At 41.0% G+C, this 144,179-nt stretch overlaps 1 protein-coding gene across 1 annotated transcript; it reads right to left on the bottom strand.

The window, feature by feature from the left end:
• Window positions 1-26,810: 26,810 nt before the first annotated feature.
• Window positions 26,811-140,498, bottom strand: ZCCHC24 (zinc finger CCHC-type containing 24; the record flags this gene model as incomplete). Its single annotated transcript, XM_080620913.1, has 4 exons — window positions 26,811-26,924; window positions 37,409-37,573; window positions 122,860-123,060; window positions 140,259-140,498. 4 exons carry the CDS (start codon window positions 140,496-140,498, stop codon window positions 26,811-26,813), a joined length of 720 nt encoding a protein of 239 aa, XP_080477039.1.
• Between the last annotated feature and the right edge of the window lie 3,681 nt (window positions 140,499-144,179).

Below are 144,179 nucleotides of genomic sequence, written 5' to 3'. Positions count from 1 at the left end.
AACTGCGATGAGAGCACTGATCTGTTAGCTGTGAAAATCAGCTGCATACCTGAGCCCGCAGCTGGGGAGGGGAAACAAACAGAGCACACAGCTACCTGCAGCGGCTGCAGGGCTGCAGTTCCTGTCCCCATTTCTCCTGCCAGTGCTGGCTCAGGGGTTTCTTCACACCGCCTGAGCCCGAGCTGCCCCGCTTGCCTGCAGTGGCCACTCCGGACCTGGCGGATGGTGGCCTTTCCGTCTCTCCAGTGCGGCGGGAGCTGGGACAAAGCCACGGGCACAAGGAGTTCTCAGCAGGGCTGGGGTCACCCTGGGAGCTGGGCTGGTGGCTCCCATCTAGCTGATGGGCTTCTGTAGAACTAGTTAGTGTGTGGCAGCCTTCTGAGCCTTTAAAATGTAACTTAAACTTACAGCCTAAGGGCTCTGTGGGACTTTGCAGCTGCAATCGTTATTATCCCACCTAAAAGAACTCAGTTCCTCCCTTTCCCACCCCCTCCCTTTTTGGGGCATTTGGAGCATGACCTGTGCCAGCTTCATCTGCCCAGAAGATGCCTCAGTTCCTTAGGAGTAGAAGCTGACAGTTTTTCAATAGCTGCTGACAGTCTGCAGATAACATAGCTTTGTTCCCTCTTGTTCTTCGAGAGCAGGGCCCCTCAAAGAGCAGACTGAACTCTGTATCAAGGAGTCAAAGGGTTAAAATAATATTGCCCCAGTGTGTCATTGCTGACTAAGGTCCTGGGCTTAACAAGACCCCAAATTGTTCCTGTTCCACTGATGTAATTTCTTATCCTGCTTTTCCCCCTATTTTATTATTTCAGTGTTCTGCAGTCATAGCTTCACCATGTATTCTTTAGTCATTCTCTCAAAACCTGGCAGAAATATGAGTCTGGATGACAAACTAGGTCTGATCTTGTCTGTATTTGACATCATTCACCTGAAGAGTTTGTTCCCTGCTGATCCAGGCACTGAGGCTGATTCTGTTCCCACCCCACGTGTCTCTGGCTCATTCCCTGTTGTTTAGTCACATAAGTGGGATGTGCTACGAAATGGTAGTGGTCCCAAAGGGGAAAAACACCAGGAAAAATGACTTGTGCCCATGTGGTATGATCCTCAAGCTGAATTAGATCTTCAGTAATCAGTGAAATTTTTACCCTATTCCAATCCAGTGTAGTTTATTGAGACAAGACTCCTTCCTCTGTGGAAACAATTCATAGCCAGTTATTTCTTAGCTGTTTTCTATTGTCTTATAGCTGGGGCATCTCAGTGTTAAGAGTCCTAGTGTTGAGGTGGCTTCAGTGTTACCAGCAGCCCACCAGCATGAATGAGGACAGACAGTATTTTACACGTATTTTGTAGCTGGCACAAAGCAATGGAAAGCTGGAAAAAACAAACCCACAGACTATAGAGCAGAATGAATAAACCCCCAAAAGAACCTAGATACTTTATTTTTGGAAACTCTCCAACAACCTCTAATATGCATTAGTGAGATATCAACTTTCTGCTTTGCAGGGTGAACTATAAAATATCTTAGCCCTGCACTTTTTCAAGTTCCTTGTCCTTTATTGCAGCCACTGGTTTATTAAAACTGGAAGTGGATTTAGACCAAACCTCTGCCTATGTCTGAATGGCTGTATCCAGACTCTGCAGCTTTGGAAAACTGGTCTCTAATGTTTAAAATGAAACCAAGCCCAATACAACAGCAAACAACTTATCATTTCTTCTCCTTTAGTTCCCTCCCTGAACAAAACCCCTCACACTTGGACATACAAACCCATTAGGTTCATGGGGTAACAACAAGGCAAAATGCCCAGTGTGGTTAGCAGTGTCTGAAAATTAAAACTCAACCCTGCTTGAAACTCTTCCCAAGCACATATATGATCAATGATGAGTTTGAAAGTATATTATTTTTACTTTTTTTAAGTCCATTGATATGATTGTTCCTGTTTGTAAGACTAACTGGCAGTAAAAGGTATTAATTTCCTATCACTTAGTTCCAAATTGTCCTTCCCTTGTCCTTGTATTTTATGGTCTCCATTAAGGAATGTTGTCCTCTGGATAGTTTTTATTGGCTTTGATTTTTTTTATAATCAGCATTCGTGCTTAATACAGCAATTTTTTAGTAAGAAAATTCATAGCTTAAGAAACCCAAAGCAGCCCCTTTTGGACAGATTTGAAATGCGATGACTTTTATAAGTTATAAATAAAGGCCTGGTAGTTGATGTTTACTGGGAAAATCTCCCAGTGTATTTCAAAGCCCTGTTTTCCAGTCTCCTCCGATAAGAAAACTGCTGACATGGCATTTTGGGGAGCTGTTTCTTTGTGCTTTGTGTTGCTGCTGTAGCTGGCAGGGGTTAGCAAACCTCCAGGCTACAGCGTGGCCGAACTATCATTGGCCTGTGTCGCTGCGCTTCCTGTTAACCACAATGCCACACTGGTGGTTGTTGGGTTTTGCCCACAAGCTGATGGATCAGAACAAGCTTTGGACCATCAGGTTGCAGTCTCTAGGATCTTGCTGTTGGTGGCACCTCCACCAAGATCTGAGAGACGGGTCTGGCTGGGAGCCCTTACCCTTACCTGAGCACCACTCATACCAGCCCGCTGCAGTTTACCTTCACCATTAGATTAGAGATGGTCATCTGGGAGAACACGTAATGAAATGGCTGCTTTTTCTGTTTACAAGTCCCACAGGGAGAGTTCATAGGATCATAGAATGCCAGGTTGTAAGGGAACTTGAGGATCATCTGGTCTAACCTTGCCTGATAAAAAACCAGTCTAGACAAGATGGCCCAGCACCCTGTCCAGGTGAATCTTTAAAGTATCCAGTGTTTGGGAATCTAACACTTCCCTGGGGAGATTATTCCTGTGGCTGTTCTCATTGTGAAATTTTTTTCTCTTGTTTCCAGTTGGAACCTCCCTAGGATTAACTTGTGCCCATTAGCCTTTCCTCACATGGCAGGCTTCCTGGTCCTTTGATCATCTTTGTGGTCCTTCTCTGGATCCTCTCCAGCCTGTCCATTCCTTTTTGGTAGAGCTGGGACCAAGCCTGAACACAGTATTCCAGGTGTGGCCTGACAAGCGCTGACTGAGACAATGACTTCTTTATCTATCTCTGCTGGTGATGCCCTTGTTGATGTAACCTAGCATCCTGTTGGCTTTCTCTGCTGCAGCTGCACACTGTTCACTTACACTGAGCTTATTTTCCACCAGGACCCTCAGGTCCCTTTCCACAGAGCTGCTCCACAGCTGGGTAGATCCCAGCCTGTGCTGCATTCTTGGTTTGTGTTTTCCCAGGTGCAAGACCTTGCACTTGTCTTTGTTGAACTTCATAAGGTTCTTGTTACCTCTCTCTTCCCACTTATCTGGGTCATCCTGCCTGGTGGCTCTCCCTTCTAAAATGTCCCCTTCCTCACTCAATTCTGTGTCATCAGCAAACTTGGTCAGGGTACACTTGATCCCATCTTCCAGATCACTTACGAAGATGTTAAATGGGGTTGGCCCAATATAGTGGCCCTGGGGGACCCCACTAGTGTCAGGTCACCAGCTTGAAAAGGAGCTATTTACCAGCACCCCATGGGTGCAGCCTGTCAGCCAGTTCCCTACCCACCACACAAACCTCTTATCTGGACTGTAACACATGAGCTTCTCAAGGAGGTGGCTGTGGTAAACTGTATCAAGAGCCCTGAAAAAATCTAGGTAGACAGTGTCCGCTGCTTGCCCCACATCAATCAAGCAGGTTACCCTGTTGTAGAAGATGTCAGGTTTATCAAGCATGATTTTTCCCTGGTGAATATGTGCTGGCTTTTCCCAGTCATGTGCTTCATTTGACTTGTGATAGCGCTCAGGAGGATTGGCTCCATAACCTTCCTGGGACTGAAGTAGGACTGATGGGCCTATAATTTCCTGGATCCTCCTTTGAGCCCTTCTTGTAGATGGGGGTGACATTTGCCTTTCTCCAGTCTTGTGGGATTTTGCTGAAAAAGAGGTAACATGTTTCCCCAATGTTCATATGTTGTCAATTCTTCCCTGTGGTGAGACAGCGGGCTAAGTCTCAGGCTTGGTGAATGCAGCCCCAGGGTGAGCAGGGGCTGGAGCCGTTCCTGGAGATAAGCTCCCTGCTGGCTTTATCGCTAGGCAGACTACTGATATAGCGGTAGTTTGGGGAGAGATAGGAATCTTGAGTGATAAATGAGGATCTAGAGATAAATGAGGATTCAACTAAAAGTAGCTACTGACAGGCTGAATTACTGCATGGGTTTTGTAAAGGGAAGGGTTTTCAGTGATTAAAATGACGCCTATAAGCCTTGATTTGCAGTAACAATATTTTCTTTTGACCTCATTTAGTGAGATCCTTTAGTACCAAAGATGGACCGAAGAGCATTCACGAACTGAGAGGTGTCCTGAAGTGTTTGTAATTTGGCAAAGGTGTCTCTGAATGCCTGGCAGAAGTGCTTGAAATGTGCTGGCCCATTACTGGGGTTCCCTGCCAGCTTGTGCTAGAGATTTTTTTTTTTACCACCAGCCCCCCGCCCCTTCCACAATCTGCTCCAGCAGTTCAGCATAGGAATGCTCAAGGGGGAAGTAGCTCTTGTCAGAGAAAATCAAAAGCTATAAAAGCAACTGTTCTGAAGCCAGTGGGTGAGGGCCCAGTAAAAGAGATGATTATCCAGCTTAGAGCCTGCTTTGGTAACAACAACAACGACGAAATCTAGTATTTAAAATTGAATTAATTTTTTTCTGGATTGTGGTCAGGTTGGAACCAAGTTTAATTCCTTCAAGCTATGCTTTTCCTCAAATACCATTAGATTTTAGAAGCTTTTCTGGGAGATGCCAGTTCATTTGCCTTACAGCACATCATGCTGCTCGACTCCGGCTTGGTGGAGTAGGGAGGCTGGGCTGTAACTGCAGTTTCTCTTAATGAACTCATACTTGTTACATATCCAGGACTAGATGGGCTTGTCTGCCCCTCACATCCACCCAAAATATATCTGTGTCCCAGGGAGATGACCTCCACCCTGGGCCCCACAAGGACTAGGCGATGCTGAGGTACACACAGGCTGATGCATCCCTGCTCAGGGACTGCTGGGACATGCGGCTCTGGTACCACTGCCAGAAGGAGATACAGGACAGCAGAAACAGCTCAGCTTTACTATCCTACAATCCTAAAAGAGCGCAGAGTCTGCAGTTGCACCAGGAACTATATAGGGAGTGTGCTACTGCAGGTGGCTGCCTGTCCCTTCCCAAATGGAACAGGCAGCAGAAGGGGCAGGAGCTTGTGACAGTGTCCCAAAACCAGGATTTTTGTTTTTTCTCAGTGAATGATATACCCATGCAAATAACAACTGAGATGAATTAGAAATGCTCGTTAATGGCAGAAGTATCATACAATTGGCTAAACTCAATCTTAGAGCATGAATTGCTTTCCTGAAATGTCAGTGTCTCTGGCAATAGCCTGCTTGGACTGGCTGAGCAGCGTCAGCAAAGTGAATGACAGTGCTTTGTGAGAGGGACCTTTGATGTACCTGTGGGATATGAAACCTCTGCATCGGAGCTGTCACATCTAGGTAGTCCTGGTATGCACAGAAGACGGCGAATGAGGTTTTCACGTCAGAAGTAGCAGATGTGACAGCTCAGGCTGTGCAGCCCAGCTTGACTCCTGAACTCTTCCCTGGTCTCCCGTGCCTATACTTACAGCACCTAAAACCTGGGGATTCCAGGCTTTGGTCTTGGAAGAGCTTATATACGTGTCTGATAAAACCTAGGGTGTGACGTAATGTGCTTCACCTTCTGTTCCACATGTGACTTAGGGCATGATGGCTTTTACTTAAGAAAAAAATAATTGTGACATCAACAAAGCACCTGAGAGGTGAATTGGAATTTGGTACCTTATAGCTCTCCTGAAGGAGGCACCAAATGTGGGTGTGTGTGTAGTCAGTGGCATTTTACAAACACTGGAACTTCTAAACAGATACCCAATCAATCCTTTTTATCAATATCAACATAAAATCACTGCTGGTAAAACTTATGGAGAGAATGATGATAAACAGGTAATAATGATACCAGGGAAATGTTAGGCACAGTAATGAGAGTGACTTGATTGGTTCATATCTACAAAAGTGTTTTTTATATAGCAAACTACAAAGCTGTACTTCTGAGAACATGGAGGCAGCATGTGTAGATAGAGAGTATTGCACCCTAAAACCTTCATTTTGCAGGAATTAAGGGCTGCACTAGGTACAAAACCTAGTCAAGACCTTCCATTATGGTGTTGTGGCAGAAAGAGGAGGAAGTGCCATCTTTAAAAAGGAGAGACAAACAAAGACATGCTCTGTGTGGTTCAGGGACCCTTTTCAAAAGACATTGAAAACCTAAGCAAGTTGCAGAAAGAGCCACAGAAGTTACTTGTACTAGAAGAAAATCTCTTCAAAAAAGAGACCTTTTAACTTAAAGGAAATGGGGGGGAGGGGTGGGCTGGGTGGGAAGGGAGGGAGAGAGGAGGGGGGAAAGTACTTAGGAGTAACTTACTTACACTGTGTAAGTGGGAAAAAATGCCAGGTACTTAATGTACCATCTGAAAGCACAAAGGGACACAACACCTGGAATCTGAGGTGTACAAATTAATATAGAAAGTGAGGACCAGTGTCTGACCAGGGAGGATTTATTAGCTTTGGACCAAGCCACCAACTGATGCCGGTCTTCCTGTTAAGAGAAAATGCTTCTTTTCAAAGATGTACCAGAAGAATTATTAGGCTAAACAGAAGAGTAGCTGGCTGAGATTTAATGACTTGTAGCATATGGGTTGTCAGAATAGACGCTTTAATGCTCCCTTTTGGCCTTCGACTGCATTCAAACCCCTCTTCCCTGATGTGAAACTTGGCTTCCCAGCACTTCTTATCATTTCTTTCTACTCTTGTTCTCAGTCTGTTCTTGGAGGAGTTTGTCTCTCTCTCTCTCTGCTTTTAGTGTGTCACTGCAGACAAAAAGTGGAGGTTTTGAAGGTCTTGCAGGGAGTCAGACTCCCAGATTCATCTGAATTCAAAAGGAACTGGGTGCCAAACACAGCTCTTATGAAAGCCTCAATCCAGAGCCCTGAAATTTGGTGTAGCTTTTAAAAACCTCATAAAAAGCAAGCTTGCTGATAGTGGGCTGTCTTGAGTTTTATCCCTACATCTTAAGCATTTTTCTGATGGGGGTTCTATAAATATACTCAATAATGACTAGAAATAAGAGAGTATATGTCTGACTGTCACATATGAATTTTCTGCAAGGAAAATCACCACAGTTATTTCACTGGCTGGTTATCTCAAAGCAGCAAGTATCCAGACGGTTGTCTCCAACTGTTGTTATTAAATTCAGCAGGAAATCCATCCTGTCCAAAAGAATTATTAGTTTCCATTGCTCCTGGAAATGTCCAGTGATGTTAATTTGTGCATGTTTGTGTTGCACAAGTAGCTGGCCAGTGAGTAGGGCTGCAGTTTGGTCTTGTCCTTGAGCTCTGGGAGCTGGGTGGCAGCTGTGAAACCAATGTCAGTGTCTAGGCCAGGGGGTTATTTATGAAGGCAAGTCTTGCCAAAACTCCCTGATTGCTCCAACTATAAATGTTTCACATCACAGGGCAGCATTTGAAATTAGTAGTTGAACATCTCGAAGTGGGGCCCAGATGCCATTAGGTGCAGTCTTCGCCATGAAGAAGTTGGTATTTGTCAGCTATTTTTGCCCAGAGGTGTGTCACATACCACAGTTTCCCCTTTTACTCACAAGAGGAAATAACTGTGGTGGCAATCTGGTCTTTGTCAGTGCTCAACCACAAAGCAGTGGTACCTTATTTATACCATAAGGTCCATCAGGGGTGGGAATCGTCTACCAAAGGGGGTGAGAGGCAGAAGCAGGATGGGGGGATATTTTTCCTTGTCCAAATGCCTAGAGCAGAGTCTCCCTTTCCAGCCTTACCTCAGTGTCAGTGAAGAAGGACCACCTTGGGGACCTGACACCTTTCTGTGTGGGGACCTGGGCTGCAGGGACCCTGGCAGCCCCCAGGGATGCTCTGGGAGTCCTTGCCCGCTGCCAGGGATGCTGTGCTTCCAGCCATCCTAGTTGCTGCCTTGACCACCAGGAAGGTGATTGGATGGCAAGGCAGCCATCAAAGTAATTCCGTGTGTCCTGCCAGTATCCAGCACACAGGTTTCCCTCTCCTCCTTTCTACGGTGCAGGAGAGCTTGAACACATCCTCTGCGTTCCCCACTGGACCTCTTTCTTTGGCCAACAGACCACTGGTGGAATAGAAGAACTGGCATGCTCAGCCTTGGCCTGACCTTGTGCTGCAGCGTTACTTCTCAGATGTTGGATGCACCAAAATGATAGATGTTATCCTGGCATAAGCCTGTCAGCCTCTCAGTGTAATTGCATTACTCATCCGCCAGCCCTTATTTGTTTTTCAGAAAAAGAAGAGCTCTAACGTGTTTAGAAAAGTTCAGAATTTTCTTTAAAACTCTGGTTCAGCTTGAAAATCACTGTATTTCTGGCAAACTAAGAACACAAATATTTTTAAAGGGATGTCTCCATCAGGTCTCCGTTTAGCTGTCTCAGTAACACCACAGCCATGCATAGGTGTCTGGCAAAAGTCTTCTGGAGAAACATGACAGCACAGAAACACACTGCTGCAGCCTTGAGAAAATAACCACAGAGCACTGACATTGTTCAGATGTTTGACTTTGTAAAAGATCCTTCTGGACATAAATAAAACAGGCCCCTGTGAGCCATACACATGTAACAGGGCTCACTGTTGGTGCTGCATTGTAATTCACACTGCAGTGAATAAAGGCTACGGTCGGTGGTGTGGGGTGTCCCGTGGCACCCATGGGGCAATGGAAAGGCTGGAAATGCAGTTGGTGGAGGACTGCCTCAGAACCCCCCCTGCAGCAGGACAAGCTGCTGGCACAGCCCTACTGTCCATGGGGATTTGGACAAGTGGGAATCACTCTAAGTGCATGCCAGCGGGTTGTGCCTCGGATGGAAGGTGACTCCCTGGGCTGGTCTCCAAGGCAGCAGCAGAGTTTCTTGAAAGCCATCAGCGTTTCAGTGTGTCCTTTCCATCTCATCATGGGTGCGTGATGGTGTTCACAAGGAGCAGTCAGCCTGGCTGGGCTCACCAGTGAAACCTGCACAACCTCCTTTCCAGTGTAAGACTGGTTTGCAGGGCTCATAAATAGAGGCTGTACCTGCCCTTCGTCCACAGTTGGTGGCCAACTAGGCTTGATGTGTGGAGGCTTTAGCTGCACCGAAGCTGACCATCTCATTTATTTTTAAGGAACCATTTTGTATATGCGTGTAACTTCTGAATGGCACTGGGTTGTTATGCTGCAGTCAGCCCTACACTTGCTTTATACATCATTAATAGATGTATGACAAACTCTGCAGGGGTTCAAGTTCTGTCTGTTGCGTTTTATCATCACCACTTGCAGTTACGACTGGGATGCCTGCGTCAGCCAAAGAGCACTCCTCCAAAGGCTAGCAAAACCCCTCCTCTGTTCTTCTGCAGATGGTCAGGGCATGTTCCCAAGCGCTGCCTAAATACCCCTGTGGTCACCAAACTGCCTGCAGATCTTGCTTTCCTCTATACTATGCTGCCAGGTAAATGGGGCTGCATACAGAGCTGCATACAGAGCATACAATGCTGCATACAGAGCAAATGGTTATCAGTATGCCTTCAGGTCAAGATTTTATAGAAAACAGATGCATAAAGAGATATAGAAAATAAAGCACAGAACCCCAAATTTTGAATATCAACAGTAAATTTCTTTTTCCCTCTTACCTGAGTAGTTTCTCCAGCTTGGAGCCTCAGGGATCTGCAGTCAAAGGCTCACATCCTCTCTTCCCTTTTTCCAGAGGGTATTTCTGAACTCCAGCAACAGTGACACTAATTTGGGGTTCAGAACTTCTCCATCTTTTGACCTTCCCTTTTCCCTCACCTGTGCCTCTGAGCTGGTAGCTTGGGTACCCAGGAGGTTTGCACACAACCAGCTGGTCAGTGTGGAGATTGCAAATGCCTCCTTTAGCTCACATGTGGTTAATTGGGAGTCACAAAATTTCTAGTCAGCTTTTTTACCTTCTCTGAGTTCTTTGATAGTTTATTCTTCCTTCACAAAACTTTCCACAGATTTATATGCTTCATACATAACATTAACTGCAAACTTATGAACTTTGGTACACATGCAAATTCCATGGAGAAGTTTAAACAGAGGAGGAGCATGCTGTCCAGCTGTCTCTGGGGCCTCATGCCCTTACTGCCTTCTCTCGCTCTGGGAACTTCATGCCACATGCACTCTTCATCGAAGCCCCTGCAAATGAGACAGGGCTTTGGCAGTTGCGGTACTGAAATACAGCCATTCAAAAGAACAGCACTAAAACCACACATAAAAGCTAAAAATGCTTTTCCAATGATGAGTTCAAGATGGATAAACTTTCACATGTTGCAGGGCTCCATACAAGGAAGAATTTGATGTGTCGATCCTTAACATTTCCTGTCTTTCAAGTGCTGTGTCTTACTATCTATTGGTTTACTGCTGACAACTCTTGATTACCTAGTGTAGCGAAGGATTGGAATGACCAAGACAAAGTAAAACCAAAGATAATACAAAGCATATGACAGTTAAATGGTAAGAAAATAAAATAAAAGCACTGTGGAAGACCAAGCAGCACTGACCTGGGTAGGGGTGGCCACAGAGGACTCTGCGATGGGAAAGGGCTGCAGTTCATACAAGCCCTTTTGCAACTCACTTTGGACTGCCTGTGCTCCCACTATGATTAATGCCCAGCCTAGGTAATCTGTCGGTGGGTGGCTGAGGGCTGTTTTCTTTTCCTGCATGGCTGTATCACACCAATAAAGCATTTCACACTCTGCGTGTACTGGTGATGGCCCAAAGTGAGGTCAGCACAGAGGAACGGTGAGTGTTCCACACCATTAGCCACCCCTGCAGATCCCACAAACCACTCTGTGATGGGAATTTGCCATCCTGGTCAGTGGTGATGCTCTCCCAGTCCCAGCCCTGGATGGGCGGCACACACTGTTTTTCACAGCAAACTGGCTGCAAATGGAGTTCAATACAGGTGTATGCAGGAAGTGATTTGGGAATTGTTCCCAGATGTTGTAAAATGTCTCCAGCTCCTAGCCAAGCTGCTGGAGGCTTTCATAACAGCTTACCACTAGCTGGAAAATGTTTATAGAGGGAAGCAAAAGCCCAGAACATTCATTCACGTTTGACTGCTCAGTGTGAGCCTGGATCCCTTCCTAGCACTTGGGTATTTGGGCAGGTTGGCTGCAGGGAAGACACACAAAGCCTTATCAGGCAGCACATTCAGGAGTGCTTGTGACTTTCTCAGAACTACTTTCCAACCATCCTCACTCTCTACCTCTGGCACTGCGACCCTGGAACAAGTGTGTCACAATTTTGGCGTGTTTGAGATATGCTACCAAAGTACAGCAGTATTATGTGGCAAGCACAATATATGTTTTGGAGGGGAGTTCGGTTTATTTTAGCTGCTCCAAATTTACTTGACCTATTTAATCCAGCTTTCACACTACATCATCTCAATCACTGGGACTGCTTTTAGGTCATGCCCCACAAAAAATGTGCAGCCAGTTGGCCTTTCATCTGTATGCTTAATTGTCCAATATGATTTCCATGTGATTAATGCAAAACCTCAACATCGGTGATAGGCCAGGCCGCTCCATCATCCACGTTATGTTTGGCAGGTGCAGGGTCTGGCCCACGGGGAAAGGAATAGTGTGAACACGGCATGTTGGGGAGCCCAGACCACTTCCTAGCTGGGTGCTATCTGACTGTTTCTTATCTAAGTTGGGTGTAAGTTAAGGCACCTACAGGAAATCAGTGGGGGACAAAGCTCGTGGTGTGGGCAGCCCTGTTCTGCTCTGGATGCTGAGCTGTGCCTTTGTGTGACTCTTTGCTGCTCTGCATACAGAAACAGCAGCTCAGGCTAGTTCAGGTGTGGGAGCCAGTGCCATGCACAGCGGTAGGTAGGCATGCCTTTTCTTGTTGGACCTGCCTCTCTGAACTCGAAGCATAGCACTGCGGCCACAGCTGTGGGAGCAGTGGTGGCCACAGTGGTGGCTGCTGCTATGGTCCACAGGCTGAGGTGCTGCAGGTAGAAGTGTGAGTGCCAGGTAAGTCCCATGGCTGCTGCAGGTGGTCTCCAGCACGTGGGGGACAGGGCAGCTGTCGGAGGCCTGGTCACAGGTCTCACTGGAAGTGCCACATGTGCCATCATAGGATGAGCAGCCGCAGTGGCTACACCCTCATCCTCATGCTGCTGCCTCAGGCTGCCACTTGTGCCATGGCTGTACGTGAGTTTTCTGTCTTGCAGGGACTGTAGTGTAATACTCTGAGAGGGTTTCATCCCCCATACAAAATGAGATGATTGCTGTCAGCATCATTTCTTTAGAAGGGAGTCACTCTGTCCCCACTCCTACCCTCTGGTTTCTCCTGCCAACAGCAACAACCATCACCCCTGCCTGTCAGTCGCTCCCTTGCCAACCAACTGAATCATACTGGAGATGGGAGGCTTTTTTGGGTGCTAAAACTTTACAAGGCGAAGACTTACAGAATACGCCCATATGCCCTGCCTGGAAACTGGCTCCCACCTCTGTGGAAAAAGCCAGCAGTCTCAATTAGGCATTCATGGAAAGTGGGGACAAGCTGGGGCCAGAGCCAGAGGCTGCAAAAGTTTCCACATTTGCCAGCACTGATCTTTGCAGACCCGTCTGCTAATTCCCTCTTGGGCTCAATCTCACTGGGCAACCAAATGTGCTAAAAGGAGAAATCAGGATCATTTTCACACCTGGCTTACTGTGTCTGGGACGTTTTCTTGCTGCACCACAAAACCATTGCTCCATGTCATGTGTCTCCCCTAATGTTCAGGGGAGAAAAGTGCTCCCCTAAGAAAGGTGCTTTCTGCCCTGAAGAGCTATTCCATGGCTCCACCAGGCCATGCAAATGAAGAGGGCTTCGAACAGGCTGTTCGTTGAGTAGAATTAGATTCATCCCTGATGGGAAGGCCTCCTAGAGCTATTGAGCTATCTGAGGAGTGACAGAAAGAGCTCTGGAAAGAAGAAAAGGACAGGATTATTTGGTTGTAACCCAGTTGCAGGTGGCCACAAGGGCAACCAAGAATTCAGCTCCTGCCCCTTGCAAAGCAGTGCTGTGTGCCTCATACATGGCATTTTTGGTTCTCTGCTGAGTCTGGGACTGTGTGAGAAAGAGCAGAAACCACAATCACAACTCGATTACAGAGGCCTTTTTTTGCTTCCCACACAGGCAATGAAATAGCTGTGGTCACGCACCTGCTTCCTTCTGATCGAGTGGTGGCCAGGGTTCAATGCTGGTTGAAGCCTGAGTTGCCCTAACTATTTCTCCATTTCCTTCTAACAAACTTAAGGCCCTTTCAGTACTTCCTAAATAAATGCTTCTCATTTGAAAAATAAAATTAAAATAAATTACTGAACACTGTACAACAGATAGTTTTCTTAAAAGTGCCATTGGCAATGGAGAGCATCAGGGCATTTGCCTATGCCACAGGCACCATGAGTACTGGGGCTGGCTGGGATGTGTGAGAATGCTATTAGGGACTTGGGGAGGGGACAGAATGTTATTGTAATACAAAATATTGCTTTTGTAAAAACAGGAGTGGTGCTAACTATGTAATATAACTTCAGGCTTGAAATAAAGAGGCCACAAAAGACCAACAACTGTGAAATACAGGCAACAGGGGGGAGTTGAGAGAGGCAAGAGAAACCAAGGAGGCAGAAGGCATCTAGGGACTTGAAGGTTACAGTTCTAGTTATTTAATGCACAATCCCTTACAAACTAAATCTGTAGGTGAAGGAGCCTTTGCTGAGGTTGATCAACTTTATAGTCTAAACACACATGTCTCGTTCCAGTCACTGGGAAGATTTTCACCAGCTGGGTTTTTTAGAAGGTTGTTTATTGGGGTTTTATTTTGTTTGTTTGTTTGACCCCAGGAGCAGGGCGCAGATTTGGGGGGAATTAACAGCAGATTTCTTTATCTCTCTCTCTTTTATTTTGTTTCCTTTAGGTATCCCTGAAAGAGACTGGTGATGTGCCAGAGCTCAGGCAGTACCTGGGTTAAAAGAAAAGCAGTTTTTAACTCTTAAGAAAACAAGAATACCTGCCAGTAAAGAAAATGAAGTTTATATGCCCATTACTTTTAAAGTTAAATGCTACCAGCTGTATTGTCTACCTTTACAAAAAGAACTCAGGTGACAAATTTCTCCTAGTTTTCATATTTAGCAAGCTGTTTGAAATCTGTCAGATTTGCTGGTAAAGTGTTGAAGAGAAGATGAGGTTTATGAAGTGCATTAAATTCTCATTTAAAAAACAAATAAAAAAAAAAATCTAAGCTCTATTTCACACGTACAGTCCTTGAGGGAGCAAATCATACATACCTTGGACTGAACTTCACCTTCCTGGGCCTGTGAAGCCTTATTTGAGCCTCTATTTCTCCTCCCATTGTGCTAAATTCTTTCAAGTAGATGCAGAGGGCTCAATGTCGGAAGGAAATCGGGGGAGAAAAAGTTCACTTTTTTCTCTTGGCTACACTAATTTCATGAAAGCCTCCAGATGTAAATCCTTTGGTCTGAATATTTCTGTCTGCCTTGAACTGTCATTTCCTCCCTTTGTAGAGAGATGGGCAGAGATACTTACGGCAGAAAAGATCAATTGTAATGTGTTTCTCAATCCAGCTCTGAAGGTCTTGTACTTTCCTCAAGGTTCCTGCATGTTTTTACATGAGCATACAAGAGCACCTCAGGACTCTAAACAGTATCAGTGGCTGTCTGGTGTGAAGCTGTTCCCCTGCATTTTAAGACATCACTGAAGATGGAGAAACATGGGTGCAGGCTAACTAACCTCTGTGTTAATTCAGAATGTCCTTTGTTGTGGTTCGGTGCTGGGCAGAAGGCCAAAGCATGGCTGAAACCCACCATGGAAGCCCAACACAGCTTGGCCACCTACTATGGCATGCATGGTACATGGCTTAGCCAGAGCCTACAACCTCATCCTTATGAGCTCCATTTACTGGACCTTTAGGATGCTAGGAGGTGCTTAAACACCTCTTAGAAATTTTACTTCACTCAGTAAATTCCTTTGTGACCCCACAAAACCATGTGGTGAGGCAAAGGGAGGGCTAAACCCTGTCCTGTCTCTTGGAGAGCAAGAGTGGGTGGTGTGGCCCAGTGGGCAGGAATGCAGTGCGTAGATGCATTTAAAATAACTTTAAACAGAGCTAATTGGGACCAGCTTTTCAAAGTAAAGTATCTGCAATGAATTAAAAAAATTAATAAAATACCAAACTAGCTACAGTAGTGCAATATTCAGTTGTAGACTGCAAATTATGGTGGTGTTTCAGTTAGTTTCTTGCCAGTTAGCTCAGCTGAGCATGAACATAGGTGAGTTGCAAGGTTTTCTTCAAAAGCATGAATGCTGAGCAACTAATGGGTGTTTCCATAGGCATGGCTGTCCAAGCCTGCCCCAACAGCCATCAGGTTCCTGATGGGTGCTATGCAAGTGTTTCCTTACATACAGGACTAAACCTATGTTTACATTCATATATTGCAACTCCTACTGTCACACAAAAGACAGTCCTCTCAGACCAGCCCAACATTCATTACCTACTCTGATATCTGCTTTCCTACAACAGCTTACTGAGGGAAAACATATTAAACATAGGCAGTCAGCCTTCTGCTGGCGTCATCTCTTGCTGCTGGCTGCTTCTGTGCTTTGGGACTTCCTGAGCCAGGATTGCAGCTTCGTGGTTAATAACCCTTACAGCATTTCTTTTTTTATGTGGTTCTGTAATTGGTTTTGATCCCATTTATTCTTTTGACAGCTAGAATATCCCATGACTATGAATTTCAGTCTGCTGTGTGAAATTTTTGTTTTTATTATGTTGCCTCAGATAGTTTAATCTAAAATTCCCTGCTCCTAGAAGGAAAGCACTGTGGAAGCAGTGAATATTTCCTCCCTTATTCCTGTAATTTGTTATGTTATAGGCCACTATCATATCCACCCTCAGTGATCTCTTTTCCAGCAGGCAGAGGCCCCTGCACAAAGTCTCTTTTCACAGGGAAATGATTTCTTCCCTTTCATCATTCCTGATATTTTTTACTTCGGTTTTATCCTTTTAGAGTGATAAGGATCATATAATAACGTTTTCTCTCTGGTTTACTGTCCCTACTTCCAAATCCTCTGTTTGTCTCTCTTTAAAAAAAGCAAAACACCACATTGAGCTAAATTGTCCAAAACAACACCATGCACTCATTCCTGACTGTTACTAGCTAATTTAAAATCTATTATCGAATATGGACTATATGGGGTGTTTTTCACTGAGTGTCAGGGACTCTGTCAGCCACTGCTTATGTTTGGATTTGCTTCTGCTGCTCTGAATCAGTGAATTGCTGTTCACCTCCCTACAGAAGACTAGCTTTATAAGGTTGGTTCAGTTTCCTCAAATCCTGAAAGATGTTGGTGCGAGTGGGTGCTGGTTGTCTTTATTTAACTGCATCACTTTTACATCAGTTTAATTAAAGCAATGCAAAAAAGTGGGTAAATGGCCAAAGAAGTAACCACACCTTATAGCAAGTAGCTGGGCAAGGTGTTACTTGATATGTGCAACCACTGTGTATTCAAACATGACATTCAGAAACTTTAGCGGGGTATGCTGGAAAGCAGTTTGAACTGGTTCATTACAACGTGCCTTATTCATGTTTCTGTCCAGTGAAGCTTACTTCTGTGTATTTCATTGATGAAATTGCTAAGCCTAAGACTTAACTGTGTTGAGTTTTCAATTACTGTAAATATTAGAGTTCTTAGTCTCTCCTAGACATGAACTGAACTATGCTTTGCCTCCTGGCTGCCGGTGAGGTTTCCTCTTGTGATACTGATGTCTTTGCTCTTTTTCCCTATGGAGAGGGCTGTTTGGTTGGCACTGCAGCAGGCACAGCCAGGCAGGAAGCGCCTGCACCTGGGGAAGAGCTGGTGCTCCCCCCTCCCCCCCCAATCTGGCCAACACAGCTGCAGCCCCCAGCAATCAGGGCTGGAAGCCAATGTAAGAGAAGTGGAGGGAAAGGAGCCCCTTTCCAGGGGCTGTGGGTGCCAGCTCTCTGAATTTTCCTATGAAGATACTTGACAAAGGTATTTTTTTCCTCCTATACTTGTGGTATTTGTCTGTTTATCACTTTTTCGTTTGCAAACAGTGAGGTTTGAGATCTTACTACCTATTACTCCTGCAGTGGTTTTCTGCATTATTACTTATCTAAGTTCTGCTGGCTGAAAACAAATGGAGCATAAGTGTGTCTGACTCCTTGGAAGTCCATTGAGTTGTACCTTCTTGTTAAGTTGCAAAACCATATGGAAACCTTCTGAAAAGCTGGCTGGGGTTAGGTTTCTCATACCTGCTGCTTAGATGTGTTCAGTAATTGTGTAAGAGAAAGCTTTCTTATGGTGTTCTGGCATTCTAGTTCCTGTTCTCAGCTGGTGAAAAGGAGGCAAAAGTACAAAACAAACAAAATTTTTGGCTTGCAGCCTGCTCTACTTAAAGCATCCATAAAGCTTTTGGCTATGGTTTGCTTTCCCCTTAGGCATGGGTTTTGGTTGAGTTAGCTGGGCATGTGAGCTCCATTTTTACCTTTTATTACAAAAAAAAGTCAATGATTACTACATTTTTATTTAGCTAAGTTCATGGTATATGAACAAAACCCCTAAAGAATGCCCTGGGTTGCTGCTGCCCCTGTGGTTTCATGCGCCACAGAGCCATATGCCTGGGCAGTGCTTTTAGGCAAGGATGGCTGATGGTGTTCTGCTCTCTTGCAGAGCAGTGTTGGCCATCTCTGTTCACCTGGGTGCAAATCAGGGATGCTCTAGCGCGTTATGGATGCGATTGCCTCAACTTCAGTTTTGGCCCTTTGGAAAAAGGCCCAATGAATGCTGTTTGAGGTAAGTGCTTCTCAGCGTGCTTGGTTGCTAAAAATGTCTCCTGAAGTTTGTAAAAGGATTGTGAGAGGTATCTATTAATGTTGTTTGAATGAGGTTTTGCAGCTTTGGTAAGTTGTATCATGGCCAGATTTCTGGATTTTTTTTGTTGCCTGAACTGTTCTTGAGATACAGATGGTGAGGAAGAAAATTGCATTACTTTCAGTAAAATCAAAGTGCTTGGTGAGTAGGTGTGGGCCCAATAGCTGGTGTTAGTGAGAAAGGAGTTTGCAAATGACCTGTTTCTCTAAGTTCAGGAGGTGAATACTAGAGAAAAGTAAAGCTGAATGCTGCATTCTTTCAGGATCACAAGCTATGCACTATGTGCTTCTCAGAAGTAAGGATTTGATATGTTCTTCCGGTTAGGGGGTTTCTTTAGTTCTTGATTTCTTAGTGGAAAGATATGACCGAGCCCTTGGTGTTTCAGCTTCCTCTCCTGCTAATGCCTCTTGTGTACATGCTTCTTCAGAGGGATATGGAGAAAAAAGGACCCTTTTTAACTTATTTGATTTGTGTTACATGACAGTGAATAATCCGTACATGGGGGCTCAGAGCAACACCACACAAGTATAACATGCGGACTGTTTGACCTTCCTAGTTGGGATTTAAAGACTGGTCTGTATGCCTGCTAATATCCTGGGAGGATCTTAGATGGGGCTTTTTTGTGTGATGTGACTAACAAAAATAGTAACCTCAGTGTACTGTTTGAATTGCTTTTCCATGAAGAATAATGAAACAGCTTTTTATTTCAAAATATCAATGCTATGTTAAATCCCAATTATTTTTTTTAAAGTGACCATTATTTGGCTGTTCTGTTACAAGCAGGGTGTTGCATTGTCTGTTGACCTCATTTACATAGCTCAGGAAGGTGAAGCATTTGGCAATGAAAAGTAAGGAGAAATTAGTTTGATATTTTTTGTTGATGCCATACTGTTTGTGATAATTTACTTCTGTTTTAAACATCAAAAAGTTCTTTGAGGAATCACAGAAATATGGTAATAGGGAGCTAGGACTTTGCAGTTGGTCTACTCAGTGTTTTTTCTGGTCTTGGTGGAGTGCTGTATCTGAGGTGCTGGTGTTTGGGAACCCCCCACTTGTTCTGGTGGAAAGATGCATTTCAGTTCTGAGCTTGGCTTTGTGGCTTCTGTTTGCTATAGGAACACTGCTGTATTGAAAAGCAGTGATCTACCTCAAACAGTTATCTATCAGCTAGCTCTGAATATGTGCTTTTCCTTCCCATGGAAGCATGTCTTTTATCATTTGATGAAATAGTTACTTTTTTCAAGGCTTCAGATTCCCTGGTCACACACACCCCTCCACTCCCCCACATCCTGCGTGCCCATCCACACATGTGCACACACATGTTCTTGGTTTCTCTCATGCAGCCTGAATGAGAAGAGCACTCTAATCTCCCAGAAATCAGGCTCACTATGTGATATAACCTGTGTCACTATGGTAAAGTACTCCAAGTGTCAAATATGCACCATGCTTGTAGGGGTGATCAGGCAAAGGACAACTGTGTGCTGGTATGTCAATTATATTTTTTTGCTTGTTTTAAATGAAGGAGGTATGTCAGAGGTAGGATACCTAAAGTCCAAAGTTTCATGACATCCTTAATTGTCAATGACAACAGTATTGGCAGTCTCAGTAGAAAACTTGCTTGCTATTGATCTTTGCTTGGGATGTGAGGACAGCATTGCTAATAATCATTTAGTAGATTTAGTTCTTACCAACTTCTACAGTTTGCAAAGAATGAATTAGATCGAATTCCCTAAACTTTAAGTGATAAAGCTTAATGACTTAAAACTGGTGTTATTTTTCATTCTATCAGTGTTCTGGCATCTAAGCCTTCCCATCCCACTATAAGGATAGAAGTGTACTTTGTCTGATTATAGGAGGTTTTTCCTTCAGAAGAATGTACAGTACCAGGCTGATAAAAAACTAAGAGCTGGCACCATTAACCCAAGTTGTTCCAGCAGCAAAGGAGATATTGGGTGAAGCTTTCTCACCTAGGATGCAATCAGGCTCACTGCAGCTTAGGAGCCTGCCTGCAGTGGAGGAACTTCTTCACCTGATCTGGACCATGGTTATGCTGGGCCAGGTTTGCAGTGCGAACACCAGGCTGCAGCTGGCCAGTCCATAACCAGGAACCCAACACAGCTGGTAGTAAAACTTCAAAGGAAGGAACATTCAAGAAAACCATCACTCTCTTGCTGGGTTTTTTTTGTTTTTTCAGTACTTTAATACAGCATTAAAATGCTAGAATACTAGAGGAAAGCTGTATACTATCCAGCAAATAAGGCACATGTCGGAATGCCATTTTATGGACAATCCACAACAGAGGTTTTACAGTCTCTTTAGCAACACAGTCAATAGATGAGCAAGCTGTCATCTTGATTACTGAAGCAGAACTGGTACCTCTGAGGCCTTTGTCCATAGGTTTTTTTGTTTGTTTTAGCTGTACAAGTTTAATAACAATTACAGAAAAAGAAATTCTACAAATTGCCAACTGAATCTGACAAGGACAGTGGGTACAGCTAAACAAATGTGATAATCATTAGGTTAATTTTTTTAAAGCTGAAGAAATTCATAAGATACAGTGTTAGTCTTAGCACTAGTACACAACACAGTGAGTGCTGTACTAAATAACCTTTTAAAGGAAACAAGAATCCAGAACAGGGTTGGGCAGACACCCCATTTTAGCATGGTAAAACATCAAACTAAAAACCCAATCCTTCATAATATAATCAAACTACATGAAACGTAAAGTGTAAAAATGCTTCAAATACGTGCACATGCATATTCTATATTGCTATGAGTTCTAATTAAAATAAACATAAATCCCTACAATCATCTACTTCAATCGTTTTCTTATATCCTTTGATTGATATTATTGCTGTAGCCGATACTGCATAGCTGAGCTCACAGTCTGAAAAGAGTTGTGAAAGTCAAGTTGTCAAACAGTGTCCTAACCAACTCTCTTCCCCTCTGGTTATGGGAAAGAACCACCATTTGAAACCCAACACTTCTGCTTCGGAGTTTCTGAGAGCCGAGTCTCTACAGTGCTTTCAGCATCTTCTGTGTCTCTCACAAAGCCATAAAGTGACAGTATACTGTTATTTGCTCCTCACTTGCTCTATGTCTAGTGATAGCTTTTTCTAGCAATCCTTTCCCAAATACACATAAATAAACCATATAAGCATTTTCATATAAGTTTAAGCACTTGAATAATACATTGGTTACTTAATACTGATATTTTCATCCAAGGATAACAAAAACAATATGGCTTAAAGAATTGCAAGGTTTTTGTCAGAATTATGTACCAACTTTCATATAATATTTTATGTAGACAATATTTCCTTCTTAATGTAGTTCTGTTGCATACTTTATACAGACAAAAGCATTGTAAAAAAAAAAAAAAAAGGTAAATTACTTCCATAAATATTTTCTTGAGGATACATCCTTAGTTCTGCAAAATACTTAAGAAAACTCTTACCTCTGTTAGTATCCTAGCTGAGAGGAAGGCCCTTCTGAAAGCTTCCAAATTGTAAAAACTTCCCCCCAAAAAACAAGCAATATTTTTTAAAAAGGCCCTCAAATATATACAAAAAAGTTACTGCAAAGAGTTTCCAGATAACAACTCAGTATTACAAGAAATATTTGTAGCCATTCAAAAATTTTAACATCTAAAAAGGTTTCCAAAATACACACATAGTATTAAAAAAAAAAAATTGAAAGAAACTCTATGTCAAGTATAACTCAAGATAAATACACATCTGCAAGTAAAACTGTAAAATACTTCATACAGGGGTAAACATTTATATCAATCATCTATAGCTAGTAACTGCACACGATTGTCCCTTTGAAATTCATCCTAGAAACACAAACCATCATCCCTATATCTAAGATCTCAAACAGCCCTCTGAGCACTTCAGCAATGTAGCAAACTGAACAGACAGCAGTGGTTTTGCAGATAGGAAAGAGATTTGGGTTGAAGCCCAACTGGGAGTGGAGTGATATCTTAAAGAACGATTTTTGTATGGGGATAGTTCCATCACATTTTAACATATGTTGGCAAAGGCAAGTGGAAAATGTATGTCAGTTCACTTAACTTGAAATGCACATGTTGGTGATTTATTGCATACTGGTCAGTGGACAACTCTTTGGGTCCATACTAGGAAAAAAATATTCTACGTGACTGCAGGACAAAGACAGCTAACATGAAATTTGACATCTCCGAAAGCTCTTAACTTTAAATATTTTAAGTAGTTTTATTTTTGGAATAACTGCTAGAGCATCACAGGTGTGCAACCCATGTATAATCTAAATTTCATGTTACACAGAAAGGTATAATGTAGAGAATACTTCTTGGCGTAAGGCTTCTCAGACATACTTAACTTCACATTTTTAGTTTACAAACTAATTCCCATATGATGGGGAACTTCAAAATACATCTGTTTCCAGAAGTAATATATACTCTTGTGTATTTGTCTGAAATTAAAAAGCAACAGTGAGACAAAAAGGCCTCAACTTTTGCTTCTGTGGCATCATTTTATGTCTGCGGTAGCAGCAGTAGAAACTGGCTAAAATGGGGTCACCCTTTAAAAACTACAGGGATTTTTCTTCATCACGATTAAATGAAGTATTTGTAACAACTTTGTTGGAGTTTAACCTCAAGTTAAAGCAGCTAAAAACCTACACCACACCTTTCAAATCTCTGATACTTTTCTCCAGAGCAGTGCCAATGCCAAACACAAATTCCTTGTGAAATGTTCTGACCAGCTGAGGAAACAAATTATGTTTAGCACTTGTTTTCTATAAAGAAATGAATGCTTCAAAATCTCCACAGAAAGGGGAAAGGGGTTAAAAAAAAAAAAAAAAGCAATATTGTGTGTTGGATGGATTGGTAGGCAACATCCGAGCTTAAAAATCTAGTTTGACATATTTCTCTCTGGTACACCCCTAAGTGATACTCAATTTAAGAAGGCCTATATTAAAAATGAAAACACTTTTTACTGAAAACACTTCTGTTAAGACTGTCTAAAAATGCTTTCAAGGATTACTAGCTGACATGTGCAGAACTGGTTAAACAGAACATCAGAAAGCATTCAGAAAAATCTCAGGGGTAAAAACTCCTCTTTCCAGTAAAAAAAAAAAACAAACAAAGTGAATTTTTAAGGTTTTTCTAATTTGGAAAGAGTTAGTTAAATCCAGGAATTACCTTTGAAGAGGGTGGGGTGCACAGAAAATAAAATAAATCATCTACTTTTTTAATCAGTCTTTTTTTTTTTCTTTTTTGAAAGAAAATTGAATTGAAAAAATTAGAAACTTCCCTTTTGTGCCATTAACAAAACACCAATGGTCATAAGCTACTGTATGTTATACATGCGGACGTGTTTTTTTTCCAGCAACCCACAAACTATATACAGACGAGCATAGAGTAAATGCCCAGAGCTGAATGCTACAATTCTACAAGCAAAGCTCATGCAGGGAGGGACAGAAGAATGCTCCCCTCTCATGAGCTTGGCACTGCTGCTGGCCCTTAGGGAGATGAGGCTTCAGCCCTGTGCAGCCAGGACTGAAAACAAGGGGATGCCCCCACACAGCTGCGGGGAAGCTGGAGCTGAGCCCCATGGTTGCATGGGAAGGAGGGTTGTTGCTGCTCCCCAGGGATCTCCAGCCACTCTCCCTCCACATCCCACTTTTGGCAGGGATGACAAGGCAAGCAGGCAGCTTCCAGCCCTGGGGTGCCCAGGGTATCACATCCGCATCCCACACTGGGATGGATTTGCAGTTTCTGAATTAGTCAGAACCAACTACAGCAGTGTTGCTTCTTGCTTTTCAACATATTTTGTTCTTTACCTGCTTTTCCCCAGCATAAGGGCAGGGGAAAATCTAGTCTTCTCTTTATTTCAAATGTGCTAAATACTACTTAAAGACTTTTACATCTGCTGCCTAGGAAAATACCAGTGATATAAATATTGAACTCTTACAAGTATGCTCTTAAGAATTATTATTATTCTACACCTATAGATATTAATTGTGTTAAAGTAGTTCACATGTATTTTTAGTACAACCTAAAAATCCATAAGGTAAAGGCATTGCCATATAGCGTTGAACCTGGATAAATAATTTTTAACTGGGCACTGTCATGAATATAGCATGTAATGGTATCCTTTAGTTGGCCTTTGTTCAGAACCTGGTTGTGTGCTGTATGCTGATGTAGCTACATCAAGGGATGTGTTATTTTACTGGTCTAGTGGTTATCGCAAGATGGGAATTATTTCAACACAGAAAAAAAGGATGAAAGCAACATCTTAGTTTCAGGGAGAAAATAAAATAACATTTTCCTTATCTTCATTTAAGGGGATTTCTCTACATGTCCTTTAGCTGGATGTGAAGCATCAAGGTGTTTTGTTATGTACTATTAAGTACTGAAGAGTAAAAAAATAAATCTGGTTTAGTATGTAGCTCTTAGAAAATTACTTGTGCTTGAAACAAAATATTGACGTTAATACTAGAGGTCAAGCTTTGAAAATCTACCCCTTGATTTGCCCGTGTATTTTCTTATATGTATAGGCAGATCAGTATTTTTGTATAGAGGGTTTGTCTCTAAGGTAATTTCCGAGTCTGTGCAAAAGAATGTGTTTCCATGCAATAATGCTAAAATTGCATATATTCACTGAGGCACCTGTACTGTTATTAGTGTTAACTTTCAATAATAATATTTTCAGCTATTTTAGTTGATGGAATTGCTGGCTGGACAAAACTAGTTTTGAAGTAATTAATTTAGTAAATACTGGTTTAGCATTACATAGCATTTTTCATCCAGTGATGTCAAACACAGATACTAAGTGAACCTCACAACTCTCCTGTGAGGTAGGTATACTGAAGTATTATTATCCCCATTTTGCAGCTGGGGAAACTGAGGTCCAGAAGGATCTTGTGACTTGCCCAAAATCAGGGAGGTTATGGAAGAGCTGTGGTCAGAAGCTGGGAGTCCCAATGTTTACCCGTTGCTTCCGCCAGTACGCTGGGTCATTTGGGCTACTCATAAATAATGACATTTGCAAGATATGTACATGACCACCTGAACAAGCAGGAACAAATTTGCCCTGCTTATAGCAAAGCAAGGAAATGGCAGAAGTTGCACCCTAGAGCAAATTTGTGAAGAGCTTCACATTTCCTATACAAATGCTCACTAAGTTTTCAATTAGCTTTACAAAAGAGCTTGACTGTACATACTGTTATCAATTGGCATAAACCCTCCTCTGTCTTAATGTTATGGAATTAATCCTCAAAATCTATTTATTTCCTATCAAGTTATTTAGAAGATTTAAAGTATTTCCACTAAGTATCATTCAGATAAATTGATCTCTCTAAAGGAAAGTTCATAAAAATATAAATTGTTGATTTAAAAAAACCCAACGAACCAAACAAGCATCATCCCTGTAAGTTTTTTAGTGAATGCTGCAAGTGAATTGCTTGTTGTGTCCTTTTGCCAATGTACTCTTACGTAGATGTACAAACAGGATACAGTCTCGAGGTACTTTCAGTTAATGATATTTCCAATCCCTGATGAGATACTTCTTTGCAGCAGGATGCCCCTGCACAAAGTTCTCCCTGAAATGGGACAATGAAATATAACTCCTATATCTCTCCTCAGGTATGTAGGTGCTTCAGGAAGACAAAGAGGGAAAGTTAAGGAGTGTTCTCCATGCCTCAAAACACCCCTATGGCTAACAAGTTTTATAACAAATCTGTACAGTATAAAACAGGACATAAAAGTATTCCCAGAAAGTGGCTTTAAAACTATTATAAGTTTGGCTAATCTTTCAATTAAGGGTTTTGGGGACAGCTTGAAATATTCTTATCTCCCCTTATTCACAGTAAATTTAGTGTCCTTGTGGCCTAATGAGCAACCCATACACATACAGAGACCATTTCAGTGGGATTATATGACAAGAGAAGGATCTGTTAGTTGCACAAGCAAGCCAATTTTGTTTCCTCCAAAAACCTCTTGGAATCCTTTCTGATTCTCTGGGTCCCATTATGGCATTCCCTTTCTACCCAACCCACACCCTCAAACAATTGTTCACTTTTTTTTGCCACATTCTGCAAAAATGATTTTGACTAAGCCCTGCCCAAGTGATGGTGACAAATAGAAAAGGTCCAAGAAATCAGCAGCACATAACTCTCAGGCTTTCTAAAGCTGGGAAAATATTTTTCCTTCTTTTATGCTGTGGCTTGTTTCATGTTCCTTTGTCTTGTCATATAATAGGAATAACGTTCATGTTATGGGCGAGTGCTTGCAATTAGTGGCCCCACAGTTATTTAACCTCTGCAAAAGCCATATATATAACATATGTTCCTTGTGAATGTTATACCTTGCCTATTGAATAGTACTTCATTTCACCTGGCCATGATATAGGATCTGTGTAAACAATCTGCAGAACCTGTAACCGTGGTTCTGTTGTGAACACTATCAGTAACGCTTTATATGTGTGTGTACATATACATATACATTGACATATATATATGTATGTATACAAATCATAGTCCCGTAAATACCTGTTGCATGTGTGCACATGCACAGGAGAAATGTTACATTCTATTAATGGTAAGGCATATTATTAGATAGGCAATATTGGCAATTATTTTAGCTTTTATCTTGATTTGTTGTGTTGCTGTTGATCGCATGCTTCCAGAGGATCTTCAAGGATGATGGGGATGGGAAGAGGCCACTTTGAAGGTTTATTGCACACGGCGGCAGTAGTAGCCCAAAACTTTGCACTTCTCACACAGATGCTGGGGATGTTCTTTGCTTTGATCTGAAACATCCAAGCCATCCGGCTTTTCAAGGGGTCTCTGCAGTGAAGGAAGGGAAGTAAGATTAGATCCAAAGTTTTGTCACTGTTACTCTTTATTATGCATGTGAAGCCAACTTTAATGCTTAACTGAGCTTTTTGCTAGTAATTGTAAAGCTACTGTATTTCTTCCCTGAAAGGATGAAATATTTTTTCAGCTCTGTATTGGTTCAGAGTTGCCTCACCGTTTAGTGTCATTCTTCATAAAGGTGATGGTAACTTTGTTGAGGACAAATTACTAAAAGAATGAATTGAGGTCTGTATTTATAAAAGCAGTAACACAGAAGAGTTTATTCTCTTGGGTCTGGTAACTGAGATGTCCCAAATGTATTAACTCCTCAAGCATGGAAATCCCATTACCCAGCAGCGCCAGCAGGGGTTAGCAATGTTGAGATTAGCTGCTACATGAAAACTTAACCATGCACAGATATAACTAAATGAGGTTTTCCCAATACTTAGTCTCATATTTCTGGGGCTGAGATGTTTGAAGTAGAGCAGCTGCAAAGCTATTAATTAATCAAAAAAACCCCAGGCCCCCACACCAAAAACTCACCAAAACCCAACCCCAAAACCAATTTCCCAACACAACCCTTTTCCCTGAATGTGAGTAATAAATTGAATATGTATTTTTATTAATATTTGTTAAATTGCAGTTTTGGGGGGTATAATTGGCTAAACAAGGGAATGAAACTACTTTGCTTTTAGTAGATCTTTAATTTTTCAATAACATGTAAAGGGTTTTCAGAATCATTCTGAAAATAAAACACTCAAATACTGCAGTAAGGTTAAGTGTTTGGGAAGTCTAGTAGGTAGAGAGGTGATAGAGATGTGAGGTAGAACATCATAAAGGGCAGCATTTGTTTGAAAAACAAAACAAAAAACGAAGAAAAAATCTCAGTAATCCACAAATCTTTTCTTTTCTTTTCTTTTCTTTTTTTTTTTTTTTTTTTTTTTTTTTTTTTTTTGTGAAATGTGCTTGAAAGACTACTGCATTGCACAGTGCCTGCCCTGAAGATAGCGGTTGGTCTGTGGGACTGTGTTAGAGGCAGCAAGTGGTGTATAATCTGAAAACAAGCATCTCACTGATACTACAGTGATAGTAGAGTCTTGTTTATTTCTGTAAAATATGATTCCTGTAGCAGGGAGTGGATAAATATAAATTACAAAGTTACAGCCATTTTTTCTTCACGCCTTTCCTAAATCCTAAAGACTTTCCCTTATCTGTAAAATCTTAGAGTACATCTGATCACCTAGGTTTTTCTTTCTAAGTTCTTCATTCCAAAGCCACTTTAGAGCCTGTGGACAGGAAGAACAGAGACATTCAAAGCTTTTTGATTTGACTATGTAACATCTGAAGCTTTTTCATTTGACCATGTAACACTGCAAGAACACCTTATAATCCAGAGAATACAAGGGTTTCTCAGCTTACTGAATAGCTAAAATGAGACGAAACATATTCTATTATCCTGAACAAGAGATGCCTGTAAATTCTTGCTTGTTTGCATTGGGTTGTAAGTGCAACATTTATTTTACTGCACAGCTAGTAAAGACAATATATGGGAATAATCCAGTGGTGATTGCCAATGGTTTGTTACTTATTCAATGTTCTTGCCCATGATGTTGTCCCAGGCTACCTATGTCTGAGTTTAAATTACAATTTAATTGCAAATAAAATTCCCTGTATCAAGCAGAGGCTAAGAAAGGTAGATGGACCCCTCATTTGTTGTAAACCCTTTAGCCTCTCCCTGCAACCTCACTGAGCTTTGAATGACTCGTTGGAAGTCAGGATGTTAGGATTTATGATCAGAACCAGCAATCCTGTTTCTAGGCTTGCAACCCAACTACTGGTGAAGGCAGTGCTTCTGCCACAATACAGACAAGTTGAGTAAACTGATCTGGTCAGAAAAACTGCCCATCTGCCTTTTGTACCACTTATTTCACCGGCATCTGTCCACAAATATTCTTTAAGAACTTGTGTTTCATAAATGTAATGAAAGATGCTGCTCAGGTTCAGGAGTCCCAGGAGTTAATTTATGCTCCCCTATGGAGGATTTGAGAATTCTGAAATGCTACACTTAAAACAGGCTATTCTACTCAGCTCTGATTGCTTGTACTGCTAGCTGTGCTCTGATTAAAGAGAAAAACTACAGCAGTTATCATGTTTATTGATATAAGCCAGATATTTTTTTTTTTTTTATATGCAAGGCCTTGGGAATCATTTTTCCTGGAAATAGTGCAAAGGACATTAGGAATGCCTTGAAGCGCCAAAAGTTTTTTGGATGGTTTTCAGAAACAATAGCTCTCCGTGGTTTGCTTTCCCCCTGTGTTGATTGAGCTCAGCTTTTTGGCCTGTGAAGCATTTTGATTTCAGAAATGTTATTGTTACCGGTGTATTACGACACAGAGGATGGGGAGAGAGGGGTTACAAATGCAGGAAAGCAGGTTGCCAAGGGCCAGCTGGAAGGAGTGGAGCTGAGCAGAGAGCCCAGGATACATTTGTGGTGAGGCAGTGGAAGGCTGAGGCTTCATAGCTGGTAGTGTGCTTGCACGGTTTGTGTTCCAAAAACACTTCAATCCAGCTTTTGCATAAAATGAAGACCATGTCATCTCCATTTGCTGTTTTCTCTTTATGGGTTTCTTGTAAGACAATGCCTTCCCCCCACCTCCAAACACCCTGAGAGGCAACTGTTCTTCTCAGGCTGCTGTCTGTAAGTTACTAGTTGTGGAGGACTTTAAAGTACTAACCTTACACTCTTGCAACCTTTCTTACACCCTGCTGAAAGAGTAGGACATTAGACAGCTGAAGAGCTGTATGTCCATCAGGATGGACTTCCTTGGTGCAGGCTGACCTCAGACAATTCTTGCCAGCTTTGGTGTGGTAGAAGCAGAGGGGAAGGAGAAGATGCCGATGCAAGAGGGGTGCGTAGGACTGGGCAGCTGCAAACTGTGTGCTAGATTTGGGCATTGCCTGAATTATGCAGAAGATCTGAATAGCTGAGGAAGCTGTAGGAGTTCTGTGCTGCTGCTTCTGAGAGGCTGGTAGCATGAAAACTCAGTCATGTGGTTAGTGAGGGTGAGGAGAAGGGGGCAGGCTATTTGGCTGTAAAAATAATTCCTTTCCTTAGCAAGAGATGAAATGGAGCTTGTAAAACAAAAACCCCTGCTATGTTTCTCTGGGAAAGGTATGCTTTTCTCCGTTTAACAGAGATTTTAAATTTAATAGTTCAATTTTTGTTGTCTTTTTAAAATGCACGCATCCAGGATTTGGCAGTCTGTATTTTCAATAAAAACTACAGGCATGGGCACTCTTACATTCTTCTTTTTTGTCTGTCTGTCTTTAATTTTCTCCTGGTAGTTTGTGGGTGGAAATAATCTTGTGCAGCCCCACCAGGAAGCACTTGGTGGTAGTGACTAAAGCTGTTTCCTCAGGGGAATGAAGCTGAAAGAAATTTAAATCTATATAGTAATTCTTGTCATTCAAATTAACTTTTGATTGTGAACTGTTGTTGTCCCAGTCTACATGTATTGAATGAACTCCGCATTCCCCACAGGTCAGCTGAAAACCCCCAAACCCTCAAAACAAAAAAGTTCAACCTTATGAAGTGTTAGGTGTCAGAAAACATCACTAAGACATCCTTGAGGAAAATTGACTCCATTAAGAAGCAGAATGGAATAATGTGGCTGCTTATGTCTGTATTTAGAAGATTGATTTTTTTTTTTATTTATTTTTTTTTTCTGAAGAATGGAAAAATTTGATTGCACACTGATGGGTAAAGGATCACATCAATAATTCACATGCAAACCCCCACTTCTAAATAATTTTCTGGACTTGTTACCTCAAGTCCTAATGAAGCAAATGAGATGATTAAATGAGAGATTAGATATGTGAATAGAAATGGATTCTACAGCTATAGCTGGCAGGATAATCATTAGGTTAACAGTCTTAAGAAGCCATAGATGGTTATGTTTTCCTCAAGATACAAATGCTATTGTGAATTAGTAAATTTTTAGTCTGATAAAAGTTATGCACTGGGGAAAAAAGATGAAATGCAATGTGCATTCTTGAGCAGCAGACCCTCTGCCTTCCGTCTGTGGGGAACAAAAACATTAATGAGGCCTTCGGTTCTTGCTGTGGGTCTAAGAGGCAGTGATAAGAAGGCTGCAGATTAGAGGCATGATGCTCAGAGAGAGAAAGCAGCCTCTATCAGCAGCATGCCTCTGGGTCAGGCCAGCTAAGAATGAATGATAACTGTGTGAGCTAAATGGTATAAGTCTCTTTTTAGACTTCAGAGAAGCAGCAGTCTGAGGTGATCTGTATTCCCACTGCTGGAGCACGGAAGTACACACATGCTAGGGAGGGTTTATTAAATCTAGAGTTAAAAGGTTGTAATTGTAGGCCTGAAACTGTTGAAAAGCTCATTGGGCTTGAGTGTTCAGATCCATCCATCCTCATACAGAGGTGGCTGTGGATGCACCTGTGTATGGAAATTGTGATGGGACCACTGCATTGCCCATGGCAGTAATAAATTGGATATTATGAAGAATGTATTTACATACCAAATTATTTCCAGTCCAACAGTAAATTCCTGACAGCTGGAAGAAAATAGTGTCCAACAGGACAAGTCAGTCACCAGATGGCTGGTTCTGCACCAGTGCAACAGCTGTCATCAGAAACAGCACTTGAGGTACCCACAAAGTCAGAGAAGCCTTGATAAGAGGCCAGCCAGCAAGCAACCACAGGCACAGATGTTGCTGCTATAGCAGGCAGGGTGAGAAGATGAGAATTCAAGCTTGGCATCTGGGCTGTTATGGTGCCAAGAATGCTGCTGAATGGCTATAAGAACTGGCTCCTTGCTGGAGCAGGGTAAGAAGGAGCATAAACAACTACAAAATCCAAATTCCTTGGAAGAATTAAAGGTAGGGCTAAGTCCAGTCTGAGATCTCTGATTATGTTTAGAGTAGCTAAAGTAACTACCCGGGAAACTACTTTTGGAATAGACACAGAGCATCTTTGTCAGGGTAGTTCTTTGGTCTCTTAGTCCTCAATAAAGCCTGAGCTCAACAAGCCTCCAATTTTTGCTCCATGTCCTGTGAATTCCTGTAAGCAGTCCCACAGGGAGGTTTATCACTTGAGGGACATGGTGGAAACACAAAAGGAGGAACACAGTGGCACAATTTAGTCATGAAAACAAAAATGCACGCAGAGTTTCTTTGGGATAAGGAGCTGTTCTACAGCTCTAGTGCAAGAGCCACCTCATTCCGTGCTCCATGGATGAGTTGGGGAATGAATGGCAGCAGCCCTGTTATCAGGCTCTTGTGTTACTTCTTGCAATACATTCTCCACCACCTCTCGTAGACACAGAGATTTAGAGCTGTATTTATAGAGCACTCTGAAGTATATACACAGCTGTAAAATTGCTGAGAAGACTTTTCCTGCCTCAGAGAGATTAAAAGCTCATTCTCACAAATAGGGTACGTGGAATAAGAGCACAGGGCTGAATTGAGACATTCCTTCTGGGGAATTGGCACGGCATCATTTCCTGAAGTGAAAAGAGCCTCCAGGAACAAAGAGCAGGTGGCAGGGGAAGTGTGGCTGCTCTCCTCTCCAGGGACCCACTAACAAAAGGTATGCATAGGAAATCAGGATTTGAGCGTAGCTGCACAAGCTATTCACAGACCCAGCATATCTGCTTGAATGGGTACCCCAGAGCTATCCAGAGTGCAGATGACTATCTTCAGTACTCTGATATTATTGCCTGAGCCACCTACATGAGAGTATTCAGGCAAGAGCCATTCCTTGTGAGAGAACATGGACAAACCCTACAGGACTGAAAAGTCCATAGACTGAGGAAAGCAACTGGGGAAGATGAAACAGAGATGAAGGTGAGGACCGGAGAAAAGGGCAAGCCTGGCAACTGAGAACAAGCCCATAGTTTACTGCACTGGGTTTCAAGCAATCCTGAAACAAGGATTTACATTTTTTTCCTCCTAAAATGGACTAAAGCATCCTAATCTCCAATATTCAGGGTGACACAGCAAGGCTTAGTGGCCCATGTGGTTATAACTCAGCTATCAAATAGACTCTACAGAGGTAATCTATTTGGTGAGAAACTAGGGGAATATAGAGACACTCACTTGGCCATACCAGAGGATGAGAAAGTATCTTTGGAGGTGGTTGCTGTGTCTTGTCTATTTCTGCATGGTCCTATGTCCTCTACTGCCCAGGGTCAGATGTGGATCAGGGGAGGTCGATCTGACCTGGTGTGAATTTTTACGCTGTATATACTATTGTGAATGTAGACTTCTTTATAATATGCCCTTGCCAGGGAAATCTAGCATCTGAATGGTTTTAAACATGGTCAGAGTTGTTTGCAGCTACATAGGTTTTGTAGTTTTGCAAATTCTTGTAACTTGACATAAGGATAGTTAATGTTGAGAAACAACAGTGATTTTCATCTGCTGATACAATGACCATTAATGTTTTAAAAATAATGTTCAAAATACCTTTTTATCTGTTAGTCACAATGATATATTTACTAAATGGTAGGGCAAGGAGGAAGAAAAGGAGATGATGAATTCCAACACACTGCAGAGAAGACATATTGACAAGATTGTTTGGAAGTAGAAATAATTTATTTCACCAGAGGTAAATACTGTCTGAGCTTGAATGGAGGTCAGACATCTTCTGTATGGCCAGTTCATCTGGGTTTTGTTAAAGTGGGGGGAAAAATATGATCATAGTGGAAGTAACCATAAAAGGATTATATCACATAGTGTAATGATTTGTAGTGAAAGACACTACAAAACAGCAACATCGATTTCTTTTACTTGAATGGAATTAAAATGGCACAAGAGAAACATGGCTTCTACGGAGAGGCAACATCTTTTCTTAGATAAGTTGTTTAAGCTGGTAAAAACCGGCTAATGGAAGATTCAGATCAGAGTGAAAATACTCTCATACCATATAATAAAGGTGGAAGGAGCATGTAATTAGCTGAGGACATCCATTAATGCACCAAAGCTGGGGGAAGTAATTGCTAAAATCTTCTAGAAATACATTGAAATTCAAACATGAATAAGGACTCTCCTATGGTAGATGCAAAGTACAAGTTATCAAAATCTAAAGAATAAATAGGAAATATATGCAGAAAATGTTAAGGTGGTGTATTAGTGCTAATTTAAAAAAACCTAGTAAAACAATCTTATGTGAACAATAAGTCTTTTTGTGCTTTAACTCTCAAACTAGAAAGATTGCACTTATTTAATTAAATATCTTTCACTGTAGATTAACAAAATATTATCATTGGTGTAAAAGTACTGGTGACTGGGTACAGCACATTTTCCAAAATGGTGCAGAATAACACCACACGAATAGATGTTCATAAATGTTTACAGAGAGTCTGGTGCGGAGCTGGATGCTTGAACAAAAAACATGTATGGGTTAGCAAACACTAGGCTCTGTCAAGAAGCAGTTCTGACCTCATGCAGCCTGCTAGCTCTCCTTTGCTGCTGGCTCTGTGCATAAACTGATGCTGTTTTCTTTACTGTGTGGCTATTGCTGTTATGTTTAATCAGAAGCAGTACAGGGCACCTCTGGAAGAATGAAAAAGACTAGAACGAATCACTATACTAACACTGAGAAAAGGAAGCAGATGGATATGAGGCAGTGACAATAGGATGTAAAGTCTTTTAGCTCAGGGTTGTTAAGTTCAGATTTTGGGAAAGACCATTAGCAACTGGCTGCAAGTTATTTATATCTGGAAGCCTAGTTGAGATGCATTCTTGTCTTGAAGATCTCGAATAGCTGCAATACATAGTAGCGGGACATGAACACCTGGATAGATAAGAAAAGTAAAGCTTTTCCACATCCTGAGTTATGGTGTCTTTAAGGAATGGCATTCAATCAGTGTCATTCAATCAACACAGTGATTGCAGTCAATTGTACTGCACATGCTGCAATTATCACCTGAAAACCACAATGTATATGGTTCCAAGGTAAGCACAGCTTATGGAAGCACTGTAGCCTGCAATGCTTCCTCAGTATGTCTTTGACTTTAGTACTACTAGATTAGACTCCTTTAACCCTGCCATAAGGGGCAACTCTGCCAAAGAGACTACTTGCAAACCTTCTTTACTACAAAATATACATACTCTCCAGTTGATAATGCTTCTTGTGTAATATGGATTGGGATACCTCAAGTGATTTCTTGCGACCCTTTGAACAGTACCATAAATGATGGAAAGAATTTAGAAGAGCAAGGTAAATATTTATAGACTTGTGTTATAAATCAATGGTCTTGTAATTTCTCTCACCATCAAGACTGTATTTCCATGCATGTGATAAATGACCTCATTGCTCCACCTGGATTTTGGTGCAGTTGTCTACACAAGCTGTATAAACAGAGGCAAGGAACCAGAGATCTTGGAAGCTTTGAAACTGTCTTATGTAAGTTAGTGAAAGAAAATTGCTTAGGTTTCCTTCCATATATATGCTTCCACAGAAAAAGGGGTCCTTGCTTTTTTTTTTTTTTTTCCCACTTGCAATGTAGTCTCCAGTCACACTTTTGTTGGGGAAATTAGACTTCAGTTTCTAAAGACGATCTCTTGTTTTCTGGTTTGGCATGAGTGGCATTAGCCCAGACAAAGGGGAATGGATTACATCTCAGCTGGCCAACAGAAATGCAGATATTCACTGGTTCAGCCAGGGAATTGTACAAGTTCATTGTGAAGCAGAAAAACTCCCATGATACAAAGAAGGGATGATCACCTTGCAGTGAAGTATATGAAGTTTAAACTAAGGCTTCTGTCACAAGTGTGGCAGGCTTCAAATGCTATGTTTTAACTGCAATTCACACTGCTTCAAGGTACTAGCAAGCCTAAGTCAATATTTTAGCTGCATATTGGAATGCAATGTTGCTGCAGAGACTAAGCCAAATTTTGCCCTTATAATTCAGTGAATATGTACATGTCTACAAAAGGAAGAAATGCAGCTGATTTGATGTTCTTGTGTGGGATAAAGCTTAATAAACTTACTTTTATCTCTTCTTCCTAATTGCTGCAATGAATTTCAATATTCCTCTGTTTTTTCATCATAACAAAGTCACAGTATCTCTTTTTTTTCTCCTGACACCCTTCTCCAAAATGTTAGTAATTGGTATGAAGTGTTCCTTATGAGCCCATGCAAAGAGCTTTTTATGGGAATTTTGGAAGCACTTAAGTAACTAATGAGATGCCTAAGGCTCCTGATGGAATTCTTTTGCACCTATTGCAAGTACATCTAAATGATCTGTCTATGGTTTCAGCAATCTCTCTGAGTGTCCAGGAGGTAACTTGACCCATGCAGAGCTCTATTACTCAGGTTTAGCTAGGATGAATTACACCTGAGGTAAATCACACCTTCTAAACTCTTTAAAATTAATTCTCACCTTTTCCATCCACAACACTTTTCTGCAATATCCCTCAAATTTTTCCTTGAAGGACAAATTTATTTTTCATGGGGTTGTCAAAGTCAAAAGTGACTTTCTGTTTTTAAAAAGTCTTTGAAAAAGAAAAGTGAGCTTTGACAGCTGGTCTTGTAAGACTGGTTTGTTAGGGAAACAAGGGGTATGAATTCATGCAGTTGGTCTGACTGTCTCCCACCAAGGACTGCTGAATTGGTTGACTGCTTGTGATCGATTGTGGTGTGATACAAGGAGAAACTGAGAGTCGGTTTCCCTATTGTGAGCTGGAAATGCAGGAAATTACCTCAAGAGATAGAGAAAACTGCGATCTGCAGGGATCTGGAAAGAAGGCTGTGTGTACCCTGTGAGCTATGGCGGACAGGATGGCAGATAGAGCTTTCCCAGCAGAGCTACTTCTTAGATTTGGCCCTTTCAGCTTAATAAAAGGCTTTCTCTTGAAGTTCTTTGCTTGAGCATCACTTGGTATTATGTAAACTGAGAAACCTTTCTTTAACTATGCTGTCTTGCTTTACTGTCATTAATCAAAGAATTCTGTAGGCAGGAGTCATCTTAATATTGCTCTCTTTTATCAGTAATCTTTATAAATAGATGTGACCCCTTGACCAAATTCAATCTCACCTGTTGAAAAAAGTAGTACACATGGGAAATAGCTCCACTGACACCAGTGGAATGAAACGTTAGTGTAAGCATGAAGAGAATCAGAAGAACTAGGAGGCCCACTGCTACTGCTGAACTTAGTTTACACCGTATTTGTTTATAAGGCCCCATAGCCTGTTTTTATAATAAAGGCATGTAAGGATTTTGTTTCGGAGGCATTTTTTCTCAAGGGTAGAACACTTGAATTTTGCAACTCTGACACCGGTTCAGACTTCAAGGGCTGAGAATAGCAACTCATCTGGGAAACAAGCTTTTGTGGCATGTAGTAGTCTGTGTCAAGTCCTGTTTAAGTATTACCCATGCTTTACAGAGTCAAAAGCATTCCTAGCTTCAAGCCTATATGCCAGCAGGTCTGCGCTTCTCCTACCTGTTTGTGAGGATAAACATTAATGTGGCACTTGATACATTCTTGTCCCATGTTAGCCCAGGAGTTTCCACTCATCCATTTTCTCTTGCATTTGGGGCACTTATATTCACCGAAGCAGCGTTTCTTGCCCTGGTATGGTGTCAGGCCTTCTCCTTTTGGACGAGCCTACAAAACAAAGGGGAGAAGCAGTGAACGACCAGTGAATCTCCCGGGGTGTGGGAGAGTAGTAGTAAAGTAAGTAGGGTTTAAATTAATTTTTAAGATTTGGGCAAAATATACTGGTGGCAGACATGAAGGTCATACCCCTTAATAGAGAGTCTGTATGTTGAAGTTAGTGTTTGAGTTCTGCAAGTTACTTCCGTAAGAAGTATTCAAACACTCAAGAAGACTTGTGACACTGAACATAGTATTTAGAAACATGCCTATACCCTTTTTGCAATGAATGGTTTTCATATCCATTTCATTATAAGGTCATCTCTACTGAGTACATATCGCTAGTATTATGTATAGCATCTGTATAAGTACCTCGCTAGTAAAGGACTATATTTCTTAACTAGATTCTTGTTTATTCCCCATTAGAGCCTATAACTAATTTCTATAATTCAGTTTTGCACACTCTAAACAATGAAATATTGGCAATTTATTAGTATGCGGCTACACAGTATTATATGACAGTGCACAAACTGGGATTGAGTATGAAAGAAAGACATGGCTTTGACCAGTGAAAATCATTAATGTGAGGAACTTAATTTGGTTTCTTGTTCTTGGTAAATATTTTCTGATATTCTTGTTCTTGGTAAATATTTCTGATATTCTGATTTCTATATTTTGAAGGAAATAAGAAGGGATTCTCAAATGGACTGTTGTAGCACCTAAATGTTGTATGTCCCCTATAGAAAGCCTTTTTAACTAGGGAAGCTAGTAGAGTAAGCAATGACCTTATGCAAATACTGCTTTAGTTTTTTCTAAATGCACTCACTCAAACTGTTGTACTTAACAAAAATATAGTAAGATATATAATATGCTAATAAGGTGAAGGTGAGAGTATTGCATACAGCCATACTGGAGACAGCTGTAAAGATAAAGACATTTTTCTATAGTCTCTAGCAGATACTTTGCATGTATAGTGGCAGAATGGTATGATTCTTTTTTTTTTTTTTAATGTTCCCAGATGAAGTTTAGAAAAATTAAATGACCCATCCTGCTGGGAAAGGGTTTGGTTTTGTTTTGTGAGCTTGTATGATTTCTCAGTGTGTAGGTCCAAATTGCTTTCTATGTGAAAACAAGGGTTGAAGAAGCAGGTGGTTGGCAGAAGACCTGAGCTTGGCAGGAGCTCTGAGAGTTGAGCTCCCATGGCTGATGGAGATGGCGTACATTGTGTTACCTCCAGGCTTGCATGTGGGACCAAGAGGGAAAGGAATATTGAGGGTGTCCCCCCTGCATGCTGACAGGTGGAAGAGGGGACCTTAAACTTACTCTGGCCTCTCTTTCCCTCCCTTCCCCCTATCTGTAGTGTCAGTAAACAACATTCTCTATTTTTCATGCTTATTCTTCAGCATAGTAACATTCTTTAACAGATCAGATGTGGTAGCAACCTCTGTTACAAATAGGTAAACATCTATAATAACTTGCTTCATGATAATATGACAAGCCACTGTAAATATTCTGGCTCATAGTAAGGATGAAGCTGACAGTGGGTCACACATATTTACATAAATATTGCACAGAAATAATAATAAAAGAATAAAGTGAATTGGTGTAATGAGAAACACTTGGACTTCTGTGACTAAATAAATGCAGGCAGGCACCTGGAATGTAACCCTCTGATCCATGGTGTCTCTTGACAAGGATAGGAGATTATAGTTGAATGGTGGGCAGGAAAATATCAATTTAGGGAGACATCCTTGTTCTGAACACTTAACTTGACTTTGCCTCTGAGGAATTTGTAGCACAACTCGAGTCAGCATAAGAAGGAGCCACATGTTCTCTTCATTTAGAAATTTGAGGGAATTGAACAGGAACCCTGTGTACGGAGAGCTCCCATGATTGAGAGATGTTCCCCCTCCTCCTGAGGCATCACGGACTGCTTTATTGGTAGTTTCAGTTGGGGTTATGCTATTGAACAGAAGATGAGTTATTTCTGATTCTCAGTTTCAGCTGCACTTGACTTAAACTCCTCCTGTAGTTGGACCTGGCAGTAGAGCTTCATTGCCCCTACTAAGAAGCAGTTCTCTCAGAAAACAAGCAGGCCACCAAGTGCATTATTTCCAAAACTAAAGCACTGACTTTAGAGACAGAGGGTGTCTGAGAACTCTTATAAATGTTTATAAACTGTGTTTAAACATAGCACTCCCACTGCAATGTGTTATGCCAGCCATAAAGAGCATTTAAACATCAGACTCCCACAGCAGTATGTTGTGCTAGACACAATTTACAGGTAGGGGAAACTTTCAGGGATGGCTACTTTGAGCTGGCCAGTAAGTGTAGCTGACTGGAGAGACACCAATGGCCTGAAATGCTCTGCCCTCACAAATGCAGAGGAGGACACTGAAGATGCTAGTCGGTGAGGTTGTCTGTGTGCATGGCTGGGCATCAGAAATGAAGGCTTTCCAAATTAGAAGCTACTTTTAAAATTTAGCTTCTCCAATTTGCTCAGTAAATCGGAAGCAGAGCCAGGAAGAGAACGGAGGAGCCCTGACTCTGGCAGTAATTTCCTGTTTTAATCACTAGACTAAACTTCTGATTTATTTTTATTTTAACTTTTTGGCTGTCACAGCTCTCTCCTCAGTCAGTGAGACCTTAATTAGTTTGCTGGCAAAGCTACAACATACTCTGTAGGTGTTTCACTATTCTGCTTTATGGCTGTTTATACTATGCCCTAACGGATATTATTTTCCTTTCCATATCTTCACTTTCCCAAACTGTGCCCCACAGGGAATTTGGATTCTCAAACAAACAAGCTCATTTTCTCTAGTGAGAAACATCATTAGGAAGCATTGACAGCAGAGAAGGCAACTTTCCAACTCCCTCCACCCCTCAGGTCCAAACAAAACAGAAATCTGACAGTATTTGGTGGAAGGCAAAACCTGAGTGAGATACACTAATGACCTGAGAGGTTCTTCGTGTTCCTCATTTTTTTAGGGTCTGTGGCTTCAGAAGCAGCACAGTTGAGCTGCATAAATATCTCCAAGAAACAGGCTGCTCCTTGGCGCAGCAGAAGCCAGCCCTGCCTGGGAGGGTGCTCAAGCACCCCATCACTCTGCGACAGAGGTGTCTCAGTGCTCATCCAGCTGGAGGGCAGGAACTTGTTTTGACCAGAGGTTTTTCTTAACTAAGTGTCAAAAAAAGAGCAAGAAGACATATTTTGCCTTTTGGTATTAATCTAAAGACTCTTACTAGGTATTAATCAAAAGACACATTTTTACAAAATGTAGAATTTGCCTTGTTTAAGCCATTAATGACCTATTCTGTCCCCACCCTGGCTTGGTTTGAATTGTGTTTAGTAATAAATCCTGGTTGGTGCTTAGGTCCTGCAATTTCCTCCCTAAGCATTATTTTTTCTTACCCTTTCTGCAGATACAGATTTTTCATGTTCCAAGTCAACCTGGCAAAGTTATGCCACTGTTTATAATGGCAAAATATTTTGTTGTTACCATGTTAACATATGTTGCCCTGTTGGCTTTATGCTCAGGTAGTGTTTAGCCTGGTTTCTACTCTTGGCTTCAAAAGTTTGGTGGAATCTCTGTCTTATCATGTTTGAAATAATATTCAAAATAGATTACAAACTGTAATGTGAATAAGATTTTTACATTTTCAGCATTCTTCTTGTCTGGGGAGTTGACAATTTGATGCTTTAAATGCTGATTTGAGAGGCCTACTCCATAAAGCCAAAGCTCACAGCATTTCTCCTGCTATGTGTCTGTATGGCTTGCCAACAGCTCTATGTATCTTCATTCAGACATTTCAAGGATCATTTAATGCAGCCAGGACAGGTAGGCTTTTGGGGATGATTAAAACCAAACAGATTTTTCTAGAAAGACCAGAAACTAGCCATTACTTGAAGCATGTCTCAATGTCCAGATCTATGTCTGTGCAACACATTTTTTTGCACTGCTTTGACTTCAGAAACCAGCGGGGAAATGCAGAAGTGAAGATCCTTCCTTCCCCAAGGTACCGCTGAGGGTGGGAGCTGTGGTGGCTCAGAGCCCCTTCCTGCCTCATGGCCCTCAGGCACAAACTGAAGCCAGTCTTGGACTGGTGGTTTTAGTGCTGAGGCTGAAGGGGGTCTCCCTCTGGATGTGAATTTGGAAAGCACCACAGGTTCTGCAAAAGCCCTGGCTGGGCCCTCTGTCCACTACAACTAGCCAAACAGAAGGTCCTTGCCCTCTGATTAATGAGACAGCGATACGTCACCTTGGTCTTCTGGACAAATGTGGAGACAAATGGAATCATCTTTGCAGGTTTACTTAGCCAGTGCACATGCTTGCCTTAGCTAGATCCAACATATGTACAAAGTCAGTATTTTTCGTGTGTGGCACTGCAATGAAAATGACATCAGTGTTCCACCCTTCACTGACACCCAGCCGCCTCTATTTTTCATTCTCTTCCTTTCCTCAGCCAAATCCACAAATTGACCATAATATTTTAGAAGTGTTTAAGTTGAGCTTTTCTGCTGGTAACTGGCCAGCCAAGTGCGCTCTCAACCTATCGGATTGTGCATCTCATGGAGGAATCTGCCAAATCACTTGGTAGTGATGGACATCATAAAGGACTCTGCTTTCTCTAGACAATTCTCTCAAATTATCAGTTTGCAGAGTCAGCAAAACCAAAACAAAACAGCTCGTCTACATGGCCTGCTTAAAGATTCATTATAAACAACAAAGAGCAGAGTTACTTCCTAGTGAAATGCTGAGAAACAATTTAGTTAACACTCTTTTTCCCCACATCTTCCCAAGTTTTTTACACAGCTGAAAGGCATACAGCACACGGGGAAGATGAAGTCAGCATGACACTGGTAGGTGGATCCGCTTCCTAGAAGAAGTCTGTAAGGGTGCTTCATCAAATAAAGCAGAAAAATGATAATGGCAAACAACAGCGTGATGTACTGACTGGTTCCCATGTGGTCTGCAGGAGTGGGAGGGCCAGAGTTGTATTTTGAAATGTGAGCCTTCAGACACTCTCAACTTTAAGTCAGCACATCTAGAAGATAACACTCTGATTTTATGCTACTGTATGTACATAGTTTTGAGAAAGGTGAAATGATGATGATGAACAATGCCCAAAATGCTCCATTAGAAAAGGAAAAAGAAAGTATTAGGACTGAATTGGCCTACTAAATGCCCCAGCATTCTAGTCCTGACTCTGCAGCAAGTCGCAGAGTGTTGGAAAATTTGGTGAAGTCCTCTGACCTTTCTCAAGTCTGTGTAGGCTGTGCAGAGAATGAGGACATGCTTGCACACTTACGCCAAAATGACACACAAAAGGGAATCCTTAATAGTAGATATTTTCTTTGTCCTTCCTGACTTCCATATTCACATAAATCTGAGTATCAACAGAATATGTAGACAGAGAGGTTATATGTTCAGGAAATGAGTTCTAACATAGCTGGTCTATTTTTCCTTGCTGTGTGTGGTCCATGTTGCTGGTGTATGATACTGTGTGTGACCCTAGAGACTTTTGAGGTATTTAAATAAACTGTCACTGCATCTTAAGTTAGTATATGCAATGTAGGAAGAACATTTAGGGGATACAGAGACCAAATTAATGCTTTGCTTCAGCCTTCTTGCCTGTAGTATAATTTTTGTATTAGTAATACGATGAGAACTATTACCTGATATGGGTCAGTTAAAAGAAAAGAGGGTAACAGTCAGAAAGCGAACTCTTCATTATAGCATTACTATTTAAATAAGAACTTCAATTTGATTTAGTGAACAATAGATATGGAATTTCTAGATGCATTGGATATTCCAGACTAAGGATTTATGACAAGTATAATTATATCTGAGCAAGGCATGGCTGAAAAATAAAGAAAACTTGAAAACTTGTTTGTGTAGCTTAACAGAGGAGGCTAGTATGTGCTTTAGACTGGGATTTTATTGAGTAGTGTCTTCTCTGCCACAAAGCTTAGGGCTACTTCAGCCTCTGACTGCGGAGGGTACCGTATGGCTTTTATTGTCATTGGAAGCATCAAGAATTCACACCACTGCATTCATAGAAACAGACTTGTTCTTCATGGTAGTTATTGCTGATAACCTTCTATCACACTCATACCACTCTTACTCCTAAAACCTGATGAAGGGAGGAGGTGTTTTTGTACTGAGGTCCCAAGTAATTAAACTATTGCATTCAGGCATCTGATAAAGCTGGTAGGATTTCTCAGCACCTCTTCTCTAGGGCAGTATACATATTGTAGCCTTCCTGCTCACAGCCAGTGCACTGAGCTGTGGCAAAGGGGACAGTGAGTTGAGGGAGCTGATGCCTAGCCTCCCTAAGAGATGTAAAATTAGAAGCAGGTAACGCTGCTTAGGCTCTCTGTGTGTCTGCTTGCTGCTCCTATGGATCACCATATACAGTGCTATTCCTAATACTATATTTTATCACCTAACGTGGACAATAATTTCACAGTTAAGTGTATACAAAAGTTTGCTCCTACACACGTTTTTCCTTTATTTCACCTTTATACCTGGTACCTCTACTGACCATAAATACAGTCCTTGACTTTCTTGGCCCTGCAATCCAGTGTATTTCTAGTGGGGTGATGTTCAGAATGAAATATAGTTCTTGAGGAACAGAGCATTAAAACGTGCAAGTTTGTGGCACGCAATCCAAAACAACATTAGTCTTTTTATTTTACTTGAACAAATACCCTATTTCTGCTGTTACAAACACTTTAATTCCCAAGTCTTGCTCTTTGGGAAATACGTAAAGGTATATCAATTATGCTGTGTCAAGGAACTTTTATGGGTAAATTTTGAAATGACAGAAGACCAATTTGATGTTTGTCATTTTAATATATGAGGATGTATCTCTTGGTTGCACTGAAAAATTAGTGTTGTCAACATATTGTATGTTAACTGCAATTTTGATCTCGTTTCCACAATGATAAACCAAGGGTAATATTTGGCAGTATTTGTTACTAATAACGCACACATGGTTTCTGATGATGATTAAAGCAATAGGCATGGTTGTCATGGACATGCTGATCAAAGTCTAGAAATCCAAGAAGTTGGCTTGGCAAACATTCTAACATTTAAATCAAAATCTGGTTTTGCAGATTTTTCAGAATCCTAGCTGTGCTTTTTGGAACAAAGGCTTTTCTTCTGCTACAAAATGCCTTGTTGAGCTGATCATTAGAACCATCCTTGGGTCAAAGATACATAAAATTAATTTCTGTGCTAAGTCAGTTTGAAGCATATTTGCAGAATTGCTAAATATTAGTTACTGTATGATGTGTCAATTACTAAACACTGAACGCTCTGAGAAGTTGATAGTGTGGAGTTACTTCTTTGTGAATCCTCTTCATCACTCCACAGCTAGGTTAGTGATAGAAAACATGCAAAAGCTCAGTACTGTACAGTCTGAGAAAACAAGTGTATTAAGTATAGTATGTTGTTTTCATAGGCCTCTGTCTTAATAAAAAAAGGACTTGATGCAAGAAAGCAGTGTAACAGAAAAGTATTCAGGAATAATGGTAATGTGGTGACACGACTTGTGTTGCAAGTCCAACACCCGGATTGTGTATGTGGTCCTAACAGATTTCTTGTCTGATCTTGGTCAGGTCATCTAATGAGGCTGTACCTCAGCTCTTCATTTGTGATGGGGAGAGATCCTTTTGCTGTTCCTTGCCATTTCTGTGGTTCTTGTGGCATCGTATAATCACTTTGGGCTACACATATGGTGATGTAGCTTGTGTAGCATAACTGAACTTTGAATTTCATCTAGGCTATCTAAGTACTATCATAATGTATGAAACAAATAACACTCATAAAACTTTCAGTCTACCTTTTTCATACAAGAAATTTTGGGTGCATAGGGTATTGCACAGAAACATGCTGTCTCTAGATGAAGCTTGTTAGCAGAGTCTTAATAGAACATGAAACTCCCCTTGCATTGACAATTCTAAATAACCTCAGATATTTATTTTTTTCTGCATGTTGACATGACTTTTCCAGGTTCTAGAATTTCAAACAGTATACTTTTATATTCAGTTATATCATGTGTTATATAGAGGGCAACAGGCAGTGATCAAGTGTTTCATGTGTTTGATAGACTTTCAGAGCCACAGAGCTCGGCTAACCCTACCACAATTTTCTAGTAAGGAAAGCTGCAAATCATTATCTCAGTTAACTGTACTTCAAGGACTTATTTTACCTGTTCATGCTACTCTTCGCTTGTTGAATGACTGTGAAAGAGCTCAACACTGACTATCTATACTTACAGTCAATCACAACTTTAATACGCTTGATCCCATAGGAGCTTGAAAACAATGGAATTATTTGAGCATATAAATAGCTGCCTAATGAATCATCTTTTGAAAGTATTGCATAACTCAGCGTAACTCAGAACCTAAGATTTCAAGAACAGGGAAAGAATATATCTCCAGTCCTTACACATGTGAAGATAACTATCAAAATGTGAACCAAATGTTAACTCACGCAATGAACCAAGTGTACTGAAAAATATTATCTTAGGGAATTCTGTAGTGGAAACTATTTTCAATATGTTGTTTAACGTAATATGAAATACAAAGGGGGCAGGGCTAAAAAGTGGTGATGAATGATGTCTAAATGAACCTGGGTCTCTGCTAAGTATTGTATGTCATACAGAAAATAGGGATTTGCATATCAAATTAGGCATGTGGAAGAGTTAAAATTACACTCGCCTGTTGGGATGCAGTGAGGCACTTCTTTTCAGTGTTACAAGATCATATTCTTCCAAGCAGCTTGAGATAAAAGGAAGTGGTTGAAATCTTTCTTTCCCCTTCTCTGATACAAAATTGGCCATACTGAATTAATTATGAAGAAACTAGGAATGTATTCATTTTAATAGTTTCCTGATGCATGGACTCTTTTGCCTTTCTTCCTCTGTTGCTTGAAAACATATAATGGCAACACCCTCGTCCTCTTTCCTTCCCCCTTCTCCTCTGGTAGCACACTATATTTAACATCTTGGCACTTTTTTCACTACTTGGAATTGGAGTTTTGGAGCAGTGAGGGTCACACCATTGTTATTTACAGGCATTCCCTTTTCTAAGCTGAGGTCAAGACTCATATTTTTGGACCTGTTTAATTGGTCCACCTCAGATGGCTTCATGTGGGTTTCAGATTTCTCCTAGGGTTAATGTGGCACAGCTCGGGCACTGCTCTAGTGATGAATGGACAGGTCTAAAGTTTATGATTTTCTGTCCTTTAAAAAGCAGTGCAATAGCTCTGGTAGACCCCTTGCCTCTTCATAGGTCATGGGATGCTTCCAGAGACAAAACAGATAGGAAGGTAGACATTTCACTGGAGGTCATTTTATTCCAAATCTAAGTGAGTGGCAGGTGCTTTTGAAGTCCCATTCAAAACATGGGATGTTGCCTTCTGCTTCATTGCTGTTCTGAGATGTGCTTATGCAAAGTATCCAACTGAAAAGAAGATGTGGACTGAATTATGATGTTGAGATGCAGCTGCAGATCTCCAATTGAGTGATAGTAATTCTTTCCTTAAGTGTCTAGGTAAAGAAACTGCATGAAAAGACTCTGTCCAGACTAGATTGGGTGTGCCACTACTTGGTCAAAGCACATTTTCAAAAGAGGCTTTGGATCAGGGAATTTTCTAATTCCCATAGGGCTTGCATTGCTTTTTGGTTTATGTTTCAGCTCAAAATCGGAGACTTTTTTCACATCAAATTACATGCAGAGTAATAGTGGTTTTCCTACTGTTTTAAACTTTTTGTGAAAGCTGCATAGGAACTTTAATTGCAGACATGGCAATCTGCAAAACATTTAGTGCTTAGTCTTTATGAATGACTGTAGCTTAATCTTATACTGGGTGCAGCTTGATTTAACTTTGGTGTGAATTTACAGAGCGGAGTAGAGAAAGGGCCTGTACTAAATATAAAGAGGACCGTAGGTGCTGATGGGAGATAGCTTCCTTTACTGCTAGAGTGGCTTTGTAAAATCCTGCTGTATGACTATCTGTATCTTTTGAGGCCTTTAACTTTTTATAAATCTGGATCTGTTGTGCCTTTCCTCTATGCCATATGTCTGCTGGGATACATTTGCTGACAGTACTTTAGAAGGGAGTTTAATACATCAGTGATCTTAAGAAGAAACCTCAACTTGGGAATCTGCTACTTCTGCTTGTTCACTGGCAACAGTCTGTTGATGTCCAGGGATCTCATGACAGACCTCTGCTTTATGCTGTTACTTTTTCCTCTGAGGCAGAGTGGTTTGTAGTACTTGGATGACATTAATGAGGCAATTAAAATAAACTATGATTTTTATTTCAGTTAGAAGCTTTGACATAATTCATCTATTAAAAATAGCGTTAATTTCTTTGTGTAGTTTCCAGATGAAACCGCTTAATCCCAGAGCATTATCTGTTTTAATTCTGCCCTACCAATTTGTAGCCCACAGTAAGGTCAACCTGATACAACAGGTATTTTAATATCCTTAGTTAAGGCAGATAAATTTTAAAGAAAAATATCAAGTTCCCATGCAGTTTCTTGAATAGACTCTGTCCTGGGCTCTGGTGGTAGCCAAAGAATGAGCACTTTGCTCCCTGCAGACTGGGCAAAGGGGTATGCAGCAGGAGGTATTGCACTTGGAGGCTGAGAATACATAGGATGGGGAGGAGCAGAAGGCGGTAAACCAGGTAGTATTTTAATTCAATGCAACTGCACACTGCAGTAGAAATGTGACTTGAGCAGTGTTACCACTCAGGCAATGGCTTGTTTTGCTCTGCTTTGACTTTATGCTGCTTGTTGCACCCTCTGGACTGACACATTCTTTTCTTGTTTCCTTCATATGTGTATAAATCATAATAATGATGTATTTCTTTTAGCCTGTAATAGTAATGCCTTTGCTCTTGTAAATGTTTTATCTCTTCAAAACAACTCTTGGAAAGCAAAGGAAATGTTGTTAAGACGATAAGGATGAGTTTCAGGGAAAAGGATGTTTCTAGAAGAACTCAGCCTTCTTCCTTCCTTCTGCTCTGAAAAGGACAGGATCTCTTTCAACTACCCAGTAAATCCTTAAGGATTCAAGACCTGGTTTGTGGCATATCCTGTGCACTGCATAAGAATAGGTGTAACCACAGTAAAAAAAATCCCAACAGGAGAGTTCATGTCACGAGGAGAAGAATGCGTTCTTGTGGTTAAGGCACTGGACTGGGCCTCATTTCTAGCCTGGCTGCAGCCTTTTTCTGTGGGTTTGTGGGCAAGTTACTTGATATCTTTGTGCCTCAATTTTTCATCTACAGTACAGGCAGTACTAGCATACCTCACATTCGGGGAGTGTAATTAATGTTTATTACTACAAAAGTAAGCAGTATGCATGAATCCTCAGTTATACAGCTCCCAGATAAAGGTTTGGAACAAGGACTGCTATAAGCCTGTCACTAATGACCCTGACCTCACCTTTTGAACCAATTTTTTTAAACACTCTGCTTAACAGATGTTTTCTTTCATACGTTTTATGTTTTCTCTACAATGTGGTTCATTTAAGTAGTCAGAAATGTCATCATCTATTTATTGCTTGTGACATCTCCACTGGTATATGATTTAAAAAAATAAACAAAAAACACATGGCAGAAGGTAAGGCAAGTATGTTTACTGTTGTTATAAGGATTTATAGCTAGGATATTCTTTATGCAAAAGATAAAGCATGGGCCTCTTTAGAAATCTTCCCATTGTAACAGAAAATAATGCAATGACTGTGCACACCTCCTCTCACCTCCCCACCTCAAAGCAGTGTAGTGATGGAGGCTCTCAGGACACTACCACACACAGCAGGCTGTGGCCTCTTGTCCTCCAAGATGAAATACCACAGCAAGGGTGTCATTGCTCTTAGCTGAAATGGGCCCTTTGCTTGAACTATTAAGAAACAGGCAAAGGAAATAAAGACCAGATGAGCAACCACCCTCTCTTTCCCCACCTCAGCCTCCTCCCCTCCACCTCCCCCCCTCCACCTCCCCCCACCCCTCCACGCTGTCTACAAGATGACATACAAAAACACCGGCTGAGTCAGTCAGCCTGCTTTAATTACAGCATTCTTCTTGAGCTTGGAAAAAGACATGCTATGTGTAGCCCAAAAATGAAACATGACTTCAGTTGCTGATATCCAAACTGCATAAATGTTTATCATGTTTAATAATGTGAGAGGGACTTTTTTTTTTTTTCTTGTTCTAGTATTCTTTCCCCTAGAAATATTCTGCCAGGTTACACATGACCATAATGCATAGAAGCAAGTCTCAGAAGCCCACCCCTTCTACCCAGAGCAGCCACGGGTAAGTTCATCTACCTCAAGAACCATCAAATCCCAGCTTTCTGACTTAGTTCATCTGCATGACATCATTTGAGAGCCCCTTGCTTACTCACTTGCTTTGGACCCACGTGCGGGAACCCATGCCTGTGAGGAACTCCTTGCTAGTTTTCTACTGTAGGCTCAGTCTCTCTCTTATGAAAGGGCAGGTTTTTAACATCTTAACTGAAGTGCATCAGAATCATAGAATCACAGAATCAGCTAGGTTGGAAAAGACCTTTAAGATCATTAAGTCTGCCCATTATCCCAGCACTGCCAAGTCCACCCCTAAACCATGTCATTAAGGGATGATTCCACCACTGCCCTGGGCAGCCTGTTCCCATGCCTGAGCACCCTCTCTGTGAAGAAGTTTTTCCTAATATTCAGTCTAAATCTTCCCTGGCACAGCTTGAAGCTGTTACCTCTTGTCCTATTGCTTGTCTTTTGGGAAGATAGACCAATCCCTGCCTCACTACAGCCTCCTTTCTGGTATTTGTAGAGACTAATAAGGTTCCCCTAAGCCTTCTCTTCACCAAAGTCTTACTGTTTAAATGTAAACATCGGTTTGCAGTGACAACTTACAGGCATATGCACCTATACTTCAGATGAACTAATGACAACCACCCTTTAGTGTGAAGTTTGTGATAATACAGTATTAATCTGCATCTTTAACCTCTTCAATCCTTCCCTCCCTTCTCCTTTTTTTCCTGCAGTTGTGTTTGCACTTTGTCCTTGTTCTTCCCCTGTTTTCTTTCCACTCTGTGCAAAGTTGTCTTGAATCATCTAAAGAATCACTTGTGTCATGTTACCAAAACAGCACCAGCAGCTGCCAAACTTCATGAACCATTCTGTAACATTCATGGTTGATTTCTGCAGTTACAAGAAGTTTGAGCATTTGACTGAAACTCCTGTGAAAAGGAACTGAGGCAAACAGGCTCCCTCTGTAATATCTTCCTTGACCACATGCAGAAATACGCAGTGCCTTGAAGATGAGAAAGGACGGAATACAATTAAAATGTACAGAGTGAGAATGCTAATAGGTATCTGAAGGTTGAGAGCACAACATAGTCAAAGCATTGAGTGAAGAGGATATCTCACATCAGAGTTCTGGCTAGACCGAAAGAAGTGGCATCTAGGAGATGACTGATGCACAGAAAATATACAGAATAAAATTAATAGCCTTTTAAGTGATTCAGATTATGCCAAAATGGCAGTTAACTGACCCTCTGCCTTTTCACTACTAATTATTTTCTTCTAATCTGTCACAAAACAAGACAGGAGAAGGACTGTTATCTGAAACTTTTTGGGAAACAGAAAGGTCATAGGCTGAATCAGGCCATGGATGTTGTGTGCCTTGGTCCATAACTGTGGTCTAAAGAGAAATAAAATCTCTCATGTGTTGAAACAGTAAACTCATGTCTGACTCATCAGGCCATCTGGCTATACTGTAAGAAATTAAGTGTTTTGGACACCTATGTTTTCAGCTTGCTCTGTACAGCTGTGTAGCAGGAAATTGGAGATTCAGAAAATCATTGCTGTTAAAATTTTTGAATGGAAACTCTGGTTTGACCAGAATATAGTCAGAAAAGTGAAACAAAATAGTAGTCTAAACAAGTGAGTTGTAATCACCATTTCTTTTCATGAGAGTCTTCTATTCCAGTTTTTTCCATTACCTTTTTGCCTATTCCTTCTTTAAAAAGCAAAACTATTCAATTGTTTGCAACCTTCACCATATGTTTGTACAGTGGTCCCAGACCAGCGTTTCCTATATTTAAGTGTTTTATTGTCAAAGACACTCACACACAGCATTTCCTTATGGAGACCTAAAATCTCACTTCTTGAAAGTCATTACTTTCCTGTCTGTGTGCAGAGAGGTATCTGTCACCATAGGAGTCTCACACTAGGCTGCTGTGTGGACATGATGCTAGTAGTACCCCAGATCTGCTGCTGGAAGCTGACCCAAAATGGGTTAGTAGCCTGAGGTCAACTAGTTAGTTCCATATTCTTTGATATATACTGACCCCGAAGCAACATCAGGATAGGAAGTGGGAGATGAACAGGCCTTAGAGTAAATCTTTCTCCCAAAAGAAATTTGTTTCAAGAAAAACACCAAGCCAATACCAAACCCCATCACCGAGTTAGGCATCTCTTACTAGTGAAGAACATGCTATCGTATATGTTCTAGGATCAGTTTTTATTAAGGCTGGGCTTAAACCATGACAGGTACTGGTTCTGTTTTACAGATTATACCCTTATACCTTATTCAAAATATCTGACTGCACTTTTGTTCTAGCAGATAATTTCAATACCCACAGGCAAGTAACGTGAAAAGTTCATTACCAAACAATAGGAAGGGCGAATGCATGCTCTAATAGAAACCTCATGAAAGCAGAGGATCCACCAAGGGGCTGTAGGGCACAGAAGGCATGACAAGGCTTTGTGCTATGTCCAGTACTTTTCATGGAAACGTGTTTGTGACCAAGGCCATCTTCAACTTGTCTAAAGTCTAAGGTAGTCTTCCTGACACAGAGAGAGAACAGGCCACAGCAAATATCTTTACTGGATGCTGTCTCTTTGTTTGCTCAAGGCTGAGAAACTATTAATTTTTGAAAGGGTATTGTGCAAGAAGAATCTGTTACAAAATGCTTGCCATAGTGTTTGCTGCAGATGACGACTGGAGAGGTGGGATAAAGACTTGGGGAAGGTGTGGAGTTCCCTATCCCTTTTGCTACTGTTTTCTCTTCCTTCTTTCACACTGATACTCTTTCCATCAAGAGACACCAGTCTAAGGACAGATTCAGGAAGCCTGCTCTGCTTGCAGAGATACAGTAATTTGCATCTTGGAGGGGAAGAGAACATTCCAAACCATTGAAAGAACCCTTATCAAGATGATATGATATTGTTTTTCATATTAAGGTACTTCTACCTGTTGCATGGGGCTTTTCAGCAGTGTTAATGACATAAGATAAAAAAAAAAAAAAAGAAAAAGAAAAAATCAATATGGAATGATAAAGTAGAAGATGAACAGAAACAAGTACATCCCACCTGACTTGCTGGAAGTTCTCTAAGGGTGTTGTTATCCCAAATCAAGGAGTACGATCAAGGCTGTGCTGTTCAGATAAGCCATGGATTCAGACTCTTGTGCGGAGGTTGGCACAGCAACAAACCTCTTTTAGCCCCTTGATTTATTTTTTTCAGCCTTTCCAGGGCCCAGTTAAGTTTATCCGCTCCGCGTTTCAGGGGGATGTACAGTTCAGTGTGTGCCTGGTGAGAGGCTCATTATCTTCCATAGGCTCGACACAAACCCTCCATTTTTAAAAGGCTACAAAAGAGGCGGCCGGTCCCAGTTTCCGGTGCCCCTGGCCTAGCCAGTGTGGCAGGCTCCTCGTGCCCAGCCCCACTGCAGCTGCCTCTTTGTGTGCTGGGGCATAATGAGGAGGGCTCAGAAGGAAGCTGACACAGGTGTGCCACCGGGCCGGGGACTTGGCCGGGGACGCTGCCTCGAGTGCGCGCGCACGTCTCCCCACACACAGGTCTTGTGTTCTGTCTTGGCCACAGCCTTCAAGGGCCTCCTTGTCATGGCACAAACAACGGCATTGCGCAGCCTCCCTTGTGCGCTGCCTCCTGGCCGGCGCTGACCAGAATAGTCCCCTTTCTCAGACCTAATACCACAGCAGAAATGTCATCCTTATTCTGTAACGCTGGCATTTGTCAACTCGGTGGGAACAAAGAGAGCATTCATCGAGCGGGAGACAGGCGGAGGGCCTCAGGAAAAGCCCTTGGAGGGGACAGAAAATATTCTGTCACACTTTGAACTCCACTGGAGCTGCTGTTTGTCCTCAGGTCTGACCGGACTGGAGACAGAGGGCTGCCTTGCATTGATCACGTCTGCAGCTGGGGTTGCAGAGGAAAGTTACGTTTATCTTTTTAGGACAGCTGACTAGCAACAAATGGCCTTTGTCCTGGGGCAACCCCACCTCCTGCAATTTTAGAGCTCTTCTGCTCAGCTGGGTTCATTCTTGCTTGGCAAGATCAAACCTATAAGAAACTATGGCTTTGATTTATCTTCACATATACTTTATGCAGAGAGGCAGTTAGTCTGGTATCAGACTTGGATCTCCTGCCAAACACTTAGCAATACAAGGCCCTCTCCAGCAGCTCAGGACAGCTCTATCAAAGGTATTAGTGAGAGGCAGCAAGGCGAAGCAGGGGAAGCCTGCTCTTCTTTGGACATTTTAGTAAGCCCTGCAGGATGCTGAGGGACAGTAGACATTTCCACTGGAAACAAATATTTCAACAAATATCTCTGTGGAAGAGATGAGCCCTTTTGCCAGTTTGCTCAATGAGTCAGCAGAGTCCTTAGAACAGCAATGTCTCCTCTTGCCCTTGCTGTAGAATTAAAGTAGATGGCTCAGGATAGTACCATGCAATCAAGAATATTTCACTCTATTGAAAACAGAACACTGGCATTCTAAATATCGCCTAACCTGCTAGCTGAGCACAAGCGCTGAGCACAAGCACTTAGCTCACTCAGAAATCACTCTAATTAGAGCGATGAGCAGAGGTGGTTTCTGTTATGAAGGCTGCTGCAGTGGTGGAAATCTGGGAAGGCTTTAATAATTTCAGACAATCTTATCTATTTTAAATTATTCTCTAACGAGGCTATGCTAAAACATCATACCTCACTGGAGAGGTTGCTATGTTTTAGTGAAAAGCTAAATGAATTTTGTGGGCCATTAATAACAGACCCTGGGCTATTTCCCACTTGCTCCAATTTCAGAGCACTCACCAAATTATACAGAGTATATCTACTAGTATGGAACCGCTGCTGCCTTTGTGATGGAGAGCAGTACCAATCTGCATCTGTTCTGGACTCAGCTGTAACAGTTATTTTTCTCCTCCTTAGTAGCTGGTGCACTGCTGTGTTTCTGCTTTAGTCTAAGAACAATGCTGATAACATACCAATGTTTTAGTTGTTGCTACGTAGCACTTATCCTGATCAAGGACATTTCAGTCTCTCATGTTCTGCCAGTGAGGAGGGACACAAGAAGCCGGAGGGAGCAGAGACAGGACACTTGACCTGAACTAGCCAAAGGGGTACTCCATACCACAGCATGTCATGCCCAGTATATAAACTGGGGGGAGTTACCCAGAGAAGACCAATGGCTGCCCAGGTTGGGCTGGGTATCAGTCAGCATGTGGTGAGCAATTGCACTGGGAGGGGGCACCAGGATTTGAACTTCACTGCACTAAGGATTTTGAACTCCACCATTTCATGGTCACTGCAGCCAAGGCTGCCCTCAAGCTTCACATTCCCCACCTGTCCCTCCTGGTTGATGAAAACAAAGTCCAGCAGAGCACTGCTCCTCATTGGCTCCTCTATCACTTTGAGCAGGAAGTTGCTATCAGTGCATTCCAGGAACCTCCTAGACTGCTTATGCTCTGCTGTGTTGTCCCTCCAACAGATATCAAGGTGCTTTAAGTCCCCCATGAGGGGGACAAGATGCATGGAGCTCCACCTGGGGATGGATGAGGAGCCAACTGAGAGCTTACGGGTCAGGAGGGCAGGGACAGGGAATGCTACAGTTGAGGTCTGTTAGAGGCCATCCAACCAGGAAGACTGTGCAGATGAGTCTGTCTCTAGACAGATAAGAGCAGCCTCACATTCACAAGCTCTGGTGAATGTTATAGTCCAAGTTGATATAACATCATTGCTAGATGGATCACCAGTGAATCTGTAGTTGACTAGCTTCATACTAAATTTTGAGAGCTGATGGAAATTCCCAGAGAAGATTCTCAGATGGTGGGATGGTGCCACAGGTGACCCTTTCCTAAAGGCTGGTGTAGCCAAGCCTGCCTGGGAGAAGGAATTGTGCTCTAAGCCATTCCAGTTCCTTGCTGAAGATAAAAGAAAGAAATACGTGTCAAGTATGTCACTGTTAATCTATTCTGAGGGTTGTGGGGAGTGCTTTGGTTGTACCACCAGATGCTACAGCTGTCAGACTGGCCTGTGGGCAACAGTCTACGTTGCCAGAATGCATTCAGGGAAACATGTGCAAGAAATCATAGATTGCCCATCACCCGCTTCTGTTTAAGGATATGGTTCTGCACACGATATCAGGATATAAACAGGAAGGGCTTTCTCCTTCATCTTGTTATCTGCATATGCGTAGAAGGGAGTCTTAGAGTGTCTTCACCTCTCTAACTCATCACAGTTAAGTGCCTTATTCCTAAACCATCCCTCAGGATTTGGGTTTAAACAGCATAAACTGAACCATAAACTGTCCTCAACATCAGGCAAAGTAGTACTTGAAAATCCTTTCCATTGCCTGTCCTGTGTTCCCCACTGGATACAAAACAGTGGAGTGGATATTTTCTTTTTTTCTGTTTAGAAATATATGAAGAACGAGTAAGGAGAACTCTTGGGAATGCATGGACAGGGAATTTAAGGGCTTTAAACATAATCTGTATTGAAGTCAATAGAAATATTGGATTAAAATAGAAACATAACAATGTGGTATGAAGGAGAGGTAAGAAAAAGGTGTGGAATCACATACTCACTGTAATTGGCAGCCTAGCAAGGAAGTGGAGTGTTAATACTAAACAAATTTGCATGGAGATTGATGTGCCCATCAGTCAGAAGTACATATCCATGCTCTCTCAGCTGCTTCTCCAACAGTCAGCAGTGTTTCCTGCTTTCACTGATTTTTTTATTTTTTTTTTCAGCAGTCTCTATTCTTCAAATATTACGTATTACAATAATGCTGCTTTTGAGAACAGGAGCGGAATAGTGACTGTCCAGTGTTTTAAAGTGAAAATAGTAGTTGTGATGTCTATGTACATAGCTTTAATTCTTTGCTTTTCTTGTGCTTCCATTTGATTTGTGAAATGGCAAAAAAATCACTGTTCTGTACCATGTGATATTAGAAATCTTAAACACATTAGAACTTCTGAAAAGGTTTAAGAACAGCCTCCAGAATTTACTTAATTTGCCATCACTGATAATATAGCTATCAGTTTTTGCTTCCTGTAGATGTTTGAAAACATCCTAGAGCCATTGCACACAGTGAATCCTTATTACTCTATTTAGGTTTATGAGCTAATAGCTTATTCAGCATATTAGGGTAGATGTATATGAACTGGGAAGGGATGGTGCTCATTTTCTACTATGCTTGTCTTTGTGCTGTTTTTCTTAGGCTTTATCCAGGTTATTAAACATAAGGTTCTTCATATAAAACTTGGAAAGCTTGATTAGCATACAAATATTTTCTGGAAGCAGGGGTAGGTAGGGAAATACAAAAAACTTAGCCAAACCTTTTACTAAGAAATTTAAGTCTCTAAGTTGGGATTACTCTCCAGTTAGTTTATATCTATGACACCCTGCAGTTAGTGCTAGTTGTATGATCATTATGACTAAATCTGTCAAACCAGAGGTTGGTTGGGTTTTTTTTTTTTTTTAAGTCTTTCTTTTTGTTATTTTGTTTTTTTGTTTACTAGAAGACTGTAACCATGCAAGGACTGTCTTTCAGTTCTCTTATGAAGATGTTTCACTGCTTCATATAGATGAACTAGAGTTCAGCTGATTACCTCATAGGTTGGCCTAAAAAAGTGAGCGTGCTGCTCCCAGTCAATGACTGAGAAGTGTTTTAGAAATGCAGCTTAACCTGGGGAAAGGGGCAGTGGTGAATAAGCAGCTTGGAGTGGTACTTGTCAAGAAGGCTGGGATGACAGTATATTTTTGAAGGCACCATGAAACAAAGGAGTGTTCCAAGAAAGGAGATATGCAAAACAAATTCCAGGGCAGGGGAACAGCTGCAAGAATCTTTTCTGCCTTTGTTTGATCTCTGATTTTAAACTGAACTGCTTTGTTTCACAGTGCCTGCAAACAACTGAGCGCTTCTAATGCCACTATTCATACCTGTTTGTAAAAAAGCTGGAGCTATCTGCAGCCATCTCAGTGTGTAGATGGAGCTGCGTTTAACAGAACTTTAACCAAGGAGGAGAGGTATTTAAAATTATTAGTTCAGATTTTACAGTTGTGACCTCTGCAGGTCCTGTCACATCACTTGATAAGCACCCACCACACATGGTGGAGCCGACGAGCACCCCTGCTTTGGTGCCACTGTCCCACAGCCAGACCAGGCGTGCACACAGCAGGAGGCATGCTGTTTATGATGCCGATGTCTGCAGCTCCTGCTCAGGTGGCTGGCTTAGGCCATGGCAGCCCTGAGAGCTCTCATAAAAGCTGGGTGGTCTGTCCCAGCTAACATGTACAGAACTTTGCAGCTTTTTGCATGGGATGTTACTTTCAGAAATAGTCTGTCTGTATTCACTGGAAACTGTTTTGGGACTTTGTTGAATGATACCTTTAAACACTGTCTAATGAGAATTGTGTTGAAAATGTAAGCCCTGTTGCAGCGAAGTCAGTTTTGTAAACTTGCACAAAATATTGCTTTCAACCACAACTTAGCAGTAGTCTGTTGAAGCATGTGGGGCCAATTTAGGATTTGCATTCCCTCCGCCCCCCCAAACCATTAGCTCAGCTAAAAATGGGTTATACTACAAGAGTTTAATCAAGACAAAAAAAAATGTTTCTTCTGCTAACAAATGGTACGGATTAACAAAGAACAGAAGTAAAATTGCACACAAAGCTCCTGCCTGGCAGTGAAAGCTTTTCAAACTACAGTTCAAAACTCCCTAGAAAAGCAGTGATCAGGATTGCCTGGAGCTGAGCCTGCAGTGCCTGTGTTACGCTCAGTAACAGCTGCTGGCTCCTGGCTGGGAACAGGACTGGCAGGGAGATGAGGACAGTGCAGGGCTTCCAGCAGCTGAGAGTAGGTCATTTTAGTATTTGTACTGGTGAACAGAAAGGACAGAAGAGAAGAGTTAGACCTTGCCAGTAAAACGGCATATAAATAAAGGATGGAGAACTTTTCTTCTGATCAGGAAATAGAGACTATTCTCAAATCTGTTTACTACAATAACTAAATAAAAGCACTCATTTGAATATGATAACTATATTCAGGTCATTCAGATAGAGATTAATATCCCCAAAAATAAAGGCTATATTCATTCCCTTAAATGGAGAGAGCTGAACAGCCCCTTACACTTGAAGACAAGGCAGAGCCTGCAGAAGGAAGGAAGCAACCAAGGTACACTGACTTCCTGTGGTTGCCTTGAAATTCCCATGCTAATGATGTACTACCGTGGCAAGGTATATAATAGGAGGAAAGGGCCTGTGCCCATTTTGGTCAGTGTGAAGATGAGTTTCCCTCTGTAGCATCTGCACTGTTTGCACATTTGCTTTCTATAAGTTAAGCACTTAGTCATGTAAATATGTTTCTGGAAACAAACAAGCCTATACGCTAGCTGAACTGGAGTTATGAGGTGGCACTGTCTAAACCAAGGCCCTAAATCCCAGTACATTCTGGTACCTGACTACAGAAGCAGCAAACTGAATATTGTTTTAGAATCATAGAATAGTTAGGGTTGGAAAGGACCTTAAGATCATCTAGTTCCAACCCCCCTGCCATGGGAAGGGACACCTAACACTAAACCATGTCACCCAAGGCTCTGTCCAACCTGGCCTTGAACACTGCCAGGGATGGAGCATTCATAACTTCCCTGGGGAACCCATTCCAGTGCCTCACCACCCTCATGGTAAAGAATTTCTTCCTTATATCCAATCTAAACTTCCCCTGTTTAAGTTTTAACCGTTACCCCTTGTCCTGTCACTACAGTCCCTAATGAATAGTCCATCCCCAGCATCCTTGTAGGCCCCCTTCAGATACTGAAAGGCTGCTATGAGGTCTCCACACAGCCTTCTCTTCTCCAGGCTGAACAGCCCCAACGTTCTCAGCCTCTCTTCATACGGGAGGTGCTCCAGTCTCCTGATCATCCAAATGGCCCTCCTCTGGACTTGTTCCAACAGTTCCATGTCCTTTTAATGTTGAGGACACCAGAACTGCACACAATACTCCAAGTGAGGTCTCACGAGAGCAGAGTAGAGGGGCAGGATCACCTCTTTCGACCTGCTGGTCATGCTCCTTTTGATGCAGCCCAGGATATGGTTTTCTCCTGTGTTACATGCAATGTCTTATTCCCCCTTTGTTTCTTCAGTCTTTACCTAGTAGAATTTGCAGTGTGCAGTATTGGATTTTGAAGAGAGTATTCTGAAACCTTGTGTTGCAGATCAAATATCACAAAATAGATACAAAACGTATGCTTGTTGTAGATGGTAGGAAATTTGGTCAGCTAAATGTAATACACAAACTTTTTATTTCCATCTGAAGGAGAAATAAAGCTGTCTGAAATGCTGACTGCTGTTAAAGGCAGGTATGACTTTGATTCCCATCTACCCTCAGCAGAAACAGTGTGAGCAAGACAATGGCTTCTTTCGGCCTCACCTACATGTGTGTCCTTCTTGAGGATCAGCTGCCTGAAATCAGTTCAGTTCCAGAAAAACAGAAGAGTAAATGAGGTGGAATGACCAACAGATAGTCTGTGCTTATTAGTAGTCAATAAAGAGCTCTCTCTTCTGCTTTTTTCTCTTTCCTGCTACGACTCTCATGCTCTTTGTTATTCTTTTCTTCTTCCTTTCTCTTTTCAGGATCAGAGTTCTCAATGTTTAAAAACTTCAACAGTGGGGGAAAAACCAAGTATGTGTACATCTCCTTTAAGCCATTCTTCTATGCAGAAATGCAGCACTCTGTGTTATCTACAAATTAAGCTTTCTTTCCAGTTACACCTCTCCTCCCTCAGCATTGTCCTCCATCCTGACTACTTGCTCCATTTAGTCACATTATGATAAACAGACTTCTCTCTGTGGGGCTCAGTGGTTAGTAATAACTCAGCCCCATGAGGTAGAAGTATAACTTCATAGTCTATGGGATCTGTCAGAAGTGGTGATATGTAGGACCGTACTGTAAGTAGTTGCAGGAAATGCAGCTTAAGGACCTATTCATTAAAATCTGTTGTGGAAACAGACACACAAACTGTAGCAATTAATGAAAAAAGTTGCAGAAATCTGACTGTACACAACTTACAAATTATTTTTAAATACAAAATTGCACCAGTAAACTGTTTTAAATTAATGTTTACCAGTCTCATTCAAAGTTGAGCTGGAAATCCCAGCTCCATGTAGAAACTGCAGTAAATGGGAAAATATTGCACACTGGCTTTGGGTTCTCCTGAATTTCAAACCATAAATGACAGTAGATGATGGTTTTGTTTATAATACTAACAACTTGCTGGGAACTTGAAAAATTGCCTTTTTATGTCTCTTACAACATCAGAATTGCAATCACTTTCCCAGACTTGACTGGGGGAGGAAAAATGCTCCTGACTGATGGAAAAAGAGATTCTCTCAAACGGGGAGCAATCACAGACAAATATTAAGTCATATTAAACATGTTACTAATACATGTGAAGAGACCACGAGAGCTGAAGTGATCTGCTGATTCAAAACCAACATGAAGATATGTATTCTTCAGATGATGTAGGAAAATATCCTAGAAAGTCTGTAATCCCAGGATAATCAGTATTAAAACTAAAGCACTTCCACACAGTACGTTATCTCCCCCCCTTCTTTAGTATGGTGGCAATCTTGCTGTAGACAGGACTTTTCATTTTTAAATATATTGTAAACATACATACAATACAAGTACATACTTATTTGAAGAAAAGCTGAAAACGTGCACACCTTATACTCAGGGAGGCTTCTGATAGCCCTTAATTCCAGTGCACCCTTACTCCTGAAGTCACACACCCTCAATGAAAAGTTTGCAGTCCTCAGAGTTCAGTGCTAGTGAAATTGCTGGTGATCCTATTAGTACCTGGTATATAATTACCTGGTACCCTTAGGTAAGCTGGCCCAGTTCACGAAGCAACTCAAAGATGAGGATTTTATGGACCACATAAGCAAACGTATTTAGAATACCCAATGAAGTCAGTGCAAGTGTCTGTAAGGTATCAGCATGTGATCTAGCCCGTACTTTTGTTTTGCGAAAAGCTGTAGAAGACAATTGCTAGGGACACGTGTTGCACTATTCTTGAATTCCCTTAGTTTCCAAAGAGGTGTAGGCATCATATTTGGGTACACAGTATTGCACTTAAGCAGAGAGGTGAGGAAGATGCAAATAAACCAGTCTAGATCATATCCTGTAAAGAGGAACTAAACTACAGTATTTGGAGACGGGAAGAAAAACATTGAGAATTATAACAAGGTAGTCTCCGGGAGTAATACTATAATAGCCCTAAAAGAGTGACAAAATTTGATCAATCTTGAGATTGCACCAGTCCTAAAACATTTCCAAAAGCTTTCTCCTCTGGCTACCAGCATCAGCTCTTATTCTTGTTCAGCTTCAAGCAGCTGTATTTCATCCATGAATTCAATTCACTCCACTAAATGTGGGCTCACTATGTAGAAGTGATATGGTTTGAGGCAGTGAAAACTAGTTAGTACTATGTGTGTCACGCATATGCATGTTGCTGGTATTTAAATGCAACCATCCTACCTAGTAAATGCAGCCACACAGATACTGTAAGAGACGGGAGGGAAACTTCATTTTTGTGGGTGCCAAGTAAGGGAGACAACTGTTGGAAGTGCTGTTCCTGTTGAAGACTGAAGCCATCTTAACACATCACTCTGGTTGTCTGCCACCTCTTAGTACAACAGCTGTATCTCATGGCCAACAGTGCCAAATGCTGAAGAGAATGGATGTGTTCTCTCTTCATTGCCAAAACGAGGTCATCCATCAGTGCCATTATAGTGGTTTCATCTGTGTTCTGGCTTGCATCCAAGCTACGCTGGGACTCTTTCAGTTAGCTAAGGCAAACTCTCTTAACTCTTGTAAAACATATTCCTTGCTACAGGCAGAGCATGCCTTCAAAGAACTGTATTTTTATCTATGCTTTTGTGAAGCTGTCCAAGATGTTCACGTAGTGAAGTAGTGGATTGATTTGAACTTATGCCATACAATTAACCAACCCTTTCATATATATTAAAAGTATGCACTGCACTGTTTAAGTTGCTACCGCACTGTCTTAACTCTCCCCTTCCCCTGCCTGCTTCTGCTCTTTCGGCATCATGCTAATCAACTCTCTTGGTATTTGGGACCAAAAACCACTGGCAGAAAAGGGGAAAAACCTTACCTAGTATTTCTGCTGAGCTAAAGGCTGGGGCAGGGATTTAAACAAAAAAAAAAAAAAAAAGTATTTCTACTAGTGAATGTATGAAGTTGAATGCTAAACTGCATATAATGCCACATCTCAGGGTGCACTGCTAGCTGCAAGGATGGAACTGCATGGTATGCCCTTGTTTTATTCCTGTCTTCTAGGTATAGCATTACATATGCATCTATTTTTCTCTCAGAAATAAAATTATGAATCTGGCAGCATGTATGATTATTTACCCATGAAACGTCAGCTGCTTTTCTTCTGTGTGTGCTAGAAATGTTCAGCAACTTTAAAGGTGACTTATAAATGAAGCCCTAAATCTCTCACATGATTCCATTCTGATCAGCATCTCCACTTTAAGTTGGGAAGTTAATGAAAGTAAACCACCCAGAATAAGATGACACATCTAAATGTAGTATAGAAGTCTTGGCTTGCGTGTGGTCAGTAACAGTGGACTGTTTCACATAGTTCAAAGAATGTCTTTTGAAACAGAAGCCTGGAAAGAACAAGAACCTGTCAGCACCCCTGCCCTGTGATCACCAGCTTCAGTCTTGGAGCTAGCCTAGTTAATCTACAGTGAAGTTTATTTCACAGCAGTGAAAGGGGTAGGCCCCCTCAATAGTCTTTAGTTCTGAGATGACTTTAGCTCTTTGCAATTGCCGATATAGCACCTGCACTAAGAACAGATTTTTAAAAGTAGGTCACAACTGCACATGCAATTATTGATTGCGCAAAACAGGCAGGCTATAAAAGTGTCCTCATGTATCTGCTTACTTTAAGTGCTGGCACGCAATGTCAGGAAACCCAGAAAACACGGGACCACCTGTTGAGTCCTCATTGCGGTATGATCCTGTTAATACTCTTGAGGCTCTCTGCTGAGTAATACAGACAAACATTACAGCTAGCCAGGATTTTAATAAGCGGGACACTTTTACATAGGGCACATGCCAACCCTAAGCTTGCTGTGGAAAGCAAGCACAAAAGCAAGCAAGAGGTTAAAAAAGAAAGCGTCTGGCTTTTTCAACAGCTGGGTTCCATTGTGAAAGGGTCATGTGGTGCCAAGGAAAACAGAGAATAGGAAGGCACACAGATTTGTTAGTTTGAAGTAATTGACCACATGGTGTCCAATGGTTTGTGTTCTCATGTTCTCCAGAGGTCCCACGGGAGCTGAGGCAGGGGTTCCAGTTCCTAGCACTCTATTGTTTACCCTGATGGTTTCCAGATGCTGGAGACAAGGACAGTGAAATCTTTGGGATGCTGCCAAAGAATGAAAAAGACTAAGAAAAACACTAGGGTATTTTTCTCTTTTTATTTTTAAAGGGACCGTACTTCTTAAGACCACCTTCATTTACAGTTCTCCTGCCCTCTCACATGTGCATGCTGCTTCTCTCTCTGCTCCCCCTCTCTTCATTTCTCTGTTTGCATTTAAACAACGCTGTAGTACAACCAACCGAAAGAAAGCAATGTAGGGCACTTTTATGGTCAGAAAACCCCAGCAAAAAACTTCATAGCAGGCAGATCACCAAGAGAGTGTCAGCAGTGATGGGAAAGCCTCAGAAGGCTGTAAGTTCAAGTTTGCTTTGGCAAGGGTGGAAGAAGTTTGCAGAATTCTACAAAGCATTTCCAAACATCTGAACCCTGGAAATTGAGGAAGGGCTGCATGAACAGGAGAGCAGTAAGCACTTTTCACCAGCAAAGACAGAAAGCAGAGAAGAGCAACGGAATGTAAAATTATGAAAAAAAGAAACAAAACACCACTCCCATCCCCCAAATAACCCCCTACTAGTAATTAATTCTCAGCTTCCAGGACGATGAGGCCTAAGAGCAACACTTCACTGTTTGGAGACCTGTAGTCCAGTCAAGTTTAGCTGCCAGTGCTCTATGAGTCAGAGCAAGTTTCTACACTGCACCTCTGTGTATATATGTACTTGGGGTTGAGTAGAGACTAAGGAAATCCATGAAAAAGTTAGTGTTGTTGCCTTCAAAAGGTGGTGGATGAAATAGCTATCCTGTTCACATGTTAGAAACACCAGGTTGTGCCTTTCGTTTTGTTGTAATGAAGGGTATCTGCTATCATCATGTCTTTGCAGTCTTCCTATCTCCTGAGAGAGGTGGTAAGTGCAAAGGAATGGGTGTTTTGCAGAAGAAAGCCTCACCTAAGGTAGTATTTGTGTAGAATTTAATTTGCTAATGTAAGAATTTAGGAAAAAATGCCACTCAAAAGAAATGAAGTGTTGAAACAATCTTGCAAGCTTAATTCTAGATTTACTAGTAAGTGTAAAAATCTTCTATCATTGTACAAACCCCATCTACACTCAGAAACTGCTGGCCAGATTTCAGACCCTCTCTGCTTATTCAGGCGCTTCCAAAGAACCTCTTACAAACCCCAGTGATGCTGAAACCTGATGTTCTTGGCCTAAGATACAATAAAAAGGCATTAGTGCCTTTCCTTTTTCTCCTTCCTGTCTCCTGGACAGGCTGAAAGGGCTGTTACATCTCTTCCCTTTGTGATTTGGTATATAGGTATCATCAGCCCTTGCATGTAGGGTTGATGATAATGCATTGTTCAGAGAGGAATATTGGTTTGTTTGTATATGCATTTTACAGATTTTTTTAAATTTTAAATATACTCCTTTCTTTTTCTTACTGTATGTGTTAGTATCAACAGGGGAGCTGAATCCTGACAGCACTGAAATTAAAAAGGGTTTAAGAAAGTGACTTTTCAGCTGATGCTGCCAACAGGACTTCTAGTGTGAAAGAGACTTCAGAAACTGAGAGCAGGTCATGTTTGTACATTGACCTGTACGTGCCCAGTTCTTTCTGTCACACGAGTAAAGGACCATGCTGACACACATCTCAATGTGCACACTTGGTAAATCCATTTAGAATCTGAGGCACGTTGTCAAGTTCGCGTGTGTTTGATGACATGCTAAAAACTTTAACTGTCTTACTTTGTCAAATAATTATGCTACTTTCCAACTCTAAAACCAGATCAGACCATGCTGTATGCTAAAACAATGCAGCCTTTTTATTGTCGCCGATGCAATGAAGTACAGTCTCAACCTTCACTTTCCTCTTTTTTAAAAAACAATAAAATCTAAATTGGTATTTCAAAGTAAAAGGTTCCCTGTGATTCTCTAATTAACCTCTTCCCTTGTTCCCAAATAATATGTAATAAATAAGCTGCAAGCCTATTTTCTTCTCCACAAACTGTAAATAATTCTGAAGTTCTTATTACCTAGTATTTGAAGCACATCTTGAATGATGTCTGTTATCAAAAATCAGTCAGGTGGTTCTGTGTCAAGAATTTGTTTTACAGCTTAGCATGTCTAATACCTTATTTTTTTGTTAACATAGATCTGATGGTAGCTATGGCAACTGTATCACCTTCTCTGGATCTGGACCTTTATTTTTATTGTAACTAAAGGCAGTTGTTTTTCTTTCATTTAACAGCTGCATTTTGCACAGGCATTTATGTGTCCGAATTGCTGCACTGGGCCAGAACAAGATGCTAGTCCAGTGCCTGGTAGGGCCAGCAGTGGATGTCAGCGGAGAACATAAAACCAACCTAAGTATAAAACAGTATTTACCCCAATATGCTATCATAACCTTCACTGATTCATGAGGGATGGATGCCCTGAGCCAGAGGTGGTATGTTTTTCCAAACTGCATTCTGACCTTGCTTCTCAGAAATATAATCTGAGAATACTGCATCTGATAGAGCAGAACTGACAAAAGAATGAATTAATAACCATGTTGTAAATGTGATAACCAAGTGGCAGTGAGAGGTCATAATTCACATCCACTGAAAAAATCACAAGTGACTAAACGCTCCATATTTCTTATTTCAGGGGAGATAATGAACAACATGACTGTCAAACACTGCGTGAAAATCTGTACGCTTTCCACGCTTTGCCTTCTAACTTGACAGATGCAGATAGACTTAGAATGGCTTACAGTCAGTATAGAAAAGATATTTTTGTTTTCAGTCTTGCACTTTTTGGAGGCTCAAATGGTATCAAGTAGATTAGCAAGAATGTTTTTATAAAAGGCTCTGTTTTCTCTGTTGAAGTGTCTTGGTTTAAACATGCTGCTTGTGTTGGTGACTTATCAGGACATGCTTTTCAATCCAGTTCCTGAAAGACAAACTCCTGCAGACAAAAGCCATTACCAGAGCTCATTCTCTTCCTGTGCACTGATCTTACAAGGGCAGAGAGAGGAACTGCAGGCAAGGTTCCCCTTAGACCTGGGCTGAGCATGGGGAAGAAGTACAGCTATGGTACTGCCATAGAGATTCTACGGTCTCTGCAGACAAGCAGGGGAGCTTTTCCCAGGGGTGGTCTAATGACAACTTAAACCTCAACCAGGTTTTGATCTTGTTACTATAATGTAAACAGAATAAAATATAGGAAAACTACTTTGAAATAGAAACCATAACTTTTGCTTAAGTTAATGCACTAAATTTGTTTGCTTATTCCCTTATTTTTACTTTTCTTTGAAGACTTGTTTACTGCAAAAGCATAGACACAAACTTAACAGTTCTGCAGGGTGACTGTATCTGTTTCTGAGTGTACCTTGCGTCCTTAACGTTTTCTGTCTTAGCAGACTTGAAATGAATAGGTGCGTAACTGAAATTAGTTCTTGGTATACATGCAAAGAATAAAGTGTGTTGGATAACAGAGGTTAAAGTGGACAGAGCTTAAAGGGGCATTTAATATAAGATATTTTTTACTATTTATTTTCAGAACACTAGATTTGGTAAAGACAGTTGAGCACTGATCCTTAGCTAAACAGATATATATGGGTAAATGAGGCTTGATGGCATTATAGCGGCTGCGATGAATCTAGCTGCTAGCATTTCCCTCTTAAGCTCTACTATGGAGGTGAACTGTATGAAGGATATTAACTGTGATCCCCTTAGTACAGGTCCTGCAATTTTGACTAGCTTTTAGGTACTCACTGAGGGGTATGTTACCAATGCCCTTGTACCTTCTGCTTTTTCAGGCACCTGAATGAGTTTCAAAAGCTTGGCAGAAATTAGTACACTTGGGGCTGCAGGTCTTTGCCAAAGCAGTATGACTATCTCACACAGTGGGTTAAAGCTTAGCGGCAAGATGGAAACCTTTCAATTCCGTTGCACTTTCAACCACTGCCAACCTGGCACTAGAGCATGCAAGTTTTGAATCAAGCCTGGTGTATTTTTTTCCAGGCAGATATTTTCCTTACTGTAAAAGCTGACTGCTCTATTTTAGAATAACATTTCATTTATGGTATGTAAAAGGTGGCTTGAAATAGCTCTAGGACAAGCCATTGGTGGCTTTAAAGAAGAAATAATTTCTTTTCATCTATATAGACAATTTTGTTACTGGAGAGATGAGATTGAATCCTGAGTATTTATTTGCCTTTTCTTTATGTGTGCTACTGAAACAATAGAAATGATTTAAGTAATGAATACAAGAAGGGGCACCAAATGCTTTATAAGCAACTAGTGCTTTGGAGAATCTCTGGATTGGGATGCTTAGTTTCCATCTGGTGTACATTGTTTTCACAAAGTACAGATTATTAATCTGTGTTTCAGGTGTTCAACACACTAAATTAGTATTCTATTTTTTTGTATCTTTACTTCTGCGATATGTTAGAAAATGAGAGGGAATACAGTACAGAGCAAACTTAGTACCTAGTGTTGAAAGTAAAGATAGTATTTTGTTTTATAATTTTTTTCTATAATTACTGTAGTATAAATTCAAACATTGATGAGTCTGAACTCTTAATCTAATGTTCTGCATCGGCATTGGAAGATAGAACTCTGATCAAGACAGAAATTTTAAATGGGATATATATGGATATATGTATTTGTTAGATGGAAAAAGAGAGATCTTCAACATTTGTCTGTAACTCCAGTCTGCTTGCTGCAAGCAGCTGATTCTCTTCAAGTACATCTGACCCAGCAGATGTCTGAAAGTTAGGGAGCTATGACCTCAAGCACTGGCTTCTGGAGAGGTTGGCTCCCAAAGAAGATCTCCCAAAGAGACAGTCAGAAAGAGAAAATAAGAAAGAAAAATGGTTTTATTTGTTGCATCCGGTTAACCGGTAACAAAACAAACAGAAAAACATACACAATTATATCCTGGATTTCAAGAGCTTCAATTCCAAACTTTGTATGACCTGGTTACTCTGGCTGGCTTTAGAAAATGAAATGCTCTCTTTCCTCCTAGGCTTGAAAACTGTTTCCTGTCTGGGATTTATTGCTAGTGGTGGACCTCAAAGGACTGCATAATGTTCAGTGTCATAGGAAGCAAAGTAGATTTAGCTGTGAACACAAATTGAAAAGGGGATTATCAGCAGATTTCTGCAGCACTTGTGTCTATCACGTGCAGCAGACTCCAAGGAGTTTTCTTCCCTTTTCTTTTGGCTTGTTTATACTCAGTAAATTGTATGTCTGGGGATTGTATGCTGTGGTCAAAATGTCATCAGTTAAAATGTGAGCGGTTTTACTCCTCTAAAATATTCTACATTAAGATACTATCTTGTTCCCATACAAAATATGGATGCTGGCTATTTCTGCTGCAACTGTTTAATGCCTTTTTCTTTTTTTTTTTTTTGAGGTTTGGGCCTAAGATAGTGGTTTACGTTATATGGCTTTTGAGCTGCGCGTTTTCTTGTCAGAATGCATGAGCAGATTATGGTTCAGGCAAACCATGCTGATTATAATCCCCGAGGAAGTCAGATAGCAGAGCTCTGAATGACCCATGTGGTTTCAAGTCGGGCTTCACCAACAGCAGCAGAAGTTGCACTGTAGAAGTCGGTGGGAATAAGATATAGCTCCCATTGGGATGAACATAAATAGAGTGGCAGGAACATTTTCTCACTTACAATTTGTATCTGGTTTGAGGAAAACTGAATATATAATGCTAAGAGGTCAGGAGTTTTAAAATTTATTGTAGCTAGAGCTTTGTAACTGATGTAGAACTTATCACTACCAGTAATAATTTGCATTTTTTGCTACTGTGCTTTCCTTGAAGTACTGTGCAAGTATGACTTAGAATTCCCAATCCTCCTGTGCACACTGGAATAAGCCTACATCGTAAAGCCTCAACTCCTAGGAGCTCTGTTGTCAGCCCCTCCCAAAAGTCTGATTTTTTTGGAAGTCACTAAGCATCCTCCCCCAGGCCATCTTAAAACTGTATAAAACAGGTCACTTCAGGGACAAGAAATAATCACTCAGAAATCTTGGTCCTTGAACAGTTTTAAGACAGTGGCAGCTGCCAGGAGGGAGAGGATGCAGCTTCTTCATGGTGTGGAGCTGCACCGCAGCTGCTTGGGTAGTGTCAGTGCAAGGCAGGGTTCAAGCCTATAACCCCTCCAGTAAGGTTGTGCCTGTGGTCTTGTTACATCATTAGCACTTTGTTTGCCTCTTTCTTTCTTTTTTGTCTATTCTTTTCTAGTGAGCCGTTTCTCAGGTTATATCGCAAAACGAAAGCCAAAACTTCTACTCAGAAAAAATTCCTGCAAAATCCCGAGCAACATCATTTCCTGCTTCTTTCCGTAGACCTCTGCCTGCTTATATTTTTTTGCAATAAAGCACAAAATATAGCTGAAAGAGAACCTGAGTTAAGGGAAGAAAAACCTTTCCAGAGCTAGAACAGAACCCCAAGAGAAGATTTAATTCCACTATAGCATTTATAACGTGTCATCACCTTTCTTATTCCTTGCACTTCCCCATGGATTACTCTTGGCTTAATAGGAATGTGGAAAGGCAGAGTTAATAATTTTAGACAATTCATATTATTGCAGTGTGGGTCAAACAGAATAAAAAGAGAGTGTAGGAACACAAATAAGAGGAAAAATGAATTAAGTTCTGTTACTGAACAAGAAAAGCTCTCTTTGAACTTAAAGATTAAGGACTGCAGAATACGGCAAAATATTTGAGAATGTAAAGGCTGTCTTCGGCACCTGATACCTAAAGTTGTAGGCATAAGAGCTGAGATCTAAGTGTTTGGGTCTATCTTCTATCACAAGCTTAATCATCCAAGCAGCAAGTTCTCAAATACGTATTTAACTTTGAAGGCACATGAAAAATTATAGTGAAAGCAGATAAGATTTGCTGGATTGTGGTCTTATGACTCCAGTAGTAAATGTAATTTGAAGGAACCTGAATGTAAACTGTTTCTTTTTCTTAAGGAGAAAAAAAAAATGTATTCTTATCTCAACCCAGTTTCATTCCTCTGTGTGAGTTGTGTATGTAGGGAAAAGTTCAGTCCTTGTTACTCTTCCTAACACTCAGACTATTTTAGAGCAGACAAAAGAAAAGAGAACCACTGCTGAATGAGACTCTGTTTCCATTGCTTAAGATGGCTCTCATCTTGCTGTAGAAATACATGTGAAAGCAAAAGAGACAGCTGCGTCAAAGAGCCCAGTAACCCAGAAATTTCCTGTCCCATTCTTTCCTATTGAGAATGTGGGGATTTGGGAGCTCTTAAGACAAGCATGCATCTATACTCCCATATAAGATGCCAGTACAGCTGCCAAGATTGTAAGATGCCACAGAGTCTGTAATTGTTTCTGAGACAAACTGTGCTAGGAATGGATAATCCTGCCTTTTATTTATACATAAAAATACATTAAAAAAAACACCAACCTTACAGGTTACCCATTAAAGTCAAACGGATGCTAGGGTAAACAAACATGAAAATGGCTAATTCCTAGGCTCTCAACTGTTTCATTGAGACTGAGATTTTGTGATGGTTTTTGCTGTAGTACTTTATAATTCTTACTCAAATGCATGAGAGACACCGTCAGAAAAGACTGATTGGTGAGGGTGGGTATCATCTTTTTCCTCTTGAGATGCACATATAGAGTTACATCTCAGTAAACAGTTGTCCATCACTCAGGACAAAGATGTTTTTCTGCCGAGTTCACTTCAGATGCCATTAAAATCAGAGCTATGAAACTGACTGGGATGAACAGTTGTAGGAGACCTATAGTATTACTGATGTAACACAGACTTTCCCGGCAGCTGTGAAAGTTAAGAGACTCTATACCTATGGTTTTGCTTTCATTTGGTTTGAGAACTGGCAGGCATCCCATTTTTTGCCCACACAGCACCATGACGCCGACTGTGGGCTGTCCTCTGCTGCTGCTGCTGCCTCTCCTTGGGAGTGCTGCTCTCCAGAAGCAGTGTCTGTGCACAAACTGACCAATTTACTTTTCCACTTTATCTTAATTTTTAGGCTGTGAGAAAAACACAGCAAGTACAGAAAGCTCTTTCAAAGTGACATTTCCTCTTCTGATGTGGAGCACTAGGGCATTGCTCTCTGGATCCTGACTGGAGATAAAACATTATATGCAAGATTGACCAGAAGAACTCTGAATGTGCCTGAGTGGACTAGGCAAGGAAATCTGCTGCTTGTTTTTCTTTCTCTTCCTCCTTCCCCTGTACCTTTTTCCCTTGTATGTCAATGGCAGAAAGAAGGAAAGTCAAAGAAAGGAATAAAAATGAAAGATCAAGGACATTGATATCAGACTAGGTGATCACTTTTTCCCATTTTATTTAAAATCCAAGCATTAAAAATTTTTAAAGTGTATGTCTGCTGGCTGCATTGCTGTAAATTGAGCTACTTTGTTGTGACTTACTACTGGTATTTCTGCATGAGAATACTCTATCACCAGCAGGGACCAGCTTGGCAACCAGTTCTGAGAAAATAGTGGTTTAAATATTACCTTATTAATACCTTGTGCTTGTCCTCATAGTTGTTGGGTTTGGGTTGGGTGGATTTTTTTCTTTCCTTTTCTTTTCTTGGCAATAGAACTGCAGTGTTCTGATTTCTGAAAACATGTATTTTTTTTTTTTAAAGAATACTTAGTTTCTACAATGGAGCTGCCCTCTGCCTCTCAGAAGTTAAAATCAGTCAGCTGGAGATTTTGTGGAGGAAAAAAAAATATAATATTAGGTTCCAGTGTTGCAGCTGGATTCATGCAGTATGACTTGTAGTAGTTAGAAATTCCCCTGAAGTTTAGGGGAAATCTTCATAGACACAAGGATCATGACCTTCAATATGTACGTTTTGTCACTTACTGTAAGACCAGAGCTGTAGCCCCATGTCTTGATATTTGAAACGGAATGTATTTAGAATTTAGTCATTTTCCTTTAATGGAATATCTAATAATTGTTTAATTGGAATAAAACATCAGCCTTTCCTCATGTAAGTACTAAGGCAAACATGTGGCCAGAAAGACCTGATCTTCCAGTATGAGGAAAAGAGGATAAATAAATTTGCTTTATATTGGCTTGGGATCTTTTGTATTAGTAGAAGTACAACAAAAAAAATATCCCTTCCACCATGCCTCCATGAACCAGGCATGAATCTGATAGAGACATCCGTGACTGGAAAATGTGCTAAGCTCAGGCCAAGCTGCTTCTGCAGAGTGAAATATGGGGTAAGTGAAAGTACTGTCCTGGAAAAGCAAGTACTTGTAAAGCTATACAGATGTGAGAGAGAGGCTTCTCTTCTGCTCAGTGATACATCCTGCCAATGTAGGCCAGTGGAAGAGAGGAGAGGAGAAGAAACGGGGATGAAAGGAAAATAAGGAGGAGAAAGTATCAGGTAGCAAGTGAAGGATGGCAGAAAACACTATGAAAACAAGGCCAAACCAATATTTCTTTAGCATTCAGGGGTTTTTCTTACATTTCTCACTTATAACATGTTTCTATCTTGCCCTGATATGTTGGCCAGCCAGCCAGTCCTGGAGTAAACTAGCTGACAAAAAGGAGAATGATGCATTTTAGGAATGGCTGAACAGAGCACAGTATCTGTATGGAAAACTATAAGGCCATCTTCAAAGAGCTTATTTAGTCTACACATTAAACAAATGCAACTAGTATTTCCTCAGATTTATGACTGAGCTGCCCAGCAAAGATATCCCTCTTATTTGGCAATATATTTCTGGCAAATTCCTTCTGAGAGGGCTAAAATCTGCATTGGCTATTCTACTTGTTGTGGATTAGGTCTGTAGAGACTCTGCTATCCCTTGATTTGGGCTTGGCAAAACCACAGAGCATATCCTCTTGGAAGCCACTCTGGGTACATGAAGGAGGTCACAGAGAATACTCAGAATGGATTTACTGACAGTACATCATACCTGATTGCCTTCTATGATAAAGTAACTGGATTTGTGGATGAGGGAAGAGCAGTGGTTGTCAATGACTTGACTTGAAGCAATCTGTAGACAGGTAGCAATAAAATGTAGAGACTCAGAAGACTGTTACAAAGGCCAAATAAAACACTGGGGCTGTTTAGACACAATAAGTGAATTTAGTATGTGACAGAAGTGCAGAATGGGTAAACTGGAAGTTCTAGCTTTTTTGCAGAGGAAGATGTTAAACTGAATTTGAAAATAACACACTGAAAAGGTTTAAAGAAAATACACATTATACAATGTAGAATTCCAATCTCTGGCACCCACTGAGTCTGAGAACCAAATTGGATTAAAAGCCAGAATAAGAGATTTATAAAGAGTGAGAATAGTAAGTTGGGTATGGTAAAAGCTCTTCTGCCATTAATAAAAAACATTATTCTGCAGGACATCTGGCAACTACAATTTATAAAAAGTGTATCTTTGTCTCATCACGGTGTTTTGAGATTTTACATCCACTAAAGGATTTTTAAAAACTGCTTGAAGTATCTGTTCATTCATTGTTCTTTAATAAGAGTGATCTCTCTTTTGAGGCTGTTCCTGTCTACTAGTCTGAGAAAAGGTGCTGGTTATCTCCAGGCTTTTGTCAGTGTTGGCAGAACTTGCACAGCAGTAATGAATCTGATGGCAGAAGATGATGACTCTCTGGAAAGGGTTAGAAACGTGAATCAAGCAACACAGAGTACAGGATGCCTTGAGAGTATAGTTGCAAGCAAAAATGGGGTTGTGGAGAACTTGGTGAAAACAGAGATGCTTGTACGAAGAGGAAACTGACAAAGATCCTAGTGTTGGGTGAGGGACAGAAAAGTATGGAATCAGAATAATAGAGAGATCTGAACCCAACTAAAGTGGCATTTTGCTGCAGGCATGCTGCTATTTTAGTCCATCTCCTGGAACTGCAGGGTTTTTTACTGGAAATCTAGCCTCAAAATGCGTTCTTTGTGTAATGCTCTAAGTAAGAAGCCACCCCAAGGGATGTGAATTACCAAATACTGTGACACACTGGTGTAGAACATAAACCCAAACAAACCAGGACTCTCAAAGGCCTATAGCTAAATATTTATTTCAGAGTCAATTTAAAAACAGAATTTTCATCCAGCAAGAGCACACAGTAATCCTGTAGGTCTAACTTGGCTATGCTAATTGCTCATACTACATTCCCATCCTGGGCAGATTTTAATGTTCAAAGACCTGGTGTCTGCTGTGGAGTCAAATCCTGTCTGCATCAGGGTACTTTTCACAGTGTTTAACCTACTCAACACACATTATGGAAACTAACGGTAACTGTAACCCAAGTCTGTTAGAAAAATTACATGGGACACAATTTATGATTTACACTAGATTTACACAGATGTTGAATAATTAAAATACCATTTAATTCAAATTAAGATTCCCTGTAATTCACCCATGTGGCAAACTTACTTTTCATGAATTTGAAAGATACTCTTACCAGAAATCAATCTGTTGTTGACAAACAAATTTTAAACCATCTGGATTTCTTTAGGGAAGTTTTGTTAGTGTTCATTCCTCTCAATGAATGCTTTTTCATTCATGAATAACCACAAAGATGCAAATGCATGTGGTCCTCCTGAATTTCATCGTTTATCTTCATCTGTGGGCATCTATAGAACTGTGGTGTCTCTAATTTTTCATACCTCACAGAAACTCTTGTGTTAGAGTGACATGTCATGACAGCCTAACAGCTGACTTAAAAGTCTGGAGTACCAAAGTAAAGAACAGTAGCGCATACTTCTATTTGTGTAATCTGGTATTTACATACGCAGCACTTTTGCTACAAAAGGCTGATCTCTTTTTGGCATAGCAGTTCAAGGACAAGCAGCTCTTATGAATTTAGTGGTGGAAATCTGTTATCAATTTTCTACATTAAAAAAGTATTAGGATCATAGTGAGTTCCCCAAGACTGGCTATGAGATTTTGGTCATATGCTTAATGTGTTTAGCTGGTTGCCAAGGAAAGTCAGTTGTAGGTGGCAGAGTTGGTAGGTTTCAATAATTTTTATTCTAAAGACAGGCTTAAAAAAGTTATGGCTGATAGGACAGTCCATGGAGAAGTTTTTTTGATGAGTCATTATAATAAGCAAACCCAGAGGCTGCTTTACAGAGGTGAATGTCATAATCCCCATCTTACAAAGGAGAAACTGAGACACGGAGGAATGGAAAAGATGTGCAGGGCTAAGCAGAGAACCCAAGTGTCTTTTCTGTTGGCTCAGCTCCTGATTTTGGGTATTGTATGTTTCCTTTAGACAGACAGACATGCAAATGCCTGTCCTGACAAATTGCTTCTTATGTCTATGTTGTCACGATTAATGCAACCCCCAAGGCAGGACTATTTAGTGCAAAAAGATTGTCTACTAAGTTGTCTACGTTTGGGGCCTGACTTATTTTCTATGAAGCAATCACTTTTGTCTTCCTGTTAGGACTGCTGCCACGTGGCCCTTGACATTGCTGAATCATCCCCTGATGCTCATACGCACTGGTAATATTTATTACATGAAACACTTATGTCAACAATCAATGCTTGGTAGTGGAGAAGATATGATAGGCGGTATCTTTAGTATCAAAAGGGTTGTTACACAGCAGGATATACACACACTGCTTGAAAGTCAAAGTTTATGGCTGTTGAGCTGGGTCTTTACTGATATACATCTAGAGAAAAGACCTAGATTATAGATAAGGGACCAATCTACCCTACTTCTTTAAAGCTCTGCAGATTGTTGTAATCCTGTCTGGAACTATAATGTTCAGATATAAAATCAGCAGCAACTGCAAAAACGCACGCACCATTTTGCTTACTAATAAATATTATGGCAGTATAAAAGATGTATCGCCTGAATACAGAGAATAAGACACAGATGTGGTGTGCTTATAAACCAAAAGAATTGTAAGCCGAAAGCAAGACAGTAGTGGGCAACAGTAGGACTTGAGTGTTCAGTTCCCTAAGGTTCCTTCAGAAATTTTAGCAAAGTATCAGAAGTTTATTGTATGTAAGCTCTATTCTGAAACCCAGCGTCTCTTGGAGGCTTTGTGGGGAATACGGAGTACTCAGCTGCCGAAAACTAAGAGCTACAGGCTTTAGGTTGGGATCTGAGTTTCAGTCTTGTTCTCTAGGGAAAAACAGAAAAGGCCACAAAACACCTTTTACCAACCTTAAAAATGGCTGTAGGTGAATTTTCCTCTGGAAGCTTTGGCCTGTGCTATTAACCAACATAACTTCTAGCTCAAAAATCCTCCTTTTCAAGAAGCCATGAAGCAGAGATCAACTGGAGAAAGGAAAGGCTATTTTAGCTACTTTAGGGCCTGAGTTTCCACTAGGGAAGTGGATTTTCCCAGAGAAATGCTGTTTGAAGAGAGAAAATAAGCAACAAAATACCCCTCAATTCATTAATCTCATCTCTTGGATGCAAAGCTCTTCTGTTCCCATTCTGTCATGCTAAGTTTTGGTTCCTATTTTGCAGTCCTGGAGTCACCAAGTGACCAGACTGCAAGCTCTTCCATGCATACTTTTCTGTTCTATTTGCCTCCCCCTTTGTTCCACTGGGACGATGAGTTTTTGCTGAGAGGGAAGAATGTCACTGATTATGTGCAAGATGAATTCAGAACCTGCTTGCTGGAGGTGCACACCTTAAACATCCTGTAATTGTAAATCCCAGAACTGCCTTTTCCTCTTGAGCATGCACTTGGTATTTGTGGAAGAAACCTCTGGGTGCTCAGATCCAGACTCACTACTCAGGGCTTTGCTTAGTAAGCATTACAAATATTTAATAGCATCCCAACACTGTAAGTGAACACACATGAGGAAAAGCCCAAACCAGAAGATTTAAACATGTCATGTGTATATATAATTAGGAGTGGGCTCAGGTTAAAAAAAAACCCATTGCATCCAAAAATACTGAATGCTCAGAAGCTTATGAGCATCCAGGTCCATGGTTTGGATTCTGTCCTTTTAATAACTGCAAATCCAAAGTTGGGCTAAGCTCAGACATTGAATGGCTTGCTCAGGAAGGTTCAAAGATTGTCTGGTATGGAGCTGGGGATCCAGATTATTTCAAGAATAGCTTACATTTTTTCCCCTTGTTCTCCAAGGGTCTAACCATATTGTTCTTGGCATATGGAACATGCATGGACATCAAAGGGGATTTTTCATAGTAAGGCAATATGTATCAGACCTTACACGAAAACAGCAAAGAAAAAAGTCCTTTGTGTGTTTTTTGAAATGATTATCTAAATTTTAGAGTGAATTCTCTGGATGTCGCAGGCTGGTGCTGCTTGCTGCTCCATGCTGCAAGGAGAAGTGAATGAATATTAGGTTATGTTATCCCTATCCTTATTTACTCTGTTTCACGGGTTTCAAACACTATTTCCTGAAGCTAGAAATCTACCATAAAAGATGTGACAAAATCCAGAAACAACAGTGAAGTTATCAGCCATACCTTTCTCTCATGTACTCGCACTACTTCATTCTAATGTTCAGCTCAGCCAGGTTGAGGTGACGGTGGTGAAGTGTGGTGAGACTGCAGAATTATTTTTATTAGCTGCCAGGATATGGTGGATATGTGTTAGGCAGAATATATATTCTTCCAGGTATGTCTCAAAGGGCCTGCTCACAGAAGTGTTTACGTGGAAACCACAACTCCCCGAGGAAAACAAAATTATGGAGGAAAATTTCTGTCCACTTGCTAGAATTTGCTATAACCTCTGGCACCAGACTGTGTCCCAAAAAGAGGTGATTTTTTTTTTTAAATGATATATTAGAAGCTGGGGAAAGACATGCATTTAAAGCACAGTCCTGTGCTAACCAGGTTTTCATCTCAACTGCAGAAGGAGAGTGCTGTTCTGTTGGAATATATCCAACAGATCTGTACTCATTTGGAGTATATCTAACTGAAAGATACATAATAGAGACATAAAAAAAGATACTCCTGTGAAGATGCATTTTAGCCAATGATGCCAGCCACCATGCTGACTTAAGTCAGTGCATGCAGATGTTAAGAATGGTTTGCTTTTAGGTATCATTGCACAAGGGAGACATGAAAAGTTATCCATTCCAGTTAGTGGGGTTTTTTTTCATACTGTGGAAAGAAAGGAAGAAAGAAAGGAAATCTCTTTCCAATTCTCTCTCAAGGTGTTGTGTGTGGGATTAAACAGTTGTCTCTGGAACCGGTAAGAAAGCACAGGCAGAAGCAGATGTTCTGGGAAGTTCCTGTATTTTAGGGAAGTGGAAAGAGCTGGGGCACCATATGTCTCCCAATCCCTAATAGTGAAATGGCTAGTGGAAGAGGAAATTAGAGATTGAGAAAAGCCGCATACTGTTAGAAAAACACTGGCATGATGGCAGTGATAGTAATTTTACATAGTTACTGAGCAGCAACTAGCTTGACTGCAGTTACAACACAGTCACACATATTATAACAGCTGGCATTTTGGAACATGGCCTACAAAATGCACTGGTGAGACATCTCAAATTTCACTTGGACATTTTACGTGTCGATGTGCACCCAAGGCAGGTTATTTACTGTCTCCCATTTCCCCCTCTGCTACAAAAAACAAAGCTCAGTTGAATTTACCTTGGTCATAAATTTGCACACCTTCACATCCATAGTGATAGAAAAAGATTGAGTCTACTGAAAAAAACAGATCTAAACTGAGAGGGCCCAACGAACACACTGTGAACAGAACATCTCACCACCAATTACCCTGCTAATCTTCCAGGGCTCTGAAACGTGAGACTTGGTAAGCTACAGTGAGATTTAGAGCTTGTGCATCAAGCATGGCTTAGCTCTGGTAGAAGGACCTGCTCTCCTGAAGATGATTCTTTCTCTCTTGGTTTTAATACATTTTCAGTTCTAATCACAATTACAGCCCTCTTTTTCTTCCTGTCAGGTTCTCCCCCTTGACACACAGAGATTAGTTTTACTTCTTAAAGCCTGGGAATATATATACACAGATGGGAAACAAAACGCCGAAGAGATAAAGCCCAAATCCAGCTTGAAAGCTCAATTTCAACCAAAACAATGGTTCAGCCCTTTATAATGAGACCCTTAAGTTAGAAAATTGAACTCAAGATGAGACCCACCGTTCATATTTTGTAAGAACTCATACAAGTAACTTTGAGTGAAAGTTCCATACTTACATATAGTTTTAAGGAATTTCAAGACAGTTTTGTTCCTTCAGTTCAGGGCATAAATAAAAGATAAATTTCAGTCTAGCCAAAATGTTGGTAGGAGAGCAGTCTTTACAGGGAGAGTGATAAACTTACTCTCAGCATGCAGAGCTGGGTCCTGATTATGTATCTGGATGCTAGAATCATTACAATGAAAATGAGAACCCAAAAAAGTCCTCACTATATGAACGAAACATTGCAGAGTGCCATTTCCTGGAGCTGGCTTTAAACCAGAATCTCTTCTGTGGGTGAGACTGTAAGAATTCCTTTAAACATGACTTGTATCATGAGGCATCTGCAGAGCATTAGTGCTCAGATCCCTAACAACCACTTCTATGCTAGCTTCAATGAATACACTGGCTTTTTGTGGGTTTTATATTCCCCTGATTTAATGTACCATCCTCTCTTCAACCAAGGGAGTGGTTTCCTCATTTGTGATGTGGTAGCTTTTGCCAGTTTGGGAAATTCCAGCTTGAAAAAAACCCAAACCCAACACATCAGCATCTGCAACATGTTGCTATAATTATGTTTGAAACAAAAACGTTTGTGCATTATCTAGTCAGAGGGAAGTTCCTACTCTGATCTGCGACTGAACTTTGTAACTTGACTAGTCTGCTTCTTTGCATCGCTTTCTTATGTCAAGATCTTCTAGGGGAAACTAAAAGCTACTGATATAGGATAAATGATGCAGCTAACTGCATTTAAATGGGTATTAGCAATTTATTTAAATGCACTTTCATACCTGACTCAGCCGCAGAAAAAGAAGGCATTAAGCTGCCCACAGCACCACGTTCATATGAATGTTTGCAAGAAGGCTTCCTTTCCCAGGGCAGCCTCACGAGCTATGGAAAGAATTCCCTGGCTGGCAGCAGCCTGGGAGGCGGCAAGAAAACACAAACCAGAGCAGCTCTCAGCTGCGCGGCCCCTCTCTCTGCAAGGCTCATTCTGTGCGCAGATAAAGTTCAGTGCTGTGCGGTTTCGCAACCGGGTTCACCATGGGGACTGCTGTTGTTTACTTTTGGGGAAGATGGAGGCGTGCAAGGGAGAAGGGAGTCGCTGCTCCATGTGCTGCCAACTGCTCGACATCCCGTTGCAGCCCTGTTCCTAATGATTTATGCAGCTGCTGGATGGGGTCTGGTTTCAGGGGATGTGAGCTGCAGGAGCAGGTGGGACTCGCAGGCAGGGACTGCAGAGCGGGGACAAAACAGAAAGAGAAATCTGTCCTCTTCCCAGCATGATGAGGGGTCTGACAAGGAAGTACTTTGTGAGCTTAACTTTCCTCATGACACTAGCCCCAAGGATCCATGCAAAGCCACCTGCCACTTCCAGGGTAATAGGAGCATGTGTAAAAATGCAGGAGAACTAGTCCAAAGTGGAAGAGCAAATGTTGTTGCGCTGCTCAACATCTAAATTAATTACTGCAGTAATTCTTCTGTGTGCTAGAAGTTCTTTGTTTGGGTCTGCATACATGCACATCCTTTCAACTCATCAATTCTGACATACAGCACTTGCCAAGCTAGGGTTTTATATCACCTCCCACATTAACTGTGGTATAAAGATGGACAGGATGCTCTTTATTTACTGCCATTCTGGGGATTCTTCTCCAGGGCTTGCTATCGATGTTTTTACAATTTAAAGTAATTTGTTATTTCAAGCCACAATACCCAGGCCAATGATAACAACAGTTCTCCTATTGAGCTCTGTGGAAGTTCACGTCCTCAGATTTGTATTCCCCTTCTCCCCTGCCTGTACTTGATGCATTTTGCCAGTAGGCTGATATCTGATATAATTTTCAAAGAACAGAAGCTTCTGCAATATTCATTTAAAATGCTGGTTTTATTCTGAAGTGCAAACTTAGGGGATATCATTCTGGGGCAAAAGAGGTTGTGATTGAGGTTGGGACTGCAAAGAGCTACCTTCCTGCAAGATGCCTGGGACTGAAGCTGGCTTCTCAGTTCTCACTGTACTCCTCTGCATGGCACTTTAGCAGGCTGGGGTAGGGATAATGTGCTGCCCTCCTTGGGCAGGGGCTGTGATGGAGGTGAATGCAGATGGAAAGCCCTGTGTCTCGGTTTATTTGGAGTCAGTAGGGACCCTCACACATGTTTTGGGCTCTGTGACCCTAGGCTTACAATTAAAATTCGCTGATATCAAGTTAATATCTTTTAAAAAAATATTCATTTTCCAATAGGGCTAGAGGCCTCCATGTATAATATATTCCTTTAAACCTGAAGATTTTAATTGTTTCTTTTGGAAGATTAAATGTTATTGGAAGGAAGTCTGGTCTCAGAAGGAAAAAGTGGAGAAAAAAGCTTTAGACCACAATTTCAAAGTGACCTCATTAGCTCCCCTTTAAGTGAGCAGCTCTCCAAGTCATGGCAGTGATAGACTGTAGGACACTACTAAGTGTCAGGCCTTCCTGGCCTTGGGCATGCTGTATATATTTTTCCCATAGCCTTTTCTGCACTCTGGCCAGGCCAAGATTTGTGTTTGGGAAAAGTTCTCAGGAGAATTGGAGTCTCCTTGAGCCCAGCTCTGAGCTCATCTTTGCTCTGTTAGTTTTGCTGACGCAGACTCTGGGGAAAAGCTGGCATGAAGGTTACTGAATGAAACTTGTGAAAGGAGTGGCAGACACTGAGAGTCTTCGTGTATGAACAGAAGTTGTAGCTCCTTTGCCTGCACTTATGCTGAAGACAGAGAAAACGGTTAGCTTTATGTAGTAATTTTTCTTACCCATATGCACAGGTACGGTTTGATTTCACTCTCAACTGCTTCAAAGGACTAAAGTTCCTTCTTTCTCAGGGGTGATGTACACCTGGTGACTGGTCCCTACTGGTGTTTAAGAACTGTAATAGTTTTGAAAAGAATTTACCGTTTGTACATGTTATTCTGTTTTATGACTCCTTGCTAGCACCTTGCCCTCTTAGCTACTCTCTAGCAAAAGGGATAGGATTTTTGTAGCAGAGCCTGCAAAGTTGTGCAAAGCCCTGAGTTGCCTGCAGGCAACTACATACCCCCATCTACAGGTTCCCCTGTTTAGACGGGGAAATAAGTGGGACGGGGGGAGGACAGGAGACGGATGAAAAACATGCCTCTGCCTCCAAATAGCTCACATTTGCGTCATAAATATCAGTTTTTGAAAACTACACATGCAACTGCACTAGTTATTTTCAAGACTGCAACCTGAAGGATGGGATCATTTACATACAAGTGCATTGAACTTAGCGCCTAAGACTTGGAGTGACATGGCTGGGCTTTGTTTTCCAAAATCAGAAAATCCTTTTGGAAACTTAGGTGCATACACCCACATCATGGCTTCTTACCCTTCACCATCCTTCTAAAGTCAGGAAATTCCACAAAAAACAGAAAGCAGAAATTCTTTGCAGGCATCTTCCATGTGATAGGCAATTGGGTTTTGAATCAGTTCTTTGTATATATCTGGATTTCCTAGTAGAACACTGATTTGCAGGTTATGTATTTTGGGGAGGGGATATATATCAACAGTCACTTAACAGTTACTTCAATGAGCTAAGCACCTAACTAACTACTGAAAATTTAAGCTACAGGGTTTATAAGTAAACAGTTTTGAGATGCTATTTCCAAACATGCTCAGCAGCACATAAGCCTGGCTGATGAGATTATTCTTGGTCTAGTTCAATGACCCCCAACACCAGTTTTTGTTATACTGGTCTGTCTCGTGATTATCTTCTCCTCTTAACTTTGGAGTCCTGAGTATTCAGTTTGAAGAGGATAAAAATGTCTGTTTATAGGCCAGCCTCATCAAAACCAAAATTAAATGAAATATCAGAGAGTTGTGGATATCTGAAAGTTTTACATACTTTGGCCTTTTTCATGCCATGTCTGATTCCCGTTCCTAAATATGCACTGTCAGAAACACCATTTGAAAATTTATAAATTTTACTTCATGGGAATTTCAAGCACAGTATCCTCACTGAGCACCCTGGAAAACGAGGGCTTGCTTTATAGCTTAATTTCCTTTTGGTTTCCCTGGCAAGAAACATGCAAATCTGTTTTGCTGCTTGCCAGGAAGAAAACGAAAGTCTAGTTCCTCTCTTTTCTAGAAAATTCCTTACTACTCATCTCTTTCCATGTAGCACAAGCCATCTGAAGCCCTCTGATCAGTAATGTAAAATATGTGCTAGATTCATCCCAAAAGCATCGTCTCCTGGATTAATGGACACTTTTTCTTTTGCATTCATCCGCTGGCCAGCCTACTGGCTCCCTGCCTGCTTAGCACATCAAATGGTGCAGAGCACCATTGGTCACTGGTGTGGCAGCTTGGTATGGCAGCAACTTGGGCCAGGTGGGGAGGAAACTACTACTGGAGGATAATGCTGTACTTTTTTTTTCTTTATTATTTTTAGTACATTGAAAGTTAGGATTAATGAGGGTTTCATTCTCCCTTTTCCTGTAATCTGCATAAAGCAGTGAACTTGAAACTTTTTGATCTTTGCTTTCTATCTCTTGATATATACTTGATCTCTGCAGTCAGATCATCTCTTGAGAACTCTTCATGCTAACAATGAGTACCTCAGGATTTTTTCAAGAAAAAGAAAAGGCAAAAAGAAGGGACTATCTCTTGCTTCTTTGCATTTTAGTTCTGCAACTAAACTTGTTCCCACTATTACTTGCTTAGACCAAGATGAACAGCACAGCCAATACACGTTGCTGAAGTTGAAGTATAGGCAGATGTCCTGGGTTCAGCAGCAACAGTCAGTTTTTCTTCTTCTTAGTAGCTGGTGCAGTGCTGTGGTTTTGACTTTCGGCCTGGGAATAATACTGATAAAGCCGATGTTTTCAGTTGCTGGTCAGAATGTTTACCCTGACCAAGGACTTTGTGAGTCTCATGCTCTGCCAGGGAGGAGGAGAAGCCGGGAGGAAGCAGAGACAGGACACCTGACCCAAACTAGCCAAAGAGGTATTTCATACCATAGCACGTCATGCCCAGGATGTGTAACGGATAGCTCCCGGAAGGGCTGGATCACGGTGGGGTGGGGGTGAGGTACCGGTCAGTGAGCGGTTGTATTCTCTTCCTTGTTATTTCCTTTATCATTATTATTATTGGTGGTAGCAGTAGTGATTTGTGTTATACCTTAGTTACTGGGCTGTTCTTATCTCAACCTGTGGGAGTTGCATTCTTTTGATTCTCTCCCCGTCCCTCCAGGAGCAGGGGGAAGAAAGGTGGGGGGGAGGTAGACTGAGTGGTTCTAATTTACTGCCTGGGCTTAAACCATGACAGCAGAATATTTCCAAGCCTCCTAAGATTATGGGATAAACAATGAGACCAATCAAGTAATTTCCAAATGAGCTATTTCCCATTTTTATTGCTTGTTGGTATTTCCTTTCTAGCACAACAGAAATCTTGCTGCTCTTTGCTAGGCCAAGCTTCAAACAAAGGCAGAGAGATAAAAATTAGCCTATATGTTTTAACCCAACACTCCCCACTTGGTTTTGTTAGTAGAAAAGTCTAGCTGTGATGAAGAGACTGTGCTCCAGTGCTAGCAGGACCACAACAGAGGAGTATAAAAACAAGTGATCATCAGCTTTAGCTAGCAACCAACAGCATCATTCTCTTTAAAGTTTCCTTTTAAATTCAGTGATCAGGTATGTTGAGACACACAAACAGTATGAACATGAATAATACTAACAGGAGTAAACATGAAGCATTTTAGTCAAGGATTGAACTTAAGTCTCGTATGCCAAGTGTAGCTGCAGAAGCATAAGCCAGGGTTCAGTAATAATGTCTCGGCCCACATAACATCTCTTCACTCAGGCAAGGCTTCAGATCCAATTCTGAATTGAAAACATTTAGTTCTGATATTTATACATGAGCAATGAGGCTGACACATGTCAAGAGAAAGCTGGTACAGTTGTTCTTCACTATGCTGGCAAAACAGCATTTCATTCTGGATCACTGACACTCAAAGCCTTCCACAAGTGTTTTGAGGAAATGTGGATTGTGGCTCTTTCAACTCATCAGAAATGCATGCAAGCAGTTTTGTGTACATTTAGGGGGAGAAGCGGGGAGTGAGGCAGATCTGGAGAATCACTTTACAAAGGCAGGTTCCACTTTATGTGCAGTATTTATGCTTTATGCTAATTGATTTTATTGGAATAAAAAAACTGGATGATATCAAGGTTGTACCATTCAAAGAAATGGAAAATACTTCTAAGCCACATCAAGCTCCTTAATTCCTCTTGACAATGGCAACATAACTGTATACTCATCTAGCATCATTCAGATAGTATACTTGTTAAATAATATTATATAACCTAACATTAAGAGGGAAATTCTTTCAGAATTATTTCAGAAGTGTTGAAGATGATACACTGTATTTATAGGGATTTCTCCTATCTTTTAGTATGCTTTGTGGTTTGTCTTTGCTACCTGATTGGAACATTTATAGCATTCAAGCCTTAGAGATATTGATTCTTTTTTACTGTGGCTAAAACAATAGATTTGCAAGTGCAAACATGATTAATAGAAGAAATTTATACTATAAAGAAGAGAGAATTTGAACATAATATTTTAATTCTTGCAACACTGTCCATTAAAGTATGAATGTATTGTAACAAGCACGTATGTACAAATTATGTCTATTTAGTGTATCTGATCCATCCGGGATTCATTTCAAAGCTTGCTGAAAGCCAATGGGCTTTCCATTACTCTCAGTCAGGCTTTATTATTCCTCACTGGTAGTTCAGTGGCATTATTTGTACGAGTGGTAAGAAGTAACCTCCATGGCTCTTGTTTTTTAATGATGAACCTACACGTTTAAGATACAGGGATCTGGATTACATCCTTGCTGGCAAATCAACAATACTGTTCCTGATTGATATGTTCCATTGGAGTGCATCTTTGGTTAAAAGTATAAATAGTCTCGATCCTTCTAGGAGGTGCATAGTAGTTAAATGCAATTTTCTTTTCTTCCAGAAAGCGTGATAGCTACCTCCTTCCTGACCAACCATGATTGTGACTTGTATTCCTGAGACACAACTTGGGCTACTGTAGACATATCTATCTGGCAGGCTGCACAATGTTGTCAGTACCAACTGGGATACTTTCTGGGTTTCTAAAGACATGGCCTGTAATAAATCATGAAGATCTGTCTTGTAGTACCCTCCCCATGTACAGACATCTCCTGAAAGGCTTTCAGATGTCCAGAGCCAGCAAAGCCCAGTGGCCAGCCAACCCCCATCTGTTTGTAGCAAAAGATAATGGGGATGCCTCTACATGTGTTTTCAGGTCACCTATTTATAGCTTGCCAGATCAGTACCAGCGACTGAGGAAACAAGGATCGGATCCATGATCCAGAGACAGATCTTTTACACTACTAACACTGCCCTTGTACTGTAATTACAGCTAAGGTGGAGACAGTGGTGAAAACAAACACTCCCCACAAAAACTGTGTCACTGTCTAATCATCAAAAATTGAAAACGCAAGTTCCTCATAGACTCTATTTTTCACTAGTAGTTCATACTGTACACAAACGAAAGAAGAAATATCTATATGTGATGCTGAGGCTTGCTGCGCCTGCATTCATGATTCAAGGACTTGCTTTGCCTTATAATGCTAAGAGTGGAAGTTCTCTCTTACTCCGCCGCTTTGATGTCACAAGTCACATCCCTGGATTTAGAAGACAATTTGTTGAGCTATATGCAGGAAAGGACTACTATATAAGAACTACAAGTGACTGCTTTGGGTTTCATGGTTTTGGAAGCTCTGTAGTTTTGTGTGACAGTGACAGTTCGCTGGCAACAGCTCTCAGCAGAAGTAGCCACTGGCCAGACTTTGCCATGCCGCTCCTTAACAGTGACATAGCCACAGGAATGGATTTGTGACAAGATGGCAAAAGAACAAATCCCACCATAAAAGAACAACAATGAAAGGCCGGGAGGGGGGGGCGGAATGAATTCCAGAGTGGGCTGATGTGCTTACGCAAGACAATTTACACAATCACAGCATTGTACAAAGAAACAAAGATATGGCCTTGGGGAAGCCACTGCCATTTTGTAAGTAATAGTTAAAAAATGCTTGCACTGACTGTACCAAGAAATGTCTGTAGAGGCAGAGGCCCTAATAAGGAGCAGCAGGCAGCACCCCAGTGGGTAAACAATAAGACATGGCTCTCTGAGCAAAAGACTGGCCCCTCATAAATAGAAAAGGCTTTATGCAGAGTTGTATGGTCTGCTTGTATCTCTGAGCCATGCAGCCTTGCACTGGCCTTGGCGTAAATACTTCTGGCCTGGATATATTCTTGGAGATGCATAGGACAAGAGGTTTCACAGCAAGAGCTTCCATCCTCACTTTACATTATTGTTTGCATGTGGTTTGGGAACTTGGTATGTTCAGCTGTGTTTTTAGAGCAAGTTCTTCCAGTATGGCTTCTTTGTTCCTATTCTGCTCCAATCTGCTTGTATTTAGGCTTCCCCAGCAGGGTGGGAAAGCTCCACAAGTGTCAGTAAAATATTAGGTTTTGCTTTCTTCTTTCAACCTATCTAGCAAATGATGAGAAGTGCTTTGGCAAGCAAGTATTGTGGGAAAAAGGTGGTTTTTGCAGCTAAGAATATAAATTATTGGTGACTGATTTGGGAAATTGGTAGCTGACATTTAAAACATGCAGTAGCTCCCCAAAGTCATCAAAGAAGAATGCCTGACTGGATGAGATGGCTTTAGAGTGCTGGACAGAGTTTCCAAAATGCTGGTGATTAGGACTTCAGACCATGGAAATCCTAGTTTGATGAGATGATTTATGGCAAGATCTGTTAGTGGTCAGAATTTCTTTCTGTGTTAGCATAGATTAAGATATAAGCAAAAAAGGATTCTTATAAAGTAACAAATAAAATTTGGGAAAATGATTCATAAGGAAAAAAGAGCCATCAGGTTTTCTAAGGAAGCCTTAATGTATCAAGTACTTGACTTCATGGAACTGCAGTAGGATTTGGTGGCAAAATCCCAGTCTAGATTATGTTTTGCTAATAAGAATATAAACTGTAGATTTCAGAAGTGGAATGATACTTCAAGTATCAAACACAAGTTCAAAGGGGGTGAATCATAAAATGATTTGGGTTGGAAGGAACCTTAAAGATCATCTAGTTCCAACCCTCCTTGGCATTGGCAAGGGACACCTTTCACTAGACCAGGTTGCTCAAAGCCCCATCCAACCTGGCCTTGAGCTGTTTCAGCGATGGGGCAGCCACAACTCCTCTGGGCAACCTGTGCCATTGCCTCACCACCCTCACAGGAAAGAATTTCTTCCCAATATCTAACCTAAATCTATCCTATATTATTGTGGGCAGTTGTAAGTGAAAAGTGTCAGGCCACTATAAAGTAAGTGGTGATAGGCGTTGTTCTTGATTTTAGTATTACTATATGTGAGACTTCAGTTTAAATGTCTAAGAAGTAAGGTACAGCTGTCAGGATAGGAAACTGCAGACATGAAACTCTTTCACCTGTTAGAAGTCAAAATGCATAGAGCACTTCAGAATACACTGGCTGAAACACAGCAGTATCAGTTGAGGAAATGGCAAAGCTAACTCAATGGGCTGTTCCATTTTGGGTTGTGATTGTCACTTCCTCCAACAGTATCCTTCTTCTCCAGCCTGCTTAGACTTTGATTTACAAATAGAACTGTGGAAATATCTACTACAGTAAAAGAGTGTGAAATTTCATGTGTGTCTCTACTTTCTGATTTACTCACTGTCTCGTCAAAAGAGACAAATACTTGCCAATCAGATGACAATGCTTCTCATGCTCTTAGTTGAACAAGATGTACAAACTGTTATGCTTCAGTTCCAAGTCAGTAGGTTCAGCATCAGAGAGGAGCAAACCATCTTGACATGGCTATGTTATGTGAAGGTCAGGTGAGATTTAGGTTTATGAGACAATGTAAAAAGAACCATTAGTTTAATACTACCCGACAGCATTTAAGATAGCTATACTCATGTAGTCTTAGATCTCCAGCAGCTCCCAATTTAGCAAATGTCTAACTTTAAGCCACCGCTTTGTCAATGTGTCATCTTAAGCAAAGAGCTTGTTGGCATGGTGCACAACAACATGAGGGAAGAGCACTGCTCTCCTGGTGCTCCGATCTCTATCATCTTCAGATTCTTCTGTGCTAACAGGATAAAGCTCTCTTTCAAATACACAATTCAGCCAAAACTATAACTGTTTCTTCTCCACTATGTTTTTTAAATAATTTGGTACACAAATATTCCTGTGTCTCTGAGTTTAGGTTATTATATTATTATATTAGGTTATTACTAGCCTGCCTGGTAAGATACTCCAGGTTGCACCAGTGACCAGTTGATTACATATGGTTGTTTTGTTTCAGTTTTTGTTTCTTTCACTTGAGTGTAAATCTTCTAGGATCAAAGGGCTCTATAATCAGAAAGAGGTTCTGAAAAAAAATGTTTCCATCTCTTCCTGCCATGTGCCTTAAGGCCACAAAAGCAGTTCTCTTTCGACCATGAAAAGAAATAATAATAATAAAGTAAACTATGAATTAGCATGTGGAACTGACTTCAGTGTGAAGCATGGAAGCTTCATCACAGAGCCATTTAAAATGGGACAGTAACGGAGGGAAAATCTTGCGTTAGGAGAAGACTGCACTAACTTAGATGACTGAGCAGGCGTTCTCTGGCAGGATATCTAGGGTCTACTGCACAGCAGATCAGTAATAAACCCAGGAGGCTGTTGTAGCAGCTGAAACATTAATGCATACCATGAATATGTTGAAACAGATTATGTCCTCTGAAAAGAGCTTTCTGGGGGTTGTAATTGTTTATTTTTGTAATTCTGTAATGGGAATTTCAGGTTTGTGTATAAACAATGGGAAAAGTGAACTAAGCAACATGAACTAGTATTTTACTTACTTTTGAGAAATCTTTTGTAGAGCTTGATGTTTACATGACAGTTAGCACTGTCCTCCTGCCAGAAGATATTGAAAACAAAGGAAATGAACTGTGCTGTCATTTACACCCCATGAAAAGATATTTGATAGCTTAGAAAGATTTCTTGGTTTCTCCAGTGACTTGTTTCTAATGTAAGCTTGCTGTCTTTATACTCTGGTCACGTACAGGGCCAAGCAAAAGCAGCACTGGAAAAAAAAACAGATAAACTGTAGGGCCAAATCCATTCTAATGTAGCTTCACTGCAGTCAGTGGAGTCAAGCCAGGAAAGAATTTGTCCTGAAGACTTTGGAACAAAACCGAAGTATTAAAATGAAGCCTAATACAGCATTAGAGCTGACAGAAGTAACAGGAATTTATCTACAATTAATTTTCACTCAGAATATAAAGAAAAATGGTAACAGGAAAACTTTCCAAAGCTGCAATCAGCATGCACAACCTCTGCCTTCTCTGAAAAGGAAGCTGGTCTTTCCTTTAGGTTTCCATAAACATATCTCCCTACAAATATAAACTATTATCTCCTGGTTTTAGGTCCGTGCAACTGCTAACTTTTAAAGCTGTGTCCTTGCCAAAGCTGTCTGTGCTCTCAAAGTAAAACAAAACATTGCACATGTAAAGAAACAAAAAGAAGTGTTGCTGATCAAGACAATGATAGGAATGACCTACTAGGACAGATGCACACCACATCACATAATAAATATATCGTTACTGCATATGGTATGACATCACAGATGTGCCTGAACACACTTGATGATTTAGCACCTTTTGCTGTGAGAGATAAAGCTGTGCCAGATTAAGGCAGAAAGCAACCAGGCAGCTGAACTATGAAATGCTTTCTCAAAGACCATAAGTAAATAATTTAATATAGTGTTCCGTTCTTTTCAATATTGCATGTTCAATACTAAAAGACAACAGGTGCTCCATGATCAAAGATCTCCAGTTACAGAGATGTGTAGGATATAGAAGCAACACTCTGAGGAGGGGCAGGGGTTGTGGGTTTGGTGTTTGGGGTTGTTTTTACCCTATTTTTCTTTTATCTCATGTCTGCTATCAAGAGGCTCTGGGCATTTAGTACAACCTCTTTCCATGCAATCCAAGCAATTTGCTTTTCTAGAAGAAGGATTCAAGAAACATTTGTTTAAGCCCATCTAGGGATAGAAGTTAACCCGATATTCTTCATTTTGATACAGCCAACATTATTTCTCTTTTCTAATCACATTTGATAATGGCAGAATTTGCAGAGGTTCAGATAAACATTCACAGGTTTAGATTCCTACCAAAAACATTCCAAGACTGCTAAAGTGACCTGGACATACCTAGGTGAAAGACTTCTAGCATCACCTGTACCCTGGTTGCATGGAATAAATCGATAATATCTTTTCCTGTACTACTTGGCATGCCTGTTTCCTGTCCATCTGCAATTCAGCTTAGCAAAGATCTATAAAAACGAAACAGGATGAGGCAAAGCCAAATATCCATACTCTTTCAGAGCTCCATAAAAGCTTAGCTGGGACTTGGTTCAGTAGAGTTTTGCGAATAGTAGTATTTTATCTGATTCAATTAAATCAATTGTTTCTCATTCTTGATGAGTATTCTCACTCCTGTGACTGAAAACAGTAATCTCTTGTGCTGTCTCCAGTTAGCACCTAATGATGCATGAAAACAGCACTAGCTGTTGATTAGGCTACTAGTCAAGTTTGAGGCGTGTAACTGTAAGATCACTTGAGCCTCCCTAGTTCTTTCCTAAACTATGATTGATGCTGTTCTCCTGCACTACTCCAATAACCCCTAGAGAGGGTAACACCTACACTACCTAGAGATATTTAAGAACAAGTACAGTATTTCCACTGAAACTGAAGTCAAATGAAAGCTTAATTTCAGCATCTTCTTTTGAAGGTGTAACTGCAACATTTCTAAAACAGTACAAAAGGCTTATAAGGATGACTTCTATAGAAAGGAAGTTCATCAGTACTGGAATTAACAGGGCACTGTGCAGAGTATTTGCCCATCTGCTCCAAGAGCAAATGATGTATGTATTCTTCAGTCCGGGTTCATCACCCTCTGCCTAGGCTTACCACTCTTATTACGGTACAATTTTGCCATCCTACTCCTTTCCAGTTCTGCCCATTATGAACCCAGCTCTGAATGTGTGGAAATTCTTCTGCTCTTGCTTGATACAATAATTTGAGAGAGGCACAGACCTTGAGAATACCACCACTTGGAACAGAATAGTGCAGTGAACATGACTGCTATGGTGAGTCCATTTGAAGCCTGACACAGTAATCGGTGTTTTGTGGTAACTTCTGCCCAGGCTGATGCCAGACCTGATTCCAGTTCTTAACTCCTCTTTGAGTGTATTGACAGTGACACAGAATTATGCAGTGCTATATTGTGCGTGTCTGATAGATAAGCAAGGATCAACCACTGACTTTCCCTCAGGCTAATGGTTTTGTCATGGCACGTATCTTTCTTCTATTAATGAAGGAACTGAGTGTACCCTCAGCAAGTTTGCTGATGACACTAAACTGGGAGGAGTGGCTGACACACCAGAAGGCTGTGTTGCCATTCAGCGAGACCTGGACAGGCTGGAGAGTTGGGTGGGGAGAAACTTGATGAAATTCAACAAGGGCAAGTGTAGAGTCTTGCATCTGGAGAGAAACAATCCCATGTACCAGTACAGGTTGGGGGTTGACCTGCTGGAAAGTAGTGAAGGGGAAGGGACCTGGGGTTCCTGGTGGATAGGAGGATGACCATGAGCCAGCGATGTGCCCTTGTGGCCAAGAAGGCTGATGGCATCCTGAGGTGTATTAGAAGGGGGGTGGTCAGTAGGTCGAGAGAAGTTCTCCTCCCCCTCTACTCTGCCCTGGTGAGGCTGCATCTGGAATATTGTGTCCAGTTCTGGGCCCCTCAGTTCAAGAAGGACAGGGAATTGCTTGAAAGAGTCCAGTGCAGAGCCACAAAGATGATTAAGGGAGTGGAACATCTCCCTTATGAGGAGAGGCTGAGGGAGTTGGGTCTCTTTAGCTTGGAGAAGAGGAGACTGAGAGGTGACCTCGCCAGTGTTTACAAATATGTAAAGGGTGAGTGTCAGGATGATGGAGCTAGGTTTTTCTCAGTGATGTCCAGTGATAGGACAAGGGGTAATGGGTGTAAACTGGAGCATAGGAGGTTCCATGTGAACATCAGGAAAAACTTCTTTACTGTGAGAGTGACAGAGCACTGGAACAGGTTGCCCGGGGGGTTGTGGAGTCTCCTATGTTGGAGATATTCAAGGCTCGGCTGGACAAGTTCCTGTGTGATGTACTCTAGGTTACCCTGCTCTTGCAGGGGGGTTGGACTAGATGATCTTTTGAGGTTCTTTCCAACCCTTGGGATTCTGTGATTCTGTGATTAATGCATACTTAACAATTGAGACAACTGCAGTGTAGCATTCTACCCAGTGCAATTTGCAAACTCTAGAAAAGGCTCTAAAAAGATTTTGACTTAATTGTCTTGTTTCTTGCTTGTTCATTTTCCCCTCAATTTCCCCATATTTTTGCTAGAAAGAAAACTTTATTCCACCCTTCCATTATTCTGTATCTTATGGATCAGAACAGGATCTAGTTGTACCTTGTTTAATCAAAATAGGCAGTGATAGTACCAGCATAGGAGCCTATTTTTCTCATCTGAGAAACAGCTGTAGGTAAAACAAGAAATAAGTTGCAGACTAAATGAGATTTCAGTGGTCCAGAGTATGGTTATCACCTGTCTCCAGAACATAGCCTGAGAACATATGCTATAGAACACCCCTACAGGTGTTCTGGGGTGAGAATGATTAGGTGAGGACAGTGCTTTGTGCTACTCTGAAGAAAGACTGAAAGACTAAGTGTCTGCATCTCCTATTCCCTCCCACTCCCTACTCCAGAAAAAAACCACAAGGTTTCTTACTATAAATCCGCCAAATTTCAACTTTTGGTTTTGGCAGATGATTGCACTGAGCAAGTGTTTGTAGATAAACAGGGTGAGAGAGAAATCAGGCAGGCATGCTGGCAGAAATGTCATTGTATTTAGAGTAATGCTGCAAATAGCCATAAGCAGGTTAGATAAGAAGTTCATGGGAACAGTGTTATCAGAAAAACTGGGGGGAGTGGAAGTGTGATCTTAACTTTTTTTTCTGATTGCTAGCCATAGTCAAGATCATCTCCTTTGTCAAAGGGAAAATGCAGAGACACTCTATTCATCTGTGTAGAAGCAAAGCTTCCTGGTAAGAGAGCCAGAAATGCTTTCCTATTAACCCTCGTGTGTTCCATGATTCATTCATTACATGGAGGGTAAAAGCTCCAAAGGAGGAAGGTCGGTTATTAACATTATTACTCACTATTTGTGGAAAGCTGCCTGTCACACTGGGTCTGGTAGAAACTTGTGGGTAGAGGCAGTCCCTATTTCAATGAGTTTATCCTCTAGATGATGACATAGACTGAGGGTCAGAAAACCACGTAGGGTTACTTTTGTTTTAAGTGTCTTTGAGGTACCATGGTATCAGCTCTTGTAGTTCTGTTGCTGACTACAGTGGCTAAATCAAGTCCACACTCAAGCCAGCCACACTGTTCTGGCACCAAGCGGGGAAGTTCTGGGATAAACTAGACAGTGGTGGTAAGGTAGCTTCAGGGTTGGCTTTATGTACAGCACAGTTTTCTCCTTAATTCAAATTTGTCTCTTTTAAGATTGAGACTGCATTTTATGCTTGGTTTTTGTTTTTTTTTCCTATGAAGAATGACTAAGTTGTATGCGAGGCTGCAAGTTTACAGCAGCGAAGGAAGGAGGCATGAGTTAAAAAACATTTAGACCTGCAAATAACAGTTGGGCATCGATAAGTATAAGAACATGAATCTTTTTAGGCTGTAGCTGAAGATCAAACGCATTGAGAGAAGTTGCTTTTTCCATTAGTGTTTTCACACAGCTCTGTCTCCAGGCTTCAGGCAAGACCAGAAGCAAAAGTGCCAAAGCATCATGAGAAAAGCTGCTCTTGCAAAATATCTGCCCTGACCAGAAGTGGGAAAATCTCATGAAAGACTGTTCTCGTTGCTTTCCAGCCCTGCTTGGCACGTCCAGGAGTCTAAAACAGGTTCCACTTGGAAGTTTGAACCATATTTGAATTCTTCTTTGGTTTCCCATGCCTTTTGTAAATAGTACTCTGTAAACCCATGGTATGTCAGCTGTGCTAACTTGATACACTTATACCCAGACCTGTGCAGACCAGCAATGATGAAGTGTTTTCAACCCTTGTCTGAAATTCATAATTTACTACTAAACAGAGATCCTGAGTCTATTGTAGTAGCAGCTGTACAAGAGGACAGAAAAATACTTTGGCCACAAGAGCTTAGACTCTAATACGTAATATGGGATTTTGCGGCAGTTCCTTATCTATAAAACACAGATAGACATTATCACTAACCCAAGTCCATATAACTAGTAAGCATTTAACCTAGACTTTTTGATTTCCAGACCAGTGCTTAAACTATAAGACCATTTTCTCACATCAAAATGAATGTGCTACACATTACAAGAAGTCTAAATGCAAACAAAAATATCTGAAAAGCCTGTTGTGCAGGAAACTGGCTGGGATTCAGTCTGTCACCTCAGTGAGTTCATAGTCAGCCTAGCTCACTCTGACCACATGAGTTTGTATGTTCTATTGTTGTGCCCGTGGTAGACAGTAAACAGATCTGATTTTAAAGTCAATATGCACAATGTCTGTGCTTACTAAAAGAAAAAAAAATATAACTCCCAGGTTTTGCAAATAGTAAAATTAATGATGCCCTGCAGAAGAAAAAGATGTATCTTTGAGAACACATGTAAAGTTGAGTGCTGAAGCTACCAAATAAAAGAAAGAAAGTTGGAGGAGCTTGCTGACTAAGCAAGCCTTCATGGAAGTCAAATTCTCCAGGAATTTGTCCATGACTTCAGTGTCAGTGACTGAAAGCCATGTTATTTTGCTCACTTTAGAACTCGCTGTTTTGGTTGCTATAATGTAATTGAAGTAGCAATATGATTCCCATTAAACAGCCCCCTTCCTCAATGCAATAAGAAGTAATGATTGACTTCGATGAACCACAGATAATTAGTCCAGTCACTCTTTTTATAAAAGAAATAACACGAACTCCCCATGCTGTTTACAACCTATATATTACAGTTACAACATGTAGCCAGTAGCAACATGCTGGACTGAAGCTCCAGGGACGCACACATTTATCAAGGATGACCTAGCCATGATTTTGAAAAGCATGAATTCCCTGGATAGATTGTGTGGGGTATTCCAGTGCCTCAGGGCAAACTGGTAGAGCCAAGGAATATATTTCTGACTGTGCTAGAAAGATGCCCCATGCAAAGTCCGTTACGCAGAACAAACACAGCTCTGTTTTACATGATGCGAATGGATTCTAAAGGCACATTACCGCCTTCTTGCAAAAAAGGGTCTTCTTTGTGACTGAAATTCCTGAGCATGCTGTATACTGCAGCTAAACTGGGGAGGTCCACGCACAATCTCTCTGTTGTATTTCTGTGGTGAATATGTGGTACTGCAAAGGACAATAGCAGATGGGACAGTCCTCATGAACAGTGAATGGGACTTTCTTTAGCCTTATAATATTTTCATAATTTAGCAGAATTTAACAGTCTAGGTTCTTATATGAAGCAGTATCAAAAAGCAGCTTCTGGACCAAAAGTACTTGAAAGTAGTCCACAATTTGGCCTGAAGATGCTGCGATGTAGTGCGCCACACTGATGCAGTACACCACACTGATGCAGTACAAAGGCAAAGCATTACTAGTAGATCTTATATGCAGGATGCCATAAGAAAGACCAGAGCTTGTCATAGGAAACTGGAGATATTTTAGGAAGGTTTCTAACTTTTGTTTTCCTTTTTTTTTTTTAATAAAGTAGTTGTCTCTTCCACTGTTGCCATTTCCTATCCCTGTGAGACTAGGGACCTTTGTGACAATGTAGAAGAACAATGCCTAGCAGAGTGAATCCAAGCAAGTGCCCATGCCATAAATAACTAATAGTCTTGTTCCACTTCTAGATAAAAGATTACAATGGCTGCAGCTTGTTAAGGAAAAAAGAAATAATAGTGTGATAATCGCTTTTGTTAGCTGACCAATGCATTCCTAAGGGTACCAGTATGTACTTTATTTCATCTAGCTCCTGAGGATTGCAACTTCCCTCCAAAGAAGTAACAAACTAAGATCAAACTTTGATGGCAAAATAGCAAACCATTGCCTTCCAGAATCTTTCTTCTCAGTTGGTTAACCATCCTCAAGTGCTTTAAGCACATATTCTCTGAGCTAGTAGGGTTTTGATTGAAGCATATTTTCCATAAACCCATCATAGTTATCCACCAGCTGTGATGGCTTTCTTTCCAGAAATACACCATTAATCAAAACCACACGATTAGTACCAAAACAAATTACTATTTGAACACTTACTACCACACCAAAGAATGTAATCAAATCCTTAATGGGCAGGACTGACACTAGTTTGAATGTCACTGCATCTCAACATGAACTGGGGAGCTTCGGGACCTCGTAGAAGGATGGGACAGCATTCATCTCACATTTCAGCCTGGAACTATGCCATGTAAAAACCAATCATGCTATCAAAGGGACAGGCATGCATGAGAATGATGTAAAAGTACTTAGCTAGATTTAGTTTGCTGAGGTGGATTAAATCACAAAAAATTGTCAGGCATCTTTCAAAACTCTTCTTTTTGGATACATGCAGAAACACACAGTACACTGTATCTTCAGGATAGCTTCTGCAATACATAGCTTTTAGGTTTCAACCCCCTATCCTTAATGATGTGCATGGGTAGCTTGTTACAGGCAAGGCTTTCTATATCACTTGCCACAGCACAAAGGCAATGTCTGAAAGCCACATCTTGGTTGAGCTAGAGTTATTTTGAAAGACTATACCAGTAGGCATATCACACCCCATTTTTTATACAGGGCATCTTTAAAAGAGCTGGTGGGGGACAGTGTTTTTTTCCATTCTTGACCTTTCTACTGAAGGTGTGAATAATGGTGCCGCTGCTGTACAACAGCCTGTATGTTATGGATGCTGGTCCCCAAATAAAGGGACTTGACAGCATCCACATGTATACCAAAAGGCCATCAGACAAAGTTTTTGAATGCTAGTGACCCTCTTTCAAACTTGAACAATAACTTTATATCTCTTTCACATCCACTAAGATTTTCAATGTTGTGTTTCAGTGTTTTCTGGTAAGATAGGCATGCAAGCGAGTTCATTTTTGGCTGTTGAATGACAGCAAAAGGAAGTTCCCTGTTAGATCAGCAAACAAGAAGGAAGACTGCATTCTCCTGCACAGCTCCATGCAGCTGGCAGGAAGCCCCTCTCCTACTTTTACGTTTGATTTCCTTCTCGGGGAAGCTGAGAGAGAGTGCTCTCTTTCCGAGCCTGGTTCCCTTGGCACTCCCTGCCCCCTGACAGCCAGTCACCCACATATGCGTGCAACATGTACACACACCGTCTTTGTTTGGGTGTTGTTTGTTTTCTTAATTTAGATTTTAACCACTTTGACCTGTCAATATAAGTATGAACAGAGCTGGGCTGTAAGGCAGTGCATTTGAAGGTTAAAGTTGGATGTCACGCAGCCACTGAAGTTTGCATTTATGTAAACCATGACAGATCCTGATCCTACCGGACTGAATCATACGATAGTTATGGTGATTTGTGCTAAAGACACAATTACATATTCTGGGTGGTTATGTACCTTACAGGAAGAGCACACTTTTTGCTGTTTCCAAGTAACAAAATACGTAATACATAATCTGAGGCAGGTAATCAGGGTATGATCTTCCTTTTTATTTTGTCATCTTGTGACAATATAAGCGCAATATTGGTTTTATGGAAATTATAGTTGGATTTGAGCTCCGGATTTGCCAAATGCCATAGACTGTTACATTATGCAGAGTACCAAAGATTAAAAGGAGGAAAACACCACTGATACAGTTGGTGAAAGTAATGCTGAGATTCTTGCCTACAGAGCAAGAGTTCCTTGTGTCATGTACCTCTGTTATGCAGGAATTCACGAGGACAAAGCCTGAGCACAGGGCATGCAGGGACCTCTTCAACAATATAAAAGGGCCAGCGGCTGTTTTTAAAGTTCACCAATTCATTGATAACTCTAAAATACTTAGCACTCTGCTTCTACTAACAGCAAATCAAAATAAGAAGTGAGGCATATTGTACAGAGAGGATTGTTTGCCAGGAGGAATGCAGAGAGATGGTGCTCTAGAAAGATGGCTGACAAAGCCATCTAGCACCAAAAGTGAAAGTTGTCAGTGCAGCTTTTCAAAGCGTCCCTAGCAGGGGAGTACAACCTGCTTCCACCTCCTCCTCTACAGGTATTTCAGACTGCGTTTCACTAGAGGCATATAGTTATTTTTTCCATGCAGGAAAGGTAATTTTGATTTTTCTTGCTGTTGTCTTCCCTTCTCCATCTTCTTGTTCATTGAGAAGCATTACTTTGGCTCTTCCTTCCAGGAAGCACAAGATAGGTCAATTGCCCCTGTTTTCATAAAGTCACACTGCAATCAGTGCTCCACACAAACAGAGCATGGATGCCCTGAACAATTTGGTGTCAGGAAAAGATCTAAGGAAAAAATACTACTTCCTGATGGACAGGAGAAACTGAGTAAGAACAGAAAATTATACAAGAGAAAGATGTCTGTTGTACCCAACTTTTCATGACATATCTGGCAAATGCTATTGCAGTGTGGTATAATGCAGGATGTCAAGGTTTTGATGAGAAACAGAATCTTAAAGCAAATAAGATACTGCTGCTTTGTAACAATGTCCTCTTTGTTCATTCCCCAGCCAGCATCCTCTACATGGCCTTGCTAAGATTGTCATGTATAACTAAGAAAAATAGATTATCATGTATTTTGTCAAATGTTAACATACCCTCCTCACTTTCCAGGAAGATGGAAGGAACTTGCCCAGACTCCTGGACAGAACAACATTGATGCCTATTCTTTTGTTGACTCACAGAAAGGGTATGATCTTGTAATATGATGTCCAAAAGGCGAATGATTATCTGCAAGAGGTGGATAGGGGAAACATACTTTGACAGTAATTAGCATCTTTAGGCTGGAATTTTTCAGAAGTGGACTTCTATCTTGAGATAGGTATCTTTAGAGACGTTCCAGAGAATAATAATCTTGAACATGCTGAACTTTGCTATTGAAGGTATTCCCTTTACTGTTCATGATTATGGTGGTGCAGAGTGTCTTCTAAAGAGGAAAGATTATGAGAATCAGAATCACGGTAAAACATGAAAACTCCAAGACAACATTTTTCCCATGGACTAAAGCAAGGTTGTGAGGTTGACTTTAAGGAGAAATAAGAAGTTCCAAGAACAAAAGGGCACAAGAAAGCAGCATTTATTCAGACTGCTGTTCAAATGCTCCTGCATCTGCTGCCTGTAATAGGTTTGGTTTAGTCCTGCAGTCCATCAAGTTATTCGCTTTCCCTCAAACTGTGTCAGAACATAACTGTATTTGCTACATGTTTAACTTCTGTTTCTGAGGTAGCCTTCTTCAGAGTGTAATAGTGTTAGTTAAAGATGAAGATAAGCGACGACACAAATAATCTCATAAATGTCTCTAGAAGGAATGAGCACCATGATACAACTCTCTTACCAAAATGATGTGCCAAAATATGGATGTTCAGTGTAACTGTTTCTTACTCTTTCCTTGTCTTTAGTTCCTATATGTCTTGACTAGCTTAAGCCACAGCTCTTGAAAATACAAAGTTGAAAGGGAAGTCATAGTAAGGTTGATTTAATAGTGAGAGAGAAGTTAGAACAGTGACAACAACTTTTGCTGGCTTTTAGAAACCATTAGTTTGAGTGATGATATATACTTACGGGTGTAAAAGGTGTTCAGGATTGATTTGTAGGACTTAAAAATGAGATCTTGGCCTTAATGTAAATCCACAAAGTGTGACTGAAAGTGTAAGAAGCAAATAGGAAAGGAGGAAACTTCTGTACCAGAGAAACTTCTCTACCAGAATAGCAAAATAACTAGCGTCACATATTCAAACGTCACTGGGTGACCACAAAAGCCAGTGAAATAACTTTTCTCAAAAAGTATTTGAATAAAAATCTGTTAATAAACTAATAGTTGACATTACTTGTAAATGTTTCATTAGTTTGATAGAACAGAAACTATGTTGTTTCATAAGCTAGTTTTTTTAGTTTTGATATTTTCACCACAGCATGATTTTTCATCAAATGCAACTTTGAAGTTATTTTCATCTAAAAACTTTTTTGCAGAGGTTTTCTAGGATTTTTATTTATTAGTCTTCACATTTAAACCTTTAAGACATTACATTACCTGCTTGTGATTGTACTATGGAGCAAGGGACCATAAGCAGAATTTTAACTACACTAATACAATTTTATAGATATGGTTCAAAGCCAAACATTCAAAATTAAAAAGGCTTTTATACTTTGGAAAAATACTAGAACAGCTTTGACTCTTACTCATAGTGATGACTAGTAATTCAGTCTCACAAATTCACCATTCCCTGAATCATCCCCATAGTTGAATTTGTTGTAATGAGGTGGTTTTCACACTGTCAAAGCAGTTTAGAGGTGAGCTGAATCTGAAAATAAAAATTCATTATTTTTAATATGTGGATTGCTGAAGCAACATTTTTCTTTTGTTTCAGTTTCATAATTCTACATTAAGTTGTACCCAAAAAGAGGAACAAAGGTAAAATAAGGAAGGACTAATAACGTATGCAGAGGACAGAGTGTTTGGAGTGTGGTAAATAATGAAAAGGACAGCTAACTGATACATGGCCAAATATAAAATTAGAGGCATACAACCTGTTATCATAAGCACATTTCTTCTCACGAGAGTGATCCTGAAAATGACCTTGGACCACCACTGTTAATCAGCTAAACCTGAGTTTCCAGTGTGACGCTATGGAAAAAACCTTTTCTTCATTGCTGATGGTCTTGGGCACTACAACAATGTCTTTTGGTTTGGTTTTTAATCAAGAGTAGTTATTACAAAGAAAAATGCTCTAATGCAGTTCTCTGAGCAATTAGGTCAGCTGTGCAGAAGCAAGCAGAAAGTTTTCTACTTCCAAGGACCTAAGTGGGCAGTAAAATGCTGGGAACAGAGCATGCATCTGCTGCAGTCCAGCTCTGCAGCACTGCTGGTACATCTGATCCAGGGGTCTAGGTGTCACTTAAACTGCAGGTATTCAAAACTTGTATCTCCAGCCTTGGATCAGAAAGAAGCAGATAACTTTCTAGTGAGGGGCATTGTACAGAATTAGAAATGTTTGGTTTATGTGGAAAGGCACAGAAAAGTACAAGGTACAATAAATGGTCAAGGGAGTTGCCTTGCCACTTCTAACTCGAGATGCATGTACCCATTGCACAATTTGAGTTCTTTTCACCACATAAATGCAACAGCTAAATCAAGTCAGAATGCCATGCCAGCTGAAATTCTCAGCTAACAGTATTACCTGGCTTTTCCTGTTTGTTACTGTGGGCCAGATCATCCAATATTGCAAACAGATGCATCCTCACAGACTTGAACAGAATTACACTCATTTGACCTCGAGCACTGACCGTGTTAGGTTTGCCTACCTTCCGCCTTAAGGCCTAACATACAAAACACTGCTGAAAATTTAGGACAGGTTGTGAGGTAAAACCCAACAAAGATAGAGAAGAGGGAGTAAAGATTTTGAAAATCCTAGCCCTGTAATTCTGTTTAAAATGGAGAACTAATTGCAAACTTTCAAACTACAACACAAAATCTGCAGTGCAAAGAACGTTCCCTGGAAAAAACTTGATAAAAATACTAAACCGAGTGTAGCTTTAGTAACAAAATGTTACTTTGGTCATCTTTTCATTCTCGATCATTACTTCTGCATGTTTTACTCCAGTGTATTCAGAAGTTCATTGCCACCAGCATCTGTAATGTACTGCCTGCCTCAAGAGAAGAAAAATCAGCTCCAAGATTTGTCTTTTGGAAATGTACAGTATGGTACTTCTTACACTGTCCAAATTCAGCAGTTCATCCTGGCTAGAAGTGCCTTAAGTGAGAAGAAATCAGGGATTTTATTTTATTTTATTTTTTTATCTTTTAGGAAGCAGTATGGATTACATCAGTGCTACAAGGAGATGCTAAATATTTACTGCTGGATATTCAGTTGCTGACTGACAGTCTCACTTATGGAGTCCTTCTAAAACCTATGATGGGCTTTTTCAAGAACTTAAGTTGTTCTTCTGTAGATCTAAATCTATAGATTTAATTCTTGGGGCTAACTGCACTTTGGTTATGTTCTTTGTAACATAACCACCCAAGATATGCTAAAAATATCCAGAGATGAAACCACTGTGTCTGAACTTGCAAGATGTGCTAAGCAGATAAACAACAAACATGTTTTCTAGAGTGATTGATAAAATGACAGTGATGAATGAAATGGCAGCCACTGGAGATTAAAAGAGGAAAATATCAGAAAAAAGGTTGAGTTTGATAGATACCCAGATCCTGAAAGACACAAGATAGATAAGGCTTGTGTCTCTGGAAACTGTCTACAAGGAATACAAGAGTTGTGCTTTCTGTTCCCCATTACATCTGTTTTGGTGTACCAAATATCCATTCTTCAACCTTAAATCTCCCACATCAGTGGAAGGCACCTTGAAAGGGAGACTGAATTGATCAAAATATTGATCTTAGATACTCTGGGAAAGGAGTGAGGGATTTAACTGTAGCAGCTGGATGAGAAGGGGAACTGACTGGGAAAGAATCTCAAGAATGGAGGTGAGATAGAGAGAAGGTATGACAGGATGCAGAACATGGGGTCAACAAGGTCAGGCCCTCTGAACATGCTCCAATAATTCTGCTGGAGCAAGACAACAGCCTGCCTCTGAAGCCTGACCATCCAAAGTTGCTTATGTCTGTCTCCAGCTCCTACTGAAACAAGCAGGACTTTTCCACAGACATAGATGGGAGTTACGCTAAGTCCTTAGTTAACTAACCTTAGGGTGATGCCGTACAATGCTTCCTCTGATTATTTTTCAACAGCTGGTAGTCTTCAGGCAACAGCTGTCTTCTCACTTCTCACACTTCCCTGACTCATCTCTACTAGCTTCTGCTTTTGGCCCTTATCAGCCATCAAATGTATTAGAGGCTTGTAAGAGAGAAGACTATGGTGTAGAGAGAAAAGACATGGTAAGAAATGTTTATGAAGAGTGATGCTTTCATAAGATACCGGTCTTTATCCTGGAAAGATGGTCACAGTCCAAGGGATTGCACCAAGACGGACTGCATGCTTTATGAAAAGGATCATACAGCCCTCGCCAAGAGCAGTGACTGATTACAGCTCTGCCACTGGACCCTGTTGTGGTTTCTGTGCACACTGATCCTGTTGCATCTCTGTGTACAACCACCAGATGAACCAGTTAAAACAACACAGGCTCTAATTCAAAATCTGCAGACTGCACCCAGCAATAACCATCCATCATCACAAGTAATCACCAATGTGAACCAGGGTTCAGATAAGACCAGCTCATGAATAATGAACAGCTCGATAACCGGGGCCAAATACATAGTAGTGAACAAGTACTTTGAAGTGCCTGTAGCTACAGAGTGGTTTCTTTTGTAGGAGGCACAAATTTCCAATAGCTCTGTTCGGTCTGACAGCAGATTGCTCTGCAGTCTGTGCAGATGCTAAACTACCGCTAAGCAGCACCCATGAGTAATTCTGCCATTTCCTGATGGTCAAAAGATTTATCTCCATCATAATAGGTCTATCCGCAGTCCTCCGTGGAAAACAGCACAGCATTCACAGATGTGAAGCTGTATTTCAAAACCCCAAATCTACAGAATGCTGTATTACATCTCAACAAGCATGGTTACAGGACTTCTGAATTAGAAGTAGCCTGGACCAGCTGGCTGAGAGCAGAGGCAGAACTTGCCCAGGTCTTCAAGCACCGTGGTCAGACATGTCTGGGAGAGGTGCACCCACTCACAGAAGGCCACTTCTGTGGACTCTCTTCTTTCTGGCACAATAGAAGCTTCCTCCAGCAGAGCAGCAGTCACTAATAAGCAAAGAGAAGTTTTCATGGGTTACAAGCTGAGCTGAGAAATGTTACATGCTCTCACAGGAACTAGAGCTCACCAGAAACCTCCTCCCATACCCAGTGCAAGGTACATAAAGCTAAGCTCATTTTCCTGATGTTTGGCAAATAGATACTACACAGAAACAGTATGTGCATGCACAAGACTGACCCTGGGAAGAGTCTGGGAGAGCAAACCTCAAGCGTTTGAGAATGCTCAGATGCTAAATTACATGAAAGGGGAACAGAAGTGAACAGAACAGACCAGACCAGACCAAAGCGACTGAGAGGGAGCTTTCCTTCACAGTGAGGCCATCAACCACCACCCACAGATCACGGAAGTGCCTGTGAAGAATGTTTGCTGTCGCAACAGAGTTGACAGAGCAACCTATAAAACTTTTTTCTCTATCTTGCCAATCTAGAGGAGCGTGGCTGCGGAAACATAGATGCAAAAGTAGCATAAAAGCAACTTTGAGGATTGTTTTTTAAGTCAAATAGAGCTGAAATGATGGAAGTTCACAATAACTCACAATCTGTGCCTATGGAAACACGCTTCTCAGAGTTAAAGCAAACCCTGACGCATCTAATGTTATTGGAAGTACAGAAGACACCACTTTTAGTTCAATTATTCACTTGTCTGAAAATTACTGGGAACATTCCTTTGAATTAGTCACATAAAAAGCTTGGGTAAAATTGATTTTTGTTAAGTATTTCCTCAAAAAATGAAACAAGTTTCTTTTTCCAATTGGCTACTTGCCCAAGTCTTTTGGTACAGAAGTTTCTAACCCCTTCGTCTCAGGCATAAAGTGTATTAAATTTCAAGAATTATGATACATTCCAGAAATGAAAAATAATAGAAAAAGTTAAAAGCTTCAGTTGTAGGAAGTTGCTGTGTCTAAAGCTTAAGTTTATGGTCAGGGTAGACAGAAGGAAAAAGCCTAAAGCTACAGTTCAATTTGGGCTGGAAAGAAGCTGCCAAAAAAGCTGAGGGCTGTGAAAACCTTGTTCCCTGAGAACAAGTCTTGGTCTTGGAAAGGGCTTGGGCACCTTCCGTACAGCTCATCCCTAGGGTGAGGGTTAGTTTTAAGGTGAGGGTTGAAAGAGAGGAAACCCAGAGTCACAGCTGTGAGATTCTGCAAATAATCTTTGAAAGCAAACTGGGGCTGATACTGTAATTCCTCCCCCCAGGCTAATTGATTTTCCATAGGGATTGGTACCCTGAAAGAGCAAATCAAGACTAAACCAATTTAATAACTTACATCACATTGATCTTTATATTTCTGACTCAGAACTGCTATTTGTGATGCTCAGTGTAGCTTTTCAGTAGCACTGAATTCAGGATGTACTGTTTAGGGCTCAGAGTAACTGATAACATAACCACTCTGTTTCTCCTCACTTTTCTACCAAGAATCTTGATTTGCTATCAATTTTACCTCCAAACCACCCCCTGCTTCCCTCTGCTCTCTGAAAACACACCGAAATCTGAAGTTTCAGACATTCTAGGAATCTTTACTGATTCTTTTTTTTTCCAGTCTCTGAGAAACCTGATCCACCAGATGGGTGGGAGAGCTTATTGTTTTTTTGCCTGACATCTGGATTTCATTAGCAGACTCATGCGTGCTGAATCAGGAATGGAGCTCAGAAGAAAGCAGAAGAGAGTGAAATTATGTTAATGCTAAAAAAAAGCCCTGTTCTCCTCTCCAACTTTGCAAACAAATGCAACATGTGAGTCACATTGTGAGCTCAGTATAAACAGTACAGCCCTTATTAGCTGTACTAACACTAATATTGGATATGTTGTGCCTTATACAGCTATAGAGAACACTACTATTTACTTACATATGTCAACATTATTAAAAAAGAAAGTCTTTCCAATAGTTTCACATTAATACCACCACTTTTCATGTTTATAAGTGTCTCCTGTCTTCTATTTAAATAGATTCAGTATAGTATGCAAGGAAATAATTTATCCCAAACCAACCATAAAATTACAGTTAAGACTTGCTACTCAGAAGACTGCTGTAAATGATACCAGAGAGACAATTTTCTTGAAGTTTAACAGGAGTGTTAGCAGTGGCCTAAAAGTTAGACTGTTATTAATTACCATAGCTTTCATTACTGAACAACAGAAATAGTAATACAAGCAGTAACTGTCTGTCAGTCCTGTATGTGGTGCTATGCTAACAACCTCTCTGGATGACTCTTAGATTTCATCGTTATCCGCTAAAGCTGACAGTTGCAGGCATATAACATCCATCTTTACATTCCACCTTACCCTTTCTGTCCCTTCACAGTGCACAAGGACCTTTGGCTCTCAGATGATGAGTGCCATGTTATCTAGCCCGTCTTCAAAGAGCACTAAGTGGAGATGAGGAAATTCAAAGTATCATTTGTGACTGGGTCACACAAAGGAAGAGGGATCAACAAGAAGCTTTTGGCTGTGTTTTAGACGATCAGATCAATGATAAGGAACCAAACAAGATTACAAAATGGTGAAAAGCTGAGAGGGCAGACAGATAATAGAGAAGAGCTGAATATGGAAATCCGGCCTTCATACCCCCTGCAAGACACCTCAAGAAAACTTCACCCATCACTGCAATAGGCTTCTGTCCCCCTCTTCAGAGCTTCAGCCTTCCACATTACATCACATAGGACAAAACTGTATAATATGCTTGAGCAGAAAACTGATAGAAACTTTCAGTTGCTAATGCAAAAATGGCTAATGCATCTAAAATTGGAGTATGGTCTTTTTTTTGTGTAACAGCATGCTGTGCTATCTCAGGAGATACGGATATTGGCTATCCTGAGAAAGTTACATGCCTATGACAGGTGAAATGCAGGTGGGATAATGTATTTCACCTGTCACAGCTATATAACAATCTCAGGATAGGAATGAACCCCAAAATTTACATAAGTCACCATTTTCAAGGAAACCTGAAAATTCCTGGGCTTGATTATCCATTTTCTCATGTTTTGTGTAAATACTTTGACAAGTGGCAAGTGCAGTGTAAAAGCCAGTGCAACCATTTTGGAGGTGGTTTGCCCCCACGTAAAGTATACTGAGAATCTTGCCTGGGGACACCAGGAGGAGTTTTTCACGATTCTTGATAAGAATGATGAATACAGCAGTGCAATTTTGTCATTTATCTCTAATCTATTAAATCATCTTAACTAACATTTACAGAAATCTGTTTTAAGTAGCAGAGCTCTAACTTGCAATAAGAGATACAGAAAATGCAGGTCTGGAATGAGTACTATTAAGTTTGGGAGTTTACTATAAACTTTTGGGTCTGTATTTAAACCAAAGCCACCTTTCTACTTTAATGATGAATCTTTTTATTTTCTAGTAAAGTTTTTTGATTTGCTGTTTCTTTGAATGGAGCCTTTCTCTCCCCCACTTCTTGCTCTTCTAATTTCCTCAGCTGTGTAATCAGGTGTTTAGGAGTAAGAGCCTGCTGTATAAAACCATCTCAGAGGTTATCTCTGCTCTCGTGAAGCCTTCTGAGGGTCTCCTTTCCTCACCCATGTAAGACCCATGGCGCACTGTTTGGGAGGTCTGAGTGCACTTGGGCTGGGTGTTCCTGGCTGCCAGATGGTGTGGGTAGGCTGGCTCAGGTGGAAGTATTGATTTGTCTGGGCTCTTGCAGAGTTTTATCTATAGTTGCACACCTGCAATATGTGCTAAAATTAGAAATGGACTTGAAACCAGTATTTTGTAAATGAAACCCTTGAACCTGGGAAATGTTCAGTGTTGCTCTGAACTCACATCCAAAATTACAGCTTGAGACCACGTCCAAGTCTAGTTGAAACGTGCTCTTTCCTTGACGAAGGAAAAAAGAACTGTTTACAGGACTCAGTAGTATAAAAGATTTCAAGAGGTGCTGCTGTACTCCTATGCAGGTCTCTGCACATTCAGGGAACAAGTTAGAAGCAAAGAGTAGCGAGTATCTTGTGACAAATCTGATGTAAATCTGAAGATGAACCAATAATCAAGATTATGTTATTTCCGAAATGTCTGCTCTTGCTGCTAAAATCCCCGAATTTTTCAATTTAAGTGCCTGTCCATGGGCTTATTGCCTTAGCTGATATTTTTGCACTGACTGGGCTCTGAAACAAAAGGCTTATTCTTTGTTTTCTCTAATATCTATACAGACATTTTACCTTTTCTGCCCCATGAAGGAAATACATAAGAAAAAGCTTTTTTTGGAAAAAAAAAAAAAGAAAAACAACAAAAAACAAGCTTCTACAAACCTGGAAAATGTCTCCTTAAATAACAGTCTCTTTATCAGTAATATGACAGATAATTTCTAGTGTAAAATAGAAAACATTAAGAAACAAAGTTTGCAGTAAGCTTATCCTGAGCTTGATGTCCATAAGGCTGACATCCGTGCATCATACAGCACCCAGACTTGTGTTCCTGATGCATGCAGTCCTGCCTTCTCTTCTGCTTCTGATCTAACTTGCTCAGCCAGTCTGAAGGGTATATAAAATCCCACAAGGCATAGATGGGAATTAGTTACCTGAGAAACTCTGTTAACATCTCATAGTAGACCTTTTTATAGGTATAAAAAGAGTCATATCAAAATATATAAGGCTCCTTTTATATTTATTGACATAAGCCAGATAAAGCAGAGTAACACAAATACTTGTGCTGTACCAGGGAAATGGAAAAGTGATTAATTTCCATTTAGTATCTTAATTTCTTGAAGGAAGTGACATAACAGGAGGGAAAAGCAGGACTGACTGGACCTCTTGTCAGCAGGAAAATGCGAGGGGCCCCCTGGGCTAGATTTGTGTCCTCACAACCTACAGACTGTTCTGGGACAATCAGAAAAGCAAGCACAAGCTAAACTGTTGCTGAGAGTTACTGCCAGCAGAACTGCTGCTCTGCCTCTAGAGGTTTGCTTTTGTTCTTCACCGTCTTTGCTATCTGCTTGGCTTCCTACACTGTGCAGTAAATTAAAAGGAAAACGGAGGGAGGGACAAGGCAGTTCACTCACCCCATAGTCACTTTCTCCCCCATTTATCTGACACCACCCAGCCTCTGCTCAGACCTTGTAGGCTTTCTTTAATTTGGCATGGAGATTATCAGAAAACACATTTTCATTTTTGAGGAACAGGGAAATGAGGTTCTGTTAGAACTGGGAAAGAGACCTGAAATATTAACACGTTTGGCAGACATGAAAATTTTCAGAATTTCAAATGAGAAATGCAATGTTTGCATTTTTTTTTAAAAAAAATTTTCAATAAGAGATACAGAAAATGCAGAAAATCAAAAGAAAATACAAAAAAAATTTTGCAAAAAACAATACAAATGTTTGTTTGGGTAAACGAAGCTTATGAAAAACTGCAAAACAAATTCAATCCATTGCAAAGTTATTTCCTCTACATCAGATGTCCACTTCAACCCTTTTTTGCTTTTTCTAGAGAAAATTCCTTTTGGAAAAAGAAGTTATTTGATTGACTTTCTGAATATAGTTTAAATGAAGCTATATTTTTACAGGAAGTGTTTGTGCGTGGACATTTTGACAGGTGTCATTTCTGAGGTTTAAGGTCTTCTGTTTTCCGTATTTGTTGTTGTTATAATGCCTGTTTGATTTAACTTTTATGTTTTAGCCATATTGTATTTTGCAACAGCATTTTGTTTAAAAGCACACTTAGGAAGGATTGCGGTAGACATTAGAACCGGGAGATACAGAGATCTTGAAGAACACTCAGTGATCTCTTACTGCAGAGCATGAAAATGTAGTTAATTATCATAGAATTACTGTACCATCAGATTTGGAAAGGATGCTGGAAGGTCACCCGTCCAACCTCCTGCTCGAAGCAGGACTAACACGGAGTTCTGGGCAGGTTTCTTAGGGCTTTGTCCAGTTAGATATTGAACACTTCCAAGTATGGATGGAAATTCCTGTATTTCACACTAAACCAAAATACTTTTACGAAGTGAGAAAACATGATTCACTTAATCTTCCATTACCATTCTTATCAGTGTGAATGAGCAACTGATAAACTAGTGTGGGTTTGACCTGGTAGTTCTCTCTCTACCTTATCTAAAAATCAGCTTACAGAGAGCTGGAAACCAGACCTCACTTTCCTTCTCCAGGGGAATGCTCACAGTGTCAATTCCAAGCTAAGCACTTAATTATGGTTTATCAGGAGGTTTACTGCAAACTAGGCAAATACCAAATGGTTAGTAAACAGAGTTCAGATTCAGAACAATGCAATAGCTATATTCAGTATACTTCAACAGAGTTCATAAAAGTCTCTCAGTGATTTGCACAGGATTTGGATCTCGTTTGTTGTGAATGTTTTTTAAATATAAATTATTCACATTTAAGATAATGATTTGAATTATTAGTACACAGGTATACAATAGTAGTAACATAAGGCTGGGAAATGCTTTGGAATGTTCTCTCACTTGTCCATGGACAGAATAACTCATGAAAATCCTGATGTATGTTTATCTATACTGTTCTGAAAGTCTTCCAATGATCAAGAGTCTTCCCAGGCACTCTATTTCAATGCCTCACAGTTAGAAAGAGCAGCCTAGTTGAACTCCAGCACTCTGGACTCATTTGCTGTGAATCTAGAAAATAAACTATGCCCTTCATGTAAGGTTTCCTACATATTTGCAAATTATTGATGTGTCTTTTTCTGGGAGCACACAAAATCGGCTCTTCAGTCTTTCAACAGAAGTCATGTTTCAGAGACCCCAAATTAACTTTGTGTTCAACCTGGACCCAGCTGAAGCTTCACCAGTGATGAAACCTTAATAAGTTTAATGCCAGGTATCCATAAGGGTTTACATTTAAACGGTGTTCTTTTTGTGATATCCACCTTGTGGCCAGTGGGTAACTGGCTTGAAATTATCTAGATAGTGAATATGCAAATGAGATTCAAAAGTAAGTAAAAAGAACTTACAAAACCCCAATGAAATGAAATCAAATTCTGTGGAGGGCAATCTTCCAATACCTATCACACAGTCCATTGGTAATCATCACACAGGACCTGATGTCCGGCTGGAGACTGGTAACGAGTGGTGTCCCTCAGGGATCGATGTTGGGACCAGTCTTGTTCAACATCTTTGTTGGTGACATGGACAGTGGGATTGAGTGCGCCCTCAGCAAGTTTGCCGATGACACCAAGCTGTGTGGTTCGGTTGATACGCTGGAGGGAAGGGATGCCATCCAGAGGGACCTCGACACGCTTGTGAGGTGGGCTGATGCCAACCTCATGAAGTTTAACCATGCCAAGTGCAAGGTCCTACACCTGGGTCAAAGCAATCCCAGGCACGGCTACAGGTTGGGCAGAGAAGAGATTCAGAGCAGCCCTGCAGAGAAGGACTTGGGGGTGTTGGTTGATGAGAAAATGAACATGAGCCAGCAGTGTGCGCTCGCAGCCCAGAAAGCCAACCGTATCCTGGGCTGCATCAAGAGGAACGTGACCAGCAGGTCAAAGGAGGTGATCCTGCCCCTCTACTCTGCTCTCGTGAGACCTCACTTGGAGTATTGTGTGCAGTTCTGGTGTCCTCAACATAAAAAGGACATGGAACTGTTGGAGCAAGCCCAGAGGAGGCCACGAGGATGATCAGGGGACTGGAGCACCTCGCGTAAGAAGATAGACTGAGAGAATTGGGGCTGTTCAGCCTGGAGAAAAGAAGGCTGTGTAGAGACCTCATAGCAGCCTTCCAGGATCTGAAGGGGGCCTACAAGGATGCTGGGGATGGACTATTCATCAGGGACTGTAGTGACAGGACAAGGGGTAACGGGTTCAAACTTAAACAGGGGAAGTTTAGATTAGATGTAAGGAAGAAATTCTTTACTGTGAGGGTGGTGAGGCACTGGAATGGGTTGCCCAGGGAAGTTGTGAATCACAGTACCACAGTATCACAGTATCACAGTATGTTAGAGATTGGAAGGGACCTCAAAAGATCATCTAGTCCAATCCCCCTGCCAGAGCAGGAACACCTAGATAAGGTCACACAGGAATGTGTCCAGGCGGGTTTTGAATGTTTCCAGAGAAGGAGACTCCACAACCCCCCTGGGCAGCCTGTTCCAGTGTTCTGTCACCCTCACTGAGAAGAAGTTTCTTCTCAAGTTTAAGTGGAACCTCTTGTGTTCCAGTTTGTACCCATTACCCCTTGTCCTACCATTGTTTGCCACTGAGAAGAGCCTGGATCCATCCTCGTGACACTCCCCCTTTATATATTTATATACACTAATAAGGTCCCCCCGCAGTCTCCTCTTCTCCAAACTATAGAGACCCAGCTCCCTCAGCCTTTCCTCATAAGGGAGATGCTCTACTCCCTTAATCATCTTTGTCACCCTGCGCTGGACTCTCTCCAGCAGGTCCCTGTCCTTCTTGAACTGAGGGGCCCAGAACTGGACACAATATTCCAGATGCGGTCTCACCAGGGCAGAGTAGAGGGGAAGGAGGACCTCTCTCGACCTACTGACCACCCCCCTTCTAATACACCCTAGGATGCCATTGGCCTTCTTGGCCACAAGGGCACAGTGTTGGCTCATGGTCATCCTGCCGTCCACTAGGACCCCCAGGTCCCTCTCCCCTACACTGCTCTCTAACAGGTTGTTCCCCAACCTATATTGGAACCTGGGGTTGTTCCTGCCCAGATGCAGGACTCTACACTTTCCCTTGTTATATTTCATCAAGTTTCTCCCTGCCCAACTCTCCAGCCTGTCCAGGTCCCGCTGGATGGCAGCACAGCCTTCTGGCGTGTCAGCCACTCCTCCCAGCTTAGTGTCATCAGCAAACTTGCTGACAGTACACTCAATTCCCTCATCTAAATCATTGATGAATATATTAAATAATACTGGTCCCAATACTGACCCTTGAGGCACTCCACTAGATACAGGCCTCCAACTGGACTCCGCCCCATAGACTACAACTCTCTGGCTTCTGTCCTTCAGCCAGTTCGCAGTCCACCTCACTACCTGATCATCCAGACCACACTTCCTCAATTTAGCTATGAGGATGCTGTGGGAGACTGTGTCAAATGCTTTGCTGAAGTCAAGGTAGACCACATCCACCGCTCTGCCATCATCCATCCACAATGTTATTTCCTCATAAAAGGCTATGAGGTTGGTCAAGCATGACTTCCCCTTGGTAAAGCCATGTTGACTGCCCCTCATAACCCTCTTATCCTTGACATGCCTTAAGATGGCATCAAGGATAAGGTGTTCCATCACTTTCCCAGGGAAATCTCCATCCTTGGCGGTGTTCAAGGCCAGATTGGACAGAGCCTTGGGTGACATGGTTTAGTGTGATGTGTCCCTGCCCCTGGCAGGTGGGTTGGAACTAGATGATCTTAAGGTCCTTTCCAACCCTAACTATTCTATGATTCTATGAGATTCCACCCCAAGTTTGCCACATGGACGAAGCATGCATGCCCTTTTACAGTATTTGCCTTTATCACATCTATTTACATTGTATTTCCCATGGGGGGCACAAGACTGAACTTTGAACTTGTAACAGGAATAAAGAATGAACCACAGCAACAATGGCTCAGTGATGGTGCTGAAGGAGGAATTTGGTTTTGGCTGGTCTTCCAGACTTCTGGGAATGTAGTTTCCACTAGTGTGCTATACAGGAAAAGGGCACAGGCACAGCTCACTAGATATTTCTGTTTTCTTTTTCACTAAGTGCTCTTATTCTGGTGTGTTGGAGTTTAGTATCTTCTTTCCAAGCACCCCGTTTATCAAACAATTGGACATAAATGCCACATACTATGGCCAGAGTTTTAAAACTAGTACTTAGGGAGCATGCTTTTCAAAGCAAGGCCGTTTGGATCCCTCAACTCACATACAGCGGCCTCTCTGATAAATGGTTTAAATCCATAACATGTACAGCTTATTCACTGTACCCGAGAAAAAAAAAACAAAACAGAGAGCAGTGGGTATTTTCTGATGCTTCAGACTCTTACGCAGCTTAAATCACCACCGATAGAATGGATGTGAACAAATTACAGCCTACCATACTTTTGTTACAAGATTTCTGCAAGTCTTGCTAATGAAAGTAGAAATTATCTGGGAAAATATATCTGACTAATCTCAGAAACTCTGAGAAAATGTGGCAGGGCTAATAAGTTCAATCATATGAGAAAAAAAAAAAAAACCAACAACAAAAAAACCAAACCAAAACAGTCTGCAATAAATTCTGTATTATATTTAATATCATGGAGTTGTCAAAGTGGCTGCATGTGGTAAAAAATAATTTAAAAACTCTTAGCCAAGTCCTATACACCTAAAATAATTTTATCCAGGTTCTGAGTGGAAAAACAGAAAAAAATGAAAGTAGTATGCGATGTATAAACAAGACTTTTGAGATCCTCAAATTGTTCCAGGATGTTTTAATGTGGAAATATAGTATGTGCATAGGTATTTGCTGAACGAACATCTAAGAATTACACTTTCTTATAGAGATATGTTTAGGTGAAGAAATATGCACTATACAAAATGGGTTAATGTATTAAAATGTATTGCAAAGCCAGAGAAACAAGGGTCTGTATACACATATATTTTTCTTCTGGAGTGCTACATGCACTTTGAAAACACTCACATACAGCAGAGAGCTTTTTCCTCCTTGTAATACAGGCAATACAGATGTTCTTTCAGTACTGGTCTTACTCAAATCAGCGCTACTGCACCAGACGTAAATTTAGCTGTCTTTTTCTTTTATTATGTGCCTCATATTTCATCTTTACCCCTGTAAGAGGCATACTAATTTTGGTGATTTGAATACTACTTTATTCGTATCAGAGATTCCACTGTCAGGCCTGTAATAACACTCTAAGCAAACAGAATTGAAGCATAAACAAGAAAGACACATACAGCACCAGATCACATGCTAGCAAGTATACTTCAATCAAAACCTATGTGGACCTGCAAAAGTGAGCCATATAGGGTTTCAGATTTCTGAGAGACTGGGGAGATTGACCCCTTGTTCTATAACTGAATAACGATACCGATACTTTGCTTGGTTCAGTGGAGACAAGATGTGTTTATTTGGAAGCCATTACCTGATATCCAAAAGACTACTGGAAAATGTCTGTGATCTCCTTTAATTCTGGAGCTCTTTGAAACATCATCTTCCACTTAAAAAGAAAAATAAATCTCAAGAGGTTTATGTTTGCTTTGCTTTTTAAAAAAAGCATTAAGAGCTCTTAGCTAAAACCCAGAAAGGTAAAATCTTTCTATCTTTGTAAAGATGGAAGCTTGTTCCTAATTGCCATCTTAGCCAGCCTTTGGTACCTGGAGAAAGCACAGCTGTGGACTCCTTGGATATTGTGGATATTTGAGATCCTTGCACAACCATAAGGCACAAGACAAATCAGATTAATGTTTCAGGCATGAGAGTCACTGCAGTCTTGCAGCCAAACAGCTGCCTGCTGAACCAGCTCTACTGCCAAAGATCCACTATATCTGACCACAGGGAGGGACAGCTTCGGGGCAGCATGATCTGGCAAACCAAGCTATGGACTAAGAAGAAAGGACTAAACTCAGCTTGACAGTGATTTCTTCCACATCCTGCATGAAACCACAAAAGCAAATCTATGCAAAGCCAAGCAGCCACAATTACCTACTACTCCCACTGACTTGACTATGTGTTCTTAAGGTACTTTAGTTTTACAGGATCTGCTTCAAAGATCACTGTTGGCAATGGAAGGACTCCCACTCTTAGCCTCATGAATATAGATCATGCCATACGTTTCATTCACAGATTCGAAAATGCAACGCAAAATAAGGCCAACGTTTCACATTACGTATATGTGTGTGGTAGTATATCTGTACTTCTGAGCATGCACATGCATTTTCCTCTGTGAGTATACTGTAAAATTGGGAAACACACTGTAACGGTTCTGTATCTCCCAGAGACTGGGGTAAACAGTTGCAGTGCACCAGGGATCTGACTGCAGAATGGTGCTATTTCCCCATTTATTTATATATTTTTTTAGTTCCAAGTCTCCATGATGTGAGTTCTTTGCCTGTATAGACATTTACAGGAATTGGCAGGAAGTTTTTTCAGAAAGCTTGGCACTGGACAGGGATCAGAGCAGTCTCCTTGTTCAGCATTCAGAAAAATATGGCTGGAACCATGTATTTTTTTGAGTTAGTAGGCCTGCACATATTTTCACAAAAGGATTTGAAAGCACTTGAACAAACTTAGGACAGAGAGACCAGTAGATGGAACTGCTGCTTGGCAGAAACAAAGTACAGCAGCTTGGAAACTTTGAATACACAGATACTTTGCTGGAGCTCTGAGCTTGGACCTCTACAAGTACAAACATTGTTGCTGCCTTTGCTGTTAATCCATTACTGCCCAAAATTAACAAAATGAACGGCATATGCAGTAAATGAGGTCTTCCTTCCCAAAGACTCTGAACCATGGCAAAGCTTCAGCCACTCTGTGACTTCCTGGAACCTGAACTAGGTGCCCCCATACTGTAAAGGAGCAAGATTCATTATGTATAGGCCATGTTTATTACAAACATAACCACTTTTTCTATTTTGTAGGATTAAAAACATAGACTACAGTGATAATGGGTGAAAACAGACAATGTAACGTTTTTAAAAAGATCACCTATGAGTTTCTACATCTGATAGATAAATAAATGTCGTAAAGAATCATAGATCTTAACTATTACTGGCCCAGAGCTCATCATTATTTGTTCCAGCAAGGGAAAGAAAACCTATGGTTATCATGAATAGATAAGATGTACAGTGGCACAGTACCTTTGAGTACACAAATAAGTAAAAAAAGTTTTGACAAATTTACATATGTAGGTATTTATATATCATACAACTAACCACTACTAAACCAGACAGGAAAAGCACTCATTTCTCACTTTCCTTGCTATTTAAAGAGAACTACTTTGTATATTTGATGGCACGGTCTATGATAATTTATGAGCATCATTATGTTAAGTTTAAGAGCATTGGTTTTAACCTTTATTCTCTAGATATTTTCAGTTCATTCACGTCAATGATATTTCTGTATGTGAAAGAACATCAGAGAGGTATGAGTAAGATGTTACCGCCTAAGCCACTGAAACTCAAAATTAGTTCAGAGAAAATGTAGGCATGGTATAAAGATGACGCTGCAGATAAAAAGTACTGTGTTTTGTAGAGATATAATAATTGCTACAGTTTTTGTGAAGGTAGACCAACTGGAAATTATGACTTGCAGTTATAACATTGCTCTCATTTCTGGTAGTCTTTAAAACAGAAAACACTCTCTATCACTCAGATCACAGAAACTGAAATCTAAGATAATAGAGGTTTGCTAAATCCCATTTTAACTTCCAGATGTAATTTTGGACAGGATACTGGACAAACTGCAGATATCTCAGGTATTCAAATACTAAAGCTGACCTTTTTTATTTATAGTTATTTAACCTCTTAAAATATGATTATCTCTTATGATACAAATCTGAACCGATGCATGTATTTTCATCAGTGTGGTATACCATCAACTTTTACAGTAACAGAAAAAGAACACGTCTTTACAGTGTTTATAACAAGCCGAGTTAAGGGAGGATATAAAGGCTCAAAGTTGTTACACAATTTCTTTGTTATGCAGGAAAAACTCCATAAAACACTGCATTTCAAAATCTGTTTCTTATTAAGAAGTTATATAAAAAGAAAATAAAAATACTGAATGATTTACTGATTCACATTTTGTCCAAATCAGATTAGTTTATCTCTTTTCTCTGTCCAAATTTAAGCACTTTAAAAATGCATAGCTACAGCCCTGGTTTTGGTAGGATTTGCAAAACAACTTTCATTTTTGACAGCAGTAGTGAAACTAAGCATCAAAATCTAAGCTATTAAATAGTGTATATAATGTTAAAATTAAGAAATCACTTATCGTCAAAAGCAGTGGTAACAAATGGGTTCTTTCTGACAAAAGCCTGATCCTACCATTGCTGCTCCCTTCTTGTGCACAACATTTTGAGCACAACTCTTGGACACAGGGTCATCTCCTGTACATCTGTCCTCAAATCTGGATAATATAAGGGAAATGTTTAAGTTTCTGTGAATGGTTAAGTATGCTCTTTTTCAAGAAAGTACTTACGTGCTGACTAGACCATAAAATGCTTGTGTTAGAAATCTCCAATAAAGCAGAACTAATTTCCTATCACCTGTTCCTTAAGTGGCATAAACTTTAATCTATGGAAACAGATACATGCACACACAGTGAAAGGCACTGATGAGATCTGTTCTGGGATGCCATGCCCTAGTAGATGAAAAGCACAAGAGGACAGCCATGAGACGGACTGAGGGATAGAGAGTCTGTACACTTTTTGTGAAAAGACTGAGAAAACCTGATTTGGTTAGTCCTGCAGAACAAATGCTGAGTGAGGATATGATTGCAGTCTATTAATACATCCTGAGATAAACACCAGGGAGGGAGAAGAGCTATTTCAGTGGGGGACAATTTTGGCAGGAGAACAAATGACTATAAAATAGCTCTGAGTTACACTTATCCTGGAATTTGGAAGATTTCTAGTTAGGAGACAACTGAGGTTCTGGAGCAGCTTCCTACCTCAGCAGTAGTGAGGGCAAAACCTTCAAATATTTCCCAACTAAAACTTGATCAGTTTACAAAAGGAGCTGTGTGATATGGCTGCATGTAACTGTAGAAGACTGCATGCAGTGAGCAAGCAGATGCCTCCCCGTCCAGTATTCCTTCACTCATTGCTCACTAGCTCATAGGCCAGCCACAGAGTATGCTTTGTCAGAAGTCTTCTCATTTCCTGGTTCACAGAGAAACTGAAGACATTACTAGTGAAATCTTAGAAAAATTACATAGGATGTGCAATTTAACTGAATTAATCTTCCTACAAGACCCTTAATTTGTTTGCATCTCCTGGGATTTCTATGGGTATGTCTTCAGTTTTCATTAACTGTTCTCTAATCCCTACTGCCTCAAACTGTAAAAATACTTATGAAATAAACAATGCATTACTGCTCCAACACTGACACATTTGCTTGGAACCATCTGTGCAAGCTGCTATTACGTGTTCCTATCTCTACGATTTGCTGTAGAATGCTAAACTAAGTACATTAAATACAGGAGTATAAAAACCACAGCATTTCTGATCTCCTAGCAAAGAAAATTTCATCTTTTTTTTCCGATAGAAAACTGTCTTACTCAACCTATACTGAAATTAACATAAAGTAAAACTATTTTCAAGTGCCATACCCAAGACTGCAAATGTACTTTAATTTCACATCTTTCATTAGAATTAATGAGAGATATACAGCTGAAGTCCACGAAGAAAAGAGTCTAGTTTATGTGCAACAGCAGGAGGAATACATTCAGTTAAAGCTCATCTGACATTAGACTTGATTTCATGCTGACCTTGCCCAGCTGGCAGATGCTTTTCTGCCTGTGTTTTGGCTTATATACGTCTGACATCCATAACTGCAAATTAACTGTACTCAATTTTGTTCAGATTAATTCTGCTGAAAGTCACACACTAGGAGGGTAGGAGGTTAAAGTCATAGTGAAGTGGATGCCGATATTCTCCACATCTGCATTTCTAAAGTATTGGCAGCACTTTAATTTCCCTGGGACTCTGCATAGAATACTGTTGGAGTTGTGAAAGTTTAAGCCAGCAACACGACTGCATCCAGCTGAAACTTGAGAGGATGAAGAAACCTTGCACACTGTGGCTTGGAGCCCCAGAAAAAATACGTGTAGATTGGTGAGTGGTTTTAGTGCACACTGGCTTATACCTCTTTTCTAAAGAAATAAATATTGCCAGCTTTGCCACTACAGAAAAGTTCTAGGAGTCCAAGTCCATCACATCTTGCCAAGCATGGCAAACCTATGAGACAAAAGACATTTTACACCAGAAATACTTGGAGCTTGCGTTCAACACTGATTCAAAGTTCTCATCCAGTTTAGCAATTTCTTCTTCTTCAGCATATGTAACTTGTTATATTTTTATTGAGTACCACTGCCAAACTGACTATAGTGTGCTGCTTGAAAACATATTTTACACAATTTTACACACTAGAAAATTACATAGTACCCATTTTTAAAGTTTCCAAAATCTACTTATTCATGTGCCTAGATTAGTATCTTTTGTAATGCTTACTAGGCACATGAAGTAGCATATTTTTTTCCATCAGCATTGTGATAATGAATAGATTAAAAGAACACATGGCTAGCTGGCACTTTGTCAAGATATTTCTTCAGTGATACTCTAAAGAAGTATTTTGATCAAATTCTGTGTTATTAAATTAAGGAATGGTGAAAATTTTCGTGTTTTTTCCAGAATATTGTATATTCCTTACCTGTGGGCAGTCTTTGATGTAGTGTCCCTTATTAAAGCAGAGGTGGCACAGGTAGTTAGGAGGTGGCCTCTTGCTAGGTTTTCTGGCTTCTGAAGAAAGGGATAGGTCAGAGAAATGCTCAGTGAGGGAGCTTAACCCATCCACAATGTTATTAAGTGACCCATAAGGTGATGCACTCTTGTACAGACTGCTGCTCAGAGCCTGCAAAAGAAAAGAAAAAAGTCATATGAAACATAGTACTTCATTAAGGATTGCCATGAGACTGATCTGAGTAGGGGAAGGACAAAAATAGCAGTAAAAAAAAAAAAAGCTTCTTGGTTTGTTGGGTGTTTTTTCGTTTGGGGTTTTTTTTTTATGTCGGTTTTGGTTTTTTTAATTAAGAATATGGCTGCATATTTAGGAGAGCAATATACAGGTCATTAATAAAGAGGCTTCAGGAACACAGTGCAGTGGAGCTGGTCAACCCACTGCTGAGCATACTGAGTTTGCCATGGTTCACTTAGTCCAACCCCTCCACTAAGCAACAACTGCTTTCTTGTGTTTAATCATACCACATTCATGGTACCGTTAGAATATGCAGGCAAAAAGCTGCAAGAAGAAACCACACAAGGGAATAGCTTTGTATTCAAAACTACTTGCACGAACAATACTGGAGTCAAGGAAAGGAAAAGAACACCAAGAAAAATGTAAAGTAATTTTTAATTTCCAATCTGGTTAATAATACAGTCAACACAGAGTCCCGTATTAAAACAAGAAACATTCAGATCAACATCTGTCTTGGATTTTCTAAGGGGAAACCTGCTGTGATTTAAATATTTCCTGATAAAGAGTAAATACCGAGTTTTTGTACTTTACCTCAATAGGGTCTTCACTCTCTCAATCTGCAAATCAAAATCAAGAGCTCCTAATTTTCCATTCAGTAGTTTTGGAACAGCAGGAAACCCATAAACACCTAAGTAGCTAATCTCCCTAATGGAGGTAACAAGGATTTATTCACTTTAATGTGTTGAGGCTCAAAAGAAATTGTGTAGTAGGAGTTTAAAAAGTAAATAATAACCAGCTAAAAAAAAACCACAAAACAACATGGTAATGAAAAACTGTAGAAACAGGACCAGCTATTGATAGTCCTCTCCACCCTGAAATGTCGGGACACATTTCACAGAGCGTTTCTATGTTAGGTCTGATACACCTCACAGTAATGCTATGCTCATGTAATTCTGGCATCAAAGAATTACTGCTTACTTATGGGAAAGTGAGGTAAGAAGTCCAGTATGTGCCTCTGGAAACCCTGTTTTTCAGTGCTGTTAAATCCCAATATTTAAGCAAAGTCTTTACATACGTCATATATGTTTATATATGAATATATATTGAAGGCATGCATTGGAATTGATTTAGAGTTTGTGAAATACATCTCAAATGGAATTACATCTATTTCAGAGATCTCAAACATTCAGGATGTCTGCATAGTCAGTGTGTTTTCTTGGTGACTGTCACATACCAGCAGAATCATTCTGAAGCTCTAGGTACAATTATCTGGATGAGTCCCATCTATCACTGATTCCCATCCCACTGCAGATGGTGTACACTGCGAATAAGAATTCAGCCTAAGTGGCAGGCCACCGCCATACAGATAATAATCCACTTCACCCACCCTTATGACAGTCAATCAGAACACGCTGAGCTCTGCTAACCCTTTCTTATAAAGTGGAAGCTGGTACAGATCAGCAGGATCAGTTCAAAGAGCAACAAAGTAGACACTGATTTTACCGGCAGGGTTAGGACTTCACACACGTCCTGACGCTGCAATGCTCATGATTTTACTCCCAGCACAACATAGTTCTGTGCTGGTGCAAGATGTTCTGGCTGCTGAGAAAAGAATCAGCCACTTTATTTCAGGGGTTAAACCCACAGATTTTAAAAGGAAAAGCTATTTAAAAAACTAACAAAAAGGTTTTAGCTGCTTTAGCCATCAAGCAACAGAAGATACTTCCAACAGTCACTGGAATTTATTTTTTAGGATTTATTGGACACTATTGGAATGAGAAATTCTTGGCATCAAATTGTTAAAAGGAAGTGGAAGTGCTATGGATGCCAAAATAGCATTAATTAAGGGTTTTCAAGAAGTTCTTGTCTCCCTAGGAGCTGCTTTCTTTCACACACACTTGGAATAATACAAAATATTTCTTTTTAAGAGCCCCTCTTGCCAAGAGATTCTTAAAGTACTTCACACGCATTACACCCATCAGTAACTTTGCAAATTCCTTATTATCTGATTTTTATAGAAAGGTGGTGTATGGACACACAGAATGTGTGAAATCCCAAATTCTTTACCTGTTGTTGAAATCTGGAAAATACCCTTTAGATGTAGAATATGTAACTCCTGCCCATCAGGAGGCTACTATTTCTGCTCCCAGGATCAACCCAGTGACAAAACAAAACATAAGCTTTGAATTGGACATATGGCTTGCAATGGTGACTATTTTCTTTTCTAGATATCCTTTACACTGAGCTATTACCCCCATTATATGGGAGCAATTTGGCACCATAACCAAACCTTTTTGGCTATTTCAGGTGAATGCAAAAACATAAGCATTGCAATGACCACAGTTTTGCCCACTGTGAGCAAACCTTTACAAACTTTTGTTTGTTTTAACTATGGCAGCCAGAAGCTTTGTCAAAGGCCAGGATCCCATCAGACTATGGGCTATACTGGCTTTAAATCATAATCTTAGCAGCCACCAACAGCTCTGTGGCCAAAGCATGACACACAGCTCTGAAAGTGGCACCTGGTTCAGCTGGCAAGGTATTTGTGCGATGCATGCCAAAGCTGGACATGCCAAAACATCCAGTCTACACACACTACCATGAAATACTTCCTTATAATCATAGAATCATAGAATAGTTAGGGTTGGAAAGGACCTTAAGATCATCTAGTTCCAACCCACCTGCCATGGGCAGGGACACCTCACACTAAACCATGTCACCCAAGGCTCTGTCCAACCTGGCCTTGAACACCGCCAAGGATGGAGCATTCACAACTTCCCTGGGCAACCCATTCCAGTGCCTCACCACCCTTAAAGAATTTCTTCCTTATATCCAATCTAGACTTCCCCTGTTTAAGTTTGAACCCGTTACCCCTTGTCCTGTCACTACAGTCCCTGATGAAGAGTCCCTCTCCAGCATCCTTGTAGTGCCCCCTTCAGATACTGGAAGGCTACTATGAGGTCTCCACACAGCCTTCTCTTCTCCAGGCTGAACAGCCCCAACTTTCTCAGCCTATCTTCTTACGCGAGGTGCTCCAGTCCCCTGATCATCCTCGTGGCCCTCCTCTGGACTTGTTCCAACAGTTCCATGTCCTTTTTATGTTGAGGACACCAGAACTGCACACAATACTCCAAGTGAGGTCTCACGAGAGCAGAGTAGAGGGGCAGGATCACCTCCTTTGACCTGCTGGTCATGCTCCTCTTGATGCAGCCCAGGATACAGTTGGCTTTCTGGGCTGCGAGCGCACACTGCTGGCTCATGTTCATTTTCTCATCAACCAACACCCCCAAGTCCTTCTCCGCAGGGCTGCTCTGAATATAATAATAATCTTGAGGGCCATCTAACCATCTTGAGGGCCAATGTTCAAAAAGGAAAAGACACAAATATAACATCCCAGAAGATGACAGTAAAAGAGAATATGGACACTGCCAACAACACTGGTGCTTCAAAGAACAATGAATTCATTAAGGAGAATTCCTAGACACTCCCAAGATGCAGCCGATTTCTCCTGCTATAGAGTCAGGCAAACTACTTCAGCAGTTTCTGCCAATCTGACCTGGAAAATAGTCTTAAATCAATTTAACTCTGAGTCCATGTGAAAAGCACATCAATCTGGCACTTAAAAGATGCTATAAAGAGCACCGGCACAAACGGTGTTACATCCTGTTGCTGGCTGTGGAAATCTCCGGTTCTTCAGAAGGAGATGAGGAAAAAGCCATTCCAGAAAGCCAAGTTATATAATAAGGGTGGTGGTGGGAAAGTTCAGCCCTGTCCCTGGAATCAAATAGTGAAAGCTCAGGAACGTGTAATGAATGTGATGAAAACAAATTTAGTCCATTTTGTCTTTGTAGAAGAGAAGTGGTGAATTAATAATGCTGAGATACATAAAATAGGTTGGGGTTTTTCATGTCTGGGGACCTTAACTGAGCAAATCAGCAATTCAGCCCTTACTAAGTGTTTGCAGTGCTGAAATGGGATTTTTAAGAAGGGTTTTGAACAAAACCTTCGAATTAGGTTCACACTCTAAGAGGATGTGCAGGGGATGATCAGAGCGACTGGGAGGTTGTTGATGGTCTCAGGCAGACACAGTAGAAATGAAAACAGAGAGGAAGAGGGAAATGCATTCTAAACCATTCTGGTCTCAAGTGTATTGGTACACATCTGGAAGGTTGCAGGGAGACTGTTCCCTTGATGAATTCCAGCAAAAGCAATGACTACTCTGTGTTCACAGTGTGCCGTTAGCAAAGCCAACCTGTATCTTTGAAAAGCAGATAACAAATAATACCTCTCAAATGGAGTCTCATTTTGAGCTGTAACAAGATGGAAAGGATTTGGCAGTGAAAGGCTTAGTGCTCTCCAGAAGTTGAAAGACCACATTGCATGTCCTAATTAAAAGGCTCATCAGGCCAGCTGCAATGAATTCAGGATTTCCTTATCTTTCTGTATAGGGGGGAGGATAGGGGGCCTGGTGGTAAACTTAGAAACTGGCTTGCTGGGGAGTTTGAGCTGATGATGTAAGTTTGTTTGTTTGCATTTGTTTGTCCTTCCTATGAAACTGGTTGACTTAGCTGAATGTGAACTAAACTGAAAATCTGGTATTGTAATTTCTGAAAGTAACCTCTCTGCTTAGTAGATCTATAAATTCTATCTGTTGGTGATGTTGGGAAGCAGGGCTTCCTTTGTTACTTGTTTGCTGTTTCCAGTTAAAGGGCACGTAATCTGTAAGGTTGCAGTGTGGTCCTTTGTGAAAGAGGCAACTATTGTCTTCTATAGCTTAGTTACTCTGATTTCCAGTTGGGTAACACATGTGAATGACTCAGGAATTCCAGCAGCTTGCTCACCTCTAAGAAATTCCTAGTTAAGTGAATGATTCGGCAAATGCTCTTGATCTTCTTGCCTACTGCCTGCCTTTCAAAGATGGCTTTTGTGTCTGATGTGCCAAGAGGGTGGATAAGGAAATGCTGAAACAGAATTTATCTCTTCAGCTTCTTTTTTATCAATGGCTAATGTTCAAAATAAAGACAACGGTACTGGTAGGAATATCCAATGAAACATTTGAACAAATAGGTGGTAAGTCTTACTTTTCAATTATGAACACCAGTTACCTGAAGCTAGAATGACCTGTGCTGGTTGATATGGTTTATAGCCTGCATGTGGCTAATACATTTGTTTGGTGGTCTGCAAGATAGTATGATTTCTGCTAGTGATTCTCTCCATGTTTGTTTTAACTGCACATACTGAAATGAGCCCTGTAACATTCCAATATTCCTATAACATAGTCCAGTCATCAATTCTTCCACTACATGAAACAGTCTGTAATTGAAAAATGATGAGTAAAGAAATTCTGATGACTTATTTTCGCTTTAGTATGTTGCCAACCTAATAAAGCAAACAAAAATAAAGAAGTCTTAACTTCTAGAGTTGAGTTTAAGTTATCAGGTGCCATGGCTGTTTGATGTTTGTTGGAAGAAGGAACTGGGTTGTCCTGTCATCGGTGTGGGTAAAGTAAGGTTTTCATGTACTGTAAATTATAATCATTCTCTAGTCTGTGAAGTGTGTATGATGCTAACCAGACTAGCCATGCTAATTATTAGCCCTGCACTGAAATGTCCAAAGGTGCTTAAGTTATCAGCTTGGATTTTCATGAAGATAAGAACTGAGCATATCCCTGTGCAGTGTCATAGATAAAACTCCAGGATAGACAAGTCATTATGCTCACTCAGTTGCTATTTCCATGCTGGAGGAGAGTGAAATCTGAAGCTACCCAAACAGAAATTCAGTGGCTTGTATGTGCTAATATATAAAACTTAACTTGAGGGCCTACACCTGTCTTCTCTGCTAGTGCACCAAGGCTTGCTTCTGTCATGGGATTTATCTGTGGGGCCGTGCAGTATGTGTGAAAACACAACAGTTGCACCTGGAGATGATCATATGAGGAGAAAAGCACTCAAATCTGTGATTTTTCTGTGCTTCAGCTCTTTATAAGTGGTCAAATGCAGAATCACTGATTACGGCCAACCCCAAAGCCTTCTGAAAACAGAGGGATTAAATGAAAATACTGACATAAATTTAGCTGTTATTAATTTGAGCCAGAAGAAATGGAGAAGTTTAATTACCACGGCTGAAATGGAAACCCTCAAAAACTGCTCCTGTATGCCTTACATCTGCTTTCACTCCTCTAGTAAATTATAAATACTTTTACAGAAACCAGTTTAAGAGTTTACTCAGTAACGTTTTATCACTGGATAACTGCAAGCAAAGCTCATTGCTCGGTGAAGAAAATGTTTGCCTATAGGATGAAAAAAGACTTGGGTTTCAGTTTCCTTCTGAAGTCAACGTTTAAGTTAGCTGTAAAAAAAAAAATGGCCTTTGGGTTGACTTTAGTAAAATGTGAATTACTCAAGTTCCTCATTTAAAACAGATAAATATAGACTACCCATGTAAGCCTTAATTAATAAATTTCTGGCTAGTTAGACTAGCTAAACATACCTTAATTCATCCTTCTTCTATAGGAGTTTTTAGATAAATACATGCTCATATTAAACTGCTACCATTAGTGCCTACTTCTAAATATTTTCAGATAAATAACACTAGGACTTTCCTATTGCAGAAACAATGTGTTAAGGAGACAACTACAAAAATGTGTCCTGACTTGCCAGTAGTTGTGAGGCAGGTCAATGGTGAGGTGATGAATCTTTAATCCAGCAGATCTATCTAATCTATTTATTCCAGATCTGACAGATCAGCTGGTTGTGGCTTCTTAGGTTGTAATTGCTCACTACTGCTGAGACTCTGCAGGACAGCAAATGGGTGCAACACACTCTCCTGTGTATGACTGGTGTACCTTCAATTCATGGCAAGGGTGAAGAGCAATGTATGCCACCATCTCATTGTGCTGTAAATCCGCTATCTCTAACATTTTGATCCAAAGCTTTCGATGAGTTTCACAAATCTTTGGATCTTAAAAACAAAAAATAAAAAAAAAAATGCTGCTCCCCATCCACTATATGGTGATACAGAAGTAAGAAAACATTGACAGTTAATAAGCTGATCAGTCACCATCTTCAGGCTTGCTGAGGCTCAGATAGGCCTCTTGGCTCTCTGCTAATACTGTGACCCTCCTTATTCCAGCCTCAAGGAAAGATTTGCTGTAGATCTTAGCTAGGACATTTACTTTACACCATATATGGTGACCTCGCAAAAAAGCCTTTAATGGCAGATATGGAAAGGTGGGAAAGGAGAGGATAGACATTTCCTCTGGTCAGAGGTATACACCCTTGGAGGAACCTTCTAAATTTCACACTAAGCTCTGCAGGGATCCTTTTCATCTGCTGAACACTGAACAACTGCCCACTTATGTTAAAGAGAAGCTCTAACACATGAGCTCTATGTTAGGGACAACGAAGACCATTCATATTGCAAATTACTTTAACACATCCCCACAGGAGCTTTCATTTCTCAGCCTGTCCCTCAACTGCCTGCAGCTGAGTCTCCCCCAGGTTGCGGACTGCCAACCTCCCTGACCTTTGCAAGAGAGGGCTGCGTGAAGGGCCTCTGCCAGACACCTCAATCCCACTGCCTCCTCGCAGTGTCAAAAACAACCCTATTTTGTTGAGAAAGGGCTCTCGGTCGAGGAGGAGGTTATGAAGGTTGTGTAGCATAAAGTGAGGGGAGAAACAGATGGACATGTTTTGACCCCTGCACTTTCCGTTAACATCTCTGTTTCCTGCAGGAAATCTTGTCTCAATCTGACCTGCAGTTTGAAAAACAAGAGTCGGGTTTCCTCTCATTTGGTGGGTCTTTTGACACTCCAAATGTAAGAAAAATAACAACCGGAAATAGATATGTGCCTGTTCAAGACACACTTAGGAAAGCATTTACCTCCTGTGCAGCTCTTGCGTGATGAAAGGTTTTGCTAAGAAATGTCCATTTTGGGTTAGATTGAACTTTAAGTCTGAGACAGTTTTGTTTATATCATTTACATTCAGTAATGCCTTCTTGGCACAGAAACCTCTGCGATGGATGCCAAGGTTTAAAAGAGGCAAAGCTAAGGTCGCTGTCAGAGGTAGAAACAATACATCATTTGCCCAGAATGGGCCCCTAGCAATGCGCTTAGGGCCTCAGTTCCTGCTCTCATAGGAGGACAAAAACTTTTATTAAATTGAATATAGTGAGGAAAATAAATTATATCCATGTACTAAATGACAGGCTGGAATTTCATTTTGTGACTCCAGCTTTTAAAGCTTTTGTCTACTTTTAAAGCCACCCTTTTAATCAGTTGTGATACAGCACAGCCTGGTGTGATCCAAGCAAGTAAACCTAAAACTAAAACAATCTGCTTCAGATAAATTATAACAATTACGTAATCTGGTTTCCAGTAGACTTAAGGATTCTTTTTTTCCAGGTTGGATCTGTTACAGGAATGAATCTATTACTCTATTAATTTCAGTTGCAATGCATGTTGGAGAAAGATATTTATAAGGACACTTTTATTTCAAAGACCACTGGTGCTTGAATGCTCTGAAGAGTTCTTACTAATCCTCCATTTTCAGGATGCAATGATGGTACAATAGTTCCTTTGCTTTCTGTTTAACCACAGGTATCCACAGCCCTAATACACACCACACAGATAGTTGTCTAGCAGGCTGGCTTAGTGTGAAGAAATATAGGCCCCAACTCCCGTTTCAATTGCAATAAAGTTTAGAAACCTAGAACCTCTATGTTGGTAAGAAGAAAACCTATGGGAGTAAGCTGATCCCGTTAAAATGTTTGCTTGGTTGGCAGTTAGCTGTGTGAGATGCAAATATAGATTTCCAGATTCCCTTGATCCTTCCAGGGTATTGCACTTGTGTTCATTCAAAAATGATGCCAAATTGTGCCATGTGCAGGGAGCAGGTATGAGTGGCTGTTTAATACAGCAGGAGTGTATTTCTGCTTTGGACATGAGAGCTAAAGTCCCGGACCATGAGCACACTGGCTTATCTTCAAACTAAATCTGCAGAAATACAAGATGTATACAGGTTTGGAAGACCAGGCAACAGCTCTCCTATCAGTAGCAGCTGAAAGAGCTAAGAAAAAGGGCCTGCAAAAGGCTCCTTAAAATTCCAATTAGTCAAAGTATTGGACGTGTTAGTATTTGCTTACACCAAAACATGCGATAGAAAGTAATGGGCTGGGTTTGTGACATGTTAAAACTTAAAAACCATCAAAACTCCCAACAGCTGTGCTGGCCTGGCTAGACAATGAGGGACATGGACAAAGCCCAGGCCTTGTAACCCTGCATTTATTCTGCTTTCCTCAAGTGAATCTGTGTATAATTTTAGGTTCTACTTTTAGCAGATCACAGATTGTCTGTAATGTTTCTGAGAATAAAAACCAACCTGCAGGAAAAAAAAAGTGATCTATATTGTGACACTTATATCATCTGTCTGAATCATGTCAGCATTACTGTAAGATTTGAATAGCTTTGTAAAACTTAATTGGTTCCTCTGAACCACTATAACTTCTCTGGAACCCAGACAGAACCAAGTAAACTGCCATAAAGCAAAGACTTACATTCTTCCCATTTAATTTAACCATTTCTTTGTGGCTTTCTAAAAGAGGAAGAAAGGCAGTTAAGGAGAGTGGCAAAATGGGCATCAGGCTGCTTGCAACTGACCTGGCAAAAAGAAACTGAGGAGAGGTACAAATAGTAACTGTTGTATTTCAGTAAACCATTAAGAACCTTTAAGGTGATACCCAGTATCACTTTTATATACATTTATATGTATGCATCAGGTTTAGATAAGAACACATTTGCTTTTGTTTCTATGCAAATCATATTATCAGTATTGTATGATTTAGCTTTGTAGTATTTGTGCCTGCACCTTTCTGCAACTGCACTGTGTCATTGTTTTTCATTCTTCTTAAATCGTATGGAAAAAATCCTCTGGTCGTATATTTAAATATTGCTTAAATCAGGAGTCAGAGGCCTATTAATGGCCCACTTAAACTCTGAACTAGAATCTTTTCTTTGCATTAATCCTCACCACTGACTATCAGTAATGTGATCTTTTCTTCTAATTGTTTATTACCAAAGTAACAGGACCATTAATAAAAGTCGTTTGCTATCTTTCTTGTACAATTCCACAAAATCCCTAAACCAACCAACAATATTAAAAAAAAAGGAGAGGGGATGGGGTAAGATTGGCTTTTGGATAAAAGCAGCTTTGTGTATCTTTTGGTTATCCATTCATTCCATACACTTCATAAATGAAGTTCAGCCTGGAGAAGGCCCAAGGAACATCTTAAAGCTGCCTTCATTACCTAAAGGGGACCTACAAGAAATCTGGGGAGGGAATTTTTACAAGGGCATGTAGGGATAGGACAAGGGGAATGGCTCTAAACTGAAAGAGGGTAGATTTAGATTAGACGTTAGGGAGAAATTGTTCACTATGAGCGTGGTGAGGCACTGGTACAGGTTGCCCAGAGAAACTGCGGCTGCCCCACCCCTGAAGAGTTCAAGGTCAGGTTGAACAGAGCTTTGAGCAACCTGGTCTAGTGGAAGGTGTCCCTGGCCATTGCAGAGGGGTTGGAAACAGATAATCTTTAAGGTCGCTTCCAACCCAAACCATCCTGTGATTCTATGAAATCAGACTTGATCATCTGGTAATTTTGTGCAGTTCACTGGAAAAGGCTCTTCCCTTTCTATTCTGAATAAGTCTGTGTCTGCAGAGCAACAGAGATGGAGGGATGAAAAATCATCACCCAACCCACAGTTGTATCATCCCTTTGTTTGGATGACTTTGGATGGAAGACACTGTAAACACATAACTGGAACTGAAATCTGTATGTATAAAATTGTAACACGAATTCTACAGGCTTTTGCCTCCAGTTATGGCTTGGGGGTTTTTTTATGTGTATTGCTCATCAAGTTTTTCAAGACATGGATGTAGGCATGAGACAGAAAGTGAATGCTGATGCTCTTCTCAATCAGTTGTTTGCATAAATACAAAGTCTCAAGCGATTTAGAAGAATTGGTAACATTTTCAACTGATTAGGAAGAACATATATAATTGTCTTTCTCCTGCTGCTAGTTTTTTGTTGGGGTCTTTTTTGTTTGGTTGGTTGGTTGGTTGTTTTTACTTGTCAAAAAGAATTCAATAGTAAAGCACAAAGCCTATATTCCTCTTCTAGAAGACTTGATTTAAGTTCAGCAATTAATATTTTAGCTCTTGCCAGCTTTCCGAACATGGTTCAGCTTTTGACGTGATACTAAGTAGCTGCAGAAGACTATGGTGGGTAATACTTTTGTTGCTGTACACCACGGGCACTAGTGTAAGCTAGAGGTAATGCAGGTGTGTTGCAGAGCTACAGAGGTATTTGCTTAGGTGTGGGGAGGGTAAGGAAGCAACAAAGCAGGCTCTAGCTACTGGAGTATAACTTTGACATACCTTCTCTTCTCATTTCTGGGAGCTTTCTGCTATTCTTACTCGGGTAATGAAGCCTGTGTAAAAGCAACATAACTGTATTTAGAGTACTTGCCTGAGAGAACCAAGCTCTTGTGTATTCCCTTCTGCAATCAAATAGCTATTGGGTAATTTAGCCTTAGTGACAAGAATAAGAAAGGTATCTACCATATGCAGCCCACAACCACAATCCTAGAGAGTTGAGAAGTCTAAATCCATGCCTAGGGGATACAAACAGGATACAAATAGAAGAGTGTAATTTGTATGATAACTTGAGTTTCTCACTTACACAAAATACAGACTCCAATTCCTGCAGTATGTTCACTTATGGTTGTTTTTTAATTTCCTGGCAGAAAGGGGTGTTTTCTAAAGACAGAATTAGCAAAGCAGGAGGCCATGGATGCAGAAATAAGAACAGGAAGCAAAAAAGAATGCTTCTAAATTTTAAAAACCCAACATTTTGCATTTTAAAGCAGACATCCAACTGGAATTGGAAATAGAGTAGTTGTTACCCCAAATACCTGTAATAGGATCTGACAGTTTGAGTCCAGATTAGACAGTGGGCTCTGAAAGCTGGATTTTGTGTGCTGAGGCATATCGTCAAAAGGGCTGTAGAGCTGGCTGTGTGGGAGGACGGAGGAGGCCAATGCTGTCAAGATCCCCAAATGCATGTTGTCTTCTGACTAACAGAGATTCAGCTCCCTGGAATCTCTTACAAGGACCAGTAAGAGAATTGACATTTAACTTCTTGAAAAGCAGTTTGAAAAGAGCTGACTGGCACTTCAAGTATCCACAAAATATCTGTAATGTACAATCATCTTGAGGCAGAGAACACAAGTTCCCCCAACACGGCAATAGCCCAGCAATTCCTTTTTCAGTCAAAGTTGTAGAAAGATGAGGGCACTGAAATGTTAGTACTTACATGAATAGTGAGAAAAACGAAAATGAGATCAATCAAGTAATAATCACTATTATTAACGGATACCTTCATGTACTGCAGGCAACCTGTATACTGCACTACTCTGACTGTCAATAACGATTCTGAAATAAGAGTAGATAATACTGCGGATGTTTAGACTGCAAGTGAGAAGCAAGAAGTCCTGACTGCGGTGCTGAGCACATTAAGCACTCTGTGGATTGTATATATGCTCTGTGTTAGAATAACTAATAATATTCCACAAAACGAATGGAATCAGAAATATTTTGGAGCATATGCCAATTTCTGCTAATCTGCATCTCTGCTGTATTTGCCCTAGGACTGTGCTGGTGGTGAGCAGCTTCTTGCCCAGTGTTTTGTTCTCTCTTTTAAATCTTTAAATCATGGCTGTTCTCAGAGATATGATAATTAAGTGGGTCAATGGCCTGATCGTGTATGGCAGTCCCTGTAGTGTTCTGATACTATAAGAATGATGAATCTTGTCATCATCCTTCAAATTAATTCATCTAGGCTAAGTATCAGCTCTTTTCTCATCAAGTATCAGGCTAGTGTGCATTCCTCTAATTCTATCAAAAGACAGATAGAAAACAAGTTTGATATAAAATGTATTTTTTGTGGAAATGCCAAGTTGCTTCCGTAGACTTTTGTTCTTGACAGTGTTTCATGGGATTTTGTTGCTGTCATTAATATATGAATGTCACTGTCATACCAACTTTTCTTTCTGGGAAGCTTCCCGATAAGCACTACCTATCACAGTGCTGCAGACCTGCTTCTGTTTCACAGAGGTTGGAACTTTATTTTCCACAGTATGTGCTGGTTTTGGTTGTTTTGTTTTGTTTTTTTTTAATTCTACAAAATTGCATTTCTGAGTGACCTTGCACCTTACTATAGTGAACTGAACTAGCTCATGTTCTCTCCCAGTTAGCTGCCCATTTGTCTATAAGGACTGGATCTGGAAGCTCCTGAGTCAGAAACATGAATTACTTCTTGAAAACAGTGATTATTTTCTAATCTAGTATATGCAGTTATTTGTGTTTAAATAAGATCTGCTTTAGATCCCGAAAGTAGCTGGAGTAGAGGTTTCTGGAAGGAATTCTCTTGAAAGACACACAGAGTATTGCACATGGTCAAAGAATTCACTAGGACACAGGCTCCTTCTCTTGTGTAAATACTGGCTTCTGCCAGAATTATCACTGGGTTCAAAGAACCAAGTTTGATTGCTATAATATGGTAATTTCTAATAACTGGCTGCTGTCTCTTCTTGACTGAAGAAAGCATTGATCTGGTAGGATGCCTTCTGTGAGTACAGAAACATACCATATAAGTCTCTTACACCTTTTTCTAGGTTTCTCATTTGTACCACTCAATGACACAAAGCCACAGTTACCTGGCTGTGTCTCAAACACATTAAATCCCCTGTAACCCGCCCCACAACAAAACCTCAAATATTTGGCTCTGATGGATGGTGTTATAATGAGGGTGGAGTTCACTTCAATAGCCAATTTAATGCATCTTAATGTTATAACATGCTTTCGTTTCATATCTAGGACAATAAAAGCTGCAGTAAAGTTTTGTTTAAAGCAGGTCTGTTTTGCAAAATGAGTCTTGCATATGGAACAAAACACTCATTGTTGCTTTACTGTTTAAACCTTTATTATTGCTTTTTTTTCCTGGTACAATGGGCTTTTATGCACCAAACAGCTGTGTTCATCATGTTTATTTAGAAGGCGTCCATTGTAGTGGAAAAAGTCTGGAGGACAAAAATCTTGGTGAAGTGCAAGACTACTGTGGGTGCTGGCACTTTTGAGATTTTTTCTGTCCAGTTGCTTTGGTCAGCATGCAAGTCACATACACAGGCACTGCCATGCAGACTTGCAAACCCTGTATAATAGCAACTTTTCACAAGTGCTGCCTCTTGTTCCAAGTGTTCTCCAGAAACTTTCAATTGCAAGGTAATGTACAGGACACGCAACTATTTTACACCCTATGATCTTATCATTTCTCAACCTGTTGCTATTTTGGCCCCTCATTAGATCACTTTCTAAATATTGTGTACAGCTATGTGTCAATCATTGTCACAGCTCAACTCCAGGCTAAGCCAACCCAGGACAAAACTGGGAGGGAAAAAAAAATGCCAACCAAAGCAAGCACTGTGTAGAAAACAGTCAACAGTTTAACTGTGGAAAGCTATGTGTTGTTCCAAAGATAGCATAAGCCCACTTGATGCAAAAGCAGCATACAATACTAATGTTCCCCAAAATAATTTTACGCATTTGAAATACGTAGTGCATACACAATTGTGTTTGCAAATAAACAAATGTTAGCATCTCAAGAATTACGAGCATGACACTTGTAAGTGACTCCTGCCAGAAAACCAGTCTAGTTTCCAGGTTTTGGAAAGAACACAGCATCAAACATACTGACACACCTTTTTTTGAGCAACAGTATTTCTAATGCCTTCTAAACCCTTGAATGAAAGCTGCTGTATAAGCAGGCAGCATTAGCCTGTGCAACTAAATGGTTCTCTACTTTCTCAGGGTATATTCATCAGGGCAAATGCATTCCCATGCCATACGAGATGGGTGCCTCTTTCCCTTTTTTCAGGTTACCCTGTATTAACACACAGTTCAGGTAAAGGCTGGAAACATAGAAGTGTCTCTGTTGGCCACTTAGTGAATGCTATTGTTGTGACAAGCTGGAAAATGAACTGGAACAAACTAACATGCTTGATCTTTTAAAAATATTACAATATCTGTATAGAATGAAATGACTATTTATTTCCTGAACGGTGAATGCTGTAGGCTTGCTATAGAGTTCGCATTCTCAGCTGTTGTCATTCATGTGCCTCACAAAAGCAGAATGAGGTTAAAAAGAGCAGAATAAAGTTGCATCCATACAACTCATGGATGACAGGAATCCAAGCAGAAATGCAGCAGCTAAAGCTACTGTTAGGATCCAAAAGGAGCATGGCTGGGTGAGGCTGCAAAGGGGCTAACTGCTCAGAGGTGGGGCTGAAACAGGGGAATACCAAGGAAAAGATTTTCCAGAAAGAAGGAGAAAAGTTTTGGGGGAAAAAATTGAAAGAAATGTGAGCCAAATGGAAAGGGAGAGAGTGTGACAAAAGGATTAGCCCTACTTGCAAAGAGTATAGTAGAAGCAGAAAATTAACTTGGGGGGAACACAATTTAAGAAAACTGTTTCTCAAGAGACTGTCTCAAAGGCTTCCTGAATGCAGCCTCCATTTACTTTTTTCTTTCCTTTTTCTCCCAAGAAGAAAAAGAACCCGCTGTGAGCACAATGTGTTCTAACTTGAACAAACACAGACTTGAGCAGGGTTCCAATCTGGAGAGCCCATGCAGGCCAAACTCCTGGCATCTTGTCACTACCTGGGCACCACAAAGCTTATAAACTAAGCAGAAAGGGGCAAAATTGCTATCAAGAGGTAAGTAGCCAGAAGTTTAAATTACACTGCCTGATTGTCTTTTTGCAAAATCAATGTGCTTGGTAAGTCTGCGTGGTTTTAAACTGGGTATGTTATGTTGTGCTTAATAAGGTTGGGTACACCAGACTGAATGGATTTTGAACTACATACTTCCAAAAATAGTGTCTGAGTGTGGATGTGCTTTGTGAAATTCTTAAGAAAGAATTTCTAATTAAGGAAAAAAGAATGTGTATATATAACTCCAGCTCTTAACTGCTAACAGCTATAACACCAGAGCAGTTGGGAATTTGATTTGTTCTTAATTAACAACCCTGTACCTTTGCTGACAGAACAGGAATGTGTATTTTGACTGAGAACACTTCTTAAACCTCAACATAAATGGCACTGAGACGACTTCTGTGGGAAGTGCCAGGGCAGGTTGGATGCATAGTCCATCTAGCCCTTGTCAGGTGGAGGCACTGCTGAATGCCTTCAGCAAGGGCCCCATGGTAGGGAACAAATATGTTGTTGCATCTCTTCTGGAGAGGCTGTGAGTTACGGCGTTCAAGGTGCCACCTCGCCTATCCCCCCACATGTGAAATACCTCCAATGCAGAAGTGCTTGACCTCAACAACTTCCTGTGACAGGGAGTTCCACAGTGAATTGTCTTTGCATACCCTAGTTTTTTAGCTTCCTTCCCTTTGGTTTCATTTAGTCTTATTCTTGTGTTATGAAATGTGCGCAAAACTTCTTTTAACTGTTTTTGTCACGTTCCCTTTCAAATAGTGCTGGTCTCTATCTCTCTTAAGCTATGTATATTCTTTATATTAACCTTTTAAAGTATCACTTTGTGGAGAAATATAAAGGGGGCGGGGTGGAATTCCTGTGCGTTCTGACGGATGTGGCACTCTTTTTGTGCGTTCCCCTCTCCTCTGGCAAGGGAAACCGGTGTAACCATTGACCAGACTGTCAACACGGGCGCCCCTCGCCTCTCGCCGGCTGCGAGAGGAGGCGGCGGCGGGAGGCTTCGCCAATGCCGCTCCGGCGGCGGCGCCTCGCCCCGGCCCGGCTGCCGGCCCGTTAGCGGGACGGGCGCCGCCGCCAGCGCCGAGGGGCCGGGGCTGGCAGAGCGGGAGCGCGCTCCTGCGGGGCGGAAGGCTCGAGGAGGGAAGCGGCCAGGAGCGCGGCTGCCCCGTCCTGCCGGCGGGCTCGGTCCCGGCCCGGCGAGGCGGGGGGAAGCTGCCGGGGCATCATGGCGGTTGTGGCCCGGGGGTGGACCGGGGTCAGCGGCCCAGGGGCTGCGCGCCGGGTGACGGCGGCGGGGACTCACCTCGCTCCGCTGGAGCTGGAAGAAGCTGTTGAGATAGCTGGAGCTGAGCGAGGAGCCCAGCTCCGGGGTGCTCTTGGTGTAGCCGAGGTCAGGGTGCTGGGACGAGGAGGGCTCGGGTCTAAAGGCATCGAAGGCGCTGGCCTGGTGCGTGTCTTGCAGCGAGAGATAGACCCAGTTGAGGAGCTGGGCGGGCTGGTAGACGGACGCGGCGCTGGTGTCGATGGTTGACAACAAGCTCATCTTTCCCCCCGGGCTCTGCCGGCGACGGCTGTCCCCGCGGTGCCGCTCCCCCTCCCCGCGCTCCGGCCGGCGCCTCTTTTCCGACCCTGCCCGGAGTGCTTCCTCTTCGCCGCCCGGAGGAGAGGAGAGGACGGCCCGGGCCGGGGTCTCGCTGCCGGGCCCCGCGCCGCTCTCGCTCCCCCTAAGGCCGGCGGTGCCCGCACAGCGCTCCGCGCAGCACAGGCATTGCTGCTGCTGCCGCCCGCGGGCTCCGCAGGAAACTTTCTGTGCTCAGCCCTCCCTCCCCGCCCGGCCGGCCGGCCGCTGCCTCCCCCGCTATCTGTCTTTATTCCCACTCGGGCAGGCAGCAGTGGCGAGGGAGGGGCTGCCGACGCTCCGGCCGCAGCGCCGCGCCCCCATAGGCCTCCCGCCCGCCACGGGGGTGCAGGGGGCGGGTGGTGGCTGTGGGTGTACGGGAGTCCCGACACACCCCCCGCCCTCCCCGGCTCCGTGTGCGCACATGTGTGTGTACGTGTGTGGGTACAGGCGGCGGTCCCCAGGCCGCTGGCCGGAGAGTATCCCCGGGCCGCTGGCGGCTCGCCCGCCTGGTTTGCGTCGGCTCGCTCCCTACCTTCCTTTTCCTTCTTCCTGACGATTTTTACGCCAAACACGCTCAAAGCCCTCCCCAGGGCTTCTCTCGGGACCGCTTCGAGGCTGTTTTTAACTCCGCGAGTTTCGCTCGGTACCTCGTCAGCCTGCCCTCTCTTAAAACTGTCCTTTTCTGGGTTTTGCCGGTGCTAGGAGCTCATAGTATTCCGGGGTTCCTTTTCACTAAACGTCTGTCAGGGCTCCAGGTTTACGAAGGCTTGCTCGGTCACTGAGGTTGTGCCAAGCCTTGCAGAGTTAGGGTTTCCCAAATAAGGCAGGCAAGCGGCGTGATGTTCCCTGTGAAATCCATGTCGGTAGCCCTGGCCCAGGCTCCTGGGGAGTCTGGCTGCAGTAGGATACTCTGGACTTAAAGCTGAGTAGGCCTTGTAAGGATTCGGTAGCACAAAAGAGGGTGATGAATGATTCTCCTTTTCGGAAGGAGCCTGAGTGGGTAAGCTGGTAACTACAGGTCATAAACTCTTCCCTGCTGCCGTCCCCGCAATGAGTGGAGTGTAGCAGCTATTTCTTGCTTTGGTACAAACACTGTAGCAATCAAGCTTGCAGTTTCCTTTTCAAAACCAAAGAAACTCCCAGGAGGTAACTTAAAAACTTGAGCAAAGCTCCTGGTGCTCTTTCCTGAGTGACAGGATGCTAAAAATTAATGTGTCTTCCCAGTATGGTCTTGGGAAAAAAATGCCTGCTTTCATTAGATAACAGAATAAAAATCTGACCTTTGAAACATCAAAGTTGGCATCTAGGTTTGCATTAATGAGCCATACATCTCTGCCAAGATTGAAGAAAAATCGCTGTTCTGAAAAACCATGGTTAGAAGCAATAGCAAATGCATGTCAGCATACACACAGTAAAAAAAAAAAAAAAAAAACGCTATTAAATTGTCAGCTGCAAACACCAAAGATGGATGCATTTTACTTTTGAGAGCAGGTAGTTAAGGCAGCACAGCTATTTACTTGCAGGAATGTAAATGAAGATTGCAAATTTCCACAACTGCAAGGTGAGGTGAAATTTGGAGCAGCTCAATCAAACTGAACTCCTTTAGTGGTGCTAATATTTTGTATTTTTAATGACAGAGTCCTTGAAGCATGAATGCAGTTTGCTCATTTGCAAGCTGTCTTGGTTTACAGGCCCTTTGGAGTGCGTCTGCATGTGTGTATCGGCATGAGAAGGAACACGTGACAGCAGTGTAAAGGATCTTTGTAGCCCTGTAACTGTCCACAACATAGATCATAACAGCAAAAGAATGACATGAAATAGCATCCCAAATTCAAACAGTTGCATAATGTTTTAAAGAAGCAAAAAGGTGAATAAGGTTTAGTGACTTACAAAGTTGTGGTGGAAGATTGTCCAGGGTTTGCTGGTAAATGGAAAAAGAACAGGAAATACAGATCACATCTGAGGAACTTGCCTTTCTGGCAGACGGTGATAGTAAAGTCTGGGTATGGTAGAAAGTCTATGAGAGGGAACTAAGATGAAGCCACTTGTGGATTTTTTGTAGGCATGTTAATTCATTCCTTAAAGACAATTTCTATTTCTATCCCTTCCCTCTTTTACATGATACATTAAAACAAAATACCTGTATTTTTATTGGACAACTCTACTGTTCTCTCTGTGTAGCAACATGCTGTGAAGCAAATGGGAGTTCTGAACAAGTAAAAAAGATAACAGGGTTCTTGTGCTAACAGAGGCCAAAACACAGAGTGGCTGAGGTGATACAATGTTTTGGATTAACAGCTCTTGGTATATTTTGATACTTTTTTTCCAAACTGAGTGTAGCTGTCATTGTAGACGGTTTGTTTGACTGCTTTAGTCAGACAACGCAGTACAGATTGCATCTGGGCAAGGGAAGGCAGCATTAGAATGTATTTATTACAGCAGCAGCATTCGGAAGTGCAGCACCTCCTTGTGATGTTAAAGACACCACACGTTCCACCAGATACATTTGAACATTGAAAGGTTGTGGCAGTAGTCTCCTCTTGATAGCCCTGGTTGCTTCAAGCAACCACAGAGAGTAATGAGTGAATTGAATAGATGCCTCATTTTGCATATCAAGAAAAGAAAATGTTGCAAAAGCCTCTGCTAGGCATGCCATAGCTAAAAAGGACTGACATCTTGAGATTTAGTTGTCATCCTGGTCTGCTGCTATATTTTTTTCTGGAAAAGAGTTTCTAGGCAGTTCCCCTCCCTTTCTGAACTTAATGTTGCTCTTAACAAAATGCTGCTGCCACTTCTGCTGCTGTCCAGTTATGTTCAAAATAGTGATTTTTTTGTATTTTATTTTTCATTGTAAGTCCCCCTCTTTCTTCACCTCTAGAAGTCATAGATTAGTGAAGATTGGCGCAAGTGGTCTGTTTAGCAGATACATGACAGTAGAGAAAAAAACCTGTCCGATGAGACAACCCTATGCCTGCAAGATGTCTTCAGGACATATCTATGGTTTCTACTGATTACATTGGGGTGGACTATGGCATCAAATCTACGGGTTATACAGCAGCCTTATGGTGCTGAAACAGTTTACTTTTTAATCCTCCTGGTTTTATTCATGAATAATGCTAACAAAGTAAAAACAACCAACAAAACAACTGGACCTGTAACATGAAACTCAATCTGGATGGTTTAAGTAAGTTGGAAAATAGAAGCCTTGAAGCAGATCAAAGGCAAACACAGAGATAGGGTCTGACACCTTCGGTCCTGTTCCTTAAGTAGTGGATGACTGTGTCATTTATTCAAAATGAACTTATAAGTGCTCACTCATCCTGTCACCTTAATGAGCTGGGCCTCCTGAGGCTGCTGTCTTCACAAGGCATCTTTGCAAGAGCAAAGAATGTACTTTTCCACTTCTGGTCAGGACTAGTTATTTCTTAATCTAGTGTAGTTATGTTCCTGCTTTCAGTGTTCATGCCTTGGATGATGCCAGCCTTTAAACTACATATATGGTTTTTAATATTTTTTTAATATTTCTTTATAGAACTCCATATTTAAATAATGAATGTGACCTAATAGGAATATCCTGGATTCTAATGCTTCTAAAGGTGTCTT

The sequence above is a fragment of the Psittacula echo genome, assembly GCF_963264785.1.
Source record: "Psittacula echo genome assembly, chromosome: 6".
In the NCBI taxonomy this organism is placed as follows: domain Eukaryota; kingdom Metazoa; phylum Chordata; class Aves; order Psittaciformes; family Psittacidae; genus Psittacula; species Psittacula echo.
This window is presented reverse-complemented; position numbering and strand designations above follow the sequence as displayed.